Source organism: Sturnira hondurensis, unplaced genomic scaffold, assembly GCF_014824575.4.
Source record: "Sturnira hondurensis isolate 20B ecotype Veracruz unplaced genomic scaffold, ASM1482457v3 Scaffold0016663, whole genome shotgun sequence".
Classification (NCBI taxonomy): domain Eukaryota; kingdom Metazoa; phylum Chordata; class Mammalia; order Chiroptera; family Phyllostomidae; genus Sturnira; species Sturnira hondurensis.
The window spans coordinates 12486812-12601370 of record NW_028089294.1 but is presented as its reverse complement, the minus strand read 5'-3'; the positions used below and the strand labels follow the sequence as shown (position 1 = coordinate 12601370).

Sequence of the window (114559 nt, the reverse complement as noted above, 5' to 3'; positions counted from 1 at the left end):
ATTGTCCACACCTTGCACCTCTTCTGGAAGAGTGTTTTTAGAGATGGGTCACTTTGGTTTGTTCAGATGGTCTTCCTTCCAACCACTTTTCCTATTTTAAGGATCCCTTGTTCACATATATAGATAGATAGGTAGGTACACACACACACACACACACACACACACACACACACACCTCTATATATTTAAAGTGATATGTTTGATTGGAGGACTTAGCTTAGCAAGAAACACAGCTTCTTGCTAGAAATTCCTTCCCATGTGCCATTGTTTCCTCTTATGAGCCACCTGAGTGAAACCTGCGGTCAGCTAAGGTCATCAGGGTGCTGTGTCTCAGAGTGGGGGTCCGTACAACCCCCAAGTCTGCAACCAGCCTGCTTGCAAACACACTAACCGAACATCTTGGTGGGGCAGGAAGAGGCCCTGAAATCTGCATTTCCCACAAGTGTAGCAGGTGGTGCTTGGACACCGGAGAGTTTGAGGACCCCCATCCCAGACGCCCTCCAGGGCCGCCTTTCTCACAGCTCCTCAGCCCACACTGTGGGAAAGACCCCACGGCTGCTTCCTCTTGCCTGCCCTTGGTAGCTTCCAGTAACTTCCATATCCTGTAGCCTCTTGATGGCCATTCTTTTCTTTTTTTAAGATTTTATTTTTATTTACTTTTAGAGAGAGGGAAAGGGAGGGAGAAAGAGAGGGAGAGAAACATCAATTGGTTGCCTTTTGCACACCCCCTACTGGGGACCTGGTCCACAACCCAGGCACATACCCTGACTTGGGAATCAAACCAGCGACCCTTTGACAAGCAGGCTGGTGCTCAGTCCACTGAGCTGCACCAGCCAGGGCGATGGCCATTCTTGAAGGCCAGCTGCCCTATTGTAGCTGGAGTCCCTCAGAGGACTCCAGACTCTCTCCGCAAAGCCCAGGGTGAGTCTGAGGGGGCAGAAGGGGACACTTGAGAGACTGGTGATTCCCCCAGTCTCCCACATGGAAGCAACATAAAAAATGATGACATTTGAATGGCACACTGAGATGAACAGACAAGGCTTCCGAGGCGGCAACATGCTAGTCTAGAGGCTCTAGCACGCCCCCACCCCCGGCCTGGTCCCCAGAGGGTGAAGCAGATGGAACTCTCAGCACACCTGCCTCCGTTTGTTTGGAAGTCCTGCATTGATCGGATGTCTGTTGCTCTTGGCCAGAGAAGAAGTGGATGATGGCCTGCAGAAATAGAGAGGAGGGGACACAGCAGCAGACACTGAGGTGGCAACTTCAGACTTCATGACGGATCACATGTGGGGACAATGAGGGAGAAGGCTGTGTCGGAGGGCTGTGGGGCCTGAGCGCAGCTGGGATGCGGGGCCGTGAGCAGAAATACCTACAGAGCCAGGCCTTGTTGTGGTTTGCTCACCTCTGACCTCTGCCGTCCGAGTCCTGGCTGAACCGCACGCTGCTCCCTGACGATAGGTTGCGGGGCTCCTCCACGAAGTCTGCGACCTGCAGCTGGAGAGGTCGGAGGAGGACGCTGGCTGCCTTCCCCTCCCGGCCCTGTGCTGCTGGTCCCGAAGGTGAGGGCACTGTTTGGGGGTTCCCCCTTCTATTTCTTAGCAGAGTAAGGCACAACGAGCAATGCTCCTTGTTCCAAGACTTGCCGGGGCCGAGGAAGGGAGTGTATCTCCGGCTTTTTCGTCCCTAAATCTGCGTTTTATGTGTCACAGCATCACCACCAAGACTGTCATCTCAGTGAGTTGATAGGTAGCCCAGTTGTTCCTTTCATCGACCTCGCGCTGTGGCAGATCAGGTCTCTTATTCGCATTTTATTGTTTTGTTATTATTAAAGTATAGTTGGCGCACAACATTAGCTTCAGGTGTATGACACAGTGTGCAGACACTTAGGCACTTTACCATGTGCCCACCACATAGGTCCAGTAACCAAGTGTCATGGTGCAAATCGATCACACTATCGTTGACTGCATTCCCCTTCACCCTTCCCACCGAGCCCTCCCTCCTCACCCCTCTGGCAACCGGCGGCTTGTTCTTCGTCTCTAGGAGTCTGCTTTTGTTTTGTTTCGTTTCTTTATTTGTTTTGATTTTTAAAAATGCCACATATAAGTGAAATCACGTGCTATTTATCCTTCTGTGTCTGACTTGTTTCACTGAGCATAATACCCTCCAGGTTCATCCATGTTGCAAATGGCAAGATTTCGCTCTCTTCTAAGGCCCAGTAATATTTCATTGTACATGTGCGCTGCTCCTTCTTTATCCGTTTCCCCGTCGGTGAACACCGAGGCTGCTTCCAGGCCCTGGCTTTTGTAAACAACGCTGCAGTGACCTCAGGGCCCCATATGCCTTTTGGAGGAGAATGTTCATTTTATGGTGGAGGACTCCCAGGCTGAGGTTATGTGGCTGCACCTAAGTCTCCTTGCCAGCAGGTGGCAGGGCAGGGAATTCTGACTCCCTGAGGACCCCCAAGTCCCAGGCCCCATTCTGCTCCAACAAATCACCAAACTCTATCCCGCAGAGCAACCCCGTCTGTGACTGGCACCCCCAAAGCTATTTGCCAGTTCTAAACTGGCAATAATAGTCAGGGTCCACTTCCGGGCAGAGCCGACCCAGGAGCCAAGGCTGGCTTTAAATCCAGGGTCAGATGAGAGAGTGTGGAGTTTATATAATTCTGGAGTGCATCTTTTGGACAAAACATGCAAACATACACTGCTTTCTCGAATTTCACCGAGAACACAGGGGTTTGAGAGGAAGGGCCCCTGCAGATCCCACTCCCTCAGCTCCCTGGTATTCTGCCGCTGTCTACCCGGGCTAAGGACTGCGGAGGGCATGTAACACCCTGGGTCACTTTTCCCTTCTGCTGGCATCTTGCCCGGCACAGGTGCGAAATTACCAAACCCTCGCATGTGAAAACAGTGCTGTTATCCCCAGGCCCTCGAGGCCCTTTGTAAATGTCAGGCTAATTATTAGATGATTAGATAATAGCTACAGTGTGTGCTGTCTGGGTTAGTGGCTGCTGCGGGCAACACACCCTGTGAATGCAGGTGATGTGCTTGGAAAGATGGGAAGGACTAAGTATTTTGGGCCCGGACCCTGAAGACCAGATCCCAGGTGACTGGTGCCAGAGGCAGAGTATGGGGAGGGTGGGTGGGGTAGAGGAGGTGGGGCTGGGGTGCCCACCTCTTTCCTAGAGAAGAGGGCCAGGTTACAGAAAGAGTTTACTGAGCCAGCTAAGCTCTCCGCATGCATCAGTTCATTGAATGCCCAGAACAGCCTTCTAAGGTGGGGGCTACTATTATTACAAATTAACAGCTGAAAACTGAGGCCACACAGCTGGTAAGCGATGGAACCAGTATTTGAACCCAAAGCTCTCAGTGAAGAGTGTCCAGGGCTAGGACACATTCTCTCTCCTGGTTTATTTCCAGCACACACAGGAAGCCTCGCCCGGAGCTTAACACTGATTTCTCCCAGACCCCGACCACAGGCAGGCCTTCCTTGGGCGGAGTGGGATGGGAAGGTGTGCCGCCTGCAAGCTGAAAGCTTTGCACTGCCCCTCTGGTCCCCAGGAAGGGGTTGCTTTAGGCTGATGATTTGCAGATGTGCTCTGTGCAAACCTAGAAGTCCATGGCCTCTCCCGGGAAGGTGGGAAGGGCAGGGGTGGGTGGTAGAGGAAGGTAGCTCTAAGAAACCCGTCCTGCGAATCCAGCCAGGGCAGCCGCACCTTCACAGGAGGGCCTGAGCCTCCCAGTACACTTTGGTTTGCACAAAGTGACATTTGCAGGGCTGGATAACCTTCCCAGCCCCACACCCAGTAGTACACTGGCTGGCTGGGTTGGAGTGTGATGACATAGGGTACAGGAAAGTGGACCCTTAGCTTCACTAAAGCAGTCTGGAGAAGCTCTGAACCCCTCCTCAGAGCAGTGTGCTTGAACCCATGAGAGAAGAAACACATAGGATTGCAAAGGAAAGGAATTACATTGAAATGCGATGACCAAAATATTGTTTAAACTCTCCACTTTGTCACATTGTATCCCACGTGCTTCGTTAACACATTCGGCAAGATCCAGAAACAGGTCTGCCAACCACCGATGATTCCAAAGTTGTGATGAGTTTAAACAAGAATTGAAGGTATCTGTCACCAGTGCACCATGATATGAAAAAGTGTCTGTGATTTCCACTGGTGACAAGTCCCAGACGCTGCTAAAATGTCTGAGGCTCGTTGCCCACAGTCTTCACAGCAGGAAATGCTAAGTTTTGGCTGAACGTTAATACAAATACAGATTTGACATTTTTTCCCATCCCAGCTCGCAGACCCCTTGAATTCTGGCCCCGTGGGCTGTGATGTAAATCCATCAGCACCACACATCTCAGCCACTCGGGTTCTTATCCCTGTCATCCCCAGACAGAGCCATTGTTCCCCAGGAGCAGTGGACATGGTGGCCTGGCTCCGCCGAGCTCCTCAGTGCTCAGTCTCTGCTCTAAGGCCTGGTGACCAGCAAGGGGAACGTTTCTTCATGTTTTTCCCACCGAATTAAGATCTAAGGGCCTCTAGCCCCAGAGCCTGTCCCTGCTTCTGTCCCTTTACCAGGGAAAGCTGCAAAAGCAAGTTGGCAGTGTTCCATCCTGGGTCCGTGGGACTTGGTGCTTTGCCCCAAGACCAAACACTCACCCCTGACCCAGCCAGCCCTCTTGTGCATGCTGCCAGCCCCTCAGGTGGCCTGCTGGGCTCTGTCAAAATAGCCACACTGTTGCAAAGGCATGGGACTGGGCAGCCACAGAGCTTCGGAGAGCTGTTTTGGGACAGTGGCTGGTTGTTCCTCCCTCTGATGGTTTGTTTTCTGAGTCGCTCATGAAGGCCCCAGAGGCCTCAGAGCAGAAGAGAGGGCGGCGCTGTCTCCCTGCACCCGCAGAAGGTGGGGCAGGGCACAGGGTCCAGGGCACCTCTGCTCCTCCTCAGGCAGGAGGCTGCTCCTTGCTTGCAATCTCTCCAAAGCCCTACGGTGGTGCCCAGTCTTCTCTCAGGTGGCGTACGGTTTGGCAGGCTCTTGGCGCAAGCTGAAGGTGAAAAGGGCAGGGCAGGGCCTGGGGAGCCCAGACAGAGCCAAGAACCCCAGAGCTTGGAGGGACCCCGGAAGGCACACAGCCCACCCTCTTCATTGCCCAGAGAAGGGGCCCAAAGCCAGGTCCCAGGGGGCCAGCGGTGGGGCCAATGCTGGCAGCCTTTCCTCCCTTTCCTCGGGCCTGACCCAGTCCCATCCTCGGGTGGTCCCTACCCCCCACCCCGAGGATCGGTGAACCTTCGGGGCTGTGTGGGGGCTCCTACCTCTGAGTCTCTGAACAAGGGGACCCTGGAGTCTGCCTGCAGGCTCTCCATGTCAGCTGCCCCTGCCCAGGTGGAGTGATGGCATTCCTGCAGTGGTGTCAGAGGCCCTCCTCACCTGTGTTCCAGCACCACCCGGACCCAGTGCACAGAAAGAGGCCACCCCCAGGGGCGACTTTGACTTGGGGTGTATGGGGTGGGGGTATGCCGAAGTGGACCAGCGAGGGCCTGTCCAGCCCGCGCTTTTCAATGCACTGTGCTGACCCTTGCTCCCGATTTCTCCCACGGGACGCTCCTCCAGCCCTCAGTGAGCCATAGCACGTGTCTGCAATCTGCTCTTGCGCCTCCTTGAAGACACAGCGCGTACTGCTCACTGGGACGCGGTCCCAGCAGGTACCTTGGGGAGCCTCTCCTGCCTGCTCCGTGCTCCTCCGTCTCACTGATCTGAGAAGAAACAATAAATGACTTTTTTCTCAGCTTCCCCAAATCTGATGTCCTGTGTCCAGTTCCCGTCCACTCCCTCCCATGCTGAGGCCCCAGGCAGGTGGTCTCTGGTGCATCAGGGGAGTGGTTTGGGGCCTTGTCTCCCTCCTTATGGACCCTCTCCCTGTGGGAAGCCCCCACCTCTGGCCTCGGGAGCCAGTGTCTTCACACCTTCCATCCCATGGACTCTTCCGAAAGCATTTAAGCTCCTTCACTCAAGGCGAATGCAGCCAGCTCAGCTGGGAACGCTCCCAGCTCTGGGGCATTGCCAGAGCTCTGAGCCCAAAGCTGAAAGAACACAAGCCCCCACCTCAGGGAGCTGGGAAGGGGTTGGGAGCCATGGGGTTGGGGTGCGGGGAGGTGGGGGCCACTGGCCTGGAAGCAAGCTTTCATGCAGAACCGTGGACGCAACTGGGTGGAAGCCCCTTGTTCAAACCTGGACCCCCCAGCGGCTTCACAAGGCAGTTAGTGAAGGCTCGGTGGGGATGGTGGGCCTGTCTATGACTATAAAACCCAGATCTCAGGGCCTCTGGCTTCAGCCTGCGTCCTTCTCACTGGAGAGGGGAGGGGGCTGAGAAGCACTTCCTCACCAGCCCTCTGGTCCCCTTCCTACCCTTGTGCTGGGGAGGGGTGGAGGAAAGCGCACTCCGAGTGGACCCCGGGTGTGGGAAGGCCACAGAGGAGGACTGACCTCAAACTTTTCCTACCGAGAGCCGCAGTGGTGCCCCTCCTGCCCAGCACTGCCTTCTCTCTCACTGTCCCTTCCACCCCAGCCCGAGTCAGCCCTTAACTGCCCAGTGATCACACCCGAAACACATCAGGCCCCTGCAGGCCGCTGGGTCTTTGCTCGTGCTCCTCCTCTGCTCATCTACCTCAAATGGCCCAGCAGCCCCAAGTGCAGTTCAGACCCTGCCACTCTGTGCACCTCCCACCATGAGGGCGGGGCCACACCTTGCTCTTTGAACCCACAGAGCCTCCCACAGAGCTGGGCTTGCAGTTCAGAAAATATCTCCTGAATGACTTTTCAGGCAGCAGCTGGGAGCCATGAGCTTGGCTCTTAGTCTTTGGCAACTTCGTAAACCAGGTGGAGAAGCAAGATACGAGTTCTGCTTGGTGGGAGAAGTGAGCACTCAGCTGAACATGAAGAACCAGGGTTCGGGAAAACAGGAGAGCAGTGAATGCAAGTGTATTTTTTAGTAGCGGACGCCTCAAAGTGGGGCACGCTCACCCATTCATTGGTTCCAGTGCAGGATCAAACTATTGATCTTCTATTTATGTTTATTTATAGCCTTGTACTTAACTATTTTTATATTTTTGGAAGTTTTAACGTGTATGATATATCCATGCAGTGATGCATGCCACGCAGTTTGAAAATGAATCTGCATTTCTCGAAGGGCATGCTGGAAAGTGTTTTGCTAAGAAGGGTCCACACTGAGCAGTGGGAGTCTCCCTATGAAGGGAGCGTCAGGTGGGGCGTCGGGGCCCCCCCCCCCCCGCTCCCCTCCCCCAGGACCCATCCCTCCCAGGCTGTGACTCCCTTCCCAGGAGATGGGGTCTGTGCTCCTGGACGAGCCACCTGCTGCTCCAGCCCTTGTCACCACGCTCTGCCCCCTACCCTGCCCAGATCTGGAGCAGGATGACTGACTGCCTGGAGACTGAGGGCTCAGGCCCTCGCAGAGGATGTCACCTCCGCCCCAGGCTGGGCTGCGGGAAGGCGTCTCCGCCCTGGGAGAGAACAGCTCCGATGGGGAACACAGATGGAATTATTTTCTGTTCAGTTTTCCCAGCAAGAATCACTTGGAATTTATATCCCTGAACATACCGTTCCATGTTTTTGCTCAAATCCCTCCCACCGCTGCCTAGCAGCCTTTAAGTATGCAAACAGCCGTGCCCCAGCAGCTGGGGGTCAGAGCCGTCCCTCACCACGGGCGTCCTGTTTCCGCAGGGATTCTGGAAGTCCCCGCAGAGAGCCAGGTCTGGGGCAGGCCCCAGCCACTCCAGGGAAAGCAACGTGGAGCGGGAGGGGACTCCGTTTGCACCTTCCGGCTGGGTATGGGCTGAGCACTGCACAAGGCCCAACATTGGCTTCCTCTGCCCCTGTGAGGTCCGGATTGTCCTCCCCGGTGTACAGGTGAGGACATCGAGGTGTGCTGGGCTGAATAAGGCTCCCCCCAAAGACGTCCAACCAGGTTCCCAGACATGACACCGGGGCTTCGCATCTGTGATTAAGGATTTGGGGAAGAAGGGGGATCCTGGATTACCCGGTGGCCCAGTGTAATCACAGGGTCCTCGAAAGCAGGAGGCAGGAGGGCCAGGGTCAGAGAAAGGGGAGCGATGATGGAGGCAGATGTCCCGGTGACGTGCGGCCTTGAGCCAAGGGGCGCAGGGAAAGGTAAGCACAGGGGTTCTCCCTGGAGCTGGCAAGGCACAGCCCTGCAGACGCCTCGACCTTCGTCCAGGAGGCTGATGTTGGCCGCTGTCCTCCCGAACTCGGAGATGATACATTGTGTCATTTAAGGCACTGCTGTGGTCATTGGCTTCAGTGGCAATGGAAAACTAATGGAGGGTGTTGGTTCTCCCAAGGCTACAAATGTGGGGAGTGGCAGAGGTGGCATTTGAACCCAGGCCTGTCTGACTCCACAGGCCCAGGAGATGTGGAGAAGCTTTTCACCAGAGCTTGGAGCCCATGAGCCGAGGTGCTGTTGCTTAGCCAGGTAAGAGAGGTGTCCTGGGCCTGCTGTGGCACTGGAAGGACAGATGCTTGGGGCGCTGGAGAGGGGTCCAGGCTGAGGTGCGGGCAAGAGAAACGGGAGACTCAGAGGAGCTCACAGTACTTCCTCCTAGAGGACCTGTGATGGTCTGACAACTCTGTTCCTGCAAGAAGTTGGACCAGGGGCTGCCTGTGGGCGACCATAGCTAACCTGGCCTTCTCCTGACGGGCAGGGTTGAACCGGAGCATCAGCGGACTCACCCCCCTTCTCGTGGAGCAGCCGTGAGGCCAGGGGACTTTCCCTGGCAGTCCCAGAAGAGGCCGAGCCTGGCTCTGCCACCACCCGCTGTGGGACCCTGGGTAAATCACTGAATGGCTCCGGCCCTCAGTCTCCCCACCTGAAAACTGGGACGACAATACCTGCCTCACAGGGCTGCTGGAAGGATCAATTATGTGTGGGCCTGGGGGGAGTGGAGTCTCAGCCAGTAGGAAATGCTGCGGCTACCTTATGCCCCATCCTTTGTCAAGGGCTGAGTCCATTTTTCTGGCCGGCAGGTGCTTCTGCTGTGCTGGTGGCCAATGATTTTAATGGCACATTTGGGTTCAAGTCATTCGTTCTTAGCTCCAGTGACCACCTGGTGAATATGGCTCCATGGGGCCGGCCTCCTGTTCTGTGCTCCCCTGTCACAGAGAGAAGTGACCTCTGGGCTCTGCCTGGTGAGGGACATCTGGTGACCCGGACCTTCTCGCCAGCAGCCCTTTAAAGGGCGCGATTGCTCCTGCTGTTCTTCTGCTTTGCCGGGGTGCTGGGGACGCAGAGCGCTGCTCGACCCCTGCCCACCTCGCTCTTCCTCCTGACCACTGTCTGGGAACATAGGGGACGGGAGAGCAGGGGGGGAGCCAGCAGCGGCCGCCTCTTCCAGTGGCTCTTCCTGGATTTGTTTTGAAAGTACTGTTCAGCCACTCCTCCACTCACGTTGCTGTATTTATCTGTGAGAGGGGCGGGACATTTCTGAACAGATGTCATTTCTGGCTCTTCCCCTCCAAGAAAAGAGTTTCTCATCTCTACTCATTTCTGCCCGCCTCTGCCATAAACACATGCATAAACACATGTGTGCACCCACGCTCACACGCAGGGAGGCCGACCTCGGTTCAGCAACACCCGAGACCCTCTGGGGTCCACTCAGGGCTGCGTAGCAAGTTGAACAGACGGAAAGGTGGCTGGACAAATGGAATAGAGAGAAAAGCACTGAGCAGACCGTGGGTTTGGTGATCTATTGTTTTTTAAAAGATTTTATTTATTTTTATTTTATTTTTAAAGTATATTATATTGATTATGCTCTTACAGTTGTCCCATTTTTTCTCCCCTTTATTCCCCTCCATGCAGTACCTGCCCTCCCTCCAGCATCCCCCCCTTAGTTCATGTCCGTGGGTCATACATGTAAGTTCTTTGCCTTCTCTGTTTCCTATACTATTCTTAACCCCCCTGTCTATTTTGTACCTACCATTTATGCTTCTTATTCCCTATACCTTTCTCCCCACTCTCCCCCTTCCCCTCCCTGCTGATAACCCTCCATGTGGTCTCCATTTCTGTGATTCTGTTCGTGTTCTAGTTGTTTGTTTTTGTTCTTGTTTTTTAGGTTTAGTTATTGATAGTTGTCATTTTACTGTTCGTAGTTCAGATCTTCTTTTTCTTAGATAAGTCCCTTTAGCTTTTCTATAATAAGGGCATTTATTAACTTTCAACTTCCAGCTTCACCGAACACCCACTCAGGGTGAGGAGTCCCGGGTGAGGGTGGGAGAGCTCTCCCAGCTCCTTTGCCTTCCCACATCAGTGTGGCCACTAGCTCATCAGTTTCCACTAAAAATTTTGCAGGGAGTTTTACTTCAGTTAACCTAAGTGTACGTATCAATTCAGAGTGACCTGACATCTTAGGGCTTAACAAGCCCAAACTTTAGGGCTCCCTTTGTGCCGAATCTTAGAGAAAATGTCTCTCACGCTCTTGATCCTCCTCTAGTGATAGATTGCTGTTAGCACTATTCAGCGCTTGCTAGCCGGGGCTTGGGGCTGGGGTGGAGGTGGGGGCTCTTGGCTTCTCTCTGAGGCAGCTGCTGTGTCCCTGTGTCTTGGAGGGGGCATATTTCAGTGGCCGTCCCCCTCCCCCTCCATCTGCAGGAGACTCACAGTCTGGAGGTATTTCTTTCCACCCGCTACCGCCCCCCCCACCCCCCCACCCCCGCCAGGGGTAGAGAGGGTTTTACTCCTCTCCTGTCCCAGCTGCCGCAGGTCTCCTCCTGGGCCCTAAGGACAACACACTTTGCTGCCTTTCCCCCAAAGACTTATTTATTTTTTCCACAAGGGATTTAGGGAGAAAGATCCATGTGGAACTTCATGCATTTCCTGAAGCACTGGTTTCCCCCCAGCCCCCAAGACCTGAACCTCAGGTGTCTCCCCAGCCCCACAGTCCTTCTTGTGGATGTGCAGTGTGGTCCCTGGAGAGGAGAGTGGTGGGTGTGGATTTCTCTCATGTCTTCATCTCCCAAGGGATTCATGCATTCATGCAGGTCCCCTGCTTGGCCTTCAGCATGCGGTAAAAATGACGATTCCTTACAAAGCTGGGTGGCCTTCTTCTTCCCAGCTACAGCAGGTAAGCAAGTGCCTGTGTCCCATCCTCCTGGGCGGATAAACTTGGATCTCAGCTGTTTGATGGGTCCAAGAAAAGGATCGTTTGCAGACTACTTGTGCTCCAAGCAGGAGCGGGGAGTCCTAGAGCTCTCTGAGCTTAGAAGTCCGGAAGCTTATTTACTGAGCAACATCGGAAAGTATTTAAAAATAGAATTTGCTTCTTGACTTTGGGTTCTTTGAGAGTACAAATCACTCCGTGTACTGTTAAAGCAAGAGACTAAGACCAGTCTTAGTTTTAGCTCATAAAACTGTTTTTCTTTTAGTTCTTTGTTCTTATATGATTTTAAATTCAAGTTTTGAATAGGATACGCTATCACACGGTTCAAAATTCAACGGGGCATACAATTAAAGGTTTTCCTCCATCCCTTTTCCCTCACCGCCTCATTCCCTCTACAGAAAGCCATAGTTAAAGTTGCTTGTTATACTTTCAGAAATACTTTATGTAACTACAAAATGATACTTCCGTACTCTTCCCACACTTATTTTCACACAAACAGCAACATGCTTTGCACACTGTTCTGTAACTTTGCCTCTTCACCCAGCAATGTGCGTGAAAAGAGAAAAATTCTGAGATGCCCTAAATTAAACCACAGCTGGCTACACGGTGAGAGAAAGAGACAAGGCAGTTACACCCAGGTACAGACCAGGGAACACCCTGCAGCAGCCTGCTCACACGCCTAGAGGTGTGTGGGGAGCTTTGAAGCAACCTCTGCATCAGCCACCAGAGGCCGCTGCATCCCGCATCCGCTCGACTTTCAGGGCTGCTGCCTGCGTCCAATCACAAGTAGTAAACACGTCTTCCCTACAGACTGCGAAACTATCAGAGAACTGCGCCCACTGTACCTTTTCCCGCCCCCCTTACCAGCAGCCAATGTAAATTCGTTCAAAACACATGCATCTTTCCTCCCCGAAACTAAAAATATAATGAAGAAGCCCGCTCACTCTAGGATAGGCTGAAGGACATGTTTGTCCTTCCTACCCCGACCTGGTGCTGGGGGTTCAGACTTGCATGCCCCAGAGTCAGGTCCTCTTCCGGCTAGCGTTTGACTAAAAAAAAAAACCCTTTCTTTTAGAAATGTGTTTGGCTGTGAAAGTGTTTCACTGATTGATTTTGTCTAACATGCATTTAGGAGATCTTTTCCTGATCAGCATAAAAGATTTCCTCATTTTAGCGGACCGGAAATGTTCCATTGAGTGGGCACACCACACCATTCAGTTCACCCTCCACATTGATGGATATCGAATTTGTTCACCATCAACACGGAAGGTCACGTTTTCTGTGCAGAGATTAGCTGCCACAGAAAGTCCCGCCTGTGGAACTTCTGGGTATGTGCGTTATATTACAGACATTGCCACATTGCCCGTGTAGATGGTGCATCGGTTGCGATTCTCACCTACAGGCATAAAAGTGCCTGCTCCCTACACCGGTGCCAGCACGGAGCATTCCCAGCCTACGGGGTCTTTGCTAATCTGATGGAGCGAAAGAGGAACTCGGTGCAGCTCTGATTGGCGTTTGTCTTACTAAGGGTTAAGCTGAATGTCCTGACATTGGTTGAAGAGACATTTTAATTTCCCATTTTGTTCTCCAGGGCCCTAGGTGCCTTCCATCCCTCTGAGTTGCCTGTGTGTGTGGTGGTGACCGGGGTTGGGGGGGTGGCAGAGGGGGTAGAATCTGAGCCCAGGACCCAGAGCTCTCCTTCCCTCCACTTCCTGCAGACTCAGCCCCGCAGTTCTGTGTTTACTGTTTTATAGGCACTCTGGTTTTTGCGTGAAGTTTGGTTGTGAGCAACACGTTTCTGTCACCAGAAACGTCAGACCTGATGTTACCAGACTGTCAGATTCCAGACTCTGCTTTCAGCTCATTCACTAGCTCACCCTGGTGCACCCTCGTCAACACCCCCAGGTGGGGAGGAGGAAACGGAGGCCCTAACGCCTAAAAAGGGTGTCCTTCTGAAGGCCACTCGGGGTGGAGAGGCAGCCTGTTCTCCCTGGCTGCTGTCAGTGAGACCCCCAGTGGGGAGAAAAGGAGGGCACTCACTGGTGGTCTCAGGCCTCTGGCTCAAGCCTGTGGGCTGCCGGGCCCAGCAGGGCACACGTCTGCACATGTGCCTTCCTAGGAACATGCAGGTCCAAAGGAATGAGAAGCCACCAGCCGGAAATACAGTTGCTGAAGGAGCTCACTCCAGGGGGGATTCCCCGGGGTTTGGAGGGTGTTTCCCACAAATTGCTGTGTCTCCAGTGGCAAAGTTACTTGGGAGTTTGAAGAGGTCCTGTCAGATGAGACAGAGATAAGGAGACAAGGGTGCTGGCTTTCCTGGGGTCCTCAGTATCCCACAGGGGCCCAGGCTGGCACTGGGACATCAACTGACGAGACACTATCTGGAGGCCAGGCTGTGTGGGCAAGGGCGCCTTCCTGGGCGTCGGGGCCCTGGCTTCTAAGGCCTGGGGCCTCACTGCCTTCTCTGCCAAGTGAAGATCTCAGAACCCCCCAGGAGGCCCCCTTTCTCAGTGGGCCAGCACCTGGTGCCCCAGCAGAGGGGACTGGGCCTGAGTCCCGGCTCTGCCCCATTAGCTCTCCTCCTGCCGGAGCAAATTTTCCTCCCCCTACAAGGTGGATAGCTGTACTTCCCCTATGTCCTTACAAATGTTTGTTAAGTGCACCAATGCACTGTGTGGGGTATGAGCTTAATCAACATCCCCGAGTACTGTTACCCAAGACCAAGGCACTCTAGTCTGTGAGGTGGCAGGCCCAAGAGAGAGAGGGCTCTGGTTCTGCGGCTCCATGCTGCCACCTGGTGGTCAGGAGGAAGGACCTACATCCAAGATGACTCAAGCCAGAAGAGCTATCATTTAGAAAGGAAGGGCAGATGAAGTGCTTCCCAGACAAGGTAAAGCTAAAGGAGTTCATCATCACCAAGCATTATTAAATGAAATGTTAAAGGGACTTATTTAAGAAAAAGAAGATCAAAACTATGGAAAGGAGACTTCCAGCCAAGATGGAGGTGTGGGTGGAAATACTGTACCTCCTCGCACAAATTTAAGGACAACAAAGATTTAGAAACAAAAACACAACCAGAACAGACAGAAAATTGAACTGTACCAAAGAACGACAACAATGAACCATTCATCCAGACCGGTAAGAGGGGCGAGGTTGGTGGCGGAGAGGGGTCGCGGCAGGAAAAGGCGGGGTGGTTGGCAGATCCCAGGCATGGGGTGGCAACGGGCAGACCCAGTGAGGCACGCAAGTGGCTGGCCGACCATGGTCACACATTTGAGTGCAGATAAACGGGGCAAACAAAAAAAAGGGCAGGGAGACAGACCACGCAACCCAGGGCCCCAGCGACAGAGGATAAAGCCTAAAAGTACCAACTGGAAAAACTTTAGGGAGTTGAGGTGCAAGGAGAGGCTCCCAGCCTCACAGGAGATTTCATTGGAGAGACCCACAGGGTTCTAAAATGTACACAAGCCCACCCACCAGGAAACCAGCACCAGAAGGGCCCAATTTGCTTGTGGGAAGTGGCAGAGGGGACCAAAATCTGAGAGAGCACAAGACAAGCGCCATTGTTCCCTCTCTGACCCCGCCCCCACATACAGTGTCACAACCCAGCGACTGAGTGGCCTGGCCCTGGTGAACACCTAGGGCTCTGCTCCTCATATGTAACAGGCACAAACAGTCCAAAATGGCTCAATCAGAAGAACAAATCAAAGCCCGAGAGCGGATAACTCTAAGCAACCAGGAAATAGCGAACCTGTCAGATGTACAATTCATGACACTGGTGATCAGGATGCTCACATAACTGGTTGATTTTAGCCACAAATTAGAGGAACATATGAAAGCTAAACTAATTGAAATGAAGGGAAATGCACAGGAAACCAATAGTGATGGAAAGGAAACTGGGACTCAAGTCAATGGAGTGGACCAGAAGGAAGAACAAAACATCCAACCAGAAAAGAAGGAAGAAACACAAATTCAAAACAATGAGGAGAAGCTTAGGAACCACCAGGACATCTTTAAACATTCCAACATCCGAATTATAGGGGTACCAGAAGGGGAAAAGGAACAGCCACGAGTGGAAAACGTATTTGAACAAATAATAAAGGAGAACTTCCCCAGTCTGGCAAAGGAAATAGACTTCCAGGAAATCCAGGAAGCTCAGAGAGTCCCAAAGAAGTTGGACCCAAGAAGGAACACACCAAGGCACATCATAATTACATTTCCCAAGATTAAAATGAAGGAGAGAATCCTAGAAGCAGCAAGAGATAAGGGGACAGTCACCTACAAAGGAGTTCCCATCAGACTGTCAGCGGATTTCTCAAAAGAGACCTTACAGGAAAGAAGAGCTGGAAAGAAGTATTCCAAGTCATGAAATCCAAAGACCTGCGACCAAGACTGCTCTATCCAGCAAAGCTTTCATTTAGAATGGAAGGGCAGATAAAGTGCTTCTCAGATAAGGTCAAGTTCAAGGAGTTCATCATCACCAAGCCCTTATTATATGAAATGTTAAAGGGACTTATCTAAGAAAAAGAAGATAAAAAATATTAACAGTGAAAGGACAGCAAACTCACAGTTATTAACAACCACACCTAAAACAAAAGCAAACTAAGCAGACGCCTAGAACAGGAGCAGAGCCACAGAAATGGAGATCACATGGAGGGTTAGCAACAGGGGAGTGGGAGGAGGAGAAGAGGGGGAGAAGGTACAGAGAATAAGTAGCATAAATGATGGGGAGACAATAGACAGGGGGGAGGGCAAAGTAGTATTGGAAATGTAGAAGCTAAAGAACTTATGACACATAGACATGAACTAAAGGGGGGAATGTCGGGGGGAGAGGGTGTGCAGGGTGGAGGGGAATGAAGGGGGGGAAATGGGACAACTGTAATGTCACAATCAATAAAATATATATTTAAAAAAGTTTAAAATAATGCTAAAACCAAAAAAGGAGAGCACAATAATATAAAACTGAGCCAGTGTAACTTGAGGCTGTAGGAATAAAATCTCTCAATAAAATATTAACAAACTGAAAAAAAACCTATGACCAGTAAAATGACAAACTTACAACTATCAGCAGCTGAATCTAAAACAAAACAAAACAAAAAACAAAAACGAACTAAGCAAACAACTAGAACAGGAACAGAATCAGAGAAATGGACATCACATGAAGGGTTATCAGCAGAGAGGGGGCAGGGGAAGATTGTGGGGAAAGGTACAGGGAATAAGTAGCATAAATGGTTGGTACAAAATAGACAGGGGGAGGTTAAAAATAATATGGGAAATGGAGAGGCCAAAGGACTTATATGCATGAACCATGGACATGAACTAAAGGGGGGATTCCTTGAGGAAAGGCAGGTTCTGGGCAGAAGGGGACAAAGGGGAAAAATTGGGACAACTGTAACAGCATAATCAATAAAATATCTGTAAAAAAAAAAGAAGAAAAAAGTACTGCAGTGGGTAGGAGCTTAGGGACTGCCCAGCACATGGGCGGCACTCAGCAGTGTATTCAGGGAGAGGGGTCGGAGGGAACCTGGACTGGGGAACCCCGAGGCACAGAGAGTGGGAGAGATATCCCCAAGGTCACACAGCTACCACAGAGTGGGGTCTAAACCTTGGATCACTGGACATACACTTGCTCTCTTTCTGCTCCCCTGAGTGGCAGGAGCACAGAGTGGCTGCAGGGGTAAGCGAGTGGGGGTGGGGCGTGATCTGTGTGCCAGGCAAAGGCACTGGGGAGCCAGTGAGGGCTTTGGAGCAGGGGAGTGGCCAGCCAGGTGTGTGCTGCTACTGGACTGCCCGGTCGCTCCCATTCCTCGTGTTGGCCACGGGAAGGTCAGTTCGGAGAGAGGGAGGAACTGACCTCACCAATCCTGGACCTGGGCCTGTTATTAATTATCTTCCTCCCTGGGCCATATTTGCTGTCCATTCTCCAGATTTATTGGCAAGGTACTTGGCCCGGTCTGCTCTTGTTCCTGCCCCTGCCCAAGGGCGCCCTGAGGGAGGTGAGGTGGTGATGGAGATGGGACTGTGCTGTTTCCACAGAGGGTGGTCCTCCCAGGCCTGTGGACCTTTTGAAGGGACACGCCCCTCATGTGGACCCCACTGTGTGCCCACATGGGGCTAGGCCCTCTGATGACGTTATCCTATTTAATTCTCGCAACAACCTTAAGAGCCAGTGATTTTCCCCTCTTTTAAACAGACTAGTTTTTCAGAGCCGTGTAGGGTTCACAGAAAACTTGAGAGAGCAGAGATGCCCCCCAGCCCCAGCCCCACACGTGCAGCCGTCCCCACCACCAGCATCCGGCCCCCAGGGGACACATTTGTTACAACTGGTGAACCTGAAGTGACACATCCTCACCACCCGGAGCCCCCAGCTTGCACGAGGGTTCACGGTTGCTGTCGTACGTACACTCCGTGGGTTTGGTTGAGAAGTGGTATTTTTAAGTGTTTGTTTACAGAGGAGGGCAGCTAGCCCCAGAGGGTCTTGCATAGCCGAGAGGTGGTAGGGATCTGAGCTGGGACCTGCCTGACTCCGCCGGGCCACTCAGTTTGCTACGGATGGCCTGCCACGTGACAGGCACAAGCTGGCCACTGGAGAGAAACCTGAGCAGGTAGAGCTGGTGGCGGCAGGGGGTGTCACAGATGCCCCTCAGCTGGTTTCCGCTTTGTAGGCGCAAGGCCCCGGTCAGCCACACTGAGTTCCCTCACATTTGGCTCTGGCTGGGACCGGTCACACGGAAGTGCTTAAGCTGTTCTCAGTTTTTCATAGGATTCAACAGGCTGGCACTCGAGACATTTCTGAGTTGTCCCCCATCCTGGATGCAATTATATGAGAGGCCATTTCTGCAGCGACTCAGGAGAACGGACCAGAACCTCACTGGGCCCCAATGACTGGGGAACTGGGTTACTGTTTTTTAAAAGGGCCACATCCCTGCCTTTCCTTCGATTGCTCTCACCTCATACCTGGGTGTCTGGGTTGGCTCAGCATCCAGTGCTCCATGGAGGCACTTCTGGGGCCTCCTGGCCCAAGTCCTGGCCCTCCTGGACCAAGTGCTGAACCAGTCTCCCAGGACAGCAAACAGTCAGCCCCTTGGGAGACCAGCCTGGCCCTCCCCCCGCAGGGGCCCTGCACCAGGAGCTGGTTCCTTTCCTAGGCCATGCGGGCCCAGGCAAAGAGTCCCACCCACACCTGAATTCCCACTCCGTCCCTTGAATCTGCGTGGCCTTGGGCAGCACCCCCAGTTTCCCCCACTGATAGTTGTGGCGTTCATCTTCGCAAGAGGTTTGATGGGCTGGAGACTGTGGGACGCAGTCCTGGCACATAGTAGGCCCTCAGAAGCTGGTGGCTCTTTTTCCTGGGCCAGAAGGGAATACCTGTGGCACGTCCCAGCTCCCAAATACCTCCTGTCCAGAGGATATGACCAAAGGGGCCGCCAGGCCGGGAGGCTAAGACCCCGAGAGCCCGTCCTCCAATTATCCAGCTGACAAATAGGAATCAATCCTGCCTCTGTTAGTGTGATTACAACTTCATCACCCATAAAGCAGATCCATGAGCCCTGTTTGATTTTCATTTCAGAAGCCAGGTTTCAGTATTGACCTTCCCATGGGGCCCCAGGGCTGAGAAGAGCTTGTTAGCATGCAGTTCCCCTCCCCCACCCCCAGCCAGCAGCTCCCCACTTGCCACTTCCAGCCCAGTCCAGGTCGATTTTCCTCTCTTGGGGTGCATCCGGCGCTCCGGGGAATTTGCCGAATGCAGATCCCAGCCCCTGTCCCCAGTCTGCTAACTTGAAATCTGCAGCCCTAGGCACAGAAGCCTGCATTTTCACCAAGCTCTCCCAGTGATTCTGCCGTGGGGGCCCGCTGCCTTGGGCCACCCACAGGGCATCGTACTCACTGCCTATATTGCCCTTTTACGAAGTTAACTACCTTGCACTAGTAATAATTCTTAGGGGGGGATTGAATGTGGGAGGTGGGCGGTAGGAAGAGTTATGGGGGCAAATGGGGACAATGTAACCGAATAATTTAAAAAGTTAAAAAAAAAGAAACACTAAGGGAATACAAACAAAAATAAACCAAATTGGTACATTAAAAAAGAATTAAAATAAATGTACCCTATTCAAACTGCTGGTGTAATTTTTATTTTTATTTTTTATTGTACTTATTTATTTTTTGTCTCTTGACTGGACCTTGACTAATAGATATATTTTAAAATGATAGCTCACCTGCTCGCCATCTCCAAAAAAGTGTTTTTACACCCACCATTTAATGACAAGGAAAAAAATGACTGCACATCACCAGCAGCCGTGACAATTCTAGAGTTCACATCCTCGACCTGAATGAATGACCTCCTTCTGCGAGGGTCCCCAGAGTGTCAGCACTGTCTACCTCTGGGGGAGGCCATGGGCAGTAAAAGTCACAGGAACAGCCTCATGCAGCATCTTTGCGGTTTGCGTATGGGAAAACACCAAGATCTTCTACGGAAATCGTGCAGTAATCAAAGGTTATACTTTGAGAAGGATTAATAAACACCGATCAAACGTTAGTGATAAGGGCCATGGTTCAAGAGGCAGGGAGCCCCGTTCCTCCAGGGTAAGGAACACGTGGGGCTCAGGAGATGCCTGACCAACTCCGGCTCTGTGTGCTCAGCCGCCCTAAAACAGGGTGAGCCTCTGGGTCCCGCGGGGAGGGTCTGAAGCCTCTGAGTATGACCTCTTTCCACTCTCTGCGTTAAAAGAACACATCTGCACCGTCCTCTATGGGACAGTGGACCCTAGGGCCCCTACCAATAGGGCAGGGTTCTGGTACCCAGGGTGGGTGACACCAGATGAACACAGAGCTACTCAACAAGGCTTCCTTCCGGCTGGTTCCATCACTTTCTTCCCAGGCAGCGAGAGGGAGGCCGGTCTTGGCCTGGAACACCTGGGGTCAGGGAAGCCGCGTGGTCCTGTCTCATGGCCAGGCAGAAGGAAATGTGCGGGCGGGGTTGGGGGGACTATACACTCCAGAAAAGCCTGGGAGAACTCTGTGCTGCGCCTGACTGGTGGGGATATCCTGCTTGCCACATGGGCCTAGGGTCCCTGACTGTTCACCACAAGCCACGGCAGAGTCACAGAGAACAGGCAATTGCCAGGGAAGAAGGTAAGGGCCAAACTCCTAGTTGAAGAAACTAAGGTCAGACAGAGAGGCAGTTGCAAGACGAGTGTACAGCCCAGGCCCTGCATTACTCATTACTCACGCTGTGGGTTAATGTGGCCCAGTTGCTTTGGGGAGCAGGGGAGACTTGGGCAAATGCTGAGCGGCACTGTGATTAGTGGAGATGGCCACTAGGTGTCACTGTCTCACCACCATCTGCAGATGCTAATGGCCAACTTGGGTTGAGTGAAGGGGCTTTAGAATTTCCCTCGTCACAAACATTTTACAAGAAGCGGCAACTCCCAGCCTGAGTGGGGGAGGAAATCACTGTCCGATTTACTGCCCCAGAGAGTGGGTCCCAGGAAGAGCTGCTGTTGCTGCGTTGCTGGCCGCGCCTTTCCTGGCTAATTGCTGCTCCTTGATGATGACTGTGGATTAGCATCCTTAGGAACTCCCTCTCCAAGTGTGCGATATGGAAGGGACCTTGGAGGTCTTCCAGGTCAGCTCCTTCGTGTTAGAGAAAGAGATGGCCATTCCCCAAGGCACACACCGCAGGGCGATGCAGAACCGGGACTCACACGTAAGGCTCCAGAGTCCTGGCCGAAGCTCCACGCACTTCACCGCGCTCCCCACCTCTGCACTCCCCACGTCAGTCATTCATCCTCCTAACACGGGTTGAGCACTGACTATACGCTATTTTCTTTTCGTTGCAGCCATACACAATTGGAAACACTTAAAATGTAAGATGACAGGGCCCATCATCGACCAAGTCAGGGTGGCACAGCTTGGGGTTGGTTTCTTTCCTCTTGGTCCAGGGTATTTGCCAGCATTATCCACTCTTGGCGCTAAACAGCAGAAATACGACCAGAACTCAGGCAGAGAGGGAGTCAGACAGGTGACGGGCAATTCCCAGAGGTGGCAGCTCAGATGGTGCGTGCCCCGCGGGGCTGGCTGCAGGTTCCTGTCTCTGGGCCCATCCTGGATACTGGATGGGGAAGAATCATAAAAGATTCTTCATGAAGCAGGTGGATACTCCGAAGCTGCAACAACTGTGACCACCAGAGGGCGGTGTTTTACGACATCCTTCCTGGTCAAAGGGGCTATATTCCTGGCAGTAAAGAAAGTACATCTTTTAAGAACGGGGGTGGGGGGGTGGTGGTGGTGGTGTTTAAGATAACAGTCTAAGTGTGGAAAAGAAAAAGATCTATCAGTCTGGACTTGAAATTGATTTCTCAAAGGCAGTCGTTTCATTGCCTCACCCACCTCTCTCTCTCTCTCTCTTTCTCACTCCAACAGCTACAGAGTTGACATAGCTGTAAACTTGGAGAATTATGTCTTTATATCCCAGCTCCTTTCACAGGGCCCTTCTCTCCCGGCCCAGAGCTGTTTTTAACCTTAGAAACTCTCTCGAGGCATCTGGTAGTCTCAGCAAGAACCACAGAGTCTGGTTAGAGACACCCCAGCCTATGCAGCCTCCAGCCTGTCCACCTCCCCGTAACGTAGGGCCCGGGGCCTCTCCTGCAGCTGTCTTCCCAGATACAGCCATCACCTGGCTTGCAGCAGCGCCACGCTGCTGCTGTGCTCATTATTGACCATTCTGCTGGGATATTAAGCACTTTCGGCTCGACCAGGGGATGGTTAATCAACCACCTTGTCAGAGTGATGGATTCTTCTAGGAATATTGCTTAATTAGCTTGTTTAGAGGTAAGAACCAATGAGGACATCAGTTTTCTGGGAGCTGGAAGGAAGCGGGGGAGGGAGGCAGGAGCACGTGGGAAGAGATCTTGAAGATGTTCCAGGCAGCGTTGTGGCTGGGGGTGGGGCAGGTGGGAGACCTCTGACCCTAGGCAGGCCTAGAGTTTGAATTCATTAGGCATTCGGTCCACCACTGCCCAGGGTGCTGCAGCCCAGAGCATCTCCACAGTTCAGGGAAGTTGCAAAAGCAGTGTGATTCCTGAAATGTCACCCAAGGGCTACAGGCGCTACGTGAAGAACTTTAAAAATGCAGACGCCTAGGCCTGGCGGCAGACTTTCTGGGTCAGACTCTCTGAAGCTTGTTGGCAATGCTGATCGAGGCTAATTTTTAGGCGCAGTGAAGCCTGAGGATCACAGCCACAGCTCCGATTGGTGTTGTACAAGTGGACATTTCCACGGGTGGCGGGTTTCAGGTGACCGGACTCTGTGGCCAGCACGGCCATCAGCCTTCTCAAACCCCGGCCTTCTCCCTCCTGCCTCAACCTGCTGATTTCTGTCTTGTCCCCTGGTTTCTGTCGCTCCCACCTTATTTCATCGTCTACCTTGCTCCCTACCTCGTCTGTCTGCCCACAGCTCTTCATCTTCACCCGCTTGTCTTCCCTCCTCTCCATTTTCCTCTTTCCTCTGTGCTGACTCTTATCTGTTGTCACTGGGTACCTGTACACCCCCTTCTACCCTCTCTCCTGTCTGTCAGGGGCTGGTAGCCTGAGAACTACCATGCCAGAGGAGTTTTAGGTACATTTTAAGTCCCACCAGAGATACACATATGTGGCCTTTGCAAAGCCAAAGAGAGGCAGTGCCGTGTACCACACCCCCAGCAGGTGGGCAGACACGGCTGCTGCTGGCAGTTCCCTGCAGTTCCCTGCACTGTCTGGCTGGGGTGGTGGCAGCCTCAGCTCCTTGGGGCTAAAAGCTAGTGGTGCACCTGGGAGTTAGTGGTCACTTCTCTGGCCTTTGTTCCCCAGCCAATCCAATAGCTCTGTAAGCAGCTCAAACCCTGGGGTAAATGCCTGTCTGGGAAAATCTTTCATTGTTTCATCTTCCTGCCTGACATGCTGCATCCTTCCCTCCCACTTCCTTTCTTCTATTCCACCCTCTCTCCCTCTTCCTACGCCCAACCCCGAATCCATCCATCCACCCATCAGGCCCCCATCATCCATCCACCATCAACCATCCATCAATGTTTAGTTCTGGTTAAATTCTGTTATCCCCACTTTTAATTTAAAACAAAGGTACGTTGAACATTTTATGTTGAAAACCACCCATTAAACTGAGTTGCCTCTGTACATTCTGTCCTAGGAGGTCAGGGCCCTCAGTGGAGCAGAGGGGCTTGGGGGGAAAGTGGGGGGAAGGGAGCACACAGGCACAACACACCCTCTACGGACTGAGGGAAATCCTGCCTCTGTGCCCCTGGGCCCGGAGGTACCAAGAACCATGTCAGGCAAAGGGCCCACTTTTGTTCCAGGGAGAAGCAAAACAGGTTGCCCCCAAACCGCACTGTGCACACAGAGCTGCTTCCTGGGGCTCGGCATCCCAGGCGCATGCGTGCGTGAGTGTATGCGTATGCGGAGTGTGCGTGATACTTTCAGATGTTCACCTGGTCCAGGGAGCCCTCAGCTCTGGGGAAGCGGACTGCCCCCACCTCGGGCCAGCCTAACATCCAGTCTCCGCAGAGGCCATAGTCACCAAGTCAAGGGGCTTGGGATTCAGTCCACCACCTGCCACTTCTAATGGGGTAGGCACGTCTGCTCTGGGCCTTGAGGATCTCATCTGTAAAATGGCGAGGAGAGCGCTCCTTGAGGGCCTCCACCCCTCCCCTTGCCCTTATTTCCAGAGATGATGCAATCTACTCCAGGAGCCACAGGTAGGAGCCTGGAGGGGCCGGGATGGGGGCCTGAGGTGTCAACCCTGCTTGGACGGCCTCTTGGGGCCTCTGCTGAAGGGTGTGGGGATCTCTGAGAAGGTACAGCCTAGGATGAGCTAGAAGGTCAGTCCTGTGCAGGGGCTGAGGATTCCTGCCTCCTCTCCTAGCGGAGGATAGAGACGAGGACCACCCTAGCCCCAGCCCCTCTGCCACCACCACGCAGAGTGTCCCTGCATTCTCTGGCCCCAGTGCAGTTGTGAGACAGACAGCTTTTCGAATCATTGAGCAACCACCGCATTTGTATCCTGTTCCTTTAAGGAGAAAATCAAGTGCTGGTCCCTGAGCTCAGCCCCGTGAGGCAGGACACTACTCTGCAGACACCCATCCAGCCGGCAGAGAGGGGTCACGGTCACCTCCCGGGTGCTCACTGCTGACCTGGGTCTGTAACATTCTGCCCTTCTTGTCCCCGAGGCACAAGCAGGCCGGGCTGACACACGGTTGGGGCAGCAAAGTGTGCAGGTGTGTTGGACTTCCTACCCGGACATTCAGGTGAGGGTCGTCTCCAAGTCCTGCCCAAAACGGCTCACTCGTTCTTCTGGGTTCCCTTCTCCCAGCCGAGACAAAGTCAACCCGTCAGTATCAGTGTTTTGTGTGTGGAGACTCTCGTGTAACAGAGGCGTGGGACAGCTCAGCTCAGAGCCCCAGGCCCTCCAGTTCTGTCACCTCCCAACTCCGTGCTGATGGCCACAGCCCTTCTGGCTGACCCAGCATGGGGCCAGCAGGCAAAGAGACCTGGCTTTGCTGTGTGTCTGAGGCTGCTACGCTGCAGAAGTGACTGTGACACTTGGCCACTGTCCCTGTGGCATGTAGACTTGTGAGCTGCGTGTTTGTCCCTGGTACAAGACTATGTCCATCCCCTTCTGAAGGCTGACCTTGCCCCTGAGCGTGGGGTCTGCACAATGGCGCCCCCTGCCTTCTGATGGTGTCTGGTCAACAAGGTCACACTCCAGAAAGCCCCCAGTGTCCTGTCCTTTGGACACAGAGATCGCAGGATTCTCGGCCCCTCCCCCACTTGGGAGCTGCTTCCAGGAAGGAGTTCCATAACCACAGGTTCTCCTGAGTGGGGTCTGGCGCGGTCACCGGCCAGAACCTCTTCTGTGCTCTAGTGGGCTATGATCTTTGGAGGGCCACGATGACAGTTTGATGGATGAGGGGGAAGGAGGCGCCTGCCTTGCTGGCCGGATTTCTCCTCCCCCAGATATATTTTTCATCAAGAACTAAGAGTCTACGTGTCATGAAGTCCAAGACCTTTACAGGAACCAGGTTTTATTTTGCTGTCTGGCTGTGAAACAATTGGGATTCAGACACGGGAGAGCATGGTTACCCCCCACACACCCAATGGGCTGTTCCCGGGTCACCCCAGCACCATGTGGTGGGCAGATGGGCTCACTCTGGCTTTTCCAAGGACTGGTGGGAGGGACTCCTCCTTCCCACAGGGGAACAAACATCGTCTGCTTCATTTTCCAGGAGATTCCAGGCTGGTGTCCCAAAGCTCCCAGGGGACCTGCTCTGTGACCTCAGGATTACTGGAGCCTGACCCTGTTGAGGACCCTGCCCAGGCTCCTGGAAGGTGGCTGTGACTACATTTCCAGCAGGATAAACGTCACTGGCATCACAATCATGAGCGAGCACAGCCCGCTGGGATGAGAGCAGGTTGTTGACCAATCGCTGGGAGCTTGTCCTAGAGAAAGACACAGATGCTCAGACACGGAAGGCCCAGGGAGCGTGCAGGGGCGTCTCCTTCCTTTGAGTGACCATGGAGGCCCAGCCCCCTTCCTGGGAAGACTGTTCAGGTCCCAGACTGCAGGTGGAGCACAGGTACCACCTGTTGGCAAGCCTGGCCAGCCCCACTGTGCCCGTGGCTCCCTGAGGGATGCAAATGTCTCCACCGTTTCATTCTTCAAAATTCCTTGGGGGCACCTTCCCACCTACTCTGCCCTGTGTGGGTGCAGACCGCAGCCTACTGAGCACCCGAGCACCCACAGTGAAGTGCAGGGGAAGTTGCTGGGCAGGTGTTGCTCTCACCCCCTGCCCCAGCCTGGTTGGAAGGACGGAGTGCAGAGGCCGCTGTGACGCCAGCTCTGTGCTCCGTTCCCGCTGAGCCCTGATCTGCTGGCCGTGGACCCTGCCGGGGAGTGGCCTGTGTCACATGTGCCTTTCTTGGATGAAATGACATTCTTGGAGAAACATTTTTTTCCTCACAACCATAACCAGTCAACTTTCCTGCCCCCGTGGGGAAGCAGCCCTGACTCTTCTCTCTCACTCCTCTGCTCTTGAGATTTGCTCGTTTGCTGATTTTTTTTGCAAAAATCCAGCCCAAGTACGTCAGTTAAAAATTCAACTAGCGTCACAAGGTGAAGGAAAAACGGTGGTCCTCTGTTCCATTCCTGCCCTAAATTCCTCTCCCGCAAACTTTCCCTGCTGAGGCCGACCCCACATTTCTCAATACTGTGCTTGCGTGGTTAACTCTTGGCTGGTGAGTGTGAAATGCTTATGAACTTGTGATGGAAGGTGAGGCCGGGATGCTCCCAACCTCCTTCATATTCTTTGCTCTCTATATTGTCTTATAGATTTATGTCACATTTTTTGTTGAATCAATATTCAATTGTTATTTTATTACAATTATGTTCACTGCTGAGTGGAGAAAAACTCTAGGACCACACTTCCTTTCTTCTGTCATTCTCTGTTCTTCCAGGAATTGATCATGACCTTGGTGAAAAAGCCTGCTCAGTTTATGTCCTTACCCTAGTCCTTCTTCCAAACTCTCCAGCGGAATTTCAAAACCCTTCTGAACACCATTTTCCCCACAATACAGCGATCAGATAAGCTGCTGGTCCCTTTCTCTCGGGTCACTTTTCCTGCCCCCGCAGCGCCTCCTGTGCCCTCCTTCCGCCGCACAGCCCTGCCCCTTGCACAGCTCGACCTCTCTTGCCTGGATTGCAGCTTGCCCCTCTGAGGGTTGTGTCCACGCCAGTTCCCTAGTTGGATACATTCCTATCTAAGACCCAGCTCTGGGAGGCGGGGCACCTCGGATTTGAGCTGGGCCTGGCCATCCACAGGTATTGTTTGCCTAAGGAGGTCAGGCGTTTTCCCATCACCAGAGGCAAATACAGACTCCCCACTCTCGAGAAGAATTTCTCTGTCCTCAAGGATGAAGACATGGGTTTATTAGGATGGACGCAAACCCACTCTGCTGGGGCTGTGGTTGGCTTCTTGGTTCACCAGCAGGATCAGGGTGACCTTGATCCTGCCTTTCACCCTCATGCAGAGTAGGAGAAGCCGGCCTATTGCCCCGGACACTTTATTTCTGTGTAGTGGGAAACTGTTACCCACACCGACTTTGTTAGAATAAGACGCTTTACCGCCACACTGACGGCAGAGCAGCATGAGTGTGGGTGACATTAGCCAGCCAGACTCGCAGGAGGCCGTGACTTGCTTGCAGTGCGTCAGAGCTCTAGACTGAAATCAGTTAAAATCAACACGGTCTGAAACGTTCCAGGACCATGTCTCAAAGCACTATTTTCATTTTTTAGTGTATGAACATGATATCCTTTAAGAGTTTTAACACACACATTGCCCACGATATGACAATGGAGGTGCATGGTTTGCTAAAAAGAAACAGATAAGATTGTCTGGCTGCACATTTCTTTCTCCCAGTTTACTGTGGCAGAGGCAAGCAGAGGGTTGGAGGTGAGAGGAGCAGAAGTGCGCTTACAGCGGCGGGACGCCACCGCTTGCCTGGGGAGTCCCAGAGCAGACAGAAGCTCGCTATGGTTCATAGGGAATGACCTGGAAGGAAGGTAGAGCGGTGAGGGGCTCCAGCCACGCTGGCCTCTGGGCAGAAGCTTGCATAGCTCATCGGACAAGGCCTCCACATGTGCCAGTGGCTGCTTCACTGCACAGAGGACCACGTGAGTGAGGGGAGGAAACCTCCTCTGGACCGAATGCTGGCCAGCAGTGAAAAGTCTCTCTGCAAACCTGGGTGTGATGAAAATCCTGCAATGCTGACTTTGTAGCAGCAAAGTAAGGGACTATTGGACGGAGGTAAAATGTGCCCTGGACTTAGGAAAGCAGATTTCAAAGGGGCAAGAAGATCCATAGGTCAGATAATAGCCTTTATAAAAGAATATTGATGGTGGTGTATTTGAAATGATAAGATAATGTTAACCGTCTGCTCTCCAGGAATCCCAATGGGGAAGAAAATAGAGAAAGAGCTGAAATATCAGGAAGACTTATGGGCTTAAGACGCTATTTACAAAAATTGGGATGAGAGCAAAACAAAGATGCAAATCTGAGGGGACATTTTTGTTCAGTCATTTGGGAAATCGTTCCTGAGTGGTTTCTCTGTGTCAGGCACTTGGCTACATGCTAACGAGATAGCAACCATAAGACCTACCTGGGCTCACAGTGTGGCAGGGAATAGAGGCATCGGCAAGTAATCAAAAGTATGTTGGCTCAGCAGACTATAAACCGGGGGGACCTCTCTTAACTTGACTAATGGTATCTACAAAACCCCCAAAGCTAACATCATACTTCTTGGTGGAAGACTTGGGTATCTTCTCCCAAGATAAGGAACAAACGAACGCCTACCTTCTCCACCTCTATTCAGCATCGTACCAGAAGCTTTAGCCAGGACATTAGACAAGAAAAATAAGTAAATGCCATCGAGATTGGAATGAAAGAAATAAAACTCTCCATTTGCAGATGACATAATTTTGGATATACAAAACCCTAAGGAATCCCCTGAAAATTATTAGAACTAAAAAATAAGTTCAACAAGGTGGCTGAATATAAGATCAATATACATCCATCAATTTTATTTATAATAGCATCATAAAGAACGCAATACTTAGGAATAAATTTAACAAACAAACAAACAAACAAAAAGCACAGGACTTCTAAACCATAAACAACAAAATATTTTTGAAAGAAATGAAAGGAGATCTTAAAGAACCCCAGAAAGACACCTCAGGTTCATGGACCAGAAAACCATACGTTGCCTATGGTGAGGATAGCAATACCCCTGATCTGCAAGAAACTTAAAAGCCAACTGAAACATGGGAGAAAATGTTTGCAGTCACATACATGACTACGGGATTCCTACTAGAATACTTTAAACTGTAAAGTGGGTTTACAGTTTAAAATAATATGGTAATAAATAATGATACAAGAATAAACTCACTGTTTCATGTACTCACAACCACAAACCTACTTTTGCCCACCCTGTATGTATGTCTTAAAACTCAGTAACAAGAAGACAAATAACCCATTTGCAAATGGACAAATGATTTAAATAGATATTGCTTTAAGGAAGTTATATTAATGGCCCCCCCCACCCAAAAAAAAAACCACCAAAAAGATACTTAACACCACAAGCCTCCAGGGAACTGCAAATTACAACCACAGTAAGATACCACTTCCCGCCCTCCTGCATGGCTACGGGAAAAGAGACAGATAACAACAAGTGCTGGCGAGGAGTTGGGGCTCTCGCTCACTGTTGAGGGGAGTGTGCCAAGGTGCAGCTGCTTTGGGAAACAGTCGGCAGTTCCTCAACGTGTTCCACGCAGAGTTACCGCATGACCCAGAAGTTCTGCTCCTATCCATCCGAACACAAGGGGAACTTGCATCTATGCAAAAACTGGTCCACAGACATTCCCAGCAGGATTATCCTCAACAGGCAGAAAAGCAGAGACAACCTAAATGTCTATCAGATTATGAATGGATGAATAAAATATGGTATATTGACAAAATCAAATACTATTGGGCACTAAAAAGAAGTGATGTCTTGGTACACGCTACCACATGGATAAACTGTGCAAATGTCATGCTAAGTAAGAGAAGTCACTCACAATAGGCCACATGTTATATGATTCCAATTATGTACAATGTCAAGATTAGGCAAATCTATAGATTGAGAAAGTACCATAGAGGTTGCCTAGGACTAGTGGGGTCAGGCAGGATTAAGAAGTGACTGCTGATGGGCATGGGGTTTCTTTTTGTGGTGATGAAAAATATTCTAAAATTACATAGTGGTGATGGTTGCATAGCTCTGTGACTGTATTGAAAAGCACTGAACTCTCTACCTTAAATGGGTAGACTGTATGGTGTGTGAATTAAATCTTGATAAAGCTCCAAAAAAAGAACGGAGTTGGCAACAACAATAAAACACATTCTGAATGTTATGATTGGGAAAGTGTGATATGTGAGCAAATAGTATGGGAACCCAACAGGGCTAAGACAGGAATGTTCAGGATTAGGTAACTAACCCCAGAGCTGAGCAGACATTAAGGGCAAAGGACGTGAAGTTGGGAAAAGAATAAAACATTGAAGGAAATAAAGGTAATGCTGAAGGGGTGGGAGTAGAGCACAAGAAGGGGGAGAGAGACCAGGTGTGGTTAGTTAGATGGGCAGGGACAAGACAGTGCAGACCATGTTCACGACTTCATACTCTTCCTGAGTATCAATAGGAAGACACTGAAGGATTTTAACCTGGGGAGTGCAGGGATCACACCTAAATATTTAAAAGGGTGCTCAGACCTCAGGGAATTGACTTCAGGGATACAGATGGACATAGAAGAATCAGATAGGGAGCCAATGCAAAAGTCTGAGAAATCCAAATTGAAGTAATTCTAGGAGACCATGGGAGGTAAAGATGCGGAGACAATTAGCTCTTGATGAAGTTTTGCTGTAAAGGGAGGAGAGAGATGGAGTTGTAAGTGGAAGGGAATGTGAGACGGAGGAGATTTGAAAGGCAAGCACGTTTGTATGGGAGTTAGAAGACTCCAGAAGAGAGAGGTTTAGTATTCAGAAGCCAGAGAGGAGAGAATTCATTCAATCAAGCCCTTGCGAAGGTGGGAAGCAATTAGATCCAAGACCTCCACAGAGGGATATGCCCTCTAACATAACAGGAGGAAGCTGGGAGATGATTACAGATGAAAGTGGGATTGTAGATTTGGGAGTAGAAGTTACTCATCCTCCTGCCTCCAGTTCTGCAAAGCAACCCGTGAGCCACGAGTGAGTGGCTGGGCTTCAGTAACGTGATGCAGAGGGTGGTGATTAATGAGGAAGTCGGGGGGGGCACTCAAGGATGATGACAGGCATCACTGAAAGTGACTGAAACACATAAAACCATGCAGTTGGAGTACACTTCCTTCTGAGATAAGCTGGAGGAACAGAAAGTGGGGAAAATTACTAAAGAGGAAATTGAGACCCTTTGTAGGAGGAAGGATAAGGGGAGTCCAGCTATATCAAAAGTTCAAGCTTTAGGTCCAATATGCAAAATGAGCTTAAAGATACAATTGAAGAATCAATCCTGATATTGGAAGCCATGCAGACTGACATAGCAATCAGGCAGATTGGAAATTGGAAAGCATCAAATGTTCTATTTTTAAAAAAGGAATGAGAGGGGAATTCAAGAAAATATAGTTGAATTTAATTAACTGGAATCTCTGCAATGTTTGTTAACTTGTGTTCATTAGGAGGCACTGTGTGTTCATCAGGAAATATTTATGCTAAAATATTATTTCTTTATGGAGACAGAGCCTGTGTCTTGATTCCTAGGTACATGATGGGGAGATTAAATAAATGCTATTTATGAAAACAACAGGAGCCCAGAATGCGTTGATCACAGGACTGCTCACTGGAGAACTGCCCGCTCCCATGGGACATTGGCATGTAGTGAATGGTCACCAATAGGTCCCAGATGAGCGCCACCAGGGATAACTATGGAAGAGAAGCTGTGGGTCAGGCAGCAAAGCTATCCTCCAGTATTTAAAGGTGGCCTGTTCAGTCTTTTTGTCTACAGTGATCCAGAGAGTAAATTGTTGCCTGTCGAGAAAGGATACCTAACACTGGAAGATGTCCAACAATGGGGGCACAAAATATTGAGCTCCCCAGCGCCGGAAGCTTCTAGCAGACTCTGCAGGGGCTTCTGCTACAGTAGGGTGGGGCGTGGACTATGTATCTGTTACAGTCTCTTCCCTGAAAGTAAATAGGAAAAAAGGTTACTTGAGCATTAATTCTTCAGCAAGCTCATGCTAGAGGATTAGATGTTGATGCCTACAGATGTCGGTGATGTGTCTGAAGCTACACAGTGGGGCAACGGAGGATCTGGGGCCGGACCCAGCTTTTGGTTCCCCAAGGTCTGGTCATTTTGGTTGCTCCACGCATTCCCCTTTCCTGCGATTCGTGATTGCCTTTCCACTTTAGAACTCCAATGAAGAATTCTAGAACGAAACTGGAGCCCCATTTTACACCACACTCAAAAATCAACTCAAAATAGATTAAAGACTTGAACAGAAGTGCTTACCATAAAACTCCTAGAAGAAAATAAGTATATGGGGTAATCTCCTTGACATTGGTCTTGACCATGAGGATTTGACCCCAAAAGCAAAAGCAGTGAAAGGAAAAATAAACAAGTGAGGCTACATAACACTAAAAAGTTTCTGCCCAGGCGAAAGAAATCAACAAAATGAAAAGACAACCTAGTGATGGGAGAAAATACTTACAAATCATATATCCTGATAAGGGTTTAATACCCCAAATATACAAAGAATTCTTACAACTGAATAGAAAAAACAATCTAATTTAAACATGGGCATAAAATCTGAATAGATTTTTTCCCCAAAGGAGACATACAGATGCCAATGGGTCCATGAAAAGTTGCTCAACGTCACTAATCATCAGGGAAATGCAAATCAAAACCACAATAAGCTAATCACCGCACACCCGTTAGAATGGCTGTTACCAAAAAGACAAGCGAGGACACTGTGGGCAATGTGGGGAAGAGGGAACCGTGGTGCACAGTTGGTGCAGCCACTGTGGGAAGCAGTGTGGAGATTCCTCAAAAAGTTAGACAATGCGATGGAACTCTCGTATGATTCCACAATTCTACTTCTGGGTATTTATCGGAAGGAAAGAAAAACAATAACTTGAAAAGGCATCCACACCCCTGTATTCACTGCAGCATCACCCACACTGGATAGCCAAGGTGGGAACACACTCTGATGAGTGGGTAAAGGAAATGTGGTGCATAGGTGCAATGGAATATTACCGAGCTACACAAGAGAAGGCAGTCCTGCCATCTGTGATGTCAGGGATGGACCTGGAGAACATCATGCTAAGAAAAATAAGTCAGATAGAGAAAGACAAATGCCACACGATTTCACTTATATGTGGAAGCTACCCCTCAACCCCAACAAAAGAAAACCGAACTCACAGATACAGAGGTGAGGGTTGCGGGGTGGGCAAAACAGGTCAAAGGGTACAACCTTCTGGTTCCAGGACAAGTGAGTCCTGGGGTATTACTTGGTGACCGTGGTGGACAACACTTTATTGCACAGTTGAAAGTTGCTAAGAGAGGAAGTTGTACAAGTTTCCATCATAAGAAAAACTTTGAACTCTGTGTGGTGACAGATGCTAACAAACCCTATTGTGGCGATCATTTTCCCATAGATACATAGATCGAATCATTGTCACATATCTGAAACCAACACAATGTTAAATATTAATTAGATCTCCATAAGAAAGAAATTGATTCTAAAAGCAGAATTCTAAATCCCTCACTCATGACTTTCAGGCCACTCTCTTTCAGGAATGCCCACCGCTCCCCATGGCTTGGATGGAATCTGCAGCATTGGCCTTAGAACTCAGGGTCCCCCTAAGGTGCTCAGCCTTGGCTCACACACAGAAGAGCTCTGGAACCCCGTGGGAGACTGCTCCCGGGGAGAGAATCTTGTGTGCCGGTGAAGGGAATTGTCCCCCAGGAAGGAATGATGGTCAATCGGCCATGTCCTACCTGGCCTCTGGGGTCTGCTTCACTCCCCACTTCAGTTGTACATAACCAGGCTCATCCACTACGAAATAAACATTATCATTACAATCAGTCTTTAAACACGTTAGCGTCACACAGATCAGGGCGAATGGCACCCTCCTCCCTTGAAAGACCTCAGTTTGGTCTCATCACCCCTTTCTGGCTAATTCCAGCCCAAGCGGGAGATCCAGCCCCCTGTCACAGTGTATCTTCGGCTGCTCCCTGAACAGCCAGGCAGTGGGAGAGCAGAGGTTGACCAGTTGGCTGGGCCAGGAGGCTCTTCTAAAACTCAATGGGAGTAAGTTTAACGTACAGTGAGCTCAGCAAGTGTTCTTCGGTTTCCCCCTGGATTTATGACTCCCACATAATCCTCTGCTTTATTAAGCTATTGGAAAAAAAATAAAATCTATCTGCCAAGATTCTAAAGCAGCCTTGGCAGCCAGCAATATATAAAGGCAGTAATTGGAGGCAGGGGGGCTGGCAGCTTGGCTGGCCTGTGACAGGCTGTTCGATATCCTCAGGGAGAAAAATGCCCCCTGGAACCAGAGACACCGAGGAGGCCTGGGGCTGTACCCAGGCTCTGGGAGGGCAAGGCAGCTCACCTCCATTTTCGTCAGGTAGAGTCCTTGTCCGTCCCTGGAGAGGTTCTGGAAAGCCTCTGAGGTAAAGGAGAGGAGTCAGGTGAGGCAGATATAAAAGCAGGTGCCGTGGTTCAACGCAAAAGCCTCCCTCTGCACGGGGTGGGCTCGGCCTTGCACCCGGGGGACCGCTCTGGGCTCACGTCTTCCAAACAGCACCCTGGCAGCTCTGGCCCACACGCCGTCTTCCCCTCTTGGTCTCTCTGTGCTGTGCGTCTCCACACTCGGCCGTGGGGAGGTGTGGGCTTGTCTTAGGAATTATTTCAGGGGCAGCACTGGGGGAACTTCCCTTGTCTGAAAACTCTTTGGAGCAAGGTTTATGCCTCAGGTTCCTGTTTGCCCCCCCAGGGCTCCGTTCTCGCAGTCACAACACGAATCGCTGAGCTCAGAGGTGCCACGAGGCAGGAATGGGGCGAGGATTGGAGCTGAGGCCAGATCCCCCTGCTACCTCGACTGCGGAAGCTCCACCTGGTGCTGTGGGGTTCACATAAGCTCCCCTTATGGCTTGGGGTTCACATAAGATTCCATTTACAACAAGAGGGCGTGCTGCGCAAAAGTCTCAGAACTCTGGCCTGCGCAGCTGAGTTCAGGAAACCCAGGGAAAGACCTCCTGCCCCCAGTGATCTGCTTGTTTGTGCAACTCATCAGTGGAGGTGCAAATCACTCACTGCCTGGCCAAGGAGTAGGTTTAACCTACAAACACAACCTGGAGAGGGACCCAGTGATTTAACCTTGACTCTGGAAAAAGCACTGACTAAAAAGGGGAGGAGAAGATGAGAGACCCGGGATAGGGGAATCAATCTCCTGGGGAGGAAAGGGTACAGAAGGGAGGCCAGGGACACAAGCCAACGACATCAACTACACAGGCTGACATTGGCTCTGTNGCTCTTCCGATCTCTCAGGTTCCTGTTTGCCCCCCGCCCCCCCCCCCGGGCTCTGTTCTCACAGTCACAACACGAATCGCTGAGCTCAGAGGTGCCACGAGGCAGGAATGGGGCGAGGATTGGAGCGGAGGCCAGATCCCCCTGCTACCTCGACTGCAGAAGCTCCACCTGGTGCTGTGGGGTTCACATAAGCTCCCCTTATGGCTTGGGGTTCACATAGGATTCCATTTACAACAAGAGGGCATGCTGTGCAAAAGTCTCAGAACTCTGGCCTGCGCAGCTGAGTTCAGGAAACCCAGGGAAAGACCTCCTGCCCCCAGTGATCTGCTTGTTTGTGCAACTCATCAGTGGAGGTGCAAATCACTCACTGCCTGGCCAAGGAGTAGGTTTAACCTACAAACACAACCTGGAGAGGGACCCAGTGATTTAACCTTGACTCTGGAAAAAGCACTGACTAAAAAGGGGAGGAGAAGATGAGAGACCCGGGATAGGGGAATCAATCTCCTGGGGAGGAAAGGGTACAGAAGGGAGGCCAGGGACACAAGCCAACGACATCAACTACACAGGCTGACATTGGCTCTGTCTCTTGGGGCAATGGCTCCTCGTGCAGGAGTCCGGGCCACCCCTTGCCTGGGCTGGGGCAGGAGTGCATCCCTGGTCCTCTCCTGTGCTCTTGGTCGCTGTGAAGTTCTCCAGGGTGTCCCCCGGGTGACACTTACTTGTCATGGCTTCCAGCCGTATCAGGAAGCAGACCAGGCTGGGGAAGCTGACCCTGCCGGTACTGTCGCTGTACCTGAGGGCCATGAGATCCAGCAGCTCACCGCTGACAGAGATCCCTGCAAGGAAGTCTGGGCCACAGGTGAGCCAGTGAGTGGGGAGGAGGCCAGGAGTGGGTGTGTCCCTGCCTCGAAAGGTCTGGAACCTGAGAACAGGTTCCAGCGGCCTAGTGACTTTCCACTGCCATTTCCCACTCAGCCTCACCCCAGGGCCTGTCTCCTCCTCTGTGGTGTTTTCATGATTCTCTAGTCACCTCTTGCTTGGTTGGTGGCCCGGCTCCAACCACACCATTCTGGAGTTTGGCCAGAGGCCAACTCAAGATACTTAAAACCCTGACATTTTGGGGGACACCTCAGCCTTCAGAATCATCTGATCGCTCCCAGGTGAGATGGGAGCAGCCTCTGTCAGACCTTTCTCTGCTGGTGACCCCGTGGAAACCACCTTCCTCCATCACCCATGGCCACAGGAGAGTCTTATGGGTGGTTCCTGAAGAGGGTGATTCGGTCCTAAACTGGTCATCCAGGGGACAGGCTGGTCCTCAGAGGGGAGACCACATGCATCTCAGTAGGTGGCCTCAGGTGGGCAGGACAGAGCTGGCTTGCCCTCTTTGCATTTTTTTTTTTATGAGCTCCAGGGAGGTACCAACCTCAGCTGACCTCCGAGCTCTGGCGAGCAAGCAGAAGCTCGTGAGCCAGCCCATCCATCAGGGGTCATGCCCAGATGCCCAGAGGCCCCATCTAGCTAGAGACTGTTTCTCCAGCGGAGTTAATAAAATGTGCACTTGAACGCCTTTAAATGGGGCATGCCCTCTCCAGCTCACCATACTCGGGCCCTTGGAGGCTTCCGAGTCTAATTCCAACCGTTCTGTTTCTTTCTTCCTTTTATTATTCTGGAGTCATTAGTGAGGTTCCCTTTAAAGGTTTCATCTTTAATGGGCTACTCAGTGGTTCTCAAAGTATTATCCCCAGGCCAGGAGCTTGGCCTCACTTGGGGATTTGTCAGAAAAGCAAATTCTTGAGCCAACCCCGGCCCTCCTAGCCAGGAATGTTGGATGGCCAGTGAGCCTGCACAGTCCGTGTTTTAACAAGCTCTCAGACTCATGCCCATTCAAGTTGGAGAGCCACAGCTCTCTGCCAGGAAGAATGAAGGAGAGGCTACTGCCCAGTGGGCAGCAGCGACCCGTGTTTCCACCCTCTCTTCAGGCCAGCAGCCACTGGTGTGACCCGGGGCATCCGAGTTTACATTTTATTAAGGAAGGTGCCGTTTCCTGACTTAACCTTTTGGGATCCCTTCACCCATGGGTGCGGTGGAGATAACGATTCCTGCCCTTCCCAGTTCCCAGTGGTGGAGACACTCAGATGAGATCCCGTGAATACAAGTCCTTGCTGAACCAGGATGCACCCCTGCACCCTGAGGTGTCATTGTCATCAGCCCAGGACTGAAAGCTCTTGCCTCCTTGAAGCAGATAGATGCCATTGCTTTCATTTAGCTCCAAACCCTCTGTCAGGAGAGTGGGTCAGCAGCCCTCCCATGGGGATTTAACCCTGGTGGCCAGGTGCTGAGAGGGAGGCATCTCCACGGGGGGCTTCATTTCTGGTGGGTACCAATCACTTGGGGTTACTTTCTCACTGTTAGAGCTGGGCTGGGCAGAAGCCTGATCGGCGACCTGACTGGCACCTGAGGACTCAGGCAAAGGAAGGTAGAACCTGAATCCAGAGCCTGGGAGCCCACAGAGGCTGGTGTACAAGGGGGTGAGAGGGGACACGGAAGCTGCATCTCTGCTCTGTCCCCGCTGTCCCATACTGCTGCGCCAGCCTTGCCTACAGTGTGCCACGGGTGTGTGTCACACACACCACACAACACAGCCCCCACCATCGTCGCAGCGTTACCTGTAGTCTTTATGGCCTTCCACAAATCCGTGCTCAGGAGAACGCCTGAGTTCCCCAGGGTGTTCAGGTAAACCCTCTGATACGGAAAAGAAGCAAGAAGTCCTCGTGAGTCCCGGTGCCCACCTTGAAGGGGACATGCTGGGTAGAGGTAGGTCCCAAAAATCCCTTTTCCATCTCTGGAGGCGGCTTCACCAAACCTCCAGTGGGCTCAGTGTCCAGGCAGAGAGGGTGGCCTAGCTGAACCCAGGGGAGGGTGGGGGTGGGCTCTGCCTGATAAAGCCCCCCACTCTGACCTCCAGCTGCGGGGCTGGGGGTTCCTCTCCTTCCTTATGTTTCCTCTCCCAACCTGCTCTCTCATCCTCCTCACCCCTTTCACTGGGCTCCTGATGCACGCTCAAGGCAGCTCACGGCTTTCCAGGGAGGTGCAGTGCATTCTGAAGAGTTTGCATAGGGTGAGCACAGACTTTGCAAACCACTTCACTGGGTTTACGTTCCTGGCTGTGTGGCCCCCGAGCGAGGAGTTACTTAATCTTTCCAGGCCTGTTCCCCCACCTGCAGCACAGGACTAACTACCTAGCTGCTGGGTTTGTTGCAAGGAGTGCAGGAGCAGATACTTACAAAGTGCTGGGGTGAGTGCCTCGCCCACTGGTGAGTGCCACACAGGGACCTCAGCAGGCACGTGGAGGTTGTACCCAGGACCATGCACAGTTGCAGGTGTTAGCAGCCCTAACAACTCGGTTCATACGGGGCGGCTCTCCACCTGCCCAGCACATTTCTACCTCGCCTTGATTCCCATGAAAACCCTGATTATCAGCATACGGTCACAGGTGAGGACGCTGATGCTCAGCAGGGGAATGACTGCCTTGGATTAAGCCTGTAAGCACCAAGGAACTGATGGCGGGGCTCCTGATGTTGGCCAGTGCACAGCTGCCCACAGGAGCCGCTCCAAGGGCAAAGAGCCCCCAGTCTGTGTGCGACCGAGACCAACGTCAGGAGGTAGCCGTTGTGAAATAGCAGCCGAAGCACTTTTTCTGGCCTTATCTGGCTTTTGGTGAGTATGACCATCCAATAGAGAATGTTCCCAATGGGGTATGCACTCATTCATTCAGTAATTCATTAGTTCAGTCACTCGTTCAGCATTTTGTGCACCAGCAGTGTGCTAGATGCAAAGGAAAGCCCTGGAAAAGGAAGATGACTATGAGGGAGCCCCTGCCCTCGGGGACCCCACAATCTAATGCAGGGGGGACATGTCACCACTGCAGTGCCCTGTGGGAAACCAAATAACCCCAAGCCAGGGATCAGGTGATATGCCCTGGGAGAGCCGCACACACAGGAACTTATGTTTTGCTGTTGTGAGTTCAAGCGTTAAGAGGCTGAGGGGAGAACTAGCCAGACCCGGGTGAGGCACCCTTTCCCTTGTGCCCGCACCATGGGCGCGGGGCCGGGCACCCGTCTATCTGCTCGATGGGATGGACCGTGCCCCCCCGAGAGATGTGGTGGTACCTGGCAGCAGAGGAGGCGGCTCCATAGCCTGGAAAACTCCTCTCGGTTGAGCTGCCCATTCATTCTCAGCTGCTGGGAGTTAAGAGTGAACCAGTCCAGCGTGCAGTGAGCAGAGGGCTGCGGGTGCCACCAATAAGCCCTCCATCCGTCAGCCAGTGACTCGGTCGGTCCAACATCACCCCGATGGGGACATGGCCTCGTGCCAGCTGGCTCCCACTACATCTGAAAGGGACCTGGCTTGGATTTATGTTATAAGAGAAAATGGGGAATTGCAAGGAGAAGAAGGCCCCCGAGAAAGGGGGGCCAATATCTCTTGCATCCAGGGTAAGAGAGAGAGCCCAAAACACAGCCTCCTTTAGCCAGGCTGGGGCTCCTGGCAGGGGAGAGGGGGAGGAGTAGGAGGGGGCATGGTGACTCCTGAAGCAGCCTGAGAAGTGACTGTGGGCCAGGCGTGCCTGCGAATGGATGGAAAGCAGGTCGTATATTAGAGCCAGGCCTGGTCACTCCCCACGAGGGGTTTCATGAGAACCAATGAAACGAATGGGTGTCTGAGGATCTGGAGTGTGAGGAGGATGAAGGGTGGCAAAGACCCGTCTGCCTTGCAGGGGATGCGACTTCTGTGGGGCTGCAGTGGCCACTTCCATCCATCTGCGGAGGTGGGCAGTGTCTCCGAGCAATTCCAAACCACTGCAGGCAAAGACGGGGCCTGATTTATGATTTCATCAAGAAGCCCTCTTGTTTGACAATGTCAGGCTTCAAATTCCCAATCAAGTCTTTAAGAATGAAAGAGCAGGGGAATCTGTCTTGCTCCCAGAGACAGCCCACTTCGAGGGAAGAGCTACAGGCAGAAGCTGGGGTAATGCACACATGGAGCTAGTCTTTTTTGCCTGCCAGGGGTTGGGGCCAAACAGCTCATCAGAGAAAGAGCCTTGGATGGTAGTTAAGGGACCTGGGTTCGATTCCCACCTTGGCCACTTATATCCATGGAACTTGGACGCATCACTGGGCAGCCCCAACCTCCATCTCCCCATCTGCCATGGGCGTTACAACTGCTGTATAACCTAAGGATTCTCTACAAGTTTCAGTGATTGGGGTAATTGAGTAAGATATTCAGATAGTGAAGGCTCCTCCAGTGGCGAGGGAGGGCAGGGGGAAGAGTTCCCAATCACAGCTACAAGGGGGCAGGAGTCCAGGCACAGATCCTGACCAGCTGTGTGATCTGGGCGGGTTACTTAACCTCTCTGAATCCCCACTGCCACTGTATGGTGAGGCTTAGCACAGGTGCTTGTTACAAGAATCACAAGGAAAGAATATATACACACCCATATAGTTCTCAGCTCACAGTTGTTGTTGATAAATGGTAACTATTGCCACTGTTGCTATGGTTATTCTGGACAGTTAGGGAGTTAGTCTAGAATGCACGGAAACCTAGGTCTTGTGGTGAGCTCTTAGAACCAAGAGGAAGGGAAAATACTGAGAGAAAAGGGTTCTATAACACGCTAATTAGACTCTGGGGGAAGCCCACAGAGCAGATGGGGAAGGGAGGATATGACTGCAAAGGATACATCCATCAGCGCCACGATGCTCCGGGCCTCGTCCAAAGAGAATGTGTCCCCTGGAAATCCTGAGACGGGGAAGAACAGGAGGGACGGAAATGTCAGGGAGGGTGGCATAGGACTGGCTTGGCAGTGGGGATGACATTGGGGACAGCCGGTCCTTCCTTACCTTGCAGTAATTCCTGGTTGAGAAGGCTCTGGAGCCGCGTGGCATCAATGCTTAGCCCCTGATCCAAACAAGGGAGGAATGCGGGAATCATTCCGTGCCCAGGAGCTGAGGGGCATGGCTGCCTGGCTCCGCGAAAGCACTCGGATTTCTAAGCGCAGTTTCCACCCAGTGCCTATGTTCTGGCTGTCAGGAAGCCTTTGCCGATGGCTCCAGGCCATGGGGATAACTCCCTCCTCTGCCTATCTGTAGTGCTGATTGCCCCTGACATTTGGTACTTTGTGTGGGTACCTTGCATTTATCTCTTCCTTCCATATGAGGCTGAATGCAGTGTTTGCCTCCTCCGCACCATGCTTGGCACTGGGGAGCCCTTCAGAAGTATTACCCAATGAGCCAATTCACCACTTGCTTCCAGAACAAGACCAAGAAAATATGACTATGTAATGTACGTGTGTGTGTGGTGAGAGGAGGTGAAAATGCTGGGAATCGAGGCCCAGAGGAGCGGCTCTCGTCAAGCACGGTACTTAGCATTCGTCTTCCCAGCCTCGGAAGCAGAAAGGGGGGCACCACAGTTTTCCTTGGATTAAAGATGGGCAGCAACAGAGGTTAAGGGAAGAGAAATGTTTTCTGGCTGGAACTTCTGGAGGCGTTAACTGGGACACTAAGTGGCTTTATGGGCAGTGTCTCCCATGACGACCTGTCAGAGAAGTAGAGCATTCTACATGTGGCTGTTTCTTACATCTGCTGGTGAAAGCTGAGGGGACGATGGGATGTCAACACCCTGGAAACGCTTTTTTGCATGGGGAAGGATTTGGAGTGAGGCCTCCCAGCAGGTGGCTTTTCAGAGTGGCACCAGCTCAGATGGGAGAAGTTGCCAGTTTGGGGGTCTTCTGAGAACCAGCACCTGACAGATGACAAACATGCTGTCCCCAGGGTTGGCCCTATGGTCATCCCTCCAGCATCTCCTGGGTCATTGATGTCGGGGAAGCTGGTGTCATATATGCGCACTCAACAGTGTCTTCCTCCAAAGAATCATGGCATGTCGCTTTGCAGAGCAGTGGACACGTCGGTGAGAAATTCCAACCGACAAGAATCTGAGCGTGGGTCATACCTCCTTCCTTTGCATGTCTGACCGCCTCCTGGCACAGCCCCTGACCTGGACCCTGGATGCAGTAACCACCAAAATGTTTGAGGCGATGAGGGTAGGAATAGAAACGAAGTTGACCTCAACAAATCTGCAAGGAATCTGCTCTCTGTCTCTACAACCTCAGCGTGAGATTCCCCAAGGACTGATGCTGCTTTCCCAGAGCTTGGTGTGGTACTTGGAATGTCCTAGGTTTGGGGGACATGTTTGCCAACCGAATAAATGATGGATGGATGGACCTGGCCTGTCCCAGAGGCCAGCTGTGCCCTTGCTTGCCCAGAGACAGCCCCTGGGTTAGGGCACCGTCACCACTACCGTGGCCCATGAAGGGGATGCGTGGTAGCAGCAGCAGTACTACCAAGACCCTACATTTGCTTAAGGCTCATTAAATGGGTACAAGAGATGGGGAGAAAGGACACGGTGGTACGGAGACAAATACTTTGCTTTCAACTTTCCTTGGAGGGGATGACCTCTGAGTAGAGTTTGCAGGTTGTGCAGAATGATGCTGGTTGATCCCACTCAAGGGTGTCTGGGCGAGGGGTGAGAAGGGGTTGGAGTCCAGACTGGGTTCTACTTTCTGGCCTGCACCTTGGCACTAAGCTGCCTCTGGGCCTCCTTTCTGTAGGGGCCCTGTTTGGGCTCTACTTACCTTCTGTGAGAGCGATTGGGTTGTTGTTTGGAAAAGTCCTAATTAGGGAATCTGTACTATTTGTCATCTCACAAATTATAACTTTTATTTCACATGTGCAGGTTCACAGGCCAGGTTGAGGATGCTGTCACCAGCTTGGTCTCAGGTATCCTAATCAGGTCCTGCTGCTCACCTTGGGGCAGTGGCCTGAGCTTGGGCATCTGCTGGGGGGAAGCTAATCTGTCTCCATTCTATGCAAATTGATTGAGCACCTTCTCTGTGTCAAGGGCAGAGGTAGGTCTCACGGACAAGAAATGCACATGATGTCATCCCTGCCTATAGAAGCTCACAGACTGAGACAATCATTTTGTATCAAGTACCTTTGGAATCAGCCCAGATGTGGACCTGAATCCAGGGCCCATATTAATTTCAAGGAGGTCCATACAGAGCTGCTTGCAACATGTACCCTGCCTGCCAGCCATGTTGTTCATTTCTCCTTGTGTTCTCTGAGCCCAGGCTACCCGAACAATATCTCTTGGGCTGCCTTCTGGTCACCACAGCCCCATCAGTTGCCCAAATGCCTGGCATCCTTCCTGCCCTTGGCCTCTGCCTGGCCTGAGGCTGGCACCATGCCCATGATCCTCTGTATCATTTTCCACACCAACATGATTATTAATTGTAAAGAGGCCATTGTGCAGAGCCCTTGGCAGCTGTTTGTCATCCTGACAAGTCGAGGAGTTCTTTATAAGGGTTTATAAAACCATTAAGAAAATCCCCTGTGGACATAGGTGGTTTGCTTGGCAGGCAGAGCGCTGTTGGTGCTTTCTGCAGCTGGCCAGATCCCGGGGGAATGATGCCAAGGGCGGTGGGAGCTGGCAGAGCAGGAGGAGGCACGGTTTCCAGGGGTGTTGCCAACTGCTTGTTGGAAGATTTAAAAACAACCTCCCTTATAAGGAACCCCTCCCCTTCCAAGCTCTACATTCCGTCCCAGATGTCACCCAGGTCGGGTGTCACTTCTCTTCAGGGTTTGGTAGCCTGATCAGTTCTGGAGATGTCCCTGTTCGTCTCTGTCTCCTGACAAAAGCCTGGGAAAGGTCTCCTCCCTCAGGTCCCTGTCACCTGACCCGGTGCAAGTGCCATACCTGCTGAGCGTATTTGTTGAAGATGTGTTGTTGGGAGCCATTTTCTGGCAGACTTGCCTGGATCAAAGGGAACATAGCCAACGTCAAATTTCTGGGGAAACGAGGTACAGAGAGGGCACAACCACCGCCCACCTGGATCTGAGACAGAGGCTTCGTCCAGTAGTCGGGTATGGCCTTTAGGGGAATGGGAAAATAGAAGTCTGTGGAAAGAAGATGGCTGGGTGCAGCCAGGCCTCGGAGGCCTGGTCTTCCCCCCTTGGTCCTGCCCCTCTGAGCCATCATCATCAGCCCATTATTGTGCCTCTGTTTCCATCGGTCAGTGGTGAGGCAAGAAGGAAGAAGACAGAAGCTCTTGGGGATGGCAGGTGGCCGATGAAACCTGCTAGGTACCTTGTTGCACACCTACCTTCAGTGCTTTGAGGTTGAAATTGCTGCCCAGGTTCCTAGAAAATCAGGGGGACAATGTGACAAGAATGACCCCTCACTATTCAAATGAGGCTTACATACAGAGGGCACCCAAGGGGGCATTTACACCTGGGGCCCTCAGGTGTGAGTGGAGAGCCCTCAGCACAGTGGGCTGTAAAGGGGGCAGCTGTGGCAGCTGGTACACAGAAGGGCATCACGACCGTGTGTTCCAGTCTTTGGGGTCGTCTGGCCCTTAACCACATAGTAGGTGGTGCCTTTCACAACCAGATATACATGTACATAACCCCCCATTGCCAGGATGCAAGACAAGCTTTGTCGACCGGTCCAGCTCTGACTGGTGGCCCAGGGGCTCTCTGGCCTGCTAAACTGATAAGGCGATGCTCAATTGTAAAGACTGCCAGGGCTCTAGTGCTGTCTGCCTCAGGCCCACGAGGGGATGAGGTGCCCAATCTCGGCCACTGACTTGGCACGGAAGACTCCCCAGTGTGTTTTCATAACTTTAAGTAGGATTTTTTATTTAGAATCCCAGAGGTTCTTACCTGTCAGCGTTTGGCATTTTCAGGAAGATTCGGAGCAGAAACTCAACTGCTTCTTGGTACTCAGACATGACGACCACCACATAGGTCCCCGGGCTCAGAGTGAAGCACTTTGTGAGGTTGTACTTACTTCGAGTCGCTGTGCCCTTGTCAGCATTTCTGAACCGGGAGAAAAACGTGGGTGGCAACCTCTCCCGGAAGTGCTGAAACTGGAGGAACACGGTGATGGTGAGAAAGGCCCCACGTGCCTGTGTCCCGCCACCAGGAGAGACCCACCGCTTTTCAGACCCCTCTCCATTTACCAAAATAGGCCTGACAAGGGAGACGGTGCTTGCCCGAACTCTGACAATGCAATAGGGTTTAGGCTGCTGTTTAATAAAGATGCTAGCACTACAATGAATGCAAAGAAATACGGCACACAGTTTTTACGTCATTAAATCTAACAGCGTCCTGTGTTTCTGGGTTCCTCTCTCTGCTTATATGTAAGGATGAATCCTATGAAAACTAGTGAGAATTACTTTGGGGGTCCAAAGCCCCTCCTGTTCTCTCCTTTTGCAAAGCTCTCTCTGGGCTGTTACCGTGCCACGGAGTCGGGTTCCTTTCACTCCTTCTGCTTCGTCTTTCTAGTGGAGCCCTGAAATTTCTTCTCATTGGAGAATAATAGGCCCTGATCATTTTCCTTTTATTTCAATATTTTCTTAGAGATAAAACAATAAATTTAATGCAGTTCCCATTACTGGTTGTCACATACATATTACATAATAAAAGCCCCTTACTAAATAAATTATCCCCAACACAGTCGAGCATGGGGATTCCATTTAGAATGGTTATGCTGCATGAAATGATTATTTGTGAGCTCTGCCTTGGGGAAAAACAGGGAGCAGGGAGGAGGGTTTTTTTTTTTTTTTTCAGGAGGTGGGAGCCTTGCACAGTGGCAGTATCGTAGCCAATGAGGTTTCAGGGGGTGGGGACAGGTCTGGGCTACAAGATGAGATGGGAGATGGGCCACTGCCCCAGGGATTCAGCAGGGTTCTGGGTGGAATCCCTAAAGTGATTCCATTGACATTTGCAACAGGTCCAGCCCTGCTGGCAAAAGTAATGATGAGATCAGTTCTCCAGAGGGGCAGCACTGTCCTGTGGCTCTGTGTGTGTCTTATGCGCACAGGTGTGGGCATTGTGCTCCCTATAAGGTAGAAGATAAGGTTTTCCCTGTTCTCCCATACCCCTCCTTCCCCTGCACCCTCATTGCCCTGCCCAGGCTCCTGGTCCTCCAGGACTCAAGATGGCAGGAGGAAGTGTAAGTGTGTGGGCGTGACAGGAGCTCTTAGATCGGCGCTCAGAGAACCCAGCACAAATCAACACATGGCTAGCTGCTCACTGGTCACATGGAGTCTGACCCTGTAGTTGCAGGGATGGGGCTTGTACCTTTTCCTGGATCGAGTCCCCACCCCATTCTCCAGCTCTGGGAACTAGAACACTGACCTGTTCCTTGCACCCTGAGTGCTTCCCTTGAGGCCTGTCCAGAAATGCCATTTCTGTGCCTGGGATGCCGGGGATCAGAGTCATATCCTAACCTCAGCTCTGTGGCTGGGCCACTGCAGTGCCAGACAGGCCTCCTTCCTGCTTGCTTGGTGCTCAGAGCACCCCCTACTCAGGCACGCCCTGTCTAGCCTCTGTCTACCTGTTCGGACACCCCTTCCCTGGACCTGCCAGCCTGCTAGTCACCACCTATTGGCTATGGCTACATCCCACTCCCTCCCTCCCCTCCTCAGACCCCAGTTCTATGCCTCCCCCTAGGAGCAACAGCACTTCAGAACCCACACTCATTTAAAGGGTCCGAGTGCCTGTGAGCTAGGTTTTCCAAACTCCATTGTCCTTCTCCAGCTTTACTTGTGTTTTAAGCTGCCTTTCACCAAAGCTGAGCCAGAATATCTACTTCAGACCAGTGGCAATTTGGTTGTAAGAGGAGCTAGAGGATGTCCCTTGAAGTTGTACTTGCATAGCATGCATTCTGCTTGTGGTGGACTTGGGGACTGACAAAGATCCCCCAAGGCACCCCATTAGTCCTGCCTCTCATCTTAAGTGAAAAAGAACCGGTTGCATCAGCCTTATCTATTAGAAGCCAAATGCTTGGGGATGATTTTACAGGTGCAGCCCCTCTTGAATGTCAAACCGGAGAACAGCTCACGGGGTCCAACCTTTAGAGCAGCACAATTAAAATATGTCCTTCATCGCTGACCTGTTTGGAGCTTCTAAGCTTGTAGCTGTTACAGGATTTAGCAAGACTGAATCTGCGGCCACTGAACAGTGAGAAATGTGTCAAGGCCATGGCTGTTGAACACTTTACCGACAGACGGCACCAGAGGCAGGAGAAGCCCAGTGAGGGAGGTGGTGAGCCGTACCTGAGAGTCGACCTGGGAGAGAAGAAGAAGAAAGGCAGGTTCAGGAGCCAAAACAAACACATAAAAACAAGCCAATCCAGCAGCCGGACTCAGGGCCCCGTGTTCCTGCTTCACCCGTCTGTTCCCCGGCATGCTCGGGGATGAACGGGACCATTGCACACTCCCTGTGTGCAGCTGTGAAAAAAGAAGCCAAACACATGAAGGGGAGGACATGGAGGAGGGGAAGAAGGCGCCTGAGAGGAGGAGACTTGTCCTGTGCCAGCTCAGCCAGCTGTGGTTCCTTGTCACAGCAATGATGGAAAACCTGAGAGGAAAGTAGGATGCTGCTGGAGCCTGGAGGTAAGACAGAACCTGGACCACATGTAAATTCTCCAACTTCAGGGCTCCAATGAGAGGTAAACTTCTTTCATCTGATGAGACCACTGTGAGATGTGACGGGAATTTGTTGCAGGCTCCCAGGGTTTGTAGAGAATAGATGTGTGCACGTGAACGGGGAAATGCCTACGTTCCAGTCTTTCCACGTGGCAGAAGGAAGCACGGAGCACGCAGACCATTTCTGGGCCACTCTGCAATTTGCAAAGCACTTCTGTGCCATGTGCGCGACTGTCACGGTAATCCCACCAGCAGACGCTGGGCGCCTTATTTTAGGGACGTGGAAACTGTGCCTCAACAGACTTAAGTAGCAGAGATGGGAATAGAGAGATGGTGTTGCTTCCTTTGTCATTAAGACCCACCAACAGTGTAGGGTGGCGCAGCTGGCAGGGTTTCAGTTCTTTTCCACTGTTGCCCCGGGGTGTGCCTAAGAGTACAGAGCTTTCGATTTGCCCAGGCTGACTTCTCTGCAGACAGGGGTCAGCTGGGCGGGAGGTAGGGTGTCCCAGCCTGGGGGAGGAGCTTTGGGGTGAAGAAGAATCTGCCTGTTCACCCTTGTCTATTGATTTCAGGCAACTAGGAAGCAGAAGTGTGCTCAGAGAGAGAAGGACCCAAAGGGCTCTCCTTCTACAGCCGGAATTGTTGTTTTCCTTTGAGCTGTGGGTATCACCAGAAGGGCAATTGCCTAAGTCCTGCTAAGAGCCTGGGACCTGGGACCAGAACTTCTGGTATCAAGCAGATACTGGCACCTCCTATCTGCACATTGGGCAGGTCATTCTTGGTCTCAGCTTTGGCTTCCACATCTATAAAAACTAGGGTTTTTGAGACAAAAAATGTCCACATGCTTGGAACTCTGTGTCAGAGGATTTCTTATTAACATGAACCAACAACCATCACAGGGGGCTGTTTTGCCACGAACGGAGCCCCGCTTGTCCATGTATGGGGCTAAGACCCATGGTTGTGAATATTGCCTTAGTCTCATTGAACAGAAACTGAGATTCCTACAGATGTTGTCATCAGAGCTCCAGCCATAGAGGCGATGGCTTGGGGAACATCTGGTGCCTGGGCCCCCAGCTCTGCCATGAACTCTGCCCCTGTCACTTCACCCCACTGGGCCTCAGTTTCTTCATCTCTAATGGGAGGAGAGGGGACCCCAGCATTTCACGGCTGCATGAGCTTCATTATCCAAGGAAATTGCAGAGGCTGTGGGTACACAGTTTAAGAACCATTCGCTTTATCTTTGGGATGCATTTAATTACTTGGGGAAGGAGGAGGGAGAAGAGGTATCAGGTTTCCTTTTGTAACTCTTGTTTTAAATGGTATTTTTAGAAAACAAATTCCCTGATTATCTACTCACAGTTGGAGTATGTGCAGGCTTATAGGTAGGAGGGATTGTCTCCACCCGCTCCCCTGAAGCTGAACAGCTGGCTGGGAGTGCCCTGAAGGGGAGGGGGGCTGGGTGGAGAGGAAAACTTGGCCTTGGATGAGTGGCTAAGCAGATGCTTGCAAGCCAACCACTGAGCTACAACAGGCCTTTGGTCTAAACATAAGAGAAAAACATATCTCCTGGCTTTATACCCTTTTCCTGAAACTTCTCCCAAAGTTTATCTAATGGTTCTCAAGTTTTCGTCCCTCAAGCATCACCCAGGGAGCTCATTGCAATGCAGATTTTTAGACTCTGTTGGTGGGGATTCAGATTCAGAAGGCTCTGGTGGTTCCTGAAGTCTGCATTGCTACAGCTGCTGCTCTTGGACCTGACTACTTGTTCAGCAACCAGCCTTAGAGCCTGCAGCTGCCAGGAAAGGCTGACAGGAGCAGGGGGTGTGTCCCATTGCCAAGTCTAACCGCCTCCCTGTCTTAGGCTTTCCTGCAAATTTGCGGAGCTGAACCAGATGAACTCTATAGCCCCTTTGGGTTTTAGTTCCAAGGCTGTGGTCCAGTGAAATTTCCTAGCCCAGTTGGCTACTCTCTCCTTGCAATGTGGACACGAATGTCCCAAAAGGGCCAGCCCAGAAGCAGGCTGTCTTACCTTGAACACATGGAAGTTTAGTGGAAATTTCCCGTCATCTGCCTTTAAAGTTTGTGGCATGATGTTGAAAGACACGACGACATTGTTGCCTCCCGTGGTCTCCGGCACAGAGAAGATGTACTGTGCGTCGCTCTGAAGTCCTCCTGCAAGAGGAAGAGCTGTCACTGGAACTCATCTCGGCTCCTGGACTCCGGGTGGGGCCGTGTCCAGTCTGGGAGCCCTGGGGGCGGGGTTAGAATGCCAGATTTGGGGACCTAAGGCCTGGGTACCAGTCCCCACAGTTACTAGCTATGGAACAAGCTGCTTTGTTTTGTGAGTCTCAGTCTCTTCCTTTTAAAGACGAGGAGGAGGAACACATTCACCTCTTAGTGAAAATGTTTCTTAAACTCTAAGGATGAGGAGCAGCAGAGTGAAGAGCCTGCCGGTTGAAAAAAGGGGCACCCTGGGGGATGGGGTCATCAGGCAAACCATTCACCACAGGAAGGTGCCCAGGACAGGAAATGCACAGGTGTAGGTGCAAACACACACGCACACTCACGCACACACGCGCAGTTTACACGCCTCCCTGTCAAGGTTGTGTAAGTATACTCAGGTTCATCTTCCCAGGGAGCTAGTTCCCTCCCTGTGAGCAAATGGCAGGTGTGACGGGTTCATTCCCGTCACACATGGGGAGTGGGAGGTCCAGTGAGACTATGCGCTGCTCCCGAGGTCACACGTGATTCATCTCGGGGGAGGCCTTTGTCTGGGATCTCAGGTCGCTACTGCAGGACACACCAGCCCAGGGGGCAGAATGTTCTCCCTGATGTCTGGTGGGGCTTGTGGCTGCTAGGGGCAGACAGGGGTTACCAAGTGCCCTGTACACAGGTCGGGAGGCTGAGGACAGAGACCTGCTCTATTCCCAGAGTCACAAAGCCAGTATATAGCAAGGACAAGGGTTTAACCCGGCCTTAACTTTGTTCACGGCTCTTTCTTTTTTTAAAGATTTTATTCATTTATCTTTAGAGGAGAAGAGAAGCAGAGAGGGAGAGAAATATCAGTGTATGGTTGCCTCTCATGCATCCCCTGCTGGGAACTGGCCAGCAACCCAGGCATGTGCCCTGACTGGGAACCAAACCGCGATCTTCTGGTTCGCAGGCCCATACTCAGTCCACTGAGCTACACCAGCCAGGGCTGTTTAGTGCTCTTTCCGCATTTCCCCAACTTCCCAGAAACTGCTGGAGAGCAGTAATCCGGCTCTGCTCCCTCCCGGGAAGTGGGTGGAGGTTAGCATCAGCATATTGGGGGAGAGCAAAGGGTCGGGGAGGCCCGTTTGGGATTTTCCTGCTCCCCCCAAATAGCAACCATTTCCCTTGGAGAACCACAGCTGTCCCTTTAGGCTAACAAATCCCTTTCCTCCACCTTCGGGTGGATGGTGTAGAATCTCCCGAGAGCTGGAGCCAGGGCTGGCAGCTCTCCATCTGGCAGAACCCTTACCAATGTCATAGCTGTCTGTGGCGCTTCCTGCAATCACACGGCTCTTAAACATCATCTCGGACCACTTTCCAAAGGATGTGTCTCCCTGGCCCAGGCTGACTGGGGACTGGTTACATACATACAGGCAGGAGAAGTTGTCCTGGAAATCTCGACACGGCATCCTGTCAGAAGTAGGTACACATCACTTCACGCGCACCATTTTTGTCTCCAGGGTGGGGGTCCCCTTGTTTCACTGTCCCTTTGCCTGTCAGCTACAGTGCCCATTGGCTCGCCACAGTCCTGCCCAAAGGTGGGGGTCCCCCTCGGTCAAGTGCACTTGTGCTCCTTCTAGTGGCTGGGAGGACAAGGGCTGTCAGATTCTGGGTTGTGCATGTCACCCGGCAAGGGCTTTATCATTGACAACCGTCTCCTCGACCAACTGATCAGATCACGTCGGCTCGCGGCCTGCAGGATGACCTCCAGTCTCTCTCTCTGTCCTTCACAGGGGGGAGGAAAGTTGCCTTCTCCTAGGGCTCTTTGCCAATTTCATCATTGAAGTTTCTTTTCTTATCAGATTATAAAGAATTCAACACCTAAAATCCCACTTCATGCTGAGATGAAAGTGGAGATCCCAGATATATTTTTCCTTTTAATTTACATTTGTTCCCCTAGTTCTTAATTACTGAGACTCAGCTTCCTTTTCCCAGATGTTAAAGTGCATTTAAATTGTCACCCTCAGAGAAATGTCCATCTCATCCTTTAAGGTGAGACCATATGGCCAGAAATGTGTTTTCAAAACATCTAGTCCTACCGAGCTGCTGGGTGATGACACCCATGTCTCACGGGGACTCTGGCATCGGGGCTGGGGGACGGACACTGGGCTCACTCTCCTGGAATTCAGCTCCAAGGTCCCAGCAAGAGGCAGAACAGATACAGGCAGGAAACCATGTATCCCAGTTTCCAGGAAACTTGAACTCAAAGCTTCAGTGCCAATATTTCCCTTTACCGTGAGCATTTCCTCGAAGTTCCAGTATTTCAGAGATGATGTGTCTTTCTCACAGAGAGCACACAAGTAACTTCCCATTCAAGGCTTTTGTGTCCTGGTTGAGAAAAAAGGCTCCCCCTACACAGGTCTCTGCAAAGCTGATCTCTAGTCCCGGAACACTTGAGGGAAAGGGGGATTATTGAGGGCGTGGACAATTGTTAAAGGTTTACAATGAAATTTTAAAAGAAGAACAAATACCAAAACTCGCCATCTTCCCTGTTCTTGTACAGCTGGCTTCTCCGTGGGTCCGGGGCTTCCTGCCACTCTGGAGACCTGAGCGAGGACAGAGAGACCAGAGGGTGAGGCCTCTCAGAGTGTCTCCTCTCAACCACATCCGGCCCCACAGGGGCCCCGGCACAGGCCTCCATTAGTTCCTGGGCACAAGTGGATAGTGTCACTTTACCTAGTGACAGGATTAAGTCATTCTCTACATGCTGATGGCTTCCAGCCTGTCCTTAGCCTGTCCCCAGCCCGTCCTCCTTCCTGAGCTCTAGGTGGGTGCGTGCTGCGGTCCATCCCATGTTGCCCCCAGTGACCTCGAAGTCCACTCATCCCAAACTGCACTCACCCTCTGCCTCCTCCTGCTGCCCAAATGAGCACATGAGGTCGTTCTCGCTCACTCCCCCACATCCAAACCATCGCCCATGGTACCGATGCGTTGATTCCAGCTCCTAGGCTCCTCTCGAAGCCACACACTTATTTCCATTCCTATGGCTGTTCTCACTCAGGAATCCGCATCTCCCTCCTGGGCTTCTAACTGGTCTCCCGGAACGCAGTCTTGCCCACTCTCCCACCCATTCTCCACACTGACATCGAAGGGATCTTTCTAAACCAGAAATCTGATTATGGCACTTCCCTGCTTACAAGACATTAGTAGTTCCCTTTTACTCTCAGGATGAAGCTCAAACTCCTGAACCAGCACCTTGCCTCTACCTCCCTCTCCAGCTCTACCAGAGCAGCTCCCTATTTCCCCATGCCCATCCTCGAATGCCACACTCTAGCAACAATGAATGTCGTCACTTCCTTAGAAATAGGAGCTCCCCCCACCCCTTGGACTCCACCACGATGCCTCTTCTGCCTAGAATGCCCTTCCGTCTCTCAGCCCTGTAACCCACTAACTCTTAGCCATCTTGCCTCCTAAAGGGCCCTTGCTGAGAGGCTGTGCCCGCTCCCCTCTGGCATCCCCACTCCACCCAGAGTCAATGTCCCTCCTTTGAGCTCCACGGCATCCTGTACCACCCCCATCCTAGCACTTGGTGCCCTGTGTTACTCGTCCCTGTGTGTGTGCCACTGGCCTCGGAGTCAGCCAACTCCTGGCCATCTTACAAATGTGTGATGTCTACAATGTCCCATCCTCAAGAGCCCTGCTCGGTGCCTGCAGGCTCCTGCCTCTGCTTCCTTTATGGAAACAGTTCTTAGGTTCAGCCCTCCCCTTTTCCTGCTGCCTTCCATTTTCCCCAGCATCATTGTTTTTTCCAAAGGACCCCGCTTAGCTGTCCCCTCGCTGGAGCCTCTCAACATCTGTGAGATCAATGAGCTTTGCCCACCATGGTAACGGTATCATCACAGAAGCTTAACACAATGCCTTGGCACACAGTAGGCATGCAATAATATTTTGCTCAATTAATAATTAAGATTAATGACTTCACTGAGGTCATGTGTTCCTGAAACTAGTCCTATGGTCTGTGATGAAGGAGACGCTCAGGGGCAGAAGGGAGCAGGCTCACCCCGCCCTCAGCCCACCACTCAAAGTAGAGGCGCGCTCAGTGGCAACGGGCCCTGGAGACACAGAAGTGTAATGAGGTCTTCCTGTGTGAGTGGCTTGCATCATGGACCAGGCCACCTCTGTGCAGGGAGAGCAAGGCAGGGACCAGCCCTCAGGCTCCTGGCTGCAGGGTGAGCCAGTCAGATGTGCTACTGTCAAATGGCAATTTTATAATTAAGCAATAATTGCATTTTCTGCAGTGTGTAAGGGAAAATAAATGTAGCGTAAATCAATAAGCTATCGATTCATGCAAGTTTGCCTTTAAGTGTGTGCGACTGAAATTTCAATTATGGCTGAGATCAGACCATCTGGCTCTCTCTGTCCATCTCCATTCTTTAAAAAGGAGGAAGGACATTGACCACCTTCATGGAGACAATGATTATGTAGCCCTATCACTTCCTTTCAGCCTGGTTTCTGATGGGGAACGTTCAGCTAAAACACCCCCAGTCGCTGTTGTGCACACCTCTCTCCCTTGCTCAGGGGCCTTCATAAACCTGGAGAGTGTCAATCCAAACTTCCAGCTGGCATTGGGCTCAGCCCCGGCTCCTAACCCCTCTCTCCCTAGTTCTTCTGCCTCGGGCCAGCTTGTTGGCCTTGAACGCTCTATACATGTTCCCGGCTCAGCACAGTGGCCCACACGTCCCCACCTACACAGTGATCTCTTCCGAAGGGAGTCATACTGTTTTTTGGGAGGTTGAACTCAAATTCAGTCTCATCCAGGCTTTCCCTGAACATGTGCCAGCCCGCTGGAGGCTTCTCTCCCCTGATCTCCCATGTCCCATGTTGCCTTCCCTGGTCACTTGATGTTTAGCATGGGAGACTGGGCAAAGCATCAGCTCGTGCATTTGTGGCCTCTTTCAGGGACATGTGTCACTGACATTTGCTTCTCCTCCAGTCCTAGCTCAATAGCCAACCCGGTATCAGGGATGCTGGCTAATTATATTGCCCCCTGGGGTTTATTTGGCAGCTTGGGGTGATGATTGAGGAGAATTGGAAAGGGCCAGAAGTTGTGAAGATTTACATTGGGGAGGGCAAAGGGTAGCCCGGGAAAGAAGGAAGAAGAGAGGCAAGAAAAATGGCAAAAGGGCCACTGAGTACAAACATTGTTCGGTGGTTCCTGGTTTTGCAAACTCACTCCCCTCCTGTGCAGGGGATTTAGCCACCACCCAGTTCTCCAGGGAGCATCTGAGATCAGATCCAGGTTTATTTGTTTTCTCCCTCTTCCCCTCTCTCTCTTGCTGTCCTACCCTCTAGCCTAATCATCCTTCCAGCTCCTGTTTGCTGAGGGCCCTCTGGTGCAGGCTCACATCAGCTGTCGGGGCTCACAGAGGATCGGAGAGGTCCCTGTCACAGCCTAGCCTGGGCCAGTGGGCCACATTCTGGGTGGCTACAAATTGGGGCCAGGACACTGGCCAGCTCTGCAATCGCCTTCTAGAACTCACTTGTCATTGTGCTGACACTCACGGCTTATTGGGTCCTGTTCTCCTGTTTGTCTGAATGCTTTGTATTTCTAAATACAACAATGCTGTTGTGGCGACTGTTGTGACTCAGCACTCTTTATGGATCTTCTTGAACCCTCAGAGGGATGAGATGGGGCCAGGCCCCACTGGCTGTCCCTGGCCTTCCATCCCTCTTGGGACTGCCATCTCATTCTCAGCAAGTGGGTGGGGTTCAGAGACTCATTGTCCTGGGGGCTGGGAAATGCCAGCCCAGCTCCTGGGAACCTCTGACCTCACAGTGGGGCCATCCCTGGTCGTCTGGGCCTGAAAGCAGCTTTTTGGGACATGGCCAACAGGGCCAGTGGAGACCTGCTTAGCTCCACTCACTCATACTCTCTCTGAGCAAGGTGCTAGTCTATGCACTGGTCCCAGCTGGACTGAGTAGAATGATCGTCCAGATCTTTGCCTCAGTTTCGTGACGCCCTCTCCCTGCCAGAGAAGTCTTTTCTATCCTGAGGACACGGCTTCATCAGGACCAGAATCCCATAAGACCCATTTACATGATGAGACACCTTCTCTCAGCTCCCTCTACCAGGTGGAACTTGGCTCCTGCTCTGCCCCACCCCCATTTTTTAAAAATACTAATTCTGAGTTTGGGGGTTCAAAGCTCTAGACTATGACCTTCTGGAGGACAGACACTGGGTTTTGTCACCTGTATATATCCCACACACCCACCTAACAGTGTACTTAGTACAGCGAGTACTCAGTCGGTGTCTAATAAATGTTCAGTGAATGGCACCCTGAGCATGTGAGACAGACCGACAGACACACAAGGGCGTGAACTGGAGAAGCCTGCAGTGCAATCCACAGTGGGGGAGATAGACACCACCCTCCTGGGGCGGGGAGCTCTCTGAACACAGGTCTCAGTGACCGAGACTCAGGGACAGACAAAGAGGTTTGCAGAACCCATACCCGTCCCTCCAGCGCCCTTGCCATTCAGTGTTGCCCCAGGGGTTCCACAGGCGGATAAGATCTTCCCAGCCGGTCCTGGACTGGATCTGTAAAGAACAGAAAAGGAAACTGTCAGAGCTCTCCAGCAAAAGTCAGCAGAAAGAGGGGATATGAACGCAGCTGCTTTTTACCTCCAAGGACCAATTTAACTTCTGACCTCATTTGGCTGCAGACAGGGGGAAAAAAAAAAACCCTGAAAGAAAAAAAATCAATGTCTGCTGCCTGCAAGGAGTTGGAATGAGATAGAGGAAAAAATGGCCCCTTTCTGCTCAGTACCTCTCAGGGCAGGTGCAACTTCATCATTCCCCATGGCTTCATCCCAGAACTTGGGTGAGCTGAGATTTAATAGCAGATCAACAGCCCAGGATGTTGCCTTGGGCTGCAGACTCTATGGGTCTCTAGCCTCCTCCAAGCCCTGTCACAGTGGGATCTTTATTCCAGACACAGCACTTCCCTGCCAGTTGCCACTGGGGGCTGTGTCAGGTTTGCACAGTGCGGGCCCCTGCACAAGAGGGCTGATTGGAGTGAGACTGGGACAACCTGGGAATCGAGATGTCGGGGGCTAGTCTGCCTCATCCTGCTCCCCAGTCTCTGCTGATGAGCAGGGTGCCTCTATGGCATGGGCTTTTCTTTCCCCTGGGGTTGGCACATTGGCTCCGTGAGACCACAGAGGCCAGAGGGCAAAGCTGTTGAAAAATCACAATGAAATAATGGCAGCCCCTTGAACCTCCAGTCCTGGGGGTGGGGTGGGGAAGGAGCCCTTAGCCTGGTGAGAGGACTGGAAGTATGATTGAGTTGTAGCTGCAATATCGATCTGTGCTAATGTCTGTGGAGACGGAGGCCTGGAGGGTCAGGGAGGGTGCGGAGGTGCTCAATGATGCTGGGTGGGAGGAGGCTGAGTGGGATACCACGGCGTGGGAAAGAACCTGCGTGTGTAGGCAGGGCTGGGAACCAGGCATGAGTTCGCCCTTTGTCCTCTGAGGTAGAGTTTTATATAAGCCCTGTCTTGCAGAGAAGGAAAGTGAGCACTAGAGAGGTTCAGCAACTTTCCTAAGGCTGCAGAGTAAGTGGCAGAGACAGAATTCTGGCCCTGGCCACTGGCAGGCTCCAAAGCCCAGGTTCTTAATCTTGGAACTGGGGGTGGATAAAGGAACAACCCATTCCTCTACGTGACTGTGAGCCTGACCCCACATATAACCCTAAGCCACCTGGCCAAGGCTCATATAATCACACTAGGGCCTTGCCACGAAGAGGCAAAGCAGTCAGGTGAGGGCCCAAGAGCCTGGCTCAGGTACGGTCCTTTCCTGTGGCTTTTCCCTGTCTGCTTTGGTTGGCACTGCAGTGGAAGGTGCCCTGGTTTCAAATGCCACAAGGGGTGGGAGAGCTCCTGGCACAAACCCAAGTTTCCCACCCCTCTGTGCGAGACCCCTGGAGCACTCCAGGCCTTGCATACAATGTATTAATCACCAGCATCTGGTGGAACCCACAAGCAGGACATGAGTAATGGGGGCCCAGTGGCCCAGAGAGCTTAATGGACCGCCCTTGGTGCCTAGCAGACAGTCGGGGGCTCAGCTGGGCACAGGGGAGAAGAGTGGCCAGGGGTTGGAAGGGGCTGGAAGAGGGCTAAATGAGGCATGCAGAGAGCCGTGCACCCCCTTGCCCAGGGGTGTCATGGACCAAGCTAGGTACATAATAAAAAATGCCAATTTCATTTATCTTCCTGTCTGTGTCCCGCCCAGAGGGAGGGCGAGCAGATTAAAAAGCACACAGCATTCATGCACTGCTTTAATCTTCGCACTTGCAGAGAGTCATAACCTCCTTTTTCTGCAGGAAAAATTTTTAACCAACTCAAGTTTTTGGGCCCTTGTCTGACTGGGTCACTTCTTTTTTGCCAACACCCCACCAGGAATCCCATGGACCGTGGCCTGGTGGCTCAGGAGTCCATTTGGGATGAGAGGTACTCCAGGTTATCTGTCCTAGGCTAGTTCTTCCTCAAATGTATTCTCTCAGACGGTGGTTCTGTAGGCTGTTAAGACTTATTCCTAGAAAAAAGCTTTCGTGGTTGATTAAAGGTAAGTGGCACTTGTCTGGTTAACACAGAAGGCCTTTTCAGAACCTTTAGCATGTGCCTGTCTAAGCAGGGGTCATGGTGAGCTTCACAGGGGTCTCCCCCAGCTGGGGCTGCAGACAGCACAGGCTGGGAGGTGGTAGCAGCCACAGAATTGCCAAACTGAACACAGAGGATGCAAAGGCCCATCACCTGCTGTCACAGGGGAGGCATCCTGTCCAGCCCACTCACTGTAGTGTAAGAACAGCTGACAGTGGGTGCTGTGGGGGAGTGAACAGTCACATTAGTGAAAGAGTTTCCCAGGAGCCCAGACCCCAGGGAGCCCATAGCCTGGCTCCTGAGTTCACCTCCAGTCCCTTGCCCCATGGTGTCTACCTGGCCACTCTGTCATCTGATAGTCACTGCCATCTCCAGGCCCAGCCCCAGTGGGGACTCATGTCCTATGGCCATCTGGGCCTCTCAACACACAAGTCCCTTCTGCCCTGTTTTCATAGGAGAAACAAAGGCCGTCTCGACGGAGAGCGAGGCCTTGCCCTGGAACGGCAGACCCACCATGCAGCTACCATGGCGCTCTTATTCCTTGCCCAGCACAGATATCAGTCACCCAACGCAGGTCTCTTTCCCTGGATCTGGAAGTGGCAATCAGACAGCATCGCCAACCGGTCCAGTCTGGCACACAAGGAAACCGACGTGCTGTCTATACCCTGGACTTGTCCACATCTAGGTCCGGGGAGTCGTGGAGAGCAGTGTCTGCACGTGGCCAGGCATGGTGATGGTACTAGCCGCCCCCACTGAGAATTTGGGGAAGGGAGTGGGAGAGTTCAGGGGAAGGGAGTCTGGAGCCACTGTGCCTGGGATCTCTTCTGGCCTGGGTTTGTCGGGGCAGCCTCTTCCCGGCTTGTGGGAAATGCCTTTGGAGCTCATCACACATGGTCTAGGATGAAGAGTCAGTGACGTCACCTTCAGAGGCACGGACAAGTGCATTCACTCACTCCTGCAAGTGCTCCCGTCCACCGGTCCAGCAAGCGTTTTAGGTGCCTGCTGTTACCACGTACTGTGCAGAGAAAGCACTTTGTCACTGATTTCTCGAGGGAGACAGGCAGGAGATAGAAGATATTGTCCCTGTTGTGTGGGTTGGAACACTCACCAAAATACGAAACGTGGGAGCAACTGGCCTTAGGTCAACGGCCAGGAGAGACAGGTTGATGCAGAGAGAAGAAGCAAGCAGGACGAAGCAGGCTAGACACAGACCCTGACACCGACTTTCCGTGGCCCGTAAGTACCTGTGAGAAGTGTTCCCTGGAGTTTGGAATGCAATCTCCTGAGGCCGGAAGACATTCTTAGACTCAAGATTTGTGGGAAACAGAGATGAGGGGACATCTGTGGGATGTCATCACAAGGCCAGGAAGTGCTGCCACTGCATGAGAGCATGATGGGCACAGAAGGAACTGAGGAGCCGGATGTCTTGGCCCGGCCATTGCAAGGGGCTATGGACCATCAGAAAGACCTTCCCCTTCAAGGCCTCATCTTCTTCATCACAAATGGAGGAAGCTGGGCATTAGCAGTGTTTTCCAGACCGAACGGTACTGCACACAGTAACTGTGTATGTTTTTGTGTACCCAAAGTCAGTTCTGTGTCATGGGAGGGACTGTCCTCTCCTCTTCCACAGAACAAAGTTTTAGCTGGGCATATGGTGGCCCAGCTAGACAGTGTGTTTCCCAGATCCCCTTGGGCCTCTGTGTGGCCGCAGGTTTAGGTTCAGATTAATGGGAGCTGAGAAGCTATGTGCCTTTCCTGACGTGTTCCTCACAGAAGGATGCGTAAGTTTTCCCTGGCCTCTTCCTCTTCCCCTGGCTGGGAGATGAGGGGACCCAGAGCAGCTGCCCTGGCTCACAGGTGGAAGTTCAATGCTGTGGAAGGCAGAGCCACTGACTAGCTTTCGAATCACCTGCTTATTTGAGAGAAAAATGAGCTTGATCTTGTTTGAGCCCTGTATTTTGAAATGTCTTTGTTGTAGCAGTTTAGTTGGTATGTTACAAATAAAACCCTTCCAGGGCAAAACTTCCCCCAGAGTCAACTGGCTAGTTTTCCTCTGGTGTAATCCCCCAGTCTAGCCAGAGACTCACCCTGTCCGAGATCACTTCAAGTGTGCCTGGTGGGCCCCTGGGGGATGAAGATACTGGGCACATCTAGATGAATAGAAGGAAGGATGCAGTCCATGGTGGCCGCCACCATGGGGTAAGGGCAGTAAACACTCATTTCAGCTTTGCTGGGCGTGCTGAAGGCCTGTGATTCTGACTCCTGTTTCGAGGGGCAAGAACACGAAGCCCAGCCCATAGGAGCCTTACCGTCTCAGCTCCGGTAACGGTGTAGGCATGCTGGCTCACCAGGCCATTCTCCATGCTTGTGGCAATCCCTGTAGGCTACAGAGGAGAAAAGCAGACCATGCATCAAACTATTCCAGGTGCTTCAAAGAAACAGAAAAGCACAATTCATTGGCAGCTGAGCCATGGCTGGATAAAAAGTGTCCCACTGACTCCCACTGGAATGACAAGGATTCCTGGGACTCTTTTTCTAGAAAAGTAGAGTTTGAAGACTGCCGGATGGTCGAAACCCCAGGCACTTCATACCGCAAGAGACCACCCCATTAGGGATAGAGCCCACAGAGTCCCGAGGACCTGCTGCTTGCTCCTCCAATTACTCATCACCAATGAGACAGCACAAAACACGTGTGCTGGGCATCACCACCCCCCACTGTGAGTACCTGGGGTTTAAAGTGCATCTTAGTTTTTGGTGGCATTTCGGATTAGGAATGTGTGACTCAAAGCCCACATGTTTAAAGAATGAAGAAAGCCACCTCATGAGTAGGGAGCTGGCTGTTTCAGAACAGACTCAAATAATTTGGAGGGTCGACCATACTTTTCAAAATGGGGATGCGTGGCCTTGGACACAGTGAGCACCAGAGGCTTGCCAGTCACTCTGGACCCGTTGCTGCTGGTCATGAGGAAGTACTAGGCGAAGGCTTCGGAGTCAGACAGCAGTATCTGAACCCTTGCTCAGCCACCTACTGGCTGTGTGATGGAGAGCATTTTCCTTGGCCTCTCTGAGCCCATTTCCTCTTCTTGAAGTGAATACCGCAACCCTATCTCAGAGGGAGGCCTGTCTGGAGGATTAAATGATGTGGCCTCAGAAAAGCACAGCAGCAGCACTCACTGACGGTTTTGACCGTGACCTTCCCTAGCTGAATGAACCAGTGGCTGAACACTCCCAGGTGAGGAGAGGCTCAAACCCATGCGAAGGGAGCCCTGGTCTACTCACACCGGCCGGGGTGGCACAGGTCATCAAGGACTCTTCCTGGGCTGCTGTCTTCACCATCGTCACTAGGTCAGAAGGGGAGGAGTGCAGGTCCATGGTGGTGACCACCCCTCCTGTGAGGTCCACCAGGGCATCAGGGAGGTAGCCGTAGTGCAGGCGGAGATAGGATCCACGAAACCTGGGAGGGGAAAGTCAGACCACACCCTCCATGGTGCCTTCAGTGAGACACTCAGGTAAGGAGGCTGCACACCTGAGCTCTGCGTATTCCCCAGGTGAAGGACGGCCTTTCTACCCTTCTGGACCCTGGCCACCCACCTTTCACTCATCTGGATGGAGATTCTAGGCCATGTGCCGCCCTCAGCCTCGTCCTTTCCCCGGTCTCCTGGGCCCGGGCAGCCCCCTCGAGCAGCAGTGTCATGTAGAGGTCAGGAGGGAAGGCGCTGGAGCCATAGGCCAGGGTCAGATCCCAACCTCACCACGTACTTAGCTGCTTGAACTTGGACAAGTTACTTAACATCACAGGGTTGGGCTTGGCATAGTGCCTCATTCATGATGAGCTTTTAATAAATACTGGATATTATTATGCTGAGGACACACTGTTTCCTGTTCAGTTTCATAATAGTGGTCAGTGCTTACTGTGTACGGGGTATCATGCTGGGCACTGAGCTTTCAAAGGTGAATGAGACCCCATGCCTGCCCTCAGAAGGCTCATGGTCAACAACCCCAATGCCACAAGCAGCCTCTGTTCTCACTCTTGATCCAGGTTTCCCATTCCTATCCTCAGATCAATCAGCCCAGCATCAGCAGGAAAATGACAAGTGACAGTGGTGAAGATGTCCCACTTTTCACAGGCCAGTGGCAGTGAAGACATCCCTACCACAGCCTTCTTTCTGGTAATACAAAGTCACACAGGGATCAGGGGCCTGGATCCACCCTTGCAGCTGCCTGAACTGGGACCTGTGACTTTGGACAAGACCTTTTCTTCCCAGTCCTTAGCCTTTTACCCGGGAATGGTTGGGTTTACTGGATCAGGTCTGGGGGCTCCTCAGACACTCCTTTCTTACCCTATTTCTACCTTGGCCAGTCTCTCCTCTGGGGTGTCACCCAGAATTCACATACACTCACTTCAGCAATATATACCAAGCAGCCACTCTAAACAGGACACTGTCTTGGGCACAAATGCCGTGGGTGACTTGGACAGCCTTTTTTCAAAGAAAGCAAAGGACACACAGAACAAACTGGCATTCTGCAGGAACAACCGTGTGACTGATCTCAACTTGTTACCAAACTGGTTCTAAGTCTTCTTTCTCTCTCAATGACCCAGAGCTATGCCTGGGACCAGATTCTTATCACCAGGGTGTTGGCTTGGCCAACCATACAGCTTGCCTTTGATCATGACTATGCCCAGTTGGGTCTGCATGGCTGTCTGCCTCTCTTGATTTCTCACAGACATCCTGGCTCCTGGCCTTGGATTGAGAGGGATTGCCCAGGGTACTTGAAATTCAGAGACTGGGGACCCATTTCCGAGGGACCCATTTCCGAGCCCGCCAGCAGGACCTCCTGCATAGCAACAGGCCTTTCCTGTGTTGCGTCCAAGGGCCCTCCCTGGCTTCAAGGCGGGCTCTCCCTGAGTCACTCCAAAAAAGCAGCTACTGGGCTCTGTCCTGTCACTCAAGGCCCATGTCCTCAGGGTCTATGGACCTCATCTGAGGCCTTGCACCCACGCCATGCTGCAGTCACCACAGAGACACCCAAGGGACAGGACCTGCAGCCAGCCCCCCTCCTCGGTGTCTTTCGTAGCCTCCTCTCTCTGCAGCTGTCCTTCTGCAATGCCCACAAAGCCTGTCTCAGTGGCCACTGGCTGTTTGAAAAGGAGCCACCTCTCTGCTTTACAAACATGCACTCAGGAGTCCCACTGGAGCTTCAGGAACATGCAGCTCTTCTCAGCCACCTTTGCTGGCAGGAGATAGAAAGGGAGGGAAAGACAGCGAGAGCTGTGTTCACCGCGCCTGTCACTACTCCTTGTCACCTGAGCCCAGCAGTTCTGATAGACCCTGGTTCTCACCCCTCTGACTCAAGCCTCCTACTGGGGACACATCTATCTTCCGGGAAATGATATGAAAGATGGGAGAATTCAGCTGTCTCAGTCGGAGCCAGAAAGGATGTTGAAATGCTGCAATTCTTTACCGCAAAGATTCTAGAGGGGATGATATGCAGCCTACCCCATCCTGACTCCAACCTCCTCTCTATTGTATGACCCCAGGGTAAAAAATCTGGACATACAGATTCCACCCCCAACTTTGGCGGCCTTGACCAGGCATTTCCAGGCTCCCCAGCCACAAGGGCATTTGGGAGCTTGGAGTCCACGTATTCCCCTGTCAGCACCCATACCCTTGGAGGGAAAGCAGGCCACCTCCTGCCGGGTGGATGGATGGGTTCCTTGTGTTTGTGCTGTGGTCCCCACGTGCCACACACAAAGCTTCAAAGAAGCAAAAAGTGAACTCCTTTTCCTATAGGACTGAAGATACGAAGGGACAATGGAAAAGCATGTGACCAGAGAGAACTGTTCTCATTCCGGCTTGGCCTGAAACTCCCAGCAACCTTGGGCAAGTCACGTCGCCTCTGAGGCTGTTTCCTCATATCTCGGAGAAGAAGCTAGAGCCTGTCACTGACAGCCGTCACTTCCAGCTCTGACGGGCTGCAATTCTGTGAGTCACCCCGCATTCTGTAACTTCCTTCTTTGGATGGAAGAAAAAGCTTTTAAACCGCTTAATAGTTCGAAGCATTTTATCCTCTGCTAGATTTCTTTAGGCAGTGGCATGCGGGTGCCAGTCCAGTTTCCCATTTCTTTTTAAGCTGAATGATTGCCTTAGGTCAGCTGTTAACAAAATGGGGTCGGAGTCATCATTTCACTTCGTGAGCTTTCTAATTCTCCCAGTGAACTGGCAGGCTCCCCTCCCCTTTTATATAAGGGGGAAACGAGGCCCTGAAGTGGTGAGGCCTGACTCCATCCTGGAAACATAATGGCAGTGTTTGGGGAAGTATCTTAGACGCGAATTAACCTCCCCAAACATGTGAATTGGTTCAACAGCCTCAACTGTGATTTGGGCTTCGTGCTCAAATCCTAATGAATAGCTCTCCTTGACACTGGAAAGAGCAAGTACTTTACTGTTTTTACAAGTTGGCCCAAAAGAAAGAATGCAAAAAAAAAAAATCTGAAGATGTCTTGCCATCCAGACTGTGACCGCCAGAAGGACAGGGGCTGGGCTGTAGCCTGTGGGTTGTCACCACTCCTCAGAGACCTGAATGGGAATGGGCAGGGTCTTTGGTCTTGCTAAAGGATGTCTTCTGTTGAGTGACAGAGGCCCTCCGCAGATTCAGGCTAGCTGCTTACACCTGCCACCACCTCCGTGTGCAGACCCATGGCTTCCCCGTTTGGAAAACGAGGGGCTGGTTAGGACAGTCTTTAGGAAAGCCGACCAGGTAGCCCTCTCCACTCCCCATTTTCTCCGGAAAGGTGTGGTCCTCTGTCCTTTTGCCCCCTGGTGTTGCTTTCTATCTATGATGTGCCCCTCACAGGTGCGAGCCTTTGGACAGTGACTTCCTGCACACGCTTACTCCCACACACCCCATGTGAACCTGTCAGAGTCTCTGTCCTGTTGCCAGCACAGTGCCTGGCCTGTGGTTAAATGCTTGGTGGACATCTGTCAAATAAAACTCGAAAGAATCTGCATAAAACACGTGAATTGGGGCATTTGTGAACATTGAGCTTGTCAGCACCAGAAGACAGCCCTGGAATCGTAGTGTTTGGACCACATGATAACGGACAACTGCTCCCTGCCCTGTCCCCACATGAACACAGTCTCCCAGCAGCCACACCAGGGCCCCACACTCCCAACCTCACTTTGAACTGTCCCAGCCCTCACGCTCTGTTGGTATCATTCCCATTGTTGGGGATGCCTCCCTCACATATTCCTCCCCCTGTTGAAATTCTATCCATCCTTCAAGGCCCCACTCAATGCCACCTCCTCAGTATAGCCTCAAACTGACTCTCTGTAAGCCCAAATGTCCGAATTTCTTTCCCTCTTCTGCCCTCTCAGCAGACTATGACCATGATATTTTATTTTATTTATGTCCTATACCAGCCCTTGCAATAATATGATTGTCAGTGCACATCTCTGTCCAGCCCTGCCCTGCCCACCCCTTGCTATGTGCCTCTGGGTCCCTCCTGAGGGCCCCAACACAGCCTTGCACATCGAGAACGCTTATGAAAGGTGCCTAGTGAGATGGCCAAGGCTCTGATGATCCCAGGGGCATTGTTTGCATTAGCAGAGGTGCTGAAAGTCTTGGATCTGGCTGGTGGCAATCATCTGTCAGGGTGAGCAGTGGCAAGGGCAAGGCCAGCAGCAAGGTCCTGGGCTGAGGGGCGGGCCCATTCTTACTTGGCGTAGGCTTTCTCCAGCAGACAGGGCCAAAACTCTTGGTTGTTGCTGCGAGGATGCACAAAGAGGTACTCATTGTTCAGGACAGGCAGGCGATCGTCAACCACCACTTCCACCCACTGGCCACACTGCCAGAACTGGAAGAGAGTGCAATATATGGCTCAGTAGAGTCAGGGCAGGAGGGAGCTCCTGGACCCTCAGCCTGGGCCAGGAGATAACTCCCATCACCATGTGACCTCCACAGGGCAAACATGAACTCTATGCAGATCAAATCTCAGCCCATATTGACAGACAGAGGGTGAGCATGTCATCTCCACTGGTAGATGGACAAAATGAGTCACAGACCAAGTTAGATGAGGAAAATACAAGCAGAGAGGAAGGATACTTCAGGTTCTAGTTCAAGTTTGCTACTAACTCTGGCCTTGCTTTGGCAGGTCCTCGGTGAGCTCTGAACATGAGACTCTCCAGGTATAGCCAGGCACAAAAAACAGTAGGGGAAGCAGATGCTGAGTGACAAAGGAGAATGGTAGATCAGATGCTGTCATGGGGAGGGAGAGCCTTCTGGGAGCAGAAGGCTTGGGAGAAGAGGTGGGGTTTGGGCATGCAGAGGAGAGTGGGGGATGGCACCCCAGATGGAGAAGACAGCATAGGCAAAGGGCCAGAGGCCAAGTGACAAGAAGGGCACAGGAGTGTGCAGTGACAGCCTCGCCTGGCCCCACCATCAGAGCAGCAGAAATGAAACCAACGGGGGTTGCTGCTGAGAGCACAAAGGCAGCAGCTGTTCCTTTCCAAAGCGGACTGTTTGAACCTTCAGCATTCAATTCTTAATGGTTCACCCAGGACATCGCCAAATGAGGAAAATTCATAATAAAGCCCGCCTCTTAGAGTTTCTTCTCTGGTCTCCCCTGTGCTGGACAAGCAGCAGGGCTTCCAGCTTCAGGCCTGGGCCTTGATGAAGGCAAGTCTCCAACAGGTGGGCTTGATGTAGAGCTGGGTTGATGCAATCTATCGTGTGCTCGGCAGTGACAGGAAGCCATCCATGTGCTATTCCACAGCTGGATGTCCCAGATGTCAGGTTGTTGCATCCAGCTGAGGACGCACTTGCAAAGCAGAGATGGCGACCAAGACAGAGATGTCAGTGGAGACAAACCAAAGAAGATGTTTCAGAGTCACTAATGAACCCATGCACTGCAGCCGGTTCTGGCACAGCTGTGGATTCGCATTCCTATTGCAATAACATGCATCAATGGGTGCAGTTGGGAGCCAACAGGAATGTTATTAGAGGGAAATCACGAAACATGGATGAAACGCCAAGGAAACGAATCCCAACTCCTGGAGGGAGGTACTGGAAGGATAGCCCAGTCTGGATTTGTGTTTAATGGGAAAGCAAAGTGTGGTGGTAGACAGTATCCAGTCAGCGGAATTGTGCTTGAGTCCTGGTTCTATCTTTAGTTGTCTGATCAACAGACATTGGGTAAGACACTTGATTTTCTGTGACTCGGTCTCCTCCTCTGTCAAATGGGGGTAAGAACAAGCAAGAACTGCGTCACAGGGCTGTGATCAGAATCAGATGAGATTCCCAATGAGATCACAGTTTTGAAAGGAAAAACTGTTTTCACAGCCTTTTCATTCAGCACCTGAGACAGTGCCTGGGGCACAGCTTGTCATCCAGAATGAGCGAATCCTGGTTTAAATAAGCTCCTCTGGCTGGTTCCCCTGGTAGAAGTCACCCTTCCCCTACCTTCCCGCACTGGCCATGTTGACTGAACTTGCTCTGGCTATACAAAGGGAACATCAGATATGACCACAGTTCCCAGAGAGGACGCAAATGGCTTGGCTGATGATCAAAAATGAGGCCACAGACCTGTATTTCACCTTTCAGGATGCAGACAGCTGCCATCAGGATGATGTCTGTATCCCCCAAGAAGCATGCTGCTGGGGTTCTGCCCACATCCAAGTGTTTCAGAGAAGCCAAAAGTGTTTGGTAAGGCACCTAATACCCGGGCACTGGGCCCTTTCCAAGGAGTAGTGCCCAAGCTCCAAGGGATGAGGAGAGATGCACAGAGGTTGGCACTGAAGCTGTTTCTGGGCAACTGTGGGACTTTCTTCAACATCCAGAGGGCAGAGTGTGTCCTGCTTGTCCTTACCTCCTGTCACTCAGCCAATATTTACAGCCCCAAGGCAGCTCGGGCATAGCTGAACTTTGCATCTTCTAGCTCATTCCTCAGTGTGGTCCTTGGACCAGCAATGTCAGCATCACCTGGGCATCATTAGAAGACCCAGTATGCAAATCGTTGGGCTTCGGGAAGAGAACAGGGTAAAGGATGATGATGCCCAGAAATAATGGAGGGGAATTTAGCTGAGCAGAAAAAAGGGAGCAGTTCTTCAGAATGGAAGGGCTTGCTGAACTCTGGGCAAGATTAATTTAAAAAAAGACATAACCTGGATATATTCCCGAGAAATTTCTGAACACCAAGGGGAGAAAAAGCCTCTTATAAACTTATAGTTTGAAAGAACCAGCTACATACAAAATAAGAGCATAGATTAGCATTGGGTTTTTCTTCGGCAACATCAGACAGTGGAATAATGCTCACAGACTCTTGGGGAAAGGGGATGTGATCCAAGAATCCTAAACCCAACTGAAGTATCATTCCCCAGAAAGAGCAAATGAAAAACACCCATGTGATCTGGGGAAATTACCCAAGGAACTACTCCTATCTAATGAGGCTGAAATTAGAACAGAAGTCTTCAGATAAGGGGAAATGAAGGGTGAAAGAAACAATGGCGAGCAATAAGTTTTTGATATGCTTTGTATAAGAAACATCCAATAATAAAAATGGAATTGATAATGAAGGGCTGAGCAAAGATATAACAAGGAAATGTATAGAACAGGAGGTTGGAATAGCAATATGAATTTCCGATAAAGAGGAATTCAAGGCCCAAAGCATTACATGTAACAAAGAGGGATATATTTTTAACCTTCCTTCCAAAAACCAGGTAACAAGAACATAAACCAATGAATACAGCAGGAAAAATATAAAGCCAAATAATCTGACAACCTAAGAGGATCCCTCCAAACTCTAACTTTGGGAAAGAACTTCAATTTACTTCTTTTAGAATTTGACAAATCACACAGACAAAAAATAATCCAAGATAAAGGAGATGATTGCAGATAACCAACCTGTAAATTAGAAAACAAGATTCCATATATAAAACTCATGACCTTTGGATAATATATATTCTTCTTATATGTCCATGAAACATTTACAAAAACTGTAGTGGACTTGGCCATAAATAAAACTTTAATAATTTATCCTAACATAAAGATTTTATGAATTCTATTTTCTGATCATAATCTAATACACCTAAAACTCTAACAACCAAAAGATCATCCAATATATAACTTAATCAAAACTAAAAATATGTTAGTTTAAAATTAATAAAAGTAAGATATTTTATATCAAAACCTATAGATACAAGTAAGGTCTGAGGAAATTCTATAGTCATAAAGCTTTTACAATTAAAAAGGCTAAAATATTAAGTGTGAAGATTCAGAAAATTTAAAAACCAATAAAACTAATCAAGACAATGTAAACAGGAATTTATGAAAATAAATTAAAAGTAATTATATGAAAATTGAAGCCCCAAGAGAAAAATAATGGAAAGAATAATGAAAGCTAAAAGGTAATTTATTCAAAAATTAATGCAACAGATTGATTGGATTAAGAGAAAAAGGAAAAATAAAAAATACAGCATTCGGATTGATAAAGCTGATTTAACCACTGATTAGAAGAAATACATATTAAGAAAATCATACAAGCAACTTTTTGCCAGTATATTTGGAATATAGAAAGAACAATTGATTTTCCTGAAAAAACATGAATTTCAAAAATTAACTCCAGAAGAAGTAAGAGAGCCAAGCAGATCAGCTGTTACTGAACACAGTGGAAGAGTTAAAGAAATCACATTTAAATAGGAAGTAGGTCAGGAAAATTCAACTGTAATCTGTTTTCCTTTCAAAGGAAAGATAACTAATATAAGCACCATTATTCAGATTATTTCAGGTCGAAGTATGTAAAGCTCAATGGGTCTCCTTAAAACAGTTAGCCCTCTAACATAATAAAAATAATCAGACTCCTATTCTACATATAATATGGATGCAATAATTCTAATACATTTTTAACAAATGAAGTCCAACAGTGTCTTTGAAGAACAGAGTACCATTCCGACTTGTGTGGCTAAGTGCGTTGGGTGTCTTCCCGTAAGGTGAAGGGTCACCAGTTTGATTCCAGTTGAGACACACACCTGGATTGTGGGCCAGATCCCCAGGGGGCAGCATGTGAGAGGTGACCAGTCAATGTTTCTTTCACACATCGATGTTTCTCCTTCTCTTTTTTATGCTATTACAGTTGTACCAGTATTTCCTCTGTTGCCCACCCTCCCGCCACCAAGCACCCCAACTCCCTCAGGCAATCCTCACATAATTGTTCATTTCCATGGGTCATGTGTATGAGTTCTTTGGCCAATCTATTTCCTATACTGTACTCTCCCTCTTTTTCTCACTCCCTTCCCCAATTTACTCAACTTAAATGAATAAAATCTTGAAAAAAATAAAGAATGGAGTACCAGAAAAACACATTACTAAAATCCAGAGAAGGCAGGATTTTGCTCTTGTCACTCTTATTCAAAATTGTGAAGTTCTAACTAATGGGATAAAGCAAAAGAGCAGGTAAGTCCTATCAATATTAAGAGACAAGTTATCCTTATTTGCAGATAATATTAGCTTTTTAAAAAGTCCAGACTCTACTAAAGAAAAAAATTAGAACAAATAAAGGAATTTGGTATGATGGCTAGATACATTTCAGTGTATAACAGGAGTGGATTTTTTTCTTTTCAGTAACATCTCGTTAGTAATGAGGGGGAAAATCTCATTCACACAAGCTACAAAACTGTAAAATACTTGAGACTACATTTACCAAGAAGGGTACAGAACCAAAGTGAAAACATCACCATAGCATTTTATTGGAGGGCGTGAAACTAGTTCTGAATAAATGGAAAGACGGACCATGTTTCTGGAAAGAATCATTAACATAATAAAAGTATAATTTTTCCAAATTAATACCTAAATTTAATGCTGGTCCACTCCGCCTCACAATGGCTTTTCTTTCTTAATTAGACACAATGATTTTACAATTCTCATAGAACAAATGGCCAAGAATTACCATGATACTTTTGAGAAAAGAATGAATGAACAGTGAAGCAGAAAGTATTCTACCAGATGTTACAACTTACTCTAAAGCTCCTATAATCAAAATAACAAGACATGGCATAAGAATAGACATAGACAAAAGCTCAATGATGTTCCAATGACTTTTTTTCTTGATTGTTTCTGCCATCCAAAACAAATTTCCATGGGAACATTTTAGCTCTCATCTTTCCCATAAAAGATGGGAAGGTCGTGAGCTCAGACCCTTTTTGGAGCCACACACTGTGATGAACACGTAAGCGTCTCTTCCACATCTCAGGCTTCCAGCCCAAGGGAGGCATCCAGACAGGCACCTCCCTGCAGAAAAAACCACATAGAGCGCCCCCGCGGCACACGTACCCGGAAACGGAAAATGCCTGCATACTGGTGGGAGAAGCTTTGGTTCTTCAGGATCTTCTGCAGATGCTTTTCGTTCTGTGTCAAGGAGCCTAGCGCTGCCAGGAACCAGCAGTCTCCTGTGAGGGGACACAGCCAAGGGTGAGAGACCCAGGCCACACCCGGAAGCCCCACCCCTGGCATTTCACAGGTCTTTGTGACCAGTGGCCACATACATCCTTCTGAATAATGCATTTTTTTTTCCACCTGAAAACTGAAGGGAGGATTTACAGAGGCCAGTCCTAAGCAAGACAGAGGAGGGGTGGACAGTGATAGTGTGAGTGATGGATAGCGGTTTGAGGGAGGTCAGAGCCCTCCAGCCGGGCTGCATCAGGGCTGGTGGGCTAGCCTGCCTTCTGATTCTCATTTGCCAGAGGTACCCAGAGCTAAAGTCACAGCACTTCCTATTGTCAGCATTGGTGGCAACGGTGCTCTCTACAATTTCAGAAAACAGATTTGTGCTACCTTTGCTAGTACTTGCCCAGTCCCTACTGCGTTTGGATCCCTCTAGCCCACATGAGGGTTCTCTCCTCTTCCCCCTTGAGGGACACGGGGCCTTGAGTTTCTTTGTGGATGCCATGGGGAGCCCTCTGAGCATGAGCATCATCCCTTTCTCCTGAGTCTTCCCTCCCTCATCTTCAACACAACCAATTATTTGAATGGCATTTCACATCAGGCACTGTGATGTGTGCAGAAGCCACAAAGACAGCCTCAGAGAGGCTGTCCTGTGAGCAGTTAGGTGAAGCTCTGAATAGGAGGACTATTGGTCACTGGGGGTTCCCCCAACACTGACAACCAGCCTCGGAGGCTTCTATCAACTTAGCCCGACACCATGAATCATTCCATCAGGTGAAGTCCATGTGCAGGCATAACTTGTAAGCTGACATTGTAAAGATGTAGAGTCAGATAGAAGAGTTGCTATCTGATTTTGCTATCTCTTAACTCCCTGGCCATCACCCCCGCCCCCACCCAGGCCTGCCCCTCCGCTCCTGGTCTTCTTGCTCAGGGGGTTCTCTTGGTCATTCCTGATACTGCCCACAGGCCTCCTTCGAGGCCAGCCCTCTTCTTCCCTGTCCTCACTGCTCAGTTCTAAGCAACAACCTTGCCCCATGGCTGTCTGGTGGGTGGGAGAGAGTCAAACAGCCCTGGATTCAAACCCAACTCAGCCACTTACTGCTTATGTGACATAAAGGAAATTACTTAACTTCTCGGACCCTTTGTTGCTGTAAATTTAGGGTGGGGATATTACAAGGCACAAAGGAACTAGCATGTGCAAAGTATCTTGCAGCAGAATCATTGCGGGAACTCAATGAATAGTTATTTAAAAAAATTTTAAAGATCTTACTTATTTATTCTTAGAGAGGAGAAAGGAGGGAGAAAAGGAGAAATGTCGACGTGCAAGAGATACATTGATTGGTTGCTCCTTGTGCATCCCCAATTGGAGACCTGGTCTGCAACCCAGGCATGTGCTGGGACTGGGAATCAAACTGGTGACCTTTTGGTTCCCAGGCCAGCACTCAAGCCACTGGGTCACACCAGCCAGGGCTCAATGAATGTTTGCTTCCCCTTTCTTAGTCTTTTTTTCCATATCCCAAAGCTTCTCTCTACTCAGTGCTCAGACAAAACCCTGTGTCCATTTTCTCACTGTCTTTGATAATGCTTCACCTCAAATGGCTCTACACACACACGGCTGAGCCGACTTGCAGGCTGCAGACCTGGGCATGAGCAATGCATCCACAGCAGCGCTGAGGGGGCCGGCCTCACCCTCTCAGCAGCTGGGGCAGAAGTCTGAGGGTCTGGGTGGGCACTACCCTCCACCCCTTCCGATCCCGGAGGCTGACTTGGAGCAGCCTGCCCTGACGCACAGCCAGAAGAGAAGAGGCTGCGTTCTTACCGGCACATCCTTGTTTGATGTCAAATCTGCTCACACCTTCCAAGATGAAGTGAGGTTCTGATTTACCCCTTAATAAATCCTTAGGAAAGAGGGAGAAAGGCCATGAACATCTTTCATTCCTCTATGCCCAGAGTGGTACCCAAGACATCACTCACTTTGCCTTTGAGAAGTGGAGGTTAATTCTTAAATAGGTACTTAAAATTTCCCCTCATTCTTCAGGTTTTATTGCTATCAGGAAGGTGAATGTCAAAGGGGTGTACACGTAACTGATGAAACAGGCAATAAATTCATAAGCAAACTCCATGAAGAGATAACATAAGATCTCAGATATTCAGCTATCCTGGTCCTAACAAGCAGTTTTATATTAAAAGGTTACAAACAAGAACAGAAAAGAGGCAGGTACATTTAGTAGAGGAAATCTCTTATAAACATAATAAAGCTTTCCTGTGGAATGTCATCTCTTAGAAGTCAGCATAGGCCTTCTGGGCTCCAGGTTCAAGTCCGGCCATGTGCATGACTCAGATCTTTGTCAGCTCCCTGGCTAACTCACAGACTGATTCGGGAGGACGCCGGGCCCCTCATCTCTGGTGCTGTTGCTGGGTGCCCCTTCTCCCCCAACCTCCAACACACAGTGTCTGCTGGCTGCAGGAAGGGATTGTTAGAGGACTCTGGAGTGCTGCAATGCTGGGGAGAACTTTGGGAACTCACAGCAGACATGATGATGGTGAGAGTTCCTTAGGGGCTTCCCAGTCCCTTTGGGGGAGCAGTGGGCCAAAGGTCTGGCTCCCGCCCCAGACCCCAGCCTCTAGGTCTGCCCCCTACTGGGAGCCTGCAGGATTATCCTCAGCATCCTCTCTGTACAGCTCTTGCTGGATTTTCCACCGCATTTGTTTGCAGAATTTAGTAACTGTGCCTGTATCATTTCTTTTCACTTTGATAAATAAGTCCCCAGAGAGCAGGGCTCCAACAGGGAAATAGATTCATGTGCTCAACAGCCATGAGTATTCAGAGTCACGTGTACTGGAACACCTGCCAGCCCTTTGTAAACTACCAGCTTCCTGGTGGAGCCACCAAGGGGCAAGCAAAGGTGTGCATGTCCGCAGACAGGGATGCCCAGCCGGTGTGTGAGAGGTAATCACTGGTGCACCTCTTTCCACGAATAACCAGCCCTCTCCAATGGCCAAGAGGTACACATGGGCCCAGGCCCCGGAGTGGAGGCTTCAAGCCCAACCATCTGCTGTCCCCATCGCTGGGCAGAACTTGGGGTCTCTCCTAACTCTGCAGAGCCACGGAGAGAGCAACTCTCCTAGTTTCAAAACAACCTGGGGTGCTTCAATGCCTTTAACTGTCCCCTCCCCTTTGACTGGAAAAAGGCAGTGAAAGTCCCAATGGAGGCCTGCTGTCAGTGAGCAGGTGCCTAGACATCCCACTGTGGGAATAAAAGAAGAGGGTGGAGGCCATGGGGTTACTGGACCAGGAACAAAATCAACGTTGTTCAACTTTCTTGACCCACCCCCAGCGCAATTCTTCTTCCCTGTCTTTTCCTGGTCCTCCCCAGGGATTGGCAGAGGAGGGGCATGTGTGTTCGAGAGTCGATGCAGACAAACTGGTGTGGAATCCTGCTCTGCACTGCTCCCTGGGGGACCCTGGGCCACTTCACTTCCTCCGCCGAGCCTCAGTTCCCTCACACGTAAACTGGGAGACTCCAATGAAGAAGCAATCGAGGCACTGGCTGTCAGTTTGGGACCCTTACTGCAGGCTCCATGCCTTATTCACTCAGGGACTGTCTCCCAGCAGCTTGGCCGAGCAAGAGCTCTTCCGCTTTACAAATGAGGAAGGATGTAAAATACTTAGCACAGCACCAGGCAGGGTGTGGGTTCAATAAATATTGATTCCCTCCTTCTGCAGCATTTGCAGAATTAAAAAAGCCGTATTCATAGACAAACCCAGGACCTCAGATCTATTCATCATTAAACAACATAGAATAAAAACATGAATAAAGTAGTTGACTCATAGATGCTAGACAGAAAAAGGCAAAAAAGGAACCTGGCAAGTAGGAGAGAAACGAAGTGATAAAAGGACATAATTAGTGAATTATAAAACAGAAAAACAACATAATCAATAAAGCAAGGAAATCGCCTCATTTGAGGGAGAAGGCTTACACAGAGCCCACCTTTGCCAAATGTAGTAGAGGAGCCCAACTACAAGTAGAAGTTCAACTAAGGCTTGAGCAATATAAAAACATGATGTTAGATTCTGTACCAGTCAAAGTACTAACGATTTTCTGATGAAAATTAACATTGGCCCAAATCATTCAAGTTAGTACATAACCTGAACAGATCAATAACCTTGGAACAGTGTTTTAAAATGATCAAAGGACATCTCCCCAGTCTCTCTGTAAAGGCTTCTAAGTAGACATGGTTTTCCTGCCGCGTTGTCGGGAACGTTCAGGAAACAGACAGTTTAAGTGTCACTTATAGTTTCAGTGTTTAAAAAAAAAGAAAGAAGAATCCCGCCACCATCTATTCTAAGAAGCCAGCACAGCCTGGAGGCGCAGCCTGAGAGAGAAAACACAAAAGCACAGGCACTCTGCAAATTGATTTCAATGATGGGAACACACTGAAATGAATGAATCTACAATAAATGACAAAACGAACACATGACCATCAAGCAGGGCCTTCCGTAGAAACCCTGCAGGCTGGGGTGGATTCCTATCAGGATATCTAATGACAGAAAAGAGCATTTACGTGGCCGGAGAGGAGACAAGTCCCATCCTTCCGTGAAAGGCATATGGAAAATGCATAACTTTCTCTGGTTTACCCAAGGAATAAAAATTAAGATTAAAAACACCAAATTTAGCTAATTGGGAACAGGAAGGTTTTACGAAAATTCAATGGCAATTATTTCAAGTCAAAAGTCAGTTGTCAGCATCAATCAAAGTGAGGCACAAAACCCTTATCAAAGTCCTCCGTTCTCCTAGCTCCTTCCCTGCCCTGGACTTTGACGGGATGTTGGAGCAGCTCCAAGGTAGATGGAATTATACTCAGAAGCATTTCATCTGCTGGGCTGACTTCCTGAGACAAGGCCCCCAGCGAAAATAGGTAAATATGGCTGAGAAGACAGGGACACTCTGCTTCTGGGCAGTTCTCTTGTCGCCAGGTAGGGCAGGAGCGCCAGCTTGGTGAAGACGCTCGCATGAGGCAGAGTATCCACCCGGAGTGGAACTTGCATCATGAGCAGCTTTGCAGCCACAGAACTCGCTGGGTTCCACCTCCTATCACTTGGATTTAGCAGGTCACCCACAGGTAGAGCTCAGGATTTGCGCAGGCCCTCAGAGGACTCCGAGGTGCAGCGCGGGCGAGGGAGCAGGTTCAGAGAAGCAGTGATGTGTTCCAGGTCCCACAGGAAGCAGGCGGGAGCTGGGCCATCTGCCTCCTCGGTGCCCCGCTCTTCCCCACTGCGCATGCCAGCGGGAGGGGCCTCTCCCCTTCAACGTGTTCTGATTCCATGAGACAGGGAAACCGTGATGGTTGATTTTATAGTCCAATCAACTGGGCCACGGGGTGCCCAGAAGTTTGGCTAAACACTATTTCTAGGTGAATCTGCCAGAGTGTTTCCAGATGATATCAGCATTTGAATCAGTGGACTCAGCAAAGCAATTGCCCTCCTCGGTGTGGATGAGCCTCCTCGAATCCATAGAACAAAATAGAGCAGAAGGCGGGGGAGGGCAAATTTGCCCTTCTGTGGCTGACTGCTGAGCTGGGACAGAGGCCTTCTCCTGCCCTCTGACTGGGAATTACACCGTCTCCTGCCCTGGCTCCCAGGCCTTCCCGCTCGGGCTAAAGCACACCACTGGCCTTCCCGGGTCTCCAGCTTGCAGATGGCATACTGTGGGGCTTCTCAGATGCCATAACCACATGAGCCAATCCCTCATAGTACATGTATCAATAGGATATATTGATATGTTTCCTATTACTTATATGCTATAAAGTGCATATACCTCCTATTGGTTCTGTTTCTCTGGAAAACCCTAACTAATACAGAAGCCATCAACAATAATGAAACTAAATAATCTCAAGAACTTAGTTCTGAATTGTGGAGCTCTTTCTCAGTGCCAAGTCTGGAGCAATCTCTGTCGTATTAGATATGCCAGAAATTCATGTAACGCAAGAGCCCCTGGAATCTTAGAAATACGCACTGTGAAGTGGCACCAAGGCCAGCGCTCTGCCATGTTGGTTTTGGAGGGCTCTGGCCCAGCATGACGTCACTCGGTCTAACTCAGCAGTGACTCTGCATTCTTTTCAGAGGATGCTCCTGCACTTCCCCAGACACGTGCTGCTCTTGCATGAAGGAAGGCCAGGCTTGGTGCCAGCAGTTGGGTACAGGCCCTTTCAGAGGGTGGGCAGAGTTTAGGCGGGGCCAGAGGCCAGCGTCACTCCCTGTTCTAATTTTACTACAGAGACTGGCTTTATTGGCATCAAAGTTCTTTGGCTCGATGGCAACTGGCTGTTGACATCTTTACTTTCTGAAGCTTTCTGTTACTTGTTGCTTTCACAATCTACACTCATATCTCCGCTTTGTCAGCACTTTCCTCTTCTGAAGAACTCATTTTGGTCCTCAGGTGAATCATTTCTAGTGAATGACCCTTTCAGGAAGTCTGTTCTGGCTGCTGGGGAGAGGTTGTTGCCTGGGTTGGCTATGCTTCACCCTGGGATGGCCAGGGGCCGGCATCTGCAGTGGGGCTGGGCGCTGAGCTCAGAACACCCATCCCACAATATGACTGGGGCCCACAGCTCCCTATTCTTTGGTGGAGAAGTGACATGTTTTTTCCCAAAGAATGAGGACAAGAACAAAATTTTAGTATTTCCATCTGACACCCGTTGGTGACTCTGCTGTGCTCTCTGATGCGGTAGCCACAAGTCATAGTAAATTAAGTTAATTAAAAGGGAATCGAATTAAAACTTCGGACCCTCGGTCACACTACCCACATTCCAAGCACTCAAGAGCCACGTGTGACCAGTGACTACCATTACCGAACAGTGCAGAGAGAGACTTCCCACCACCTCACGAGGTCTGTGGGATGGTGCTGATGTACGGACTGGGGGCGATAATGCTGCCTACCTCGCAGGACCGCTATGGCAATGAAATGAAATGTTATATGTAAAGTGCTTAGATTATACCTAGCACCTGTACTTGCTTGATGAATGGATTTATTATCATCCATGAAACAAAAGGAACAAAGGAGACAAAGTAAGGGAAGACACGTGGAAAGTTCTAGAAAGAATTCCACAAATGTAAGTACTTCCAGCTCTGATAAGGGACACAAAGATACATGATGTATCCACAAAGACATTTTAGAAGAAGCGTGGGAATGAAAAATGACACCCTGGCAGAACGGAAATGGGAACAGACTGCACTTGACCCCTGCAGCCTCGAGTATTTCGGGTTCCTGGCACAACGCTGTGTCAGTCATTTCACTGTTTGTCTTGGTTCCTCCTTGATCCCCAAAGACGCCACGAGTTGCGATGCTGCTAGAATTAAAATTAGAAACTCTTGACCCTTTCTAAATAGATGTTATAAATTCTTAAACACTATAAATATAGTCTCACATTTATTGCCTAGCACCTTATGAAAAAAACAAACTTTTGAAAAGAATCTCAACCTCTGAAAATACCCAAGGGGAAATATATATATATATACATATATTTATACATATTTATATATTTATATAAATATATATATAAATATATATATATATATAAATATATATATATATATATATATATTATGTACCCTTTCCAAACTTTAAATAGAGTTCTCTGTTCAGCTGTCCTTAGGAGGTGAAGGCCAGGAGAAGACCGTCATTGTTGGGGACCTGTTACCTGTGGCTGGTAAGACGGATCCTGGAATGTTGAAGCACTCCATCTTTCTTGAAGCAGCATCCAAGCCCCACCTGATCCCCACCAACCTTCCACTTCCTCAAGCCTACAAATCCATCCCGAGTTAGGGCAAGAGTTGGCACGTCCACAGTTCTCTGTCATCAGAAAATACCTTTTACCTAACTTGACTTTATTAAAAGTGCCAGTAGAGTGCTTGGCATTTAATATGTGCTGATATTATAATGTCTAGTAAGCTAACAATTATATTACTTGCTCTTGCTTTAGGTTCTGCTGGCTGCTTTTGGAAGCATGAAGAGAAGGTTTGAGCATCAGGGTGCTCACAGTGGTCCTTACCTGGGTATCTTTCATCAACAGCAGCTCTGATGAGATTAGAAAGTGTTAAGTGGGCTGAGAAATGGCTTCTGGAGCTTCACACCCTGTCAGTGAGATGATTCTAGAAAAACCAGCAAAGCTCACCTTGCTGCAAGGTGAGGTTAGTGGTCATCTGCTGGGGTAGGGGATTCAGTGAGGTTTGAATGTTGCCCTAAAATATCTTCCTAATTTTACAGCTGATGAGTAAAATGGAGCCTTTGCAAGATTGAAAATACAAACAAAAGTGAGAGAGGTGAAGCAATTATTCAAATTCATCCTATTGCATAAGTGTCTGACATAGTATTTTCCTCTTGAGGACATTCTAACAGAAAAAAAGAAAAAGATGGTGATACTTGGAGGGAATAAAGAGGGATGGTAGATGGTCTCAATTATACAGATGGAAGAGATGCCAGAGACCAATGCACACATATGTCTTCCCATTTTCAGATAGGAATACTGAGGCACAGAATCTAGTGATGTGCTCAGTGTTAGAACTAGGTTAGAACTCAGGGGTCCTGGGTCCAGGTCCAGGGTCTTTCTATCCCTCTGAGGATACGACACTGTAGCCCAGGGAACAGATGAATTTCACTCTCCTTCCAGCTTGGTTTGGGCCACCCCTGAGACAGCCCCCTAAGCCGGTCTCAGGCCCATCCTTCTTTCAGTGGGAGGGGCCATGATTGGAGCCTCAGAGGGCCCAGGTGCTGAGTTTGTGCCTGGGGGAGGGCTCACTCACCTGGGGCCGCTTCCACTTCAGGCTGGAGACGTCCTTTCCCTGGAGCAGCTCCAAACCTATGGAAGAAATCTCAGCAGGGAATGTCTCATCCTCAAATAGCAGACCTCTGCTTAGGCAACGGTCCCACAGGTAGTTAAAGTCCTGGCCCTTGAACTTGATGATGGGGGTCTCAGATAGAGGCTCCTGGTTGTGTGCCATGACTTTCCTTAGAAGACCTCCGATATCTTTTCCTTTTAGGGAGAAAAAAAGATTTTTAGGGATAAGCCATCAAGTCCTTCCCATCATTGGATCTGAGCCCTGAAAGGGCACTCAGATGTCCCCCGCCCCCTTACAAATGAGGGGACTGAGACCCAGATCAACTGGCTGGTTACACAACCAGCTGGTAGGTGAGCCCAGATTGGAATTCAGCCATCCTTCCTCTCAGTTCAATTTTCAATCCATTGTACCCAACAGCTTCTTAGTACATTCTATGGGCACCAAAGATTGTTCAGGTATTTGTATGTTAATGAATATTTATTCAGTACTCACCTTGTGCCAGGCGCTTCATGAATACTGGCAATCCGAAGGTAAATACGACATGATTTTTATCCTCTGGGGTCTCATTACAAGTGGGAAAGTTGGATTAGACATTTCAACAACACCATTCAACCTTCCATCACTGAACAGAAACTGTCTAATTAAAAATGTGTACAAAGTCCTGTCGACATAAAGGAGCTATGAGCTGCCAAGGGGGATCTGGGATGATGCCCCCATAGGAAGTGACCTTTGAATTGGCCATTGAAGGAAGGAGAATTTGCCAGGTGAAAAAAATGGTAGGTATTAAAAAAAAAAGTCCCTCCATATGCCCTGAGTAGTGTGTGCAAGAAGGCTCAGGAGTTGGATTGGAAAGGTCGTGGGGGTTAGAGGAAATGGGAGGGCCTGGAGGGGCCAGTGGGGTGGGGGCTGGGGGTAAGGGTTGTTGGCAGAGATGGCCAGGAAGGTAGGTGGGTTCACGTAGACCCACAGAAAGTTCCTGGGCTTGAAAATCTGCATCTGTGAGCAGAGAGCAGGGAAAGATGGAAGAAAGAGGCTGACAACTCCAGTCTGGTATTAATAGTGTTTACTAAGGGAAAGTTACAGGAGGCATGTCTTGGGTGGCTGCAAGCCAACATGGACCCCTGTGTCATTTGGCAGGTGCCAAAGAATTTACACAGGGTAAAGGGAGGTAGTCACGGCACTAGGATGGGGTTGCTACCAGCTATGACAAATCACATGCTTGACCAGGTTAAGGCAACAACCTGTTCCAGGAACTAGCACATAGCAGGCAGAGGTGGAGGGGTGTGGATTCATATCAGAATGGACATCAGCGATGACCAGATCGTCTCTGAGGCAGGTTTGTGGAAAACAACCTCCCTCTGGCCTGGATCCAGCTTGCAGGACAGGCAGTGGTCATGCCATGGAACAGCACTCTCTCCCCTGCAGTTTGAAAGCTGGACCGAGAAGTGCTGTATGTCTTGCAAAGGCTGCATATCTTGCGAGCGCTGCAGGACCACTGAAGAGGTGGGCTGTGATCAGATCTGTGTGTAGAATTATGGAGCAAGTTGGAGGCCGCATGGGGGATGGGCAGGAACTGAGACAGGGAGGAGGCTGGGAGGCGGCCGCATTTTTCTGGGGGAGAGAGAGTGTTTGAGCGCTATAGTGAAAATGATGGAGAATCAGATTCCAGAGTCACTTTATAGGTAGAACCAATAGGATTTGAGGAAGAATGGGATATGGGGGCAAGGGGTAGGGAGGGAAAAAAAAGCAGTATGGTGAACGACCAGCGGGGTTTTGAAGTTTGCTCCCGGTGCTCACCACCTGTGCCACAACACTGAATTAGCATTCAAGCCTGTGAACTTAATTCTCCACCTGTATGGATTAATGACACCAGCCTCCTAAGGTTTGTCGTGGCATTAAATGAGGTCTCATCTCATGCGCCAAGCAAGAGTAAGTGACTGGCATTCAGTAGGCACTCAGTAAATGGTGATGTCCTAATTTCTCTAAAGAGATATCAAGGAAGTCTGGGCTTTTTTGTTCAGGCAGCGATAGATGTGTAACTGACGTCATTTACCAAAATATGGGTCATTCCCTCCATCAGCAAGGTCAGCTGACTTTGATCTGAATCCCAAATCCACACTTACTAGTTGGGGGACTTGAAAAGGTCCTTAGCCCATAAAGCTGCGCTTTTCAAGTTTCCTTGACCAGCGTCTGCCTGGGTGACACAGACCCCAAGGTCCACATGTCCTGTCCACTCCCACTTTGTGGTGAAAAAGGAAGCAGGTGACAATAAAGAATAAGAAAGGAACATACACAAACAACTTATAGGAAAATGTGCAAATTAATAATAGCAATTTTCTTATAATTGTAATAATAGTATTAATACATTGCAAATTATGCACATAGCACACATTCATAGGCAGAATGTCACATGGGAAGTGGCACTGTACCCACACATTTGGAGGGAACCATGCACACAATTATCTAGCAAATGAGGTAGGAATTTACATTTGAGCTATTAGTTTGAGCCATATGAAACCATCATTTTTGTAGGTCAAAAATGGTTGACTCAAGTCAGCTTCACACAGTTTAACCTAAGGTAAAAATGGTTGAATACAGGCCATTTCATTTGGTTCAGCCTAATATGATATTTCAATGTGGTTCTTGAAAAATAATAGGTGAAAATATGTCAGTATATCTGACCACTCTCTGTAGGGTTAGGTGGGGCACCCACGACAAACAATATCAATAGTGGTAAAGCTGAAATAACAGTAAGCTGTCATTTAGGAGCAGGAAAACAGTAATAGATTTGCTTGTCAATTTGAGACAAAGGCAGGGAGGCTTGCTAAAGGAGGACTGTGAGAATCCGGGTCCTCCAGCTCTGCGCATGCGTGGGGACAGGCAACGGTCACAGCATCACCATGCCAGTGAAACCCTGGATTCACATGCACCATACCTCTCAGTCAAATGTCGGACTCACGTTTGCAATGAATGCCAGCAATGAGCTCATTTAGTTTATGAAAACTAAATGGTAGTTACCCTTAATTACACAATTACACAATTATGTTAGTAAGCAGCCCTTAACTGTATGGAAAAACGAGTCTAAAGAATTTGGCTCGACTTCTCCATCAGAATCTTGCACAGGCCCTTCATTTGGGGGTCGGTTCGCAGGCCACCTGCAGGGCCCCGACTGCCCACTACTGACTGGGTGGTGGACTGGTGGACTTTAGGAATCCCACTCTAAGACTCACTCTCCTCACTTGTAAAGTGGGGATGGTGATAACATGCGTGGTGTCAAGTCGTGAGACTCAGATGAAACCACACTGGTCAAATACTTCACCCTGGGACTGGTAAATAGAAAGCAACCGAAATTGGTGGTTATTAGTCTGATTATCTTCTTTTTGACCACAAAAGAACTGTGCAGAAGCCCCACCCCTCTGGCATCAGGATTTGCTCTTACAAATGACAGGCTGGGCTCAAGGGCCTCTGCAGGGCTCAGAGCTGTGGGTGAGGCAACAGACCTGTGCCCTCAGCTCCACTGCGGCTCTGTGCCCACTGAGTGCCCAGGTGGGGTTGGGAGGGCTCCAGCGAGCAGGTGGCAGGCCAAAGTACCGGCTGCTGGGGGAGGTGGGCTGCCCTGGGAGCGAGAATAAGCTCAATGAGGACAGGGAAGGCAGGAAGGAAGGGGAGCCTCCCCCACATGCAGACCTCCCACCGACCAGGCTCACCATTCCCTCTGAATTGCTCAGGGCTTTATCAAGGAACAGCCTGCAGACTCACTTTCGAAAAATCTTTTTTAAATTTTCAATTACAGTCAACATTCAATATTACTTTACATTAGTTTCAGGTGTCCAGCACAGTGGTTAGATATTTATATCATTTACAAAGTGGTCCCTTGATAATTCTCATACCACCTGGCACCATACATTGTTATTACTCTATTATTGGCTATTTTCCCTATGTGGTGCTTGACATCCCTGTTACTATTTCGTGATGAGCTAGCCATCTGTACTTCTTAATCCAGTCACCCTTTCACCAGCCCCCAACCCCCTCCGCTCTAGCAACCACCGGTCTGTATTCCGTGTCCACGCACACTCACTCTCTCAGGCAGGAAGGATCACCAAATGGGGTAACATTTCACTTTTGTGTGCGGCAGAAATGGCAAACCAATTTCCCTGCCCATCACCTTCAGGAGGGCTATCTGGCTTACGTCTTTTCTTCTCTCCCCACTTGCCTCACTTTGCAGGGTAAAACAAAGGCAGGAGAAGACTCAGGAGCCCTAATTTAAAAAGAGAGCTGGAAGGTCTACCTGATATTAAGGATAAACATCTGTCTTGCTGCTGGGTTATCTCTTGGGTCAAGCAGGAAAAGTTAAAAAGAAAGTGTCCAAAAGGGTTGATAAAAAGTTCTTAGTGCAAGAAGCTCTGTGAGCTAGTGAGTGAAGAATCCGACCTGGATGAGAAGCAGGCAGGAGGTGCAGTTGGAGGCAGCTTGTTCTTCCCCTCCCTTTAGCGTTTATTAAACGAATTTGATTCAGTTCTTCCCTGTGTCTGCCACTGAGTTGGGTGACTGTCTTAGACTGGTTGGGCTGCAGAAAACATACCCCAGACCGGTACTGCAACAAAAGACTTGTATCTCCTGACAGTGCTGGAAGCTGAACGTCTGTGATCAGGACTCTTCTATCTGTAAGTGTTATTTCAAGGATAAAAGTGAAACAAGACCATAAGGAAAACAAAGAGAATTCATCATGCAAAGACAGCTTCAGAAGAAATGATAAAGGAAGTTCTTCAATTTAAAGGGCAACCATAACAGGGAAAATTGAATTTTCAGGAATGATATATAGTAAATACCTGAGTAAATTCATAAAGCTATTTTTTCTCCTTTATTTCTTTAAAATACATATATGCGTTTGAAGCAAAATTATAACATTTTTGTCTAGAGAGGTTTCGATGTGTGCGGTGTAACTCCTGTAACGGCTACAACAGAGAACGGTAGAAGGGTCTATATGGTTGCGAGGTTTCCATATCTTACAGGAAGTGGTAAAATAGAATGGGAAAGGTCAGGTATGTGTAGTAGAATCCCTAGACAACCACTAACCAATAATAAAAAGAATATAGCCAAAATACCAATAGGTATGCTAAAATACAATCCTAAAACATATTCAAATAATCAAAATAAGTCAATAAAGGTGAAAGAGTGAATGAACAAACTAAAAAAGACAAGAATCCAACCGTATCAATAATTAAATTAAATGTTAATTTAACTCCAATTAAAAGGCCAATATTGACAAAGTAGATAAAGAAGCAAGACTCAACAATATGTTGCCCATAAGAAACACAATTTAAACACAAAGACACAAGTTGAAGATAAATGGATGGAAAGAGACATACTGTAAGAAGGTATGTAATATAAGAAGAGATATAACATATGGAAGCTTGGACGAATATTAATAGATTGACCAAATAGACTTCATAACAAAGAGTATTATCCGGGGTAAACTGGGACATTTAATGTCAGTAGAAATTCTTCAGGAATAAATAAAAATCATACATGTATTAGCATCTAATAATAGAAACTGAAAATATACGAACCAAAATCCTAACAGAATTAAAGAAAAGAAAAACAATTCCACAATCCTGGTAGGAATTTTAGTACTCATATTTTACCACTTAATAGACCAACAAGACAAAAAAATGATCGGTGAAAACAAAGATCTAAATAACACTATCAATCACTTTCATATCATTGACATAAATCCTGCACTGTACCTACCAGTACAATATACATCCTTTTCAATGTATGAAATACATCCACCCAAACTGACAATATACTGGGCCATAAAACAACATGTTTCCAAGGATGGAATCACACATAGTATGCTCGAGCTGAAACAGAGCTAAAATTATAAATCAATAACTATAAGATATTTAAGAAAATGCCAAATATCTGGAATCAAACACTTCCAAATAATTCATGAGTCAAAGATCATAAGGGAAATAAAAAAAACCAAAATAAGTAGAAGGAAGTAAAGACAAGAGCAGAAATTAATAAAAGAGAAAACAGCAGAGAAAACTAATAAAGCAAAAACTGATTTTTTAAAAAGACAAAGAAAGTTGACAAGCCCAGACTTGAACTATCCAAGGACAAGCGCGTGAACACAAATCACCGATATCATCGTTGATAAAAGGCTTATTATCACACAGTCTATAGACATTAAAGGTCTAGAAAGAGACTATTATGAACAAAGTACTGCAAAAAAAAAAGGTGCTGTATGAAATGGATATATTTCTTGAAAAATACAGTTTACCAAAGTTGGTACGAGAAAATACAGAAAGTCTGAATCACCCTATATCTAACAAAGAAGTGGAATTTGTTACTCAAAGCTCTCTGAGAAAGCAATCCCCAGACTCAGATAGTTTCACTGGTGAATGCTATTATACCTTCAAGGACAAACAAAACACTAATTTTTCACAAACTTCTTCAGCAAGTAGAGCAGCACGAAAACACTGTTGAACTTGTATTTTATCAGGTCAGCATAACACTACCAATAACACTTCATAAGGAATCTATACCCTGAAAAAAATGACAGACCAATATCTCTCATGAGCACGATGGCAAAGATCCTTAATAAAATTTTAGCGAATGAAATTCAATAATGCTCCCTGGCTGCTGTGCTCAGTGGATTGAGCACCTACCTGCAAACTAAAGGGTCACCAGGTTCAATTCCCAGTCAGGGCACATGCCTGGGTTGTGGGCCAGGTCCGCAGTAGGGCGCACATGAAAGGCAACCACACATTGAATTGATGTGTCTCTCCTTCTCTTTCTCCCTCCCTTCCCCTCTGTCTAAAAATAAATAAATATAATCTTTTTTTTTAAAAAAGAAATCCAATAATGTAAACAGGGAAATAAAATAAGAAAAGATAATATATCAAAACCAAGTTGGGTTTATTTCAGAAATATAATTTGATTTAAGACTAAAAAAAGTGTAATTGCCATATGAAACAATTGAAATGAAATTATTTGACAAAATGCAAAATATATTTGTGATAAAAACTCTCAGAAAACTGGGAAAAGTAGGTGTAGGAGATGAGAAGTGGCAACTCCAAACTCCAAAGTGAGGAGATGGAACGAATGGAACTTCTGTTGTATTGGTGGACATGTAAAATGGTACATTCGTTGAGCAGAATTTTTAGGTTTAGGGTATGCACATACTCAACCTCGCTAAATGTGTCAAACTATTTTCCAAGGTGGTACCCATTTACAATCTCAATTAGCAATGCTAAAGAGTTCCCAGTGCTATAAACCCTCACACAGGCTTGGTGTTGGCAGGCTCCTTATTTGTACCCATCTGGTGCGTGTGAAGTGGTAACTCCCTGCAATCCTAACTTATGTTTCCCTGATCGCTGGTAAGATAGAGCATCTTCCAATATGCTCATTCTTCATTTATATTCCCTCTTGTGCAAAATGAATTTTCATGTCTTACGCCCATTTGTCTATTGGGTTGTCTCTTTTTATGGCTTTGTAAAAATTTTTTATTTACTCTGGATAGTCATCTTTTATAGGTCATATGTGTGGCAAATGTCTTCTCCCAGTTGGTGGCTTATCTTTTTACTTTCTTGACAGTATCTTTGAGGAACACAGATATTCTTCACTTTATACAAATATAAATATGTTAGGGATATTTGCTTATAAGTTTAACTTTTATAAGTTGAGCCAAATGTTAATTCTTATGGGAACTTAACATAAGAGACTTTGTGAGAGATTCTGTTTTTAAGACAGGAAGTTTGTCATCAACCTCATTCATTCTCCCAAAGTGTTGGTTTTTAAACTTTTTTGTAGCTCTATAATACTTTTAAGAAATGTAATATTAATAGAAAAATTCTGAAATAAACACATTTCAGAAAATTCTGAAAAAAAAAACATTGAGTACTTAAAAAATAAGGTTCATGTTTCTAGAAGCAAATATAGCTTTACCAAAATTAATTACTTAACTTTCTCTCCATTTGTTTTCCTTTTTTTCCAAACAATGGAGTTCCTATTTTGGAGGAATAAGAGAATGCCATATAGATATATATGGTCATATGTATTCATATATATATATATATGGGGGTGGCAACTTTGCCCACAAAGTACCCCTGTCCACCACAGATGAAAGTGAAACTACCAAGTCATGATCTGCTTGGGGAGGAGAGGTGGCCGATCCCTCAAAGGGGAAGGGCCAAGAGCCCCTTCCTCAAGGGGCTTTTATTGGGTTCGTTTGTACAAGAATACAGGTAAGGATCAAACAATAGATAGCATTCAAAGAACCATGAGGGCTTATTCTCAGTCAAGGTTAGATAGCTAAAGAGCCATAAGACTTTGAGGAACAAACTTCTTGCTTGGATCCTTATCATTTAAATGAGAGCATTCTAGACAAAGCAGGTTTCACAGAATTTTTACATATTCTTTCTTATGCCTGATTTACCCCGATACCCGCCCTTTCCAGCACAGGGCTGCACTGCCTTCCCCATCATAGGTTTTTAGGCTTAAGTGCATTAGAGCCAGGCAGTGCTCCTCCCAGATGGAAATGGGGACTCAGTCTATGACACAATAGCCAGGGGGGATGAGGGTCCGTTGCTCCCTCTTTGTCACAGCCCCCTGAGTCCTTCCGTGATGGCTTCCCAAGTGATCATATCTGGCCTAGGTTGCCCTTCTCTGGGGGTTGTACCCACCATGGACATCGACCATGCTTTGGGGGCAGGGGAAGAAGCAGAAGCAGCACTTGCTGCCAGAGACCAGCTTTGTCTCCTATGGCCCGCATTCTGGAGGTCTCTCACTTAGCCATGGGAAGCAGTTACAATTCCTGAAACCAGGCAGTGCAGTTCCCAACATGTGTGTACACACACACACACACACACACACACACATATCACAGGTAGCATATGAAATATATAATATCTTGATTTTTGAAAAGTAGTTGATAAACTCCCTTTATTCCCTATATGTAAAAGGGTGAAACCAGACTAGACAGCTAGACTGGGTAGATTGCAACCTATAGCATTGTAGAGTACAGAAATACAGTATATACAGTAGAGTTTAGTAAATAGAGTTCATAGTCTGAAGCAGAGATTATTGATGAATGATTCTGAATCACCTTGGCATTACTGTACTATAATAGTCACAGAACTCTGATACTCGTCCTGTCCTGTTTAACATTTTTACCTTGGTCCTGGAAGAAGTTGAAATAAAAATGAAGATACGTTTCAATTCTTTCATCATTTGTAATGATAGAGAGAAAAGAAAACCAATTAACCAAGCAGATGGCAAAATCAAAATTCGAAAAGATTTCAAAACCAAAAAGATGGAATTTAATCAAGGAAACCATAAATCTGTCTTCACATTTAAAAGTTAACTGTGCAAGTAAATAGTGAGTCTTCCTTGGCTGAATTTCATCTCAAAGATATATGGCTGGCTTACTTGACTTCCGGTTTTAAACGAGGCCAGGTGGCATAAGCTGCTACACAGTCCAACAGCTGCGACAGCAGTAAGATGTTGCTCTGGACAGGGTGGCTCTAGATCCCTGGGTAGAGGTGCTCTTGACCCCGAGTGGACATCTGATCCACTGTGTTCAGTTACGGGGGGCACATTTCAAGAGGTACATCAACGCTGTGGACGGTAGCCAGAGTGTTAGAGTGACGTGTGGCACCTGGGCAGGAAGCAGTCTGCTTACCAGCGGGTTTCCTAGCACGCAGTTATACTCCACTTGGAGAGGTGGTGGCTTTCTAATTGGCACAGACATTAGCTACACACCCCAGGAACGTAGAGATCACCCCACGGGAAGTTGGAAATGTAGAAACGTTTGGCAGGAGAAAGACGAACAGAGACCCAGCCCTGGAGTCCTGCTCCCCAAGAACCCTTGTCTGACAGAGCAGACTTAACCAGTTGGGCCCCACAAGGAGGCTCCCCTTGCTGCTTCTATGACCCGAAGGTTATGCTCTTGTTTGGAAAACAGGGCTTTGTCTTGTTCTTTAAAACAAACAAACAAACAAACCATGGAATGATGGTCAAGAGCGTGTGGGATCAGGTTGAAACTGTGGTTTGAGTCCAGATGTTGCTTAGTGACTGAATGCTCTTGAGCAATGACCTTAATATCTCTGAGCCTCCTTTCCTTACACATAAAATATACCGGGTGATGGTAATAAAATCAGCCTCGTAGTACGAGGTGGGTATTAAATAAAAAAGATTCTTGTAAAGGGCTCGGCATGGGACATGGCTTTGTGGTAGGTTTCATGACCATCACCTTGTCAGAATCTCCCCAGGTGGCCAGGGCCCTGCAGCAAACGAGAGCCCCCAGGCGTCTGCTGGTCACCTCCGGGGCTTCCAACGGCAGGCACCTCCAGGTGCCCAGAATTATGTTCAGTGTAGTAGCCACCAGCCATCTGTGGCTACTGAGCACTTGAAATATGGCAAGTGCATCTAAGGAACTGATTTTTAAATTCCATTTTGTTTTCATTACTTTCCATTGGAATTTAAATATCCACGCTGCTAGTGGCTGGCTGCCTTACTGGGCAATGCCGAAGGAAAGAGCTGCTCATGGCGTGAGTGACCACAGACCGGGGCGGGCTGTGCATACTCGTCCAGGAACTAGTCAAGCTGAGGTTGCATGATGAGAGAAAGGGGTGCAAACGCATCCTCAAATTGGGCATATCCCTTTCAATTTGACCTGGAGGGGTTCTCTTCATTCACTTGCTTTTCTTCAACATCGTATGTTCGCCACGAACCTACCAAGTCACTTTCTGCCAGTGCTATGATAGGACCAGGACAGCAGCTCCGTAGGCCCCGCCGTGGCAGGCACAGGGCTTGCTGGGGTGTTCAGGATGAGCTTAGCACAGCCCAGCAACAACGGGTGATTCTGTCTGCATTTTTGTTTTCAGCCAGCTAAGAAACAGGAGGCAGTGTTCAATTGCTCCCTGCCCAGGAGTGGTGCTCAAGGCTCTCTCCTGGCTGGTGTTTTTCAGAACAATGGAAATAAATCTGATGTAATGTAGCAGAACACGACAAGGGACGGTTTCCCCCTTAACAAATACTCGTTTGAAATGGTGCCCAAGCCCCACACGAGGAGCGATCTATTTCCCACAGCAGTGTTCCGGCAAAACCCATTACTAATTCCACAACTCAAATTAAAACTAACAGAGCTTGAAGGCTGGGGCCAATACTCTCTCTGCTGACAAGGAGCAAGGATGGGTGGGGGAAGGGGCCCGGCGCACTTGCATGTGTATGTGTTTAATTACACTGTTTAACACACTGAGAATAATTTAGCCACCCAAGTGGAGAAAATAAGGCACTTAACTGCTCTCTGGTGGAAAAAAAGCCCCATGCAAACCACTTTTAATTACGTGCCACCTAGGCACACCTCAGGGCTTTGGAGGGAGAGAGAGAAGGGGGAACAGAGGAAAAGAGCAGCATGAAAGAGGACAGACTTCGCGCACAAGTGTGTGGGATTGTGTGCACATGTGGATTCTCATGCTCCTTCCTTCATTCTCTCCCACCCCTAAAACCTCCAAGGAGGACAGAGCATCTGAAGGTGGGGGCTAGGGTAGGAGGAGAGAAAGTAGAGAGAGAGATGAGCAGAACCAGTGTGGCAGCTGGCTTGTGAGGGGCCTTTGGAGGGCAGGCAGGGAGGACAGGGGGGAAGAGAGGGGACGACTGTGCCTGCAGAGCCTCTGCCCCAGACAGTGAAGATGTTGCCACAGGAACCCTCTGCCTCCCTCCCACTGCTGGGGCTGCCTGCTGGCATAGGGGAGGCAGTTAGGGGCCATGGGGCAGTCCTGTCCATGTGCATAGAGTAACCTGGTAAAGGGAGAAGACAGGGTTCGCAAAGTGTCAGAAGGAGACAGTGACAGGGGATCAGGACAGCCTCCGAATTGAAGGATGTGCCTGGGGCGGCCCAGCAGCCAGCCATCCTGAATGCTTCTGCTCTGACTCTCCCCCAGTCAACACCACCTGTAAGTTTCTTAACTTCAGTTTCCAAAGGGAAGCTGGGAACTTCAAAATGGTGCTGAGCGATGTAGCTCAGCTGGTTGGCAGCCACTTCTGGGTAGACGATGCTTGGCTATGAACTAGGAACATGTTCCTATGACCTCTCCTCCCTCAGGTATGAGACAGCCAACTGGATCCGGATGTGGGTCACTGGCTGCATTTCCTGAAGTCAGGTGTTCGGTCAGTTCTGGTGAAGACATGCCCCTCAGGGTCTCTGAGCTGCATGGGAGGTCCTGGTCAGCCCTTATCCTCTGCAGGGGGGTGGGCACAAAAGGGCTGACCCAACCAGTGGACAGAGGTCAGAGTATTGTCTAAGGGGCCATCCTCTCAGAGAGAAATCAAACCGAGGTCCTGGCCACTCTCAGTTTTGAGATCCCTTGTGGCTGGTGTCACAGAGCAAAAAAGTTAACCCAGGGCTCGGATCTCTTCCAGCCCAAGGATGCAGAGGCGGCTCATCACCCGAGGCCACTGCCTTGGTACCAGATACCTCTCTCATTAAGTCCAGCTCCACTAGAGGGGGCAGCAGCGGGCAACCCTTCTCTCCCACACCCCTACACCATCTCTTAAAAGTGTGCATGTGATTATTAGCTAAATAGATCATCTCTGAAGCAATGCAGAAGCTGGAAGAGATGACCTTCACCTGCCTTTCTATATGAGTGTCACAGATTATGAGGGTCTGGAAGGCCCCTAAGGAACTGCCTTGTATGACTATCTTAATTATTAAACAGGAAATAACGGTCGGTTGAGCTTTCTGGTTGTTTATGGGGAGAACCAGTTCTGCAGATTGGTGAACATGCATGACTTCATATTATATTGCAGAATTTTTTACTCAAAAAGAGCTGTGCAAAGCAAGACATACTGCATGGTATAGAAGAGGCCCCTGAGAATTCAGGAATCCAGAGAGGAGAGAGACCAAATTCAGGGCTGCCAGGGTCGGATGCAGTGCTTCCAATGGACGTTCAAAAGAGATCAAGTTTTCATTATTAACATTTGTTCTGTAAGGAGAGGGCTGGCATGCTCAGCTCAAGCAGTTTCTCTGTTTGGTCCTTCTCAGAGGCAGATCTGAACCATGACTCTCCAAGGAGGGGAGAGTAGGAGGCAACACTCACCCAAGTGTTTGATCACTGAACCCTAATATCAAGGAGCTCCCAGCAACAGCTCCCGGGATTGGTGTTCCATACGTTATGTTTTAGGAAACACTTGTCTGAGAGATAGAGTTCATCTATCAATGGCATGCTCTGCCTCTTAGAGGTTTGAGAGGGAAGGTTGTGCATGCAGTCTGACCTCTTCCAAACACTGAGGAGAGGTGGCATGGACCAGTCTACCTGAGGACCCCTTCGTGTTTGTCTCATAGGAAAAAGAGGTGGCTCCCTAAGGTCAGGGGACACTAGTGCCTTGCATGGGTCCAGCAAATATTAACAGTGATAACTCGATCTCTTTTGGACAAACCTTATGCGCTATCTCTGGTTCTCTTCATATCACTTGTCTCTGGGACTCTTAGCCCCCTTTTTATCTGAAGACCACTTCTGGACTCATGAAGCACCAAGCTCAAGGCATAGAGTATGGATTTCCCAGTGGCTGCCAAAGGGGCCAGATGGCACAAACCAGAGGTTCAGGAGAGTTAATTCCCATGGGGCAAACTTTGAGCAATGGAAGATACAAGACAGAATGAAACCAGTATGGAAATTTCCTCCCCAACTTCTCTCAGGTAGGCTATCCCAAGGCCCATGTTTCCATGCAGCTAGTCCACAGATGTCCTGCCTTGGCCAAGTGGCCAGCTATGTCTTTATGTGAAGGTGATTCATCTCCTAGTGCTTTCCATTCTCCTTATCCTTTTCCTTTCCCTCCCTGCCCTGATAGTGCCCCTCCCAATGAGGCCTTAGCACGTAAGCTTTGCCTCAAGGTTTGTATTGTAGACTCGAATAACGTCAACAGTAGTAACTAAAATGTTTTGAACATGAACCGTGTGCCAGGGGCTGCCTTATACTTTGCATATATTATCTTACTTGTTCTTTTCAATGATTGCACGAGGCAGATGCATATTGTTACCACATTTTAGTCATATGGAAACCGGGACCCAAAGAGTTTAAGCTGCATGCCCATGTGGTAGTATCATGGAGCAGGGGTCCCCGGTATCAGTTCGTGGCCTCTTAGGAACTGGGCCACACAACAGGAAGTGAGAGGCGCGCAAGCAAGCAAAACTTTGATCACATCACTGCTTCAGCTCCTTCCCCACCCCCCCATTCTGCCCCATTCATGAAAAAATTATCTTCCACAAAACTGGTTTTTGGCACCAAAAAGGTTGGGGACCGCTGTCATAGAGCACCTATGGCAGGACCAAGCACAAGTCTGGACAGAGAGTGAGCCCTTGGTGTCAGCAGTTGAGTCACTGATTTGTGTAGCACCTTCTCTTCCAGGGTCCTCTGTCAAGAAAGTCATTCACTGAATACAACCGACTAACCAGGGGACAAGACAGTATAACTTTAGGTCTGTCATTTGCATCTAGTATGCGCTCAGCAGCAAGTCACTCACCAGGTACCTTACTTTTTCCACTTGCATATTGGGGATAATGAGCTCAGGTTACACATAACTCTTTCCCATCGCACAATGGATAGATGACTTTATTGTCATCGGCCAGTGTGCTAATAATTGAGTCCTCCTGCAATTATCACCCCCCCCAAAAAAGTTTGGGTTCAGCAGGGTACAAGCAGGACCATTTAGGACATCCAGTGAATGGCACCTGGAGATCAGCAAGGTTCTGTTTGTCTCCCGGGCAAAGAGGGCAGTCGGCAGGTCATAACCCAGCTGTAACTACGGAGGGAAAATACCTGCACTTATTCTAATGTGTCAGCATGGCTTCCAGCAAAACAGCTGGCTTTCAGTCCCCCTCTCCCTCTCCCTGAGGACAGAGGCACATCTCCAAGCTGAAACAACTTGAGCGGCCACAGAGGCAGAGGCGCTGACTGTGAGCTGGAGGGGTCTAGGAACCATTGGAACTTCCAAAGGGCTGGTGATCAGTCTGCAGCAAACCCAGATTTTCCAAGTTTGTTCATGCAATTATTAAGCGACATCATTAGAAAACAAAAGGCCAGGCCTGAGCCCTGTTGCTCCCTTCAGCAAATCCTTATTAAATCCTGTGTGTTAGAAACGAAGCCTGGGCGGGGGGGACAGAGATGGCAGAATTCCTGCCATCAGGGTATCCGTTATGGTCAGTGTAGCCTTCCAGGTTGCAACTTTGAATGAGCAGAAAGCAGAGGTGACTCCAAGATTAAGGAAGGCTCTCACTGTATGGCATGGGCCAAGTTTAGACTACCTTCTCTGAGGGCATCAACTCATCCTTTGCCCTGGGTTTTCTTAAAGCTTATTCTTGGGCACTGCATCAGAAATACCCAGTTTTTAGAACTACTGAATACATATTTCTGTGAGTGGAGACTAGGAATTTACATAATTTTAAGATGATTTTTGGGGAAATTCACAGGCACTCAAGTTCAGAGCACTCTCTCGGTCCAAAGCCCTGGGAGGTCACGCTCACACCTTACCTGTTTCCTAGATGCAGCTGATTGAGCATTCAGCGCCAGCAGTAGGCCTGAAGGGATCAGGGTCAGGCTGGGCATCAGCCTGATATGCTCAGCAGCAGCCTGTGGGCTGGAGGGTGGCAGCCTCCTTGGAGCAGCAGCAGACACAGCAGTGCGGGCAGTATTGGCCTCTGCTTGCTTCGTCACCTCAGGCTCTTCCTTATAGGGCACACCAGGTGTTGCCCCACCTTAGTTAAACAGTGATCAGCAAGCCCTGGGCACCCAGAGACAGAGCATATTGAATTTAACTGCAAGATCTTCACCGTACTCCACCCCAAAGCAATCTCCACCTGATCCCATCTCACTTCCTGGAGCCCCCAGCTGCGGATTTCTTGGAAGCCTGGGTTTTGGGTTTCTCATTGTTTCTGGATATTCAGTTTCTTTAATTAACTTCAGGTATTTCCACTTGGGAGAACAGTCTCCCTTCGTGCCTCGTTCTCTTACCTGGAGGTGGGGATGCCATGTGGTGCAGGCCAAGAGTGGCCACTCAGAGTAAATCCCATCGCCTGGTCTCTCTGCTGGAGAGAGCATCTTTTTACAAATAACTGCAGAATACATTAACCCCTGGGCGAGGCACGACTTGGAAGGTCTTGGCATCATCCCCACTTAATGGATCAGGAAGAAAGCAATGAGGCATGGAGAGCAGATGCTTCCTGACTCCAGAACCCCATAGAGAGGCTCACCTGATGTTAATGGAGAGAATGACAAATAGGTAAGTAAGTAAGAGGAATGTGGAAATCACCCAGAACATATGTGACTGGATCCATTCCCCAGCAGTGATGGGGCGGGCTGGGGGGCGGTGGAGAGATGAATTTGGAACATGGAAGGAAGAATCAGAGCACGTGGGAGGTGTGGCTCAGCCCAAGCCCCTGGGAGGCAGGACCGTGGATAAGGAGGGGCCATTCAATGACTGAAACTGGGTTTTCATCTCAGTCCTACAATTTTGGGCTCTCTGACTTGAGCACAGTGCTTAGTTTAGTGAGCTGTAAAGTGAGGATTATGATACTAGCTTTGTCTCCTTCACATTTATTTACCAGGATGTCTACATCCCAGGGGACACACTCTGTTAGGACTTTAACTATAAATACAGTAAGCAATAAACACACTATTGTAAAAAAATTTAATTAGTGAATAAATACACACTCATATATTTGTGGTGTGTTCTTAAAATGATTTTACTAATAGGGTATGCAATTAAAAACATTTCAGATGGTTACCATGGCAACTATCAGGCATACTGCATTATTGGGAGGGTCCCTATGTTGACTACTTGAGACAAATACAAATATGGCCTTCTGCAGTTACGATACAGTCTCAGCTCTTGCCCGAACAAGCTATTGAGGACCTGTGTTGATTTCTTCTGCTTGGTTCCATTTATGGTGTTCATAATTGTACCCTTCATGGAGTTCTTATTCCCAGTGTTTCTGAAACTCTTCCCAGAAATGTTGCCATCCACTTTTGGAAGTGAATGCAAAAAGGAAGGCAAAACAGAAAAAGAAGATGGTTGCGAAGTTGGAACTAGCAAAATTTCTTCAAGAAACAATTACAGAAATGGTAAGGAGGAACAGGGCCAAGCTGGGAGATGCTTCCACACAGTTCTCATCCCATGTCAGACAGGTCCAGACAAGCCCAGCCCATAGGAGACAGTCTGCTTCTCCAAACTCTATGAGGATCTGCTAACCCTGGAGCCCCGAGACCAACCTCAGGCAATTCCCCTGTGCAAACTGCTAGAACTGCAGTCTCTTGAAAGCAGCAATTTGCCCCACTTTCAGCTCCTGATGAAACTGAAGTCTCCATAAAAGCAGATGATGAAATAATTGCCGAAGAAGGGGTGAGTGCTTCGGTGTGTCAGAACCACAAGCCACCTACAGGACCCGAGGGATGAGATTACTAGGTTTCACGGAGGAACAACTGAGACGATAGCTCAGAGAGTGGCAGGACCCCCACCTGCAGGAGAATGGCCCCCCTTCTCTGGCACCCCTGTCATGAACCTTCTACCTGGTAGATGTGAAGCCAAAGCTAACTGAGATCCCACTAAGTGGAGAGGCTGCAGAGATGGATGTTCCTGTGGAATCACCTACTTCTTCTGAATCTAAACAGGACACGGTGGACTTAGCTCCTCAACTGAAGGGAGGTGAGGATGAAAAATTCATGCAGCTGCCGCCAGTTACACCTTCACTCATGACACTACAACCTCCTATTTCACACTTAAAGGGCCTGCCGCTTCTGCTAAAGAAGCTACGCTCCAGGCTGAATCACAAAAGACAGCCCAGAACAGCTAAGCAAGTTCCAAAGGAGCCTAAGTGTCCTCGACTTCCTGTCCTCAACAGTGGTATTCATAAAGGACCTCCCAGATGAGACTCTGTCTAGTTTGAGTGCAGGACCAGCCACTTAGTCCTAGGGACAGTCCTTTGAGGCCTTGTCAACATTCCAGATGATGTCAGCAGTGAGACCACATTCAGACCATTTAGAAAAGTGCAATTGCAAAGCCCATTTCCTGGCACCATTACGTCATCCCACTGAACTTTGCCCCATGGTGTTTTTAACAGCTTCATATCTGTGCCCATGTCCTTTAAGGGAGAGAATATTTTGCATTATGGAATCAGCTTTTAGTGCCTTAGATAACTCTCAAGTAAGAACTTGAAAACTCCAAATAGAAACACGGCTTCCTACAGTTATCATACTGTCTTAGCTGTTGCCCAAACAAGCTATTGAGGACCCTGATGATTTCTTGTTTGGTTCCATTTATGGTGTTCATAATTGTCCCCTTCAGTGCATTAGTGCCTTAGTGCCTTAGATAACTCTTGAGTATGAACTCGAAAACTCCAGAAACCACCGTAAGAGAACCTGACCGACATTTTCAGAGTGATCCGTCAGTAGGAATGGTGCCTTATGGGATGGAATAGATATTCCCCTGCAAGGTTTCTGGAAATAAAGAAAAAAAAACTTCTGGGAGGGTAAAATGGGAAGTTAGACTGGCAATCAAAAAAAAACCCCCACACATTTGAAAGTCATACTTTCAGGAAAAGGAGTGTGAAAATGCTTTAGAAAGCCCCACCCACACAGGTATATCTGGACACAGCGCCTAAACAAAAGTAACTGGGGGTTTCCCTGCTCACCGAGGGTGGTTTTATCTTCTCTCGTTTCATAAAACAAAGTTCCTCTCAGAACGGGAGCTGTGCTCCTGAGCTGTCTTCAGGAATATTGAATTAAAAAAGGAAAATATCTCTCAAAGGCGTGTTCTTGGAGCCAAGAGACAAGCGGCTTTGGCTGATAGTTACGCTGTAACCATGGCTTAGGCGAGAGGCTCTGGAAGGAAGACCTGTTCCCTACATTCCTGTAGGGAATGTTTGCTTTGGGGGCTCCAGGGGCCCTTGGGTGTCCTCTCTCCTCATTCATATGTGCTGTGTAGAAGCCACCTCTCGGCGGTCTGTGTGTTCCAGAGGATTCCACAGTCTGGGCTATTCATTATGTTAACTCTAGCTGGAATTTTCTAGCTGGACCTCCTCCAGGTCTGAAGGAGCCGTGGCACGCCCCCAGACCCTTCCGACCCCAGGCAGTGCGAATCTGCTCTGAGATATGTGGGCCCACCTCCCCTTCCAATTAGTCTCCATTGCCTTCACTGCATACAATGGCCTATGTGTGACAAGACCAACTGAGGCCTCTACTGTCACCACCAAATATGCAGACCTTGCTGTGGCCTCCCAAGCCTGGGCCACCAGGGCTGCACCTCATGTGCTCACTGGATGCAGAAAATGCTGCCACCACCACTGTGCAGTGGCCACCCCACATTCTTCTGCCAGCACCATGGCTGTCCCCAAGGCTGCCACCTGCGTCCAGTGGCTCACACCTCATGCTCTCAGTGTCCTACAGAAACAGATAAATTGCTCTTTTTTGTCATGTGGGGGTTCAGAATGAGTTACCCCAAGATGTGCCTCTGTGGTACATGTATTGTTTTCAGCTAAAGGCAACTTGACCTACAGCTCAAGAGAAACTTCTGCTGTCCCTCAACTACAAAGAAGAACTTAAATTAGGAGTCTGGACCATAATATGAGATTATCAGAAATAACCTCTTTTGACTTATCTACTAAACATCTGCTCTTCTTATCATTCAGAAAGGACTCTTTGGAGCTCTCCAGTCACCTTGCCTCATCCACAGATCAGAATGTCTTCTGTGCCCATGCAGTCCTTCTGTCTCGGAACCTCTTCTGCATGTGGGGTCTCTGACTACCTCATGTATGCAGGGTTCCCATACATTTGTATGTGTTAACTCTGGTTATTTTCTCTTCTTAACCTGGTCCCATGTTTATTTTATTGTTGGACCAACCAAAAGAACCTTGAGGGTAGAGGAAATTTCTTTCAACCCACAGCAACTTCCTCTGAACCAAAAGAAAATCTGAGATAGCCTGGGTTCAAGGTCCCCACTGTCCCCCGTGAACCTAGGCTACAGTCCTTGGCCCACCTTGCCCACGGGGAGTCTACCTCCTGCAGGAAAGACTTCTTTCTCAGGAGATTTTTCACTCATTCATGTAGCGCACTCATCGTGCTCCCCCCTTGCCAACCTCTAGCCTCAAAATTCCAGAACCTGGGAGACACATCTCTTCCTCCTCCCCGCCTCCTTCCTCTCTTCTCCTTCTTCTTCTTATTTTCTTCCCTCCCCCTCTCCATTTTGTCTCTCCATCTGCTTCCCCTCTCTCCCCTCCATCATTCCTTTGCCAACTTTCATAGCAGCCACCTGTGCCAGGCTCAGAAGACACAGCAACAGACCCAGTGGACACAGAAAGCCTTGGTTGCTCAAAGTCTAGCAACAGACAACACATGAAACCAATCACCACAAGTCCAGCTGGATAATTCCACTAGTGATCAGTGCTGTGGAGCAGACTTACAGGTCTTTGAGGACCTCACACAGGGCAACCTCATCTCCGTGGAGGAGGCCCTGCTGAGGAATGGCAGATGAGGGGGAGCCCCCCAAGAAGAGACAGTGGAGGAGGTGGTCCAGGCAGGGGTGAGAGTGGTGAGACACATCATCCCCAGGGGACAGCTTGGTGAACTTTCACAAAGTGAACCCAAGTGATTCCCAGCACCCCAGTTTGTGGACATGGCACTGCTGGTCCCTGAAGCCCCTTTGACAACTCCTCCCCAGCACACTTCTCCAGGACACACCCAACATGAACTATCCCTTGCCCTGCTCATTTTGGTGAGCTCCACCCTCTCTTTCTTCATGAGAAAACAAACCCAGTGTTGACTCAGGAGATTAAATCAAAGTCCCTGTAAAAAAAAAAAAGGCAAAGGGGACTCCTGTGTCAGAGCAAACATGTATACAGAGTGTTTGCCACACAGGTAAACAGGCCATAGAACAGGTTTCATGTACTTTAACATTATTCTGTGGGTGGAGCAGCAAAGTCCACAAAGTGGGGTGATTTTTGTTAGTTCCCCCAAATACGAGGTGACTGGAGGCTCACCCAGAGCGAGTTTGCTGTGCTGTGAGCCTCGTCCTGGACGGATTATGAACTGTCCGAGCCACGTTCTTAGACTCTGAACAATAGGTGACAAATTTAACATTACCTTCAAGGGAAACATGATCACTCAAGTTTTCAACTCAAAATGCCCTGGTCCTTCTACCTATGATGGATTTTTGGACAAGCTACTTAATTCTCAGCCTGTTTCCTCAAGGCTACAATGTTGATGATAGAATCTAACTCATCGGGCATTGTGGGAATTAAAAAGCAAAGGCAGGTACTGGTTAATACTAAGTCTGGTACTTAGTAACTATTCAATAAATGGTGACTAGGATTTAGTCATCCGGACATATACCTGGTTGGTGGAAGTTTAGGAGAACCAGGTGAAGAGACGGGCTGAGACTTCTAAGATGGAAACCAGAGTCTCTTATGGAAAGGACAAAGGTGATAATCCAGCTGGGGAATTTGAACCTGACACACCAACAGAGAGGAAGTATGGTAGGGAATAGGAAGCCATTTTCACTTGTTTCTTAAATGTCCATTTCAGTATGTGACAGGGCCACAAACTGCAAGTATCGCCTGAAGAAACCAGCAGAGCCTGGTATCATCCATCGCTGGTGTGGCCATGTGTTGCTGAACTGAGAAGTACAGAAGCCTTTGGCCACAGAGACATGAGTTCCTTTATTATTGTGGAAACCTTGGTCATGGGCGGGCTGAATGGCCATGAACTCCTTTGCCACTTTTTGATGTGGTGCCCGTGGTGGAGGGGGACTGGAGAAACCCAAGTGCTGCGTGTGCTGAAGGAGCAGGAGGCCAGCACTGAGATGTGTGTCTGTGTCAGGGCAGGTCATTGGGTGCTTGCCCCACCCCCTCAGTGTCCCAGCATCCCTCAGGGTGAACTCCTTCAGGGGACACCCAGGTCCATGGAAGCACACTCACAGGGTGCCCACTGTCGTTGCAGCCTGAGGAGGTTGTGTGGACCGGCGCCCTATCCCGTCCTGGGACTGTGAAAGGATCAGGGGATAAGATATGGGGGAGGTTAAGAATAGTATAGGAAATGTAGATGCCCAAGAACTTATCTGGATGACACATGGACATAAACTACTCGGGGAAATGCTGGTGGGAGGAGGGTGGAGGGGAATAAAGGGGAAAAATGGGTCCAGCTGTAATAGTATAGTCAATAAAATATGCTTTTAAAAAAGATAAGGGACTCTGGTTGCTACTTCCTTCTTTGACAGCATCCCTGATAAAGAAGTTCTGAGGAACTTCTTTAAGGGATAAAGTTCTTCTTTATCCCTGATAAAGAAGTTCTGAGGAATTTGAGGTGAGAAGGCTTAGGTCAGCTAGTGCATGTGGTGGGCTGGGGAGAGACGGTGTCAGCTATACTCTCTACTTTCATTTTTTAGCTAGCCCAGAGCCTTGTGGAAAACCCTTCCTTCTTCCTGAAAGGTGATGTGTGGGTAGGGAGTGGTACAGATATGAAATATTCAAAGTTGGCACACAATGGCTGGAAGACAGAGGAAGGGCATTTGGTAAACTGGTGGGGGGGAATGTTCACTTTCCCAGAAAAGTCAATGACTGACCTTGGAGGAGGGGCAGACCTTGGGGAGGGAAGGAAGAGGCAGCATGCTCAGGACAAAAGACTGGCAAGCAGGTTCTTGCAGGGCCTGGGAAGCTGCAGGATGTTGGGGGAATGCCCACCAAAATTCACATGGGGGTGCAGTGGGAACAATCAGTTCTGAGTCAGTCACCTGAAGAGGCTCTCAGTCCTGACAGGTGGACTTCCAGGGACCCTCTAAGGACAGGATCGTGGACAGTCTGTGAATTTGGGGGATTCTCCATCTTCTCGCTGGCATCACGAACAAGCAAACCAATCAGAAAGGATGCCTGTGCTCTTTGGGGTGGGGGAGCAGAGAGAAATGGATGTCCTGAGGAGACTGTCTTCATTGAAGCCAGTTTTGGGGTGTCAAGAGGGACAGAGCAGAGAAATGAACCTCTGAAAAAAGAGAAGTCAGGGGACTTTGAGAAGAAGAAAGGGAGACCCTGGGACCTGGACCAGCAGAGGATCCTATGGGACTCCTCACGGGGCTGCTATTGGCCCATGGACACATTGCCAAAGATAATCCAAATAATTTCATTGATACAGATACTGGCATCATCACAAAGAAATTAAATGAGGAAGTTAAAACTGACAAGAACTACTGTGCACAGAATACGCTGAGATGCCTCACAGAGATTAGACTTCAGTTAAGCTCAGATACGCCTGTTATCATTAAAAATGCAAGATGGGTGAGCAAAGGAAATAGTGTGCTTGCTGGGTAAGAAAATGCTACAGGGGAGGTGCTCATGAAACTATTAATATCTGTGTTTATCCATCTTAGAGCCACACTTACATCCTGAGAGGACAATTGCTAGACAACGGACCAAAGGTGAGGATGAGCACAGTGTCCTCAATTGACGACTCTTCCTCTGAACAATCAAGCTTTCTTCATTTCTAGTATGTGCATCATCTTAACCTTTTATTATGCAAAACTGTCAGCGCAATTGCACAGTGCAAAATATTTGGGACAATTTACAAATGATGCTTACCATAGCTGTTAAAAGGGGGGGAAAAAGACAAACTAGAGAGGCTTTGCTGGAAGGATCCCCATGTTCTGCTCAGGTCCTCATTGGCAAACTGATCTGGCCATCCAGGCTCCACCCGGCTGCCCCTGTACCCTGGTCCTCCACCCTAGGGGCTAGGCCACTAAAACACCTCAGAGGGACCTGAAGGGAGTCAGGAGCACAGCTATGAATGCTGGACTTCTGGATTCAGAAGTTCATTCCAACTCTGACCTCACTGCACTTCAAGACACTTCGGCAGAGGTTTCCCCTCCAGGGGTTTTTCGCCCTCGGGGATCTGTCATCGACAGCTGTAACCAGGAATTTCCCTCCTCCAGCATGACCTCCCCATGCTCCTTCTCTACATAATAAACACAAGGTTTTGCCTTGGCTAGTGTGGCTCAGTGGATTGAGTGCCAGCCTGCGAACCAAAGGGTCACCAGTTCGATTCCCAGTCAGGGCACATGCCTTGGTTTTGGGTCAGGTCTCCAGTAGGGAACACGCAAGAGGCAACCACACATTGATGTTCCTCTCCCTCTCTTTCTCTCCCCCTTCCCCTCTCTAAATATAAATAAATAACACTTAAAAATAAACACAATGTTTTATTTTCTAAGCTAGAAATCAAGACAAAGACTTAGAGAGAAATAACCCCTCCTTCTCAAGAGATTCACTATCAAACGTGAAAGTGCATCACAAGGCGACCTTACTATGCCAACAGCACAAATCATTTTATGCATGGATGACCCCGAACACCAGGAATCATCACAGAAGAAGATAATGTAAGATTTAGCACGGACCACCAGCCTATTAACCAGGGCTGGGTCTCAGGAGACTAATGTGCAGCTGATAAGGTACAACACTATTTAATAGGCTGGTGATCCATCCTAAATGTTTGATTATCTTCTTCTGTGAAGATTCCTGGTGTTTGGGGTCATCCACACATACAATGCCTTAAATGGAGAGTCTATCAAAGAGAAGTTTGTTTTGGAAAAACACTGATTTGAAAGAGTAGGTATACTTAGAAGTGTGCACTCGGCACATTTATAAATCTATCCTGAAATTTGTTTCTGTTTTTTATCACCTCTCTGTCTGCATGCATATTTAAATGCTAACTGGATCAGAAAGTATTGCGGTGAATTGTATCAGATGGGATCTGTCAGGGAAAGCTTCTAGGAGGAGGCGAAGTATGTGGGCAGTGATTTCAGGAGAAAGACATGGTTCAGCAGGAAAAAACCAGAATGCCTTTCTGGAAAAGAGGGGATGCCCATGGCAGGTGGGTAGTTTTCTAAATCATTCAAAGTATAATTATACAATTACTTAAATATAAAATATTTAGTACTAAGAACACTAGAATTCATTTTCTCAGTAATACTAATGTATTTTTTAAAATAAGGTTTATGTTAATTTATAATAGCATTATATATTATTGATATTTATTATGAGGATATATTATTGATATTTATTATGATGATGTTATAAATATAAACATAATTTTATATTATAATACCTAGAGAATAAGTCCTCCCTAATTATGCTTTCTTTATACAAACATTCTGTCTACTTATTTACTATGTTTATTTATTTATTTTTTTGCCTAAAACATTCTGGCCTGTATTTTTTTATATTTTTAAAGATTTTATTTATTTATTTTTAGACAGAGGGGAAGGCAAGGAGAAAGAGAGGGAGAGAAATATTGATGTGTGAGAGAAACATCAATTGGTTGCCTCTAGCACAACCCTAAACGAGGATGGGGTGCCTAGCCCACAACCCAGGCATGTGCTCTGACTGGGAATTGAACTGGTGACCCTGTGGTTTGCAGGATGATGCCCAACCACTGGACTACACTGGTCAGGGTCTGGCCTTCCTTTTAAATGAGACAGGTAGGTCCAGAATGGTGACTGTCAGCCCAGGGCAGTGATGTGGTAGACACGGCTTCTGCAGCTCCTGGGAGCCAATTGTGCACATCTCTTCCCACATTCACATTCAGTGACATCACAGCGTAGCTTCAAATCAGCCCTGAAAGGAGTATTTACACCATGGCCATTGGCAAACAGTACAATCAGCATTTCTTCCCTCCCTTCTCAGAAGCCACTTACCATAAGGCCATTGGCCCAGGGCTTAACCAACTGAAATGTGAAGCTACAACCTGAGTTCAGGTCTTCTGACCAAATACCTGTGAGTTACATAACTGCGGCAGTCTCCAGAGGACCCAACGGGCTAGGATTCCAACTTATGAAAAAATAAGCATATGGCATCTATATTGCCATGTGTATAAAGTCATCAGGCACTGACCCCAAATACTCAGTATAGACTGTCAGGGGTAAAAGCTGAGTCTTACAAAGCAACTTAGAAAACACACTGAAAGTCTTAAAAATGCTCATGTGAATTGGCCAATAGTTTAACTTCTAGCCCTCTATGCTGAGAAAATCATCCCAATAATAAAAAAAAAATTGTGCACATAGTTCATATTCAACTTTGATATGTGTTATGGTGTTTTATTGAAACAAATTAGGAAAAGTAAAAATATTCAGCCATCCAGGACTGGTAGGTAAATATGATACATGTCCCCTGGTAACAGATGCAGCCATTACAATTAATTTTATTGAGACTGCAGTATGACAAATGTGCGTACAGTTTAGTCATAATTATGGAAAAAAGAAACAATGAGAGATGCAGAACAAAACCTGTATGTTTTTCTGTAGGCACTGGGCTGATAAGGTATATTTTCCCCTATTTTAAAAATATTTTTATTACATGTTCCTTCAAGATAAAAACAACTATTTTATTTGTTTTCAAATTAAAGAACTCAGGGGGATATAGGTGCTTGGCAGGAGCTTTGACTTTTCAAAAAAATCTGATTTAAAATACTTTTAGGTATCTGATGAATTTTATATACTTTTAAGTATCACCTCTTCTATGAATGAAATATAATTTTATACAATAATCAATTTTAATAGACAGTTTCATTGATTTAATTTAGCTGTGTTCTATGAATAACTTCACATTGAAGTTATTCACATTAATTCACTGGAAAATGTATGTAGCCATTCAAACATACATACACACATACACACCCAACGACACTGGGAAAAAAATAATGTGGCGTAAAAAAAGATTAAAATTTTATTGATGGTGTTATCGAAATTACCCTGCCTGAAAAAACGTAAGTAAATAAAATTGGGCCAAGCCCATAAATATAAAGTTACAAAGAGGAAGGAGATGAGACAAAAATATTTTACAATGTAAATACTAGTTATTGCTGAATGATGGAATTATGAATAGTAACTTATTTTCTTGTTCAGACTTACATATTTTCTAAATTATCCATAACTACATATGTTATCTAAAAGTTATTGAAAAATTATTTTAAAAATATTATTCTCTGTTTGGAAAATGGTATGGTTCCTCATCATTCAAATAACCATGTACTCAAGTAATTCCACTTCAAAAGAGTTGAAAGCCGTGACCCAAACAGATATGGCATGCCCATGTGCACAACCGTATTATTCGCAATAGTCAAGTCATGGAAGCAATCCATGTGTCTATCAATGGATGAAAGGATAAAGACAATGTATATACAACACAATATATTCAGCCTTAAAAAGGACGGAGACTCTGATACTCATGTTGCCACATGAGTGAACCTTGAGGACACTATGCTAAGTGAAATAAACTAGTCACAAAAGGACAAATACTGTGTGATTCCACTTGTTTGAGGTACCTGGAATAGTCAAATTCAGAGAGACAGCCAGTGGAGTGGAGGTTACCAGGGACTGGGGAGAAGGCAATGGGGAGTCAAAGTTACGGCTACAGAGTTTAGTTTTGCGGGATGGACAGAGTTCTGCGGATGGATGATGGAGATGGTGGCGTAACCAAATGAACGTACTCAGTGTCACTGAGCTGTACACTTAAAAATTATCGAAGGGGTAACTTTTAGGTTAGATATCCTTTCCACGACTAAAAAAACCAATTTCTATCTGATTTGAATTGAAACCCAGACAATACTGAGGCCCAGACAACATGATGAGGTTAATGAATGATAAAGCTGGAAGGCAGTGGACCAAACACTGCAGGGTCTCAGCAGCCCTGAAGAGCTACTAAGCAGGGGAAGCCCTGGGGAGAAACCCTCAGCAGTCACGCTCCGGGTGAACTGAGCAGGTGTGTTAGGAGAGGGGAAGGAAGTCAAAAGTCATCAAAAGCCTCCTATATCCTGGGTGCTCTACATACACCTCCGTGTTTATGGCTAAGGAGAGAAAGGCTAAGGGAAGGGACTCGGAAGTGCCAGGGTCCCAAGGCTGGCGGGAGGCAGACACTGTCGAGCTCAGATTTCTCTGACCCCATATCTGTGCTCTTTTCTTTAGGCCACATTACGTCCGGGTATTAGAAATGAAATAAAGAAGGAAGAAGGGTGGGAGAGGAGAAGACAAGGGAATGGGAAGAAAGTAGAAAAAGAGAAGGAAAGGGAATGCCAGGGGACAGGAAGGTGAGATTCAAGGCTGCAAACAGGAACAGACTTTCAAATAAGGTCCCCCGAGTCTGCATCAAACTTTTTGACGATTGTGGTTTGTCAGCATGGTAACTGATTCGTAATTATTTTATGGGAGTTTAGCAACTCTAAATGTAAGGCTCAGAGCTGTTGCAGAGCTGTTAATCCTGAATGTTTATTACCCACCATTCAATAAGTAGCTTAATAAATCTAAAGTCCAAGTTATGGGGATGGTTATGGCATGCCATTCAAATTCTAAGCAATTACAATAAAACCATGTCTATTGAGAGTAATGTATTTTTTATTTGATATTGGAGGATGCAGGAATTCAACAACCCTTTGAGCTATTCTTTGTTTTCTGTCTGAACCAGAGGGGGCCAGGGCAGGGCAGAGGTCAGAGGCTGTCCCTGGGTTGCTGTCTGCCAAGGCAATGGAGTGAGATGAGGGACACAGGCTTATCACTTCCCACGGTATTCAGGGATGTAGGTTCCTGGTGACGGTGACATTTCAAAGTGTTTGGTTCCCTATTCAGGGCTCATCTCTGGTATGGTAGAATATGCCATAGCCTACATTGGGAGGGCTTTGGTCATCATCTAGAAGGTAAGTGATTTGGGAAGAGTCAAGAGAGATGACCTCTTCTTACAGGTCCCATCAAAATCAAGGACTTCAGCTCTCGGCTCTCTGCTCCATTCCAGGAGCCTAATGCAGCCACACAGAGGGTAGCATAGAACAGAGACAAAACAGAACACTTCGTGGTATTATTTACCCCTTGACCCATGGGTCTCCTCTCATTCCCTGACGTGCTGCCTTCCATTGTCTCCTACTCAGGAAGCAACTGGTTGGAGGTGTTGCAAAGAGGGGCAGAGAGACAGTCAAGTGGGAAAGATATTGGCCTCAATGACTGTAGATCTGGTCCTGGCCTTGGCTCTTATCTTTACTGTGTGGCTTTGGACAAGTCACTTCAACTGAGAGGCCTCCGTTTCCCCTTCCAGTTCTGACATTCTGTGGGTTTATGCTTCAATAAAGAGAATAGCAAGTGAACTAGAGAGACAGGCAGGAAAGGTGCTGAGCAGAGGAGGAACCCTGTCCAAACCAGAAATAAGACTCATTTACATCATCACAAGGCAGAAGCCTGAATCCACCATCTTCCAGCTAAATATTTATCGAGCACCTACCTATTCAGTGTGAAGTTCAATGTTTGAAATCGTATGCAGCTGAGATGCATTCCCCTCCCTGCTAGTTCAAATCTAGTGAATTAGGAGACAGATATGTAAATAATTATATGACAAAGAGGTAAATGCTAAACTGGTATTTTAAACAAAATGTTTTAGGGGAAGAGAGAAGGAAAGTCATGCGTTTTGGTTTGGGGAAGGATGTGTTTAGGTCAGACTCAATATAGAAATTGATTGAGCTTAGCCTTAGAGGTGGATGAACAGACATTCACCATTGAGAAAACTGGGAAAGAGCACCCCAGGTGAAGGGAAGGGCAAAGGTAAAAAGGCATGGAAATGAATTCATTCACCTGCAACATGCCAGGAATGGTTTGGGGGCACTCAGGATACAATAGTAAATCAGACAGAATCTCTGACTTCATGGAGGTAACAGACAAGTGAGTAGGGACCACTACTGAACAGTCAAACATATCAATGAATAAGATAGTATTATGACATGGCCATCCCTGTGTGCAGGGCAGGGTGCATGATGAGGAAAAGCTGGATATCAACTTGAAAAGACACCAAATTAAGATTGCGGAGGGTCATAGATATAGTGCTTAGGAATTTGTATTTGTCCTTTAGGTGGTGGGAAGCTGACAAATATTTTTTTAGTGGAAAATATATTCCCAGATTTATGTTTTAGAACTAAAACCAAGTAAAGAATACATTAGCGAGAAAGAGACTGGATGCTGAGGAAGCAAATACACTGTTGTTACTATAATCTAAGAAAAAGATGATGAGAATAAATGTAGGGCCACATCTGCGCAAATGAAGACATGGGGAGAGATTTGAAAGGCATTACAGAGGCACAAACAAGATCTGGTGACATGAGCAGTGAATGAAAAAGAGGCAAAGATAAGGCTGTTTACACACCGAGTGACTGGAAATATATACCATTCTCAAAGATAAGGAAGACAGAAGAAAGAGGAGGTTAAAGGAAAACCATGCAGTTGAATTTGAGGTGACTACAGGTCAGCACTTGGACCTCATAAATCCAAGCTGAAGCTAGTGATTGGAGAATCTTCACTCTAGATTTATAAATTGAAGCCACGAGAATGCGTGAGGCCACTCAGAGAAAGAGAAAAGAAGACTAAGTCACACTTATGAAACTCATCCAGAAGGGGTAAGTGAAGGAATTTAGAATAAACAGTCAAGAGAATGATGTCCTAGAAAAGAGTAAAAGAAATAAGTAAATAGCTATTTCCGGAGGACTTCCACCAAAATGGAGGCATAGGTGGAAAGACTGTGCCTTCTCCCACAACCAAGTTTGGATACAACAAAAGTTTTGGAGAACTAAGACACACCCAGAGACCAGAAAACCGAATTATACGGAAGTCTGACAGCTACGAACCGTTCAACGGGGACAGTAAGAGAGGCGGAGCCAGCAGTGGAGCAGGGTCAGGAAGGACAGACCTAGGAGCACAGGCAGCCCAGACCTAGTCGGGGTGCGGGGCAGGCTGACCAAGGTCGCACATTCGCGCGCAGTGAGACGGACCACGCAGGCCCCAGGGGGCGAACCCAGTGATGGAGGGCTGACAGTGGTGGCACACTCGAGTGCAGTGGAGTGGGGCGCGTGGCCCTGGTGACGGTGGTGGCTTCAGTGCTGGTGAGGGTCGTGGAGGTGGGCGCCGGAGGGAAGCCATTGTCCCTCTTTGACTCCGCCCCCACATACAACGTCACAACCCAGCGACTGAATTGCCCTGCTCTGGTGAAAACCTAGGGCTCCGTTCCTGCTACTTAACAGGCATGAACAGCCCAAAAGATGGTGCAAGAACTCAAAGTCCCAGAGCCAATAACTCTAAGCGACCAACAGATTGCCAGCCTCTCAGAAGCCCAATTTAAAACACCATTTATCAGGATGCTCACAGAATTGGTAGAGTACAGTCACAAATTAGAGGAACATATGAAGGCTAAACTAATTGAAATGAAGGGAGATGCACAGGAAACCAATAGTGATGGAAAGGAAACTGGGACTCAAATCAATGGAATGGACCAGAAGGAAGAACAAAACATCCCACCAGAAAGGAATGAAGAAATGAGAATTCAAAAAAATGAGGAGAGGCTTAGGAACCTCCAGGACATCTTTAAACGTTCCAACATCCGGATTATAGGGGTACCAGAAGGGGGAAAGAAACAGCCACGAGTGGAAAACGTATTTGAACAAATAATAAAGGAGAACTTCCCCAGTCTGGCAAAGGAAATAGACTTCCAGGAAATCCAGGAAGCTCAGAGAGTGCCAAAGAAGTTGGACCCAAGAAGGAACACACCAAGGCACATCATAATTACATTAGCCAAGACTAAAATGAAGGAGAGAATCCTAGAAGCAGCAAGGGATAAGGGGACAGTCACCTACAAAGGAGTACCCATCAGACTGTCAGCGGATTTCTCAAAAGAGACCTTACAGGCAAGAAGGGGCTGGAAAGAAGTATTCCAAGTCATGAAATCCAAAGACCTACAGCCAAGATTGCTTTATCCAGCAAAACTTTCATTTAGAATGGAAGGACAGATAAAGTGCTTCTCAGACAAGGTCAAGTTCAAGGAGTTCATCATCACCAAGCCCTTATTATATGAAATGCTAAAGGGACTTATATAAGAAAGAGATGATGAAAAATATCAACAGTGAAAGGACAGCAAACACACAGTTATTAACAACCACACCTAAAACAAAAGCAAACCAAGAGGACAGCTAGATCAGGAGTGGAACCATAGAAATGAAGAACACATGGAGGGTTAGAAACAGGGGGGTGGGAGGAGGAGAAGGGGGGAGAAGGCACAGAAAATAGCATAGATGGTAGGTAGAAAATAGATAGGGGGGAGGGCGAGAATAGTGGGGGAAACATAGAATCTAAAGAAGTTGAGACACGTGGTTATAAACTAAGGGGGGAGAAGGGTGGGGGAGGGAGTGTGTGGGTGGAGGGGAATGAAGGGGGGAATAGAACAACTGTAATGGTATAATCAATAAACTATATTTTAAAAAAAGAAATAAGTAAATAGATGAAAGGGCTTTACAGGATAAATGCTGCTGGAAGGCCAACCAAATCCAGAAAAAAAGGGGAAATATACCATGCAAACAGTAACCAGAAGAGAGACGGAATGGCTGTACTAATCCAAGAAAATAGACTTTAAAACAAAATTGTTAGTAGAGACAAGAAGATGGAGCAAGTGAAAACACATATGAAACTACCAACAGAGCTGTCACACACATGAAGCAAAATGCATGGCAAGTTAAAGGAAAAACCAGACAATTTAACAATAGTCTGTGTCCTCAATATTCTACTTACTAATGGGTAGAACAACTAGACAGAAGATCAGTAAGGAAATAGAAGACTTCTATATATAGAACAACAATATAAACCATGTAGACCTACCAGACATCTCTAGAACATTCTGCCCAACAATAACAGAATAGATGCACCTGGGTTATGCTCCAGGACAGACCATAGTGAGTTCAGAAGACAGGCATCAATACATTTTAGAAGATTCAAATCCTACAAAGTCTATTTTCCACCAACACTGGGATAAAACTAGAAATCAATAACAGAAGGAAATTTGAGAAATTCACAAATTTATGGAAATTAACCAACATACTCCTAAATAACAATAAGTCAAATAAGTCAATAAGTCATGTAAGTCAATAGTTATATAAGTCAATAAGTCAAAGAAGAAATCATAAAGAAAACTAGAAAATATTTTGAGAAGAGTAAAAATGAAGACAAATTTTTAAAAACTTATAGGATACAGCAAAAGCAGTGCTTAAAGGAAAGTTTATAAAATGTTAATATTTTTTTAAAAAGAAATATTGAAAAAAGATCGAAAAACAAAAACCTAACCTTTCTACCTTAATTAAGAAACTAGAAAAATAGGAGTAAACCAAACTTTAAACAAACAGAGGAAGAAAATAATAAAGGACAGAATGGAAATAAGCAAAATATAGATTAAAAATAGGGATAATCTATAAAATTAAAAGTTAGTTCTTTAAAAAGAATCAATAAAATTAATTAATCTCTAACTATATTGATAAAAATAAGAATACTTAAATTACTAAAATTAGGAGACATTACTGTTGATTTTATAAGAAACGGCATTATAAGGGGATACTATAAATAATTATAGGCCAACAAACTAAATGAACTAGATAAAATAGACATGTTCCTAGCAAGGTATACACTGACTCAGGAAGAAATAGAAAATCTGAACCGACCTAAAACAAGTGAACAGGTTGAATAAGTAATCAAA

The 114559-nt window shown here is 48.7% G+C and overlaps 1 protein-coding gene and 1 pseudogene across 1 annotated transcript; one reads left to right on the top strand and one right to left on the bottom strand.

Annotated features, from left to right (window-relative positions):
• Positions 1-25228: 25228 nt before the first annotated feature.
• CAPN13 (calpain 13) lies at positions 25229-96680 on the bottom strand. The gene is made up of 23 exons (XM_037066826.1): positions 96528-96680; positions 80956-81185; positions 73972-74050; positions 72042-72157; positions 66437-66573; positions 61998-62172; positions 61028-61102; positions 56573-56658; positions 52595-52669; positions 51373-51533; positions 49900-50042; positions 47499-47510; positions 45100-45305; positions 44541-44577; positions 44135-44191; positions 41224-41281; positions 41064-41122; positions 39499-39567; positions 37996-38071; positions 36049-36177; positions 34410-34465; positions 33793-33850; positions 25229-25677 (listed from the first exon to the last, which is right to left on the bottom strand). Exons 2-22 carry the CDS (start codon positions 81151-81153, stop codon positions 33824-33826), a joined length of 2031 nt encoding a protein of 676 aa, XP_036922721.1. The 5' UTR covers positions 81154-81185; positions 96528-96680; the 3' UTR covers positions 25229-25677; positions 33793-33823.
• Positions 96681-97894: 1214 nt separating this feature from the next.
• Positions 97895-98866, top strand: LOC119001402 (LETM1 domain-containing protein LETM2, mitochondrial-like; annotated as a pseudogene).
• The last annotated feature ends 15693 nt before the right edge of the window (positions 98867-114559 follow it).

Coding starts and splice junctions, on each gene's coding strand:
- CAPN13 (XM_037066826.1), bottom strand. CDS start 81,153: ATGGCACACAACCAGGAGCCTCTATCTGAGACCCCCATCATCAAGTTC. Junction 74,051..80,955: donor TGAAGTGGAAGCGGCCCCAG/GTGAGTGAGCCC, acceptor CTCTTTCCTAAG/GATTTATTAAGGGGTAAATC. Junction 66,574..72,041: donor CAGGCATTTTCCGTTTCCGG/GTACGTGTGCCG, acceptor ACTCTCTTCCAG/TTCTGGCAGTGTGGCCAGTG.